The sequence below is a fragment of the Saccoglossus kowalevskii genome, chromosome 3, assembly GCF_978046115.1.
Source record: "Saccoglossus kowalevskii chromosome 3, keSacKowa6.1, whole genome shotgun sequence".
Taxonomy (NCBI): Eukaryota; Metazoa; Hemichordata; class Enteropneusta; family Harrimaniidae; genus Saccoglossus; species Saccoglossus kowalevskii.
The window spans coordinates 30558075-30679970 of NC_140643.1; the positions used below are offsets into that span (position 1 = coordinate 30558075).

At 37.0% G+C, this 121896-nt stretch overlaps 1 protein-coding gene across 2 annotated transcripts; it reads left to right on the plus strand.

Moving 5' to 3' along the window:
* Window positions 1–58656: 58656 nt before the first annotated feature.
* Window positions 58657–121304, plus strand: LOC144352897 (uncharacterized). 2 transcript variants are annotated; one of them, XM_085497034.1, is made up of 8 exons: window positions 58657–58915; window positions 89370–89562; window positions 92608–93486; window positions 106975–107106; window positions 111928–112782; window positions 116047–116200; window positions 117059–117251; window positions 117717–121304. In XM_085497034.1, the coding sequence occupies exons 2-8, from the start codon at window positions 89434–89436 to the stop codon at window positions 117814–117816; spliced, it is 2442 nt and encodes an 813-aa protein (XP_085353160.1). In that variant the 5' UTR covers window positions 58657–58915; window positions 89370–89433; the 3' UTR covers window positions 117817–121304. The 2 variants fall into 2 exon arrangements, with proteins under 2 accessions (XP_085353160.1, XP_085353161.1); XM_085497035.1 differs by having other exon boundaries at window positions 58657–58911.
* The last annotated feature ends 592 nt before the right edge of the window (window positions 121305–121896 follow it).

Here is a 121896-nt window from a genome sequence, read left to right on the forward strand (position 1 = left end):
TGTTTTCGAGATGCGAACATATTGTGCTCCAAGTAATTAATGCCAATTATTATTTGCTAATTGATGATAGTACGATGATTGTAAGAATAGTATTATGTAGTTGCGGCTACGAGCTTGGCAACTAACTCCGATTTACTTAGATGTCACTGGCCAGCTCTTTTTTTCCCAACGGTCAAAGCAGTCGGCGTATTACGCCGGTTAAAGAGATAATAGTGCCAGTGACAACGTAGACATCGTATATTATTCGTCAGATAGTTCTTCTATTCAGACTAATTAGACTGAATATACTACATTCAGAAAACTAAAAAATCCAAAATAGAAAAACATTTTCAAAATGTTGCGTTACACAACATTATACGACATTTGATTTATTTATGGTGCAATAGATTACAAGACCGTGATATGAAGAAACACATTTTCTTTATAATAATTGAACTCTAAATTATCGTCATTATTTCGGTGCACTTCCGGTCGGCAGTATCGTTTTGCTTAAAATTCGTCTTTATTGTTAGTCATAACAATTACTGTGTAGTGTTTTGTGATGCGGCACGTGACCACGTTTTTCTTTCTCTGTATGATGGCAATATACATATGCTAATACCACAATATCCACCAGACGACCTCGGCCACATCTTTCAATGTTACTACCCCTCTTTACCCACCCCTTGCAAACGTGCATGATCAACAAAAACCACAATACCCAATATGCGTCACAACTATGGGATGATGACTGTTGATGAATACTTATCAGTTGTTGCGGCATATCTCGGGCTCCAAGAGTTCAAACACAATATAAATTTTCCATTTAGTGTATTAATATTACATGAATCAAACTCATATATATTTTAGACTGCAGCAAGCCAAATTATTTCAAGGTACAAGTGTAATGAAGAAATATCTAAAAACAACAAAACGGGAGGTTCGATTGTGTATGTAAATATAAACCAGAACATACTGATGCTGATGCTGAATGTGAAGACTGAAAAGTTGTGCGTGGTGATTTTTACTGCTTGTACCAACAAGACTAGAGAAATCATTGTTTCATCGAGCGAATAGTTAGTTATGTGCTGCAAGAACAAAGTTTTTAGTTCTCGATAATCACAATATAGTATCATCGTCAACTTATGAGACAATAGTGTCAACAGTGATTCTATAGATTGGCCACTTGATGATTGTAGCGTTTATTAAGTTCCATGCATTTACTGAGTGAGTTGGTACGTTTCCTTTAACTTATGTATAAATTACGTAGTGGCAAGGTGGATGTACGTGACTGTGAATATCACTACAGTGATTCTACTAGTATATTGTATTTATGACAATAAATAGTGCAGTGAACGGAGATTTTATTGAGTAAAGGTCAGCTCCTAATGCTTTGCTTATTTTCACATGGCGGATTCATCCATACACAGTATAATAGGACTACTCAGTATAATGGTTAAATGAAGACAGTGAAAATCGTGTTCGCAAATTTTAAACGTCACTGCAGGAAAACAAGCCGGAAATACCCCTATTAGTTTGAAATGAAATTACTATACTGTGTTTAGAGCATTGATTGTAATGTCCCGAGTCCTTGTGCGTGGCACTATCCTGTAAAACTATTTATTTTAATTTAATTTCGCTATTTTTATGTTTTGGGTATATTTACTTTGTTTGTTAAATTGTTATTTTACAAGTTCACGGGGATTTTATTTTAATTAGTGGATTATACTTATCAGCGGTAATAGCGAAAAAACATTCACAGTATAATTTTTTAAACTTTTCAAAGTGCTATGGAATCTATCATTCGCAGTCACGCTGAAAATAGGTGAAAATACTACAAAAAATAGAATATCCGTCTTTCCCAATCTAACCCGTCTCCGTGTACATTCATAATTGGAAATCTAATCTAATTAAAATGATCCGTTGATGTCATCAATTTCGAAATACTACAATTTCTAGTTTGTTCTTGCTGCAGTGATTAAACACACAGTTTTTTTTATTCTTGCTTCCATACTTGCTGACAAAAATTGTACAATGTGATTAAACGTAAAGATATCATGATTTGTAAACACGAACACGTGACATTTCAATATTTGTAAAAGCTGTACATTTCATTTCATTAAGTTAATTGTGCTGCCTCTTTTCCTCATCCATTTGTATCCCTGAGTAGATGATGTCGCCATGGTGCACTTCGATTTGATCTCACAAATGGCTGTCACGTGATTGTTGAAGAGCGTTTGATGGGTTGTGAAAGCTACCCAAAAAGACGATACTCTCGGTACTCAGGGTTATTATGGACGACGTCAAAAGATCGATGTCGGATAAAAAACTTATTTCCTTTAGTTTGGGGGTGGGGGGTTTTGACCTCAAAAAGTTTCCATCCGACAAAAACGATTTTATTTTTTAATGAAGTCAAAAAAATCTTGGAGTATTTGTAGTTCGTTTTTTTTCTATCCAATCATGGACAGAAATAACCGAAAAAGGAAAAAAACAGAAAAATGGTTTGGATCGAGTGTAAATCTGTGCGTCAAATGAGGTGCATTTGTAAAATCTTTTTACACCCACCCGACAACCAACGTCTATGCAATACTACTGTCCGATTATCAATTTGTATTTAATGGTGAATGTAGTCTGACGCCATGACCAATATTTATCAATTAAGTATCAGTGGGGGGTAGGGGGTTTGGAAAAAACTAAAGGAATTAAGTTTTTTATCCGACATCGATCTTTTGACGTCGTCCCTTACTCAGAATTACATTCATAAAACAGAACAAGACACTATTATTATTGATTCCATCATCACCCAGTGCATTTAAGGCCATGGCTTGAAGCTTTGCCTAAGGTCAATTCGTATATATACATTGCTAGAATGGTGGATGTTATTATCACGGTAGTTGCTGCATTTATGAACAAAATAATATCGCACCAAATACCATGCATTATATTTACCAAAGTACATTGTAGAGTATATTTATGGGGAGACTGTTTCAAGAGTTCACAATCCACGTCAAGAACGTATACCCCTTCTCGACAAAACCGACCGTGTTCCTCGTCAACCCATCGAGTTTCTCGTCAACACACCGTTCTCTTCGGTATCCTACCATTCTCCCGGTCAAATTACCGAGTTCTCCGTCAATCGATCGTTTCCTCATCAACTCACCGAGTTCCCAGTCAACCTACCGTGTTTCCCGTCACCCCCGGCCCATCGTGTTCTCCGTCTCTTAACCTACTGTGTCAATACCGGCACCTTAGCGGTGTCAAGTCACACGTTAAACTATGAGAGGCGTGAAGATGCATTGAAAGCATTTTTCAAATGTTCCAATTGTCGTACCATTATTTTGTCATTCTATATTCCACTGAATATCTTCTTTGAAAGAGCACCTTTCAATCATTATACATAAAACTGCCTCCTATAAACCAGATTCAGTCGGTGGGCAGATAAATGTAAAAATGTCACGCACAATGATTTACAACGTCAAGATCAGGTCACGTACATTTCCTTAATGGGTACATTTGGACTACTTTATTAATCGTTCTTCTAATGAAATGTACAAGTGATGTAGCATATACGTGGAGTTCAGTTATAGGCGATCAGATACAAAAACACGAAGCGTAGAAAGCGCGAGATCACGTGATGGATGGATTTCTCTGGAAGCCGGACAAAGGTAAATCTACACAGAGCAGGTCTACTTTATATGACGATTTGCATTACAGTTGTACGGATCGATATGTCGTGTGCGATATTAAACGATAGTAATGAGGGGCATTTCGGGTAATCCCAATACCGATCTGCGGCGTTGACGTGTTACTCGAATACTAATGCGTACAATGCGCACAGCAGCGTGATTAAATATACCCACAACAAATGAATGGCAGCTGAACTTGCCGGTTGTTCGTCAGTAGGATTGATTGATTGCAGAGTTGTGTCTTCGTTGTTGGTGTCGTTGCGGTCATCGGCTGGTAGGTCTAACTCAGTCCCGTTGCCCGTTCCGTTGTAACACGATAGATTAATACCAATGTTTATAGATGGGCAGCCCTCACCTGACGGAGTCACGCTACAGACGGTATAAACAGCCTTTAAATTTTCTGTCGTTGGTTCGATCAACGCTTCTTGTATATTTGCCGGGTCAAGTTCCAGTTGATCGGGACCGAGCCCCAATTCTTCATATTCATTCGAGCGAATTAACAGGGCTATGTACGTCTCTCCTATATCGGCGTCTTCGTTGCTACATCTCCCAAGCGATCGAGTACCGGCGCCGGTGACATTTACAAATTGTGGGAGAATAGCGCCTTTAAAGTGACACATGACTTCAAATACGGAAATGTAGCCGAATTGGTCATAAGGATAATGCGGCCACGTGGCATTGGGATAATCTTCGCTGAAATCGTAGTGATATCTACCAGTCACCTTCACAAGTGCTACCGTCTCAGCCAAGAAGTACACACGTTCCCGTAAAGTCATTTCGTGACCACCTCCACCGCCTAGGAACGAGCACTCGCCATCCACCATAAGACAGGTAAACCCAATCAAGATGCAAGTGAGGAATTGCATTTGCAATATACTCAGGGCCATTTCGTTGTCCGCTGCTGACTGACGGGTTTGATGGCAACCTGACTGATTATGTCAGCGCTCTGTTACTGTCATGTTCCGGAAATCTGATACTATTAAAATAGTGATATTGTTAAAAGCCAGATTCGATCAAATACGCCGATATACTATTACCGTCCTGGGTAGGAGACCTTTGAAACATTAGTCCCGTTGCTATACAAATAATTGTATTTCGCGATCGCTACACCGGAAAAAATAATTGATCTAGGCAGTATGAACAGATTTGTATGACTCTACCCTGTGCGAACAGGGATGAATAACTGCGGTCACCTGATAAGACCAGCTAATTCGACGCCGAACCCGTCAACAACGACGACGCATGTGTGAGTAGTGCGACGTCACGACTGGTCTTATGGCGAATTGTAAAAAATGCGAATGACAATCGGTGGTTACGAACTGAGGCCTGCTATTGGATTGATATGGTCGTCTGCAGAATATATTCAAATTGGTGTCTTTTTAGTCTGAGTCACGTGACAAATGAGCAAGAATAGCGTTCGCGTATGAAAGCAACAGCACACAATTGAGACGGCTACTAGCAATTAACTGTAATTTCAGTAAAAATCTCGGGTCAATAATTGAAACGAATCATAAAAATGAAATGTATGTATTTTTATTAAATGGAATTAGCTTTGTAGAAAGTAATATTGACCTTACACAAATATCGATTCGGAACTGAGGTCAACGAACACGTTTTTTAACTACCAGCCATCTTCAATATGGGCTTTTTCGACAGGTATATAGGTTTCATTACGAGTTTTTTAATGTGGACTATTTTCATCGTAAAAGTAGAATCAATTTTTAAAGGAATTTTGTTATCTCGAAAAACGTCCCTCCATATCAGTTGTTTGGTTTACCCTCAGGTTCTCGTTTTACAGTAGCAACTTAGCACATTAAATCTGTGTATCCTCAAACGTACTCAATGCACACACACACACACACACACACATACATTCCAATCAGTACTGTACGGATAGACACTAATAAAACGAACGAATACACTTAGAGTAATAACACTAACGAGGAAATTACTCACGCGTTTAAATTACATTAAGTCAATTAATCCCATTCAGAGCCCCCATTTCCGCTGATTTCGTCTCATGAAGTGTGACATTTGGTGGTCAATATTGATTTCTTTTGACATTTCATTATTTCCGGAGTATGAGGAAATATCACAGACCTCGTCTCAGTATAAAGTATTATATCCTGAGCTGTTGTACCGCATGAGTTTAAAATTACAATATCACCAAACGTGCTGACATTATTCGTACTAGCAAAATTCACCACTGAAGCCTAAGAACAACGCAAAGCAAAGAAAAGGGAACTACAAGTAACCCACGTGTACATGACGTGGACAAGAACGAAATGGATATTTATTTATTTATTTGTTTATTTATTTATTTATTTATTTATTTATTTATTTATTTATTTATTTATTTATTTATTTATTTATTTATTTATTTGTTTATTTGTTTATTTATTTATTTATTTATTTATTTATTTATTTATTTATTTATTTATTTATTTATTTATTTATTTATTTATTTATTTATTTACTTGAGATACCAACAAGTTTCCCCGATGACAGGCACTTATACAATACAAATACAAAAATATTTACAAAAATAATATATAATAAAAAGAAAGACCCAAAGCTCAACTTATGGCATTTGAAACAGATGTCTTAAAAGAAGATAGACTCGTAAAAATGTCTACTGAACCAGTAATATAAATACAATTTAGAAATTTAAAAAGTCAAGACATCGAGGGATAAAATAATATTTTCTGAGATTACTATGACAAATGGGTAGTTTGAAGGTATATACGGAGCGGAGATTTCTGGAGGAAGCATGAAAAAGAAAGTTGGAAATAGTGTAGGGAGAATCAAAAATATTATTAAGACATTTATACAAAAAGACGGAGTCAATGAAATTTCTATGATTCTCAAGTGACAATAAATTAAAACGAAGGTATAATTCATGATACTGTGATGATCCAAATGGGCGAGAAGTAAGATAACATAAGTGTTTGACAAACTTTTGTTGGACCCACTCAACTTTACCAACCAGGTATTTTTGATGTGGTGACCAGATTTGAGTACAGTATTCAAGACGACTTCTAATTAGCGAAATATACAAACTGCGTAGACATGTAATACTGGTAAATTGTCAACATGTGCGCTTTATTAGACCTAGCATTTTGTATGCTTTTGTTTATCACAATAGTGCCAACATGAGCGGACCAACTAAGGTTATCCATCAATATGACACCAAGGTCTTTAACTTGAGTGACACGTTCAATAGGCAAACCATCTATCTTATAATTGTGATAGAGAGTCGAGCGTTTCTTAGTGAACGAGATAACGTTACACTTCTGAGGATTTAGCTTGAGAAACCAAGCCTTACACCAATCATGGAGCCTATTTAAATCAGTATGGAGGGTGAAACAGTCTGTAACATTTATGATAGATTTATGTGATCGGGGAGATCGTTCACATGCATAATAAACAGTACTGGTCCCAAAATGGATTCCTGTGGCACTCCAGATGTAATATCTGCTCATGCAGTTTGCGCGCCCCCAATAACAACACGCTGTGTACGGTTACATAAATATGAGCATATCCAATTGTGAATAGGTCCACTGATCCCATAATATTGCAATATGTACGTCAGCAATGAATGGTTGATACTGTGGAATGCCTTAGAGAAATCGACATAGACAGAATCAACCTGTCTACCACAATCAATTTCCTTGGTGGTATAGTCGACTTACTCAACCAAATTCGTTGCATTCGAACGGCTTTTCATAAATCCATGATGGTTAGTATTTATAGTGTTTTTTTATGTAACCATGCAGTGTGTTGTATACTATTTTCTCAAAAACTTTTCTGACAAGTGGCAACAAAGATATTGGTCGATAGTTACTTGCATCAGTTCGGCATCCCGACTGAAAAACGGGAACAATGTGTGCTTTCTTAAAAAATAGAAGGAAACTGTCCTGTACTGACCAAATTGACAATGGAGCACATAATTCAGTGGCGCATTTGTTGAGAATAGTCCGAGATATGTCATCTGGACCAGACGCCTTAAATGGGTGAATGCTATAAGTAGCTTTTAACACTTGATCACTCGTTATTGCTATACTGTTCAAAACATTGTCAGTAAATAATTGTTATTACCTATGTCTTTATTTAGATGAAATATCAACAAACAAACAAACTAACACATAATCAATGTCATTCAAATATTCTTCCATTGAGTTAGTTGGCTAACGAGTGGCATGAGTTGCGCCCTCCGCGGTGCTCCAAACCCAACACATGTGAGGTCTGATGCCGTTCGACTGGCGAGGGCGCTACTACGCCTACATGCCAGGCTAATGAATCAGTTGCTTCATAAACGGCGATACCACAACTCGTTAAAATACCAAACTAGCTCTAAATCTTGCTAAAGTTTCTATAAAAAACAATGGAATTAGCACATTTTATTAAAATAGCATGAACAGGCGGAGCCTTTTCTGGGAATAAGACGACTACCGGGACATAACAACGCATGCGCAATTTTAAACGTAGAGATGTGCAAGGAAAGTTAGGACAGTATAGATGAATAGTTATCACAATATAGGAAGTGTAAAGATTAGTGTGAAAATAATAAATTAATAACATGTATACGAGTTTCTAAAGGGACAACTTTAAGTGGTACATCCATTTTGAATACGCCCAATGTTGGTCATTAAAAAATGCTCAGTTTAAAATATTAAAGGTAGCTCTTTGCTATATCCAGTATTTTACAGGTCTCATGCCACTTATAAACCAATGACCGTTCGTATTTAAATGCCTTGCAAGAACCAATGAAATACTTTGATATTTTTTCTCATGTGCTCCCTGTTTGAGGGCGTCACCACCTGGGTCAAAGGTGAGACTAATATGTGGTCTTTTTGTTTACTCGTTAGCGGCTGTTTACCTGTTGGTTTATTCTGTGTGTATTTTGATGTCATAATCTTGGTGTTTTCCAGTGATTTCTCTGGGTGCAATCCAAATACAGTAGGTGTGTCTTGTTTACCTATTTTCATATAGCAATCTCCTCATGTGTTAACATTGTCGTCTATGGAGTTTCAATTAGTGGTATGAGTCCTACAGTATATTGCACTGGAATACGAGTGCGTACAATACCGTGTTTCCTATTTGTCTAGAAACCGTCACTCAGACTCTGAGGGCTCACTTCTGGGACGCTGGGACACACTCATATATGTATGAGCGCTCCCATTTCGAACTAAAATAACGATAAAAATGTATTGTTTCGAGTAAGGAGACGATAGATGTGCAAGAGAAAATTATGTTTAAAGGTTGCACGTGGCTATCATTTTTGACGAGTTGCTAGCGAGTTATTCTGACTGGCTGGTTGAACGGCTGACTAACAAACTTGGGCTAAACAAACTAGTTATTTGAATTACATACTTAATTGTATGTGTTTTGACCAATTATCTATCAGACTTGACGTCAGAATCAAAATATCCAGAACCATTGTTTTTTTTTTCTTTTTTAATTTTCGGCATTTTTCAGCATTTCAATCAACCATCGTTGTCGTGTTTTTTAATTTTTGTTTCACCCATAGTTGGAAACACAATCAGGTAAACTACTAGCTCAGTTGAACTAAGACTAAAAAACGCCAGGAGTGTTCTTTGAACCCACAAATTTTAAAAAGGCCCCCTATCAGTTATCAAATACGATAGTCATACTCCATAGATAATCACATCTCAGTGATCCGTTCAACTTAGTGGCATGATGTGACAATGGGATTAGCTCAGTGAACTGAAAGGATGGGTGTTCTGATAGTTACTACTTTCCTTCAGGTTTTCAAACCTGTAAGTAAAGTTATTCGTCCACATTTACAGAACACCATATTTCTTGACGAATTATTGTTTTGGATAGCATTGACTTATATTTATTGACTGTGTTCCAAAATAGACAAAAGGATAACAACAATTGCCATTTTCGAAGAAACAATGTTTTTCAGTCAGATGTAGTACGTCATCATCTCTTGGGTGTTTCAATTGGGCAGTGACAACGCATTTATTAAATCGATGGTGTTTCTGTTACCGTATCATACCTTCATGATTTTCGCTGCTTGGTTTGAACAGATTTTTTTTTCATTTTGACGATTTGTACATTTATGAATCATCCATTTTACTAGTCCCTCAATTTGTATTCTTAAAGAGATTATTCGACGGTACAATGGAATTGGCAGTGGCGTGTTTGTCTGTTTTCTGGACGAATTCAAACCAGTCACAACGTTCTTTTACCCATCGTTCGTCTGCTGGTCAATTTGTATTGCAAATTGAAGTTATTGTGTTAAAGGGAGACAGTCGTCGCGCCGCGTCCTGACGTATACAACGCACGTAAAATACATTGTTTATTTACATGAAATTCGACCACACGCTGCACAACGACCACCGCGCTTTAAATGGGACAATGTCATTCGCGATTTTTCCCAAGTAATAAATGGGGCTCATTAAGGTGTAGTTATGTCTCCATCTGGGCCTGAAACTCAATAAAATTTAGACTGGTTGTCACCTGATTAGAAACGTTAGGTATGTTTTCGTGTGTGCTCGCGCCCTCTATCAAAGGCTACGTAAACAAGAATACATTTTTAAGAATTATGCTAAACAAGAATTATATTCTGTACAACGCTAACAATTCTAAATTCATGCATTTCCTAGTCGCTACATATCTAGAAATTGCCCACTGGTATACTTGTTGGATGAGGAGAATGATGAACTTCATGCAATAGGTCACCTATCTAGACTACGAAGTGTCTATTGACTTGAGGGATAACGCAACTTGATCATGTCGATTACCATGGGTGAATGTTCTGCATTTGAGCAAAGGTTCTCATCCGCAAGTTTTCGAGCGTCTTTTGTTTAGAAAATTTTATTCAATTATATTATACATTTCTCACAATTATTTGGCTACAGGTTTGACTACAGTTTCTGCGCTATATTTGTTTCTTACAACATCGCCTCCACCTTTTCGTGTTTGTTCAGGTTACGTATATTAACACGTGTATGCGTCGCTATGTGTCCCATATCGAACAGAAAGCGACGAGCACCACCCTTTATTATTATTATTATTATTATTATTATTATTATTATTATTATTATTATTATTATTATTATTATTCAGACTCTGCTCAAAACGTGTCTGTTCAAAAAAGCGTATATTATTATTAGTATTATATTATGTAACAATCAATAATGATGTGACACCTTTGAAACAAATTATTTAGATAAATTTTTTGTCCCTATTTATTAGGTCGAGAACCAGCAATTTACCTCATAAATCTGTCTTACCTTGTGCTTGTACGTTGCGCCCTCTGCGGTAGCTGCAAAGTATAAACAGCCTGAGGATTTATGCCACCGACAGCGGGCTCGCATGAAAGTACAAACTGTGTGACAAAAGAGCAAATGCATTATTCGAAAAGGTCAAATGTGTAGGTATTCGATTTTACCTGTTCTGTGTGCACCCAACACTCACATACGTCGGCGCCCTCTTTTACCTGTTCTATGTATGTGTACGCATAGAATTTATACATATATATTTATAAAATCCAATTCTATCTGGTTTATAACTACGATAGAAGTATACAATATAGATGACGGTTTCGATGACATACGCCCTCTTTCATGTGTAATGACTAAATGATAAACTAGCACAACGATACATACATACATATTTATGTATTTTAAATGTTGGAATATAATTTGTACTAGTTTTGCTGACATTAACAATGAGGTGTTAACACCAGCCACTTGAGTAAATTATTGTTGCCCATGGACGTGTAGTTTCCGTATCAACTTACAAGTAATGGCGATCATGTTCGCGGAACCTTTTTTTACACGAGGTCACGGTTCACGGCACGTCACATACTGGCGACCACTGCTCACGGCACGTAAAATACTGGCGACCACTGTTCACGGAACATCACATACTGGCGATCACTGCTCATGGAACATCAAATACTGGTGATCACTTCTCATGGCGTGTAACATACTGGTGACCACTGCTCATGTCATATACTGGCGTCCATTGCTCACGGTGCGTAACATACTGGCCATCACTGCTCACGGCACATCACATACTGGCGACCACTGCTCACGGCATGTAAAATACTGGCGACCACTGCTCACGGAATGTCACACACTGGCGACCACTGCTCACGGCACGTAACATACTGGCGACCACTGCTGACGGAATGTCACATACTGGCGACCACTGCTCACGGCACGTAACATACTGGCGACCACTGCTGACGGAATGTCACATACTGGTGACCACTGCACACGGCACGTAAAATACTGGCGACCACTGATCAGGGAATGTCACATACTGGCGACCACTGCTCATGGCACGTGACATACTGGCGACCATTGCTCACGGTACGTCACATACTGGCGACCACTGCTCACGGCACGTGACATACTAGCGACCACTGCTCACGGAATGTCAAATACTGGCGACCACTGCTCAAGGCACGTACCATAAAGGTGACCACTGCTCATGGAACATCGCATACTAGCGATCACTGATCACGGCATGTCACATACCGGCGACCTCTGCTCACGGAACGTCAAATACTGGCGACCACTGCTCATAGCACGTAACATACTGTCGGCCACTGCTCACAGCACATTACATACTGGCGACCACTGCTCACGGAACGTCACATACTGGTGATCACTGCTCACGGTACGTAACATACTGGCCATCACTGCTCACAGCACGTCACATACTAATACTGGCGACCACTGCTCACGGCACGTAGCATACTGGCGACCACTGATCACGGCACGTCACATACTGGTGATCACTGCTCACGGCACATCACGTACTGGCGACCACTGCTCATGGTACATAACATACTGGCCATCACTGCTCACGGCACGTCACATACTGGCAACCACTGCTCACGGCACGTGGCATACTGGTGACCACTGCTCACGGAACATCACATACTGGCGACCACTGCACACGGCATGTTACATACTGGCCATCACTGCTCACAGCACGTAAAATACTGGCGACCACTGCTCACGGAATGTTACATACTGGCCATCACTGCTCACGGCACATAAAATACTGGCGATCACTGCTCACAGAATGTCACATACTGGCAATGACTGCTCATGGTACGTCATATACTGGTGACCACTGCCCACGGCATGTAACACACTGGCGACCACTGCTGACGGAATGTTACATACTGGTGACCACTGCTCACGGCACGTAAAATACTGGCGACCACTTCTCACGGAATGTTACATACTGGTCATCACTGCTCACAGCACGTAAAATACTGGCGACCACTGCTCATGGTACGTCACATACTGGCGACCACTGCTCATGGCACGTAACATACTGGCGGCCACTGCTCACGGTACGTCATATACTGGCGACCATTGCTCATGGTACGTCACAAACTGGCGACCACTGCTCACGGTACGTGACATACTGGCGACCACTGCTCATGGAACGTCAAATACTGGTGACCACTGCTCATGGCACATACCATGTAGGTGACCACTGCTCACGGAATGTCAAATACTGGCGACCACTGCTCACGGAACATCGCATACTGGTGATCACTGATCATGGCACGTCACATACCGGCGACCACTGGTCACAGAACGTCAAATACTGGCGACCACTGCTCATGGCATGTAACATACTGTTGGCCACTGCTCATGGCACGTTACATACTGGCGACCACTGCTGACGGAATGTCACATACTGGCGACCACTGCTCACAGCACGAAACATACTGGCGACCACTGCTGATGGAATGTAACATACTGGCGACTACTGCACACGGCACGTAAAATACTGGCGACCACTGCTCACGGTACGTCATATACTGGTGACCACTGCTCATGGCATGTGACATACTGGCGACCACTGCTCACGGAACGTCAAATACTGGCGACCACTGCTCAAGGCACATACCATATAGGCGACCACTGCTCACGGAATGTCAAATACTGGCAACCACTGCTCATGGCACGTACCATATAGGTGACCACTGCTCACTAAACATCGCATACTGGCGATCACTGCTCATGGAACATCAAATACTGGTGATCACTTCTCATGGCGTGTAACATACTGGCGTCCACTGCTCATGGTACGTCATATACTGGCGTCCATTGCTCACAGTATGTCACATACTGGCGACCACTGCTCACGGTACGTAACATACTGGCCATCTCTGCTCACGGCACATCACATACTGGCGACCACTGCTCACGGCACGTAAAATACTGGCGACCACTGCTCACGGAATGTCACACACTGGCGATCACTGCTCATGGCACGTAACATACTGGCGACCACTGCTGACGGAATGTCACATACTGGCGAGCGCTGCTCACGGCACGTAACATACTGGCGACCACTGCTGATGGAATGTCACATACTGGCGACCACTGCTCATGGTACGTAAAATACTGGCGACCACTGCTCACGGAATGTTACATACTGGCCATCACTGCTCACGGCACGTCAAATACTGGCGATCTCTGCTCACGGCACATAACATACTGGCGACCACTGCTCACAGAATGTCACATACTGGCGATGACTGCTCATGGCACGTAACATACTGGCGGCCACTGCTCATGGTACATCATATACTGGCGACCGTTGCTCATGGTACGTCATACAGGTGACCACTGCTCACGGCACGTCAAATACTGGTGACCACTGCTGATGGCACGTACCATATAGGCGACCACTGCTCACGGAATGTCAAATACTGGCGACCACTGCTCATGGCATGTAACATACTGTCGGCCACTGCTCATGGCATGTTACATACTGGCGACCACTGCTCACGGAACGTCACGTACTGGCGATCACTGCTCACGGTACGTAACATACTGGTCATCACCGCTCACGACACGTCACATACTGGCGACCACTGCTCACGGCATGACACATACTGGCGTCCACTGCTGACGGAATGTCACATACTAGCGACCACTGCTCACGGCACATAAAATACTGGCGACCACAGCTTACGGAATGTTACATACTGGTCATCACTGCTCATGGCACGTAAAAAACTGGCGACCACTGCTCACGGAATGTCACATACTGGCGACCACTGCTCATGGCACGTAACATACTGGCGACCACTGCTCACGGTACATCATATACTGGCGACCATTGCTCACGGTACATCACATACTGGTGACCACTGCTCACGGCACGTGACATACTGGCGACCACTGCTCACGAAACGTCAAATACTGGTGATCACTGATCATGGCACGTCACATACCGGCGACCACTGGTCACGGAACGTCAAATACTGGTGACCACTGCTCATGACACATACCATATAGACGACCACTGCTCATGGAACATCACATACTGGCGACCACTGGTCACGGAACGTCAAATACTGGTGACCACTGCTCATGGCATGTAACATACTGTCAGCCACTGCTCACGGCACGTTTTATACTGGCGACCACTGCTCATGGAACGTCACATACTGGCGATCATTGTTCACGGTACGTAACATACTGGCCATCACTGCTCACAGCACGTCACATACTGGCGACCACTGCTCACGGCACGTAGCATACTGGTGACCACAGCTCACAGAACATCACATACTGGCGACCACTGCTCACGGCAGGTCACATACTGCAGACTGATACTGGCGACCACTGCTCATGGCACATTACATACTGGTCATCACTGCTCACGGCACGTAAAATACTGGCGACCACTGCTCACGGCATGTCACATATTGGCGACCACTGCTCACGGCACATAACATACTGGCGACCACTGCTGATGGAATGTCACATACTGGCGACCACTGCTCATGGCACGTAACATACTGGCGACCACTGCTCACGGTACGTCATATACTGGCGACCATTGCTCATGGTACATCACATACTGGCGACCACTGCTCACGGCACGTGACATACTGGCAACCACTGCTCACGGAACGTCAAATATTGGTGACCACTGCTCATGGCACGTACCATATAGGCGACAACTGCTCACCGAATTTAAAATACTGGTGAACACTGCTCAAGGCACGTACCATATAGGCAACCACTGCTCATGGAACATCGCATACTGGCGATCACTGATCATGGCACGTCACATACCGGCGACCACTGGTCACGGAACGTCAAATACTGGCGACCACTGCTCATGGCATGTAACATACTGTCGGCCACTGCTCACGGCACGTTACATACTCGCGACCACTGCTCACGGAACGTCACATACTGGCGATCACTGCTCACGGTAAGTAACATACTGGCCATCACTACTCACGGCACGTCACATACTGGCGACCACTGCTCACGGCAGGTCACATACTGCAGACTGATACTGGCGACCACTGCTCGTGGCACATTACATACTGGCCATCACTGCTCACAGCACGTAAAATACTGGCGACCACTGCTCAAGGAATGTTACATACTGGTCATCACTGCTCATGGCACGTAAAATACTGGCGACCACTGCTCACGGCATGTCACATACTGGCGACCACTGCTCACGGTACATAAAATACTGGCGACCACTGCTCACGGAATGTCACATACTGGCGACCACTGCTCATGGCACGTAACATACTGGCGACCACTGCTCATTGTACGTCTCATACTGGCGACCATTGCTCACGGTACGTCACATACTGGCGACCACTGCTCACGGCACATAAAATACTGGCGACCACAGCTTACGGAATGTTACATACTGGTCATCACTGCTCATGGCACGTAAAAAACTGGCGACCACTGCTCACGGAATGTCACATACTGGCGACCACTGCTCATGGCACGTAACATACTGGCGACCACTGCTCACGGTACATCATATACTGGCGACCATTGCTCACGGTACATCACATACTGGTGACCACTGCTCACGGCACGTGACATACTGGTGACCACTGCTCACGGTACATCACATACTGGTGACCACTGCTCACGGCACGTGACATACTGGCGACCATTGCTCACGGTACATCACATACTGGTGACCACTGCTCACGGCACGTGACATACTGGCGACCACTGCTCACGAAACGTCAAATACAAATGACCACTGCTCATGGCACGTACCATATAGGCGACCACTGCTCACGGAACATCGCATACTGGCGATCACTGATCATGGCACGTCACATACCGGCGACCTCTGGTCACGGAACGTCAAATACTGGTGACCACTGCTCATGGCATGTAACATACTGTCAGCCACTGCTCACGGAACGTTACATACCGGCGACCACTGCTCATGGAACGTCACATACTGGCGATCATTGCTCACGGTACGTAACATTCTGGCCATCACTGCTCACAGCACGTCACATACTGGCGACCACTGCTCACGGCACGTAGCATACTGGTGACCACAGCTCACAGAACATCACATACTGGCGACCACTGCTCACGGCAGGTCACATACTGCAGAGTGATACTGGCGACCACTGCTCATGGCACATTACATACTGGCCATCACTGCTCACAGCATGTAAAATACAGGCGACCACTGTTCAAGGAATGTTACATACTGGTCATCACTGCTCACGGCACGTAAAATACTGGCGACCACTGCTCACGGCATGTCACATACTGGCGACCACTGCTCACGGCACATAACATACTGGTGACCACTGCTGATGGAATGTCACATACTGGCGACCACTGCTCACGGCACGTAAAATACTGGCGACCACTGCTCACGGAATGTCACATACTGGCGACCACTGCTCACGGAACGTCACATACTGGCGACCACTGCTCACGGCACGTCACATACTGGTGACCACTGCTCATGACACGTACCATATAGGCGACCACTGCTCATGGAACATCACATACTGGCGATCACTGATCACGGCACGTAACATTCTGGCGACCACTACTGACAGAATGTCACTTACTGGCGACCACTGCTCACAGAACGTCAAATACTGGCGACCACTGCTCACGGCACGTAACATACTGGCGACCACTACTGACAGAATGTCACATACTGGCGACCACTGCTCACGGCACGTAACATACTGGCGACCACTGCTCACGTTACGTCATATACTGGCGACCATTGCTCATGGTATATCACATACTGGCGACCACTGCTCACGGCACGTGACATACTGGCAACCACTGCTCACGGAACGTCAAATATTGGTGACCACTGCTCATGGCACGTACCATATAGGCGACAACTGCTCACCGAATTTAAAATACTGGCGAACACTGCTCAAGGCACATACCATATAGGCAATCACTGCTCATGGAACATCGCATACTGGCGATCACTGATCATGGCACGTCACATACCGGCTACCACTGGTCACGGAACGTCAAATACTGGCGACCACTGCTCATGGCATGTAACATACTGTCGGCCACTGCTCACGGCACGTTACATACTCACGACCACTGCTCACGGAACATCACATACTGGCGATCACTGCTCACGGTAAGTAACATACTGGCCATCACTGCTCACGGCACGTCACATACTGGCGACCACTGCTCACGGCACGTAGCATACTGGTGACCACTGCTCACAGAACATCACATTCTGGCGACCATTGCTCACGGCAGGTCACATACTGCAGACTGATACTGGTGACCACTGCTCGTGGCACATTACATACTGGCCATCACTGCTCACAGCACGTAAAATACAGGCGACCACTGCTCACGAAACGTCAAATACTGGTGACCACTGCTCATGGCACATACCATATAGGCGACCACTGCTCACGGAACATCGCATACTGGCGATCACTGATCATGGCACGTCACATACCGGCGACCACTGGTCACGGAACGTCAAATACTGGTGACCACTGCTCATGGCATGTAACATACTGTCAGCCACTGCTCACGGCACGTTACATACTGGCGACCACTGCTCATGGAACGTCACATACTGGCGATCATTGCTCACGGTACGTAACATACTGGCCATCACTGCTCACAGCACGTCACATACTGGCGACCACTGCTCACGGCACGTAGCATACTGGTGACCACAGCTCACAGAACATCACATACTGGCGACCACTGCTCACGGCAGGTCACATACTGCAGACTGATACTGGCGACCACTGCTCATGGCACATTACATACTGGCCATCACTGCTCACAGCACGTAAAATACAGGCGACCACTGTTCAAGGAATGTTACATACTGGTCATCACTGCTCACGGCACGTAAAATACTGGCGACCACTGCTCACGGCATGTCACAAACTGGCGACCACTGCTCACGGCACATAACATACTGGTGACCACTGCTGATGGAATGTCACATACTGGCGACCACTGCTCACGGCACGTAAAATACTGGCGACCACTGCTCACGGAATGTCACATACTGGCAACCACTGCTCACGGTACGTCATATACTGGCGACCATTGCTCACGGCACATCACATACTGGTGACCACTGCTCATGGCACATACCATATAGGCGACCACTGCTCACGGAACGTCACATACTGGCGACCACTGCTCACGGCACGTCACATACTGGTGACCACTGCTCATGACACGTACCATATAGGCGACCACTGCTCATGGAACATCACATACTGGCGATCACTGATCACGGCACGTAACATACTGGCGACCACTACTGACAGAATGTCACTTACTGGCGACCACTGCTCACGGAACGTCAAATACTGGCGACCACTGCTCACGGCACGTAACATACTGGCGACCACTACTGACAGAATGTCACATACTGGCGACCACTGCTCACGGCACGTCAAATACTGGCGACCACTGCTCATGGCACATAACATACTGGCGACCACTGCTCACAGAATGTCACATACTGGCGACCACTGCTCATGGCACGTAACATACTGGCGACCACTGCTCACGGTACGTCATATACTGGCGACCATTGCTCATGGTACATCACATACTGGCGACCACTGCTCACGGCACGTGACATACTGGCAACCACTGCTCATGGAACGTCAAATATTGGTGACCACTGCTCATGGCACGTACCATATAGGCGACAACTGCTCACCGAATTTAAAATACTGGTGAACACTGCTCAAGGCACATACCATATAGGCAACCACTGCTCATGGAACATCGCATACTGGCGATCACTGATCATGGCACGTCACATACCGGCGACCACTGGTCACGGAACGTCAAATACTGGCAACCACTGCTCATGGCATGTAACATACTGTCGGCCACTGCTCACGGCACGCTACATACTCGCGACCACTGCTCACGGAACATCACATACTGGCGATCACTGCTCACGGTAAGTAACATACTGGCCATCACTGCTCACGGCACGTCACATACTGGCGACCACTGCTCACATAGAATCTCATAAAACATCACATACTGTTGAGCACTGCTCCTGAAACCTCACATGCTGACGACCACTGCTCCTGAAACATCACGTGCTGGTGACCACTGCTCATAAAACCTCACAAGCTGACGACCACTGCTCCTGAAACATCACATGCTGACGACCACTGCTCCTGAAACATCACATGCTGGCGACCACTGCTCATGAAACCTCACATGCTGACGACCACTGCTCATGAAACATCACATACTGTTGACCACTGTTCACATAACATTTCATAAAACATCACATACTGTCGATTACTGCTCATGAAACATCACATACTGTCGATCACTGCTCATGAAAGATCACATACTGTCGATCACTGCTCATGAAACATCACATACTGTCGACCACTGTTCATGAAATATCACATACCATCGCTCATGAAATGTCATACGGGCGACCATTGTTCATGAAATATCACATACTGGCGGTCATTGCTCAATTTCAAATGGTTTTCTACGAGGATGCCGCAAAGTATGCACTCAGACGTGGACGCATTGACCTCGGCTACACGTCGGTTAATACTTTCAATGTACGACCTTCGTGCTTACTATAGTACTTTGTAGTGTCCTCGAAATAATCTCATATTATCAGCGACAATGATGTAATGTCTCTTTGTTAAACGGGCAATAACATATTGGTGATCCATTTTAATATAAATTAATAAAAGTAAATCGTTAAATCATAGCAAAAATGAGATCGCTTGATAGTAAATTATTCTCATATAGTACATTCAGTTTGAATAATGGACATAGTTAACAATAAGACACAAAGATCTGCCCTGACTAAGTTTACAATTTTGACCAATCAGCTTCCAGTAGACACTGAGTCACACATACATGTAAGTTGAAAAGGGAGGTCAGAATCCTCTCTTTAGTGTAATTCACAATATTAGCTATTTAAATATGAAAGGAAAAGAATATATCTCCTTGTCCCTATATAATTATGCTGTCAGTCTTATGCAGCAGCGGACCACGAATGAGATTTCTGTGCAGTTTTCATTGTAGTATTTGTACTAATTGGCGACGTGTACTAATTTGTCTGTCTATTTCGATGGCGTGACATAGCGAGGTTTGCGCCCCTCACAATGGCACAATAAAAGTCAGTTTACGGATGAATTATGACGGGGAGTGTGTGAGTGAAACAATCTGGATAGTCTGTTTCGCTGTACGACTCCGCGTTCCATGCAATTGCACGTAATATAGCCTTAAATCAACGACTGATAAAATACGGTCAGTGACCGCACGGGTGATTGTCCTCACTGTATGATCTCGGGTTTGTAGCTATGTTTATTCTAACAATGTCGTTGATAGGTGGAAACATAGATCTTAGAGAGGTCCATGGTAGAACAAAAATAGTTCAATCACTGTTAATTTTAACATTTCTCTATTTATTCAATCATAGTATTTTTTAATATGTACGATGTTAAAGCGAGAGGGTCGTCATCTGCGCACGCGATGATAACAACACACGCTAAGAACGCAAAGGCTCACGGGTAGACGCTTGTTTGTAATCAATGATACGCTATTGCCACCTGACGCATGCGTAGTTGACGACCCCCCCCGCTTTAAAATAAAGCGTATATTATTAATAATAATGTACTTGGGATGAGTCAGAAAGGGTGACATAAAATGCTATGATTAGTCCCAGTGCTAAAAGGAGAATTAATTTGTTATATGTTTTTGTTTTTTAACACGCTTTTAGAGCTAAGTAGATTCAACTTTTTCCATACCCAACTGTCATCCGTTGTTGAAAGTAGATTTTCGCCTTCTACCTTAGACCCCTCAGAGGCAGGATTATCTTAAGAGGTAATTTTCAAATCTCCCAATTGCCGGTCTTACTTCAATATAATTGGTCAAAGTTTCACATGTTTCAGCAGCAGATACAGTCAGTAGTATACAATGTAATTTGGAACAATTCCAAAATACTAATTTATAAAAGTGTATGGTATTTTGACTACAGTCATTTCCAAACGTGGGCGTCCTTCCAAGACACTTGGTTAACAAAAACGCGCTTTCTCCATTATCAGGAATTACTTACATCTTTTCCCATGGAAAGGAAGTCATGTAAACCGTATTGTGTTGGACCTGAGCTACTGAGTTGGCATGATCATTGAAAATATGTTTGTCCCTGGGTGGCTTTTATTATAAGAGACTATGCAGATTGCCGTCTACACCATTATGTACCTCCCAGAGGCAAAACATATTGTAGGTGACAAGAGTAGAAGACAATAAAATCGAAGCTCCAATAATGTTAGTTAAAGCTCAGCCGAGCAGAAAGAATCACGGAAGGCATTATATTTGTTTATTTTTCACTTACAATATACTGTGGAATACTTTATTTTCGCTGGAATTAATTTTCGCTGAAAAGGCTTTTTGGACGTTTTGTATGGAATTTATTTTCACTGATTTTTGATGAGTTTAATGTGAAATATAGGAAAAAAGGTATATTCGCTGGATTTTATTTTCACTGAATCATCCCTTCAGCGAAAATAAATTCCAAGCGAAAATAAAGTATTCTACAGTAATCAAAACTCCAATAGTTGCAGTAGAAACTAAGTCATAGTATCTTGTACTTTTCCGGTAGCATCAAGTGCATGCACGTTGTATAACAATGTAGAAGTAACCATTTTACACATTTTTCTGCATTGTAATTGGCTCGGATTAGCATACTAATTACGGTGGCCATCTTGCCCTTATTTATAGTATCGGTTCCCCTTTTAGTATTTATGGTGTGTTAGAAAATGGGGGGGGGTGCTTTGTATCAATACTGTTACTGGGAAATACTTCAGAAAAACAAGTTCTCTAAATTGATAAACCGTGTCATAATTATAAGTAAACAAACAAATTATCATGGCAAGACTCCTTTAATTTAAATTTGGTTACAAAATAATTGATACTGAAATTGAGTTCCGGTAAGATATGTTATGCTGGGAAGTTGCTATGCACACAATGAAGTGTTATTTCATGGCAAATTACGTCTTTGAATAATTTTGTTTTTTAAATGAGGTTTTCCCGAAACTTACCATGTAACAGGGAATATCGTGTAGGATTAATTCAAACACAAGTGCCGATTATATATGAATTGGATGTAATGACCTATTTTACTACTTATCAATATTTTTTTATTATTGTAAAATGTATATTCAATTTCGATGTTACATTAATCCAAAGTTGATGAAACACGATGTACATAATAAATTAAATGATAACAAATCATAAAGAGATTGAAAAAATCATTTTAAATTGAGAAATAAAATACATGTAAACGCGGGGAGTTGTCTGTTTTTTCCCAATATTATTTCGAACCAAATCGATATACTAGTAATACAATTTACTAGTAGTGTTATTTATCAGTGTAGCGTCAGTATTTGTATTTATTGTAGTTCACTTAAATTAATTTATCAATGAAAAAATACCGACTTTCATGACGAAGCAACATATATAATATACTACTAGATGGCATGACATGGAAGTCGTAAAACAGAACTTGAAACATGATACGACATTGTCGCGGAATTAGGGCATTATACTTTCCCCTTACAGCAAGCCCCAGATTCTGCACAATCTGGTAAACTATTTGAAATTGAACGAGGGTGTTTATTGATTCAACATGTTTAAATTGGTTCGCGCTGTTCCACAATAATAGATTTTATTGATCAAGTCTTTCAGCGCAACCAAACAACCCCGAGACATGATTGAAGCGAGAACTGCGTCTAATAGACGAGTTATTTAAAACATGTTTTTTTTTTTTGTACGTGGGAAAAGTCTCATCATTTAGATAGACGTCGCCGGGGACGAGGGAAAGTCATTATTACCTACTCAATGCAACAAGTACAGAGCCAATCAATTAGCGATGCTTAGGGCACTGCGGGCAAATTCCAGCTAGTAATATTTATGACTAGTGTATGGAGAGCAAGAGGTCGTTAACAATATAGGAGCACTATTAGCATATAATCTAGTCTTGTCATGACACGCAGTATTGTCGTTATCAAGATACAAGTCTAGTTACCAGGCTACAGCACATTTTCTTTCAAAATGGGGCTCCTTCGATTAAGACATCGTGATTATACTAGGTTTTAAGCCCGTGGTTTTAAATCTTCTCTACCTTGCTAGTAGATCGAATAGTTCGAGGGTCAAAACAACGCATTTCTATTCAATTGTGCGTAGAATACTAGTACTTTACCCGACGGGTTATAAATTATAATAGTTATAAAATTAAAATAAACAAAAATACATTGAATAATTGGTAATTATTGATAATTAAAAATAAAAAAATCCCCACAGTTATTTAACAAAAACTGAGAATAAATATATATATATATATGTATAAAGCATAAATTAAAACTCAAGTGACGTAAACAAAGCTATTGCAACCATGGTAACCATATGAAGTGCAACTGTGTATTCCATCATCTTTGAGAGAATTGCTACCTGCAATTTGTCGAACTGGGCAGCGATTTATTTAGACTGTCAAAGAACCCATTCTTCTCGTGGTTCCTGCTATTGACGCCTCGAGACTCAAGGGCACTAGAACACAATGAGCTCGCTGTTCCCGCTTAACATTACATATACTCAGCCACGAATTAAAAATATATATATATATATATATATAGCAATTTCCCCAGTGTTAAACATGTACGTTATTGGTAATATATATACCTTATAAAGCCTGTGGCACCGATACATATTTAAAAAAAATCTCTATACACAACTGTATACTTCATGGACGTGAAAGGTCCTCCTTGTCAGTCTGCCATGCGTGTTCCGTGACAAAATAATTACACAAATTGCGGGGACGATCAGCTGCACTTTCGATTTAAATTAAATTAAAAAAAAACAAGCGATATGCCATCGTAGAACGTCAATCCAACGCGAACAATAAGGTGTTGTATACACAGTGTCTGCTTTCACGTTCGTGGGTACCCGCTTCTCAGTTTACCAAATGCGACATAAAATAATTAAAATAAATGTTAGACATTCACATAGCTGCGTTGTATGACTTCTTCTTGGCGCACTACTACACGGACTCTGGGTGTCCACTATCATCGGACATTCACTCTGATTCAAACTGTAACCAATTGGCGGCGAGATGCTAACTCCACAAACGGAAAGCACAACACGCAAAGTGGCTTCCATAGGTGTCAACGCAGCCGAATGCATATTAGGCTCATGCGGTTCCAGTTCACCGTATTCGTTATATTGCAAAAGCAGTATGAAATCCGATTCTTCTGCTGTCCGTGTAAAGCTACAATCCTCTGTAGCGATGTTGGTAATGTTAATCCTTCGCTCTAAAAGTCCTCCCTTGAAAATACACTTTACCTCAACTTCTGCTATATAGCTATGAGGATAGAATTCGGTTAGTTCACTGTGCAGAGGGTGGTGTTTGAACACCGTTGCTTTTATCACAACGTCGGCACTGCTGACGCGTTTCTCAAGGCTAACACTTTGCCATGTGGATGGAATTTTACAGATGAACTCTCGAGAACAGCAGTACGACACGCTCCGTGCCAGTAAGAGAAACAACGCAGCTCTGCGAGGGAACGCCATGCTGGCAAGGCCTCGCTGAAATAGATGAATCTGAACACGATTTCCCTTTAAGTACCGGACCTGGAGGTATTTATCAGTCATATGCAAATTAAGTCGGCTGATTGAAACCTCACACCGCGAAAACATATCAATTTCCAAACAAGCAATGCTACCTGTTAGAGCCCGCACTGTCGGCGTATTCGTACGGACCACTGGCAGCTTTAACTGCGACAGGCGCATGTACCATTAACACAATTTATCACATCTCCCACTTTCATTCCAATCAATTGTACAGTCGAACCATTGACATGTTTGTCTCAAAACGCAGATAGCCAGATACAGCTGACGGAATTCAAAGAGACACGTCTTTTATTATTAAGTTGTACGTATTGAACAACGTACTTTCTTTTAACACAAAAACACTGTGAAGCATACATCGACCTATTTGTGCAACCATATTTAAGCTCCCATGATGCATTATGAATTTGCTGCGGGTTTACCCGATAATCAGGCACATGCGTGTACCTGCCAATGCAATGATCACAGCCCGAACTACTGATCGAAGTACGCATATGAAGGGTTAAAGGTCACCAAAGGGGTCCCATTCATTAGAAGCTTTGGAGTAGATTCGTATTGGATGTGTTTTACTACTCTATGACAGGCTAAACAAGACATAATACGTTTGAGTATATCTCCATACCCATCTCATCAATGAGACTACGACAGATTAAAAAAAACGCCGCACAATGAAAGCAGACTGTTTTTTTCACTTGTATTTATAAGACATGTGCGTGTTTTTTCCACTAAATTGTTAATATAAGTATCGCCCGCCATGCCTATCATCGCTATGCACCTCTGTGTATACTTTTATCTGCACCACTCGGTTCCATCAAAAGGACAGGCGTGACATTTGTTAATTATTGGTCTCTACCAGTTTTAAACAAATCTAGCGCCATGTGCCGTCATTAGATGGTGACATACTGTGAACTAGAAAAATAATCAAGGGACTGATGATTTAGAAAGACCGACTATCCATTATCAATTCATTCACTTCCATTGAATTGTGTCTATGATGATGTTGTTTATTGACAATTCACTAAATACTGGTTATTGTCACGCACATTGTCTATCGATCGATATCTCGTAATGCTGTTGCTTCTAGATGCATCAATGTCTTGACCCGTCGATGTCAGGCTAGGTTGTATTTTAGTTTCCTTAAATACGTTGCATTATTCCTGGGACATTCATGAGACGAGAATTAGTCATTCGTTTGTATCATTCAGTAACATTTATGAAATGCTTCGGTGTATCACATTTCAAACTCATGCATGATATCCCAAGATGCACTGGTAAACAGCATGACTTGTGTGTTGCTTATTTTCATTCATTCATTCATTCAATCATTAAACATAAAACAGGACATGAAATGGAGAAATACAGCGCTACTCTGACAATAGGCGTTGCACATTTCACCAGTTGTAACTCAGGTAGAACATAGACTTCTCATTAGTAAAAGCAATTCAAGAAATCATCCAATTTACATCAATACGTGGATACATCCATGTAATAAGAATACAGTCTTCGAGTATTGCACATTTTTTTTTATTGAGAACGGCATAACCAATGTCAATTTGACTTTTACTTGAGGACCGTGTTCTAATTACACGCTCCCAGCTGCCGTGTTCAGCTCGGGATTGCGTTCATTATCTTCAAAATCACCATAAAAACAATTACCTACACAAAAAAGCGTATTTACGCCGATGGGCATTTCAACTTTTGACATCTCCCCAGGCACACTGTCCACGGATGTCGAGAATAAATACATACGATGAACATCAATACAGTTTACACAATACAGTTTCATTACACATGACACTCTCGTTACTATGACTATACCTTTAATATGTATAACAGAGGAGGATCGTAAACAATTATGAAAATTGATATCTGATCGCAATTAACCATGGTAATATTAATTTAACGATGTCATGAAAGTGATTGCAAACCCTACAGCAAATAAACGCTTCATACGTTTTAATAATTAAATAATAATCTAATATCTTGGACGTGATTGACGATTATTCTTTATCGAACAAATGAATTTCGTGTACCTGGTTATTATGTATAACCAGTGAAAACAAACGCATGCGTGTTCTCGCTTCAATGTTTTTACTTGCAGAAATAATTAAGATATTTCTCAATCAATTCCCGGTGACGTATATAGATGCATTTTATGGACCAGGCGCCCTCCTCTGATGATTGATAAATATATATTCAAGCATGCCAACATCTCTCAATTTCCGCATTCGGGATAATTTACAACTATTTTTCCCAGACAGATTTAATCGCCTCTGACGTCACAACTCGTCATTTTGAGAGATCCATCTTTATAACAGTCTATATCGCCTCTGAACATCTTGAGATAGAAGATCGCAATTAATCTCGAATAAAACGGATTAATTTTAAAAATTTCTCATTTCCGCAGAAGAGATTGATAACTATAAATGGCAATCCCTTATGTCGGATGCGTCGCCAATCTGCAGACTGAGTCGCACCAGAGTATCATTTGCCGTATATTTCATTTATAGTTCTGAATTCCCGATATTATTTGCACAAATCACATACTATAACATATATCCAAAATATCCATTAACTCCGAAAATAATAATAATAATAATAATAATAATAATAATAATAATAATAATAATAATAATAATAATAATAATAATAATAATAATAATAATAATAATAATAATAATAATAAAGAGATGTTGTGAACATTAAAATTTACATTCTGAGATGCTGCAAAGGAATATACGAATGAGACAGTCAATACTGGCTTTCAGAAAAAAACATACTCACACGAATTATGTATACGTGGCTTTCTGAATTAAATTGATCAATTTAAAACGGCATGGGAAATGTCAATTTATTGCTGGCAGTCTAGTTTATATGATATGACGCGTGAATCATATTTTGAATACGTTTAAGATGTATTATTTTTTTATTTCTCACTTTCCAATTGTTGGATGCACGCCGTCGCATGTCAACGAATATCAGACGCACTAAAAAAAAGCTTGATATACTGAAGGGACGGGCTAATGCGATATTTGGGGCGCACCAACTAAGCAAACATGAAAGCAATAACCTTGTTTTCTGCTCATGTGAACTAAGGTGACTTACATGTATGCGAATGCATAACCACTATGGTTCTTTAAATCTCGTCTTCACAATTATTCTGTAAGTACAACCGCCTTCATACAAGGCTTGCCACAATCAATAGGCAAAACGTATACATCCCATGTTGCTATGGAAACCACTCTTGCAACACATTTGTTGTGAACCGTTATAGTCATACTAATATATGTGTTCTTGCTGTTATTCAAATATTTCAACGTTGTTACTATGGTTACAACGTATATATAAATAAACGTATCAAGCTAAAACTTTCTAAACGTTTTGCGTAATTCTCAATTTAGGCTGCGCTACTTCGCCTGCTTAGCGGTTTTAGCTAAATATATTATTTCTGTAGTTTCGACACATGTAACGGACTGTGCGATGTATGTTGGTATCTTTGTTGTTAGTATGTGGTGTGTTTCCACTTTAGTCCACAGCGACTCAATCGATGCTGTGCGGACCACTTTGTTGATACTGTTCGTCACTGTATCTCATCTATCTGCCACTTGCGTGGCAGCCACATTCTGCTTCATAAGCGACTGAACCACATGGCTATGATGCTTGGCACGTCATTTCAATATATCATGAAAAATGAGCCGGGTTTCGCGGGAATTAGTCATTCACTTGTATCACTCTAGTAACATACCTGAAATGCTTCTGGATATGACATTTCAAATTCATGCATGATGTCCCGAAATGCACCGGTAATTTAAAACCGCATGTGTTGCCTATTGCCTATTCTTCATGGTTTGTGCTTCTTCCTCCTACTGGTGGGTGTTCGATCATGAAGTCCAATGACCCGATTTCTTTTTTGATCGCAGGTTAACTAGCAGTCGAAGTATAATTACTAAACTAATAATGTAGTAAAGTAATCGTGACTCACTCTCACCCTCATCATTATATTGTGCATGACCAGACACTTCGCGATGGGCGACATTTTTGCGATCAGTGATATGTTCGCGAAAATTTTGTGTTCTCAATTTTATAGAGCTTTTTTAACTGACATCGCAGCTTTAACACCCCCGTCCATTTTTGGCAACTCGATATTTGATAGTTTTCAGTATTGAGGGTTGTTCACTGAGAGAGGAGGGGTAGCAGGAATTGTGTTTGTTGAAAATATTTTATTCACTGTCATTAATTTTGTATTTACAATTCTCACAAATATTTTTCAGACACCGATATTAGTGCGAACCACGAGTGCTGACACACTATAACGAAATGCACATCGAGAGGTGGACCATTAGAAACTCTAAGTGGGGCGATGACAGACAAATTGCGCAAAACATGTTTTCCTACACTTAATGTTGTGTATGTTTTCACGAGGAATTAGCTGTAATTAGTTCCTGCTTTGTGAAATATTTCCCCATCGAGATTTAGGCGTGCAGATGTTTTTTCTGTTATTGATCCCTGTAGGATTTTTCTCCATTTTTTTTTGTTTCCAATTCTGTAGCCGTTTCTAACTCTATCCCGAATTATCGATTGCAATTTGTCACGGTACTAGTATTTCCATAGTAATGCTTCTATTCTCGCTGGCCTTGAAAAGAATATTTTCTCTGTATTCACCAAAAAGCAACATTTTCTATGTTTCTAGACATACAACGAACTCGGAAAGAGACCGTGTGATCTAAACGACATGCGGCCTTAAAACTCGAGTGATTTCGCCCAAGCATAGCCGAGAAAAAACACGTAGAGGCGAAAAATGATTTTTGCCCAAATTTTTCAAAGACACCCGGAGAATCAACATCACTGCATTTCAAAAATGATATTTTATACTATTGGCACAACAAACGTATTCGCTTCATTTTTATAAATACATGTATTTATAAACTTTAATAGCAGTATACTAATCAAACCAGCCAATCAAAGAGCACAGTGTGCAATGACGTCACTTCGAAAAATGTTTTTAAAATGCAGTCCGACGCCAGGACTGATAAAGTTCAATCTTCACACATACATCATACACCATATTGGACCAACACACGTGCATTTTTAAAATATCACAAATGATAGGCTACTGATGCACGTCAGTTTGTTTTGTGGTTTGATTTAGAATGACCTACTGGTGGTCATGTCGTTTGTCCTTAACCATGCATCACACATGTCTTAATCGATTTCGGTCAAGTGAAGTGTCTTTACTGTAGGTTATGCTTCTCATGACATACAATGGTGTTTAACAAGTCATTATATATTCAGCACTTGTCATTTTTGGCAACTCAATAAACGTCTGTATCTACGTACGGGCTTAGCTGCCATTGAACAGAATAGACCGCCATTTGAAATAACACCATTTGTAGCTAACATACTGAATACTCCCTCAACATTTAATGATAATCTATTCCTATCTTCCTTCGTTTATAATTGTCATATTCACTAACATCTTGACGAGGACTATGCTATTTACATTGAATGTTATATTATACTATAGCATTATCCACTTCCATCCAGCTCTCCATTTTGGGCCGTGACTGACAGTGATTAATTTGAATGCATAACTCATTTTACTTTTCAACAAGTCATCTTTATCAGTGATAGTGCTACAGAACAAGTCTTCCTGATTGAATCTATTGCCTGCTTTATAGGAACAATCCTCCACGGAGCCCTTCATTGTATACGTATTGATGCATTTCTTGATTACGTTCTTCCGGTCTGATTTCAACAGAACATCTTTATCCAGGATATTTATGCGTTTCATCCATTACCTCCATCGAATCAATATGCTGTCTTGATATTTGCAATCGAATACTCATTTCTGTCTAATTAGCTGTGCATTCTGATATTTTTTTCTAGTCTTTGGTTCAATCTGAGTTTTGTAAATTATTATCAACAATACTTCTCTGTGTTTGATTTCATTTTTCTTTTATGCTCTTTCTTGTTTTATTCTGCAAGTAACTATGCCATCAAATATGCCATTCTCTGCTCCACTTTGCGAGTAACTATGCCCATGCCTCTAAAGACTCTACACAGCTTTTCATCAATTAGATATTGGAATGATTTTACAACAAATATCACTCATATTCGCATTGGTTATTTTTCACACAGTGGTGAATTTTCTACCATGTAGCCAATGTGAGGTCGATACCTTGTACCAGGTCTCATTAAAACATGTTTCCAGACACCACGCTTTTTTTCTATATATCATTACTATGTATCATATTCAAGAAGTAGTTCAAGTCAGTAAGAAATGAACCATATCTAAATATTGACACTGATGCCTACCAAATTATCATATTTGCCAATCTGCTTTGTAACAGAAACCTGACATAGCTTGTTATTCAATCGACATATTGAGCATTTGAAAGATATTACAACTGTTGGTGTAGAGGGCACTTGTTATTACCATGGCAATGCCAAAAAGATGTCCAAGAGGGAATATTACAATGAGAAGCTGCGTTAAACTTCAACGCTGGCATGACCTAGAAGTTGAGCTACGACTTCCAGCACCACGCAAAAAAATCCTTTGCACTATTAAATGAAAGAAAACATTGTGGAAAAATGTGGAAAAATAAACACAACTTTTGTTCGATACCCCAAATCAAATGTTGAAGTCTCCTTAGTTGGGAAGTTGAACTACATCTGTATTGTAAAAAATGCAAAAACATAACCTTATCGTAAGTGAAACAACACTGTGTTCCCTTTTCTGACACCAAGAAGACAAGATTTATTTTCAACTTTAATTCACTGCATTCCATTGTTACTTCGGGGTTGCAGGGTTGCGACCCAACCCGACCTGATCCGACTTTCTTAATGTACTCTGTACAACTTCCTGTTTTCTGTTTACCCCAATGCCACAAGAAATTCATGCTAGACTGAACAATTGTGTCAATGGACACTACATTAAAGAATTTATGTATTCCATTTAAAAATAACACTACTATTTTTATTTGCAATAGTGAAGAATCCATATGGCGACATGCAAACATATCCTCATCCATGTAAATATGTCCATATTCACTTGTTATTACATGTTCCATTCCCACACTCTGACAAGAAATACACCAAGATTAATATGTGTGATCCACTGAAATATATTACTTGATATGATATGATATGATATGTTATTATTTATTTATTTATTTATTTATTTATTTATTTATTTATTTATTTATTTATTTATTTATTTATTTATTTATTTATTTATTTATTTATTTATTTATTTATTTATTTATTTATTTATTTATTTATTTATCTATTTATTTATTTATTTATTTATTTATTTATTTATTTATTTATTTATTTATTTATTTATTTATTTATTTATTTATTTATTTATTTATTCAGCATCTGGACGTTTAATATTTGTGGTTGATTTCAACATACATGTTGATCTAAGTGTTGTTAGCGTAAATCGTTAATCTTGGATGAAGTTTTAGTCAGAAAATTATCTTTCCTTTTAAGCCCGACGTCTAACCAACTTGGCAACCATCCCCTTCCCATCTAACGGCGTTGCCATCTTTGTGACACTATGTTGCCGACCTAAGACTCGATGTCTGTTCTATTTGTGTTAGAAGCTGGGGAAATTCCATCAATGTGGTGATTTGTGGTGTCCACGAGTTTGGTCACAAACATTTTTTGGATCTTGATGAAGAATATACAACATTCATTAATCTGCAAGACTGTGACTTGAATTAGAGTACTGTACATGTCAAATGCCTCTAATTCTTTGTACAATAGGAGATAAAACCATCTACTTTCCCATTACATCATCACCCACTACGTTTTCATTTGTTTAGGCTTTCAGCATATATATTTATATATATATTTTATATGAAGTATCTGTGTGTGACCTTATGAAGGTGGCCTTGCTTCGACCATTTTTTCTTCACTTATAAGATTGATAAATGCTTCAGTATGTTTTTAGTCACGGAAGGGGGGGGGGTGAGGCTGACAATTTACCCTACTACGAGGTCAAGATGATTATATCTCCTTCTGTGTCACAGCTAGTACATCGCAGGATATGGGATTGGATCAATGCATGCTAACTCCGATGCAGCTCAAAGAGTTGCTCAAGAATCATCCATGAGAGTGGTTGCCTAGCGACCACTCCTACGTATATTTTTTAAGTATTATTTAGCTCCTCTAAATAACCTCCATTCATCGTGGCTAGTCATGTCACAGTGTGACTCCACCAAAAGCACAGAGTTCGACGCTGTCAACATTGGGATTTTGTTAGACAACTAAAATGCTGTTTTACATTTTCAGGGACTGTCCTGAATTGGTTGAGTTCATATCTGCTGTTATTCAGTGTATACACTTTCCCGCTTTCCCGAGGTATCATTCGGCGTCATGGGTTGTCGTATCACATTTATGCTGATGATATGCAACTGTACTTTCCCATATTGTTGAGGTTTGTAAATTAGCAAAGTCAATTCGAGCTTGGCTCAGGCACATTATATCAGTCAGTGATAGAGTTCGGCATCTAGGTGTGTTATTTGATAAAAATTGAGTATGAATAACAATGTGAGTAAATCTTTGTTGTATCGGCTGTGTATAATTGCCTGAGTTGGAAAACTTTTATCATTGCAAACTGCTCAGATTCTTGTTCATGGTTTGTTGATTATTGCAATGTTATGTGGCGTGATACAGGTATCATGTCACTAATCAATTTAAATGCCTTGCAAGAACCAATGAAATTTTTTAAATATTTTTTTTCTCAGGTGCTCCCTGTTTGAGAGCGTGATCACCTGGGTCAAAGGTGAGACCAACATTGGTCTTTTGTTTACTACTTAGCGACTGTGTACCTGTGAGTTTATTCTGTGTGTATTTGGATGTTCTAATCTTGGTGTTTTCCCAGTGATTTCTCTAGGTGCAATCCAAATGCAGTAGGTGTGTCTTGTTTACCTGAGATTTGCAAGAATTTGAGCGTGCCAACATGTTAGTTTTTTTCAAGTGGTTGATTACTGGCATGTTGATTTCCCATTTTTGAGTCATGTTTTCAACTTTGTTCATCATTTTCATATAACAATCTCGTCATATGTTAACATTGTTGTCTATGGAAATTCAATTAGTGGTATGAGCCCTACAAATACAAATGAATAAGACACAAACAGTGCTGAATGCAGCTGCGCAATGAGTTCTGGGTGAAGAGGAATGAACACATGCCACCCACTTTGATTAGGTTGCACTGGCTTTCAGTGAAATATCTCATGTAATTTGATATTTTGTTCTTTGTTTTAAGGCGATGGGGACACCATAATATTATTGTCTGCATTGGGCACTAATTGAGGTCGGTCCCCACCTTGCTTCTGGCAGTAACATAGTCAAGATTGGGTACCCGAGGCAACAAAGCCTTTGCCGTAGCTGCACCACGCTTATGGAATGTCTGCCATAAGATATTAAACATATGTCCATAAATTTAAAACGTGTATTAAGACATACCTTTTAAAGAAAACTTTCAAAATTTGAGTTGTTTACTTGTCTTCTTTATTGTGAATATGTATTCATCTACTACTTTTTATTATTTTTTTCATTTCGTTTTTTATTCTTAATTCGACTAAACATAATTATATGACATTATTACGTAAACTAATATTCCCATTTCAGGCCTCACATATGAATACATATAATATAGCGCCAAGATTGACAATTATTGTCTGGTTGTGTACAGTTACTATTTGTTATTGATGAATACATTCTAGGAATCGTTAGTTCAGATGATAGATCACAGGATGAAAAACGTTCTGCCCCTGGATATACGTCTGGAACATAATGCATTTCATATATAGATAAGTACCGGATTCTGAAAATCTCTCCTCAAGCTGGCTGTTCAGCTTTTGTGATTCAAAAACAAATCCTACAATATTTCATTCGTATAACAGTGACGCAAAATGAATGGCATAATGGCATATATTTCTATGATATGACGTTTCTTAATTGATCAGTCTCGATGAAATGTGATGATCGATTCTTCATGTCTCTGTAGAATTGTGAATTTCGCAAATAAGATCAATTTCACTCTTCAAACTGTATAATTGAACCGTGTCATCTCTCTGTGTGTTATACGTCACACGTATTGTCTATAGTTACATAACGTAAGAATAATTATTTTGAATTGTAATATTTTACTGTGGATTGAGAACAGTCCGCTACGTGCATAATATTGATGGTTTTAATGATAAACATGTCGCCGTCGTCTGGTTCAAAAACCGAAAACCTCTTTTGGTAATCCTGTACCACTACTGTGGCCATTATATTTGAAGTTGGTTTTAATCTGATTTATCGACATGATTCAAAGCAATACAATGGAAGATGGGATATTTTCCATATACTACAAATGCCCTTTTTTATGTATACTTATGATGTTTTTTCGGCGACTCACACGCTTAAGAAGACTATCGGATGGCAAGTCGCCAGGCTGGTTACTTCTGTTCAAATTCATAATTATAAAAAAAACGCGTAAATGCGTACAGTGGATCGTACATATTATTTACCGTTATTGTTACCATTTGCGTAACCATGGTTATAATACACAGTTTTACGTATGTTTGACATTCAATGGTATATGCGTTCGTTTACATTATTGTACCGGGACAACGATAACATAAATACTAGTTGCTTGAAATGTGCCCTAGATGAAATGTGCAAAAACATCATCAAAAATTGACGCTAAACACTTAATACGCGCTGGTAACCACTCGCAAGTTTTCACCAAGTAGTCACTATTTTAGAATCTAAATGCGAAATTGCATAACCAATTATCGGGATTGGTTTGTGTGTTTGTTTCATGAAACCTTGCCCCTGAGGGAACAAAACAACAAGATTATGTAAGAAATCTAGGCCCGGTTGCCATGGAAAAGGATTTGTCGGAACTACTTTTCTCCATTACCAGATAAGTTATAATTAAATTTTCATGAAATTTGTTAGAGGGGTTCCCTTGAAATAAGATCCAAAACATTAGATTTAGAAATGTTCTCCATCATGATTGCCATTAAATTATTATAAGGACAGGTACAATGCAGCTGTGATGAAGGTTGCGCTCTCGGTGTGCATTTTAGTTTCTAATGCGTTATTGATCATACATATTGTCACGGTGATAAATTAAGCGGTTACCTTTTAATTGACTTGAACGATTAAAATATTAGTTCATCTCATACTAGGTGTCACGTGCGATGAGTAAATTCACATAGCTTTGCTTGTTATGTCTTGAAGGTACATGCTGTTTAATATGCCGGTCTTATGATAACTCGCCCTAATGAGTCTTAAGAGAATACCTTTTTCTTGGCGCAAACATGTCATCTGCACTAATTATAGTAATTCGCTACTCGATCGTTTATAGTGATTTATGCCTCGCCTTTGCCGTTGACCGTTGGATTGGATTGACAATTACATCGCAGTATTATTATTATGCATTTGTGGGATTCGCAAAAATGTGGAGTTTACTTATACTTCTTAATATCTTTGTAGTCGACGTGTTATCCAATAATATTTATAAAAAAATAAAAATAAATGGTGCTCTAGGCAGTTAAATCATGGAAGGTACTAACGTTAGTACCTTCCACGGTAAAATCGAAATTGAAAAGGGAAGTACAATATAATATGTATCTTACATTAAGATAACAAACTAGGCTATGTCATTTGATGTAATCAAGAATACACTAACTTATAATTTATGGAATCAATTCACTATGATATTATATTTCTTTTTTTGATTTCATAGAAATGTCGCTGTCTCGAAGTCTCGAAGTGGAATCTACCTTACCATACACTAAAACGGTCTACTTGTGAAATATGTTATGTATATTGACATGACTAATATCTCAAGTCATAATTTGGTTATCCAACATTGTATCACATAAAATAAACGCGTGTTAAAAAACTACTCCAAGAACTAACGTTATTTGATTCGATCAAAATGGTTGCGTTTATTTTATGGTGAAATGTACGTTACTCTACAAATGTAATGTTTACAAATAGTATTTCAAGATTAATAAATGGAGAACGCGAGTACAAATCCTGATACACATCTACACTTATTAATAATAAAAAACATAGCACAAAATAGCTCATGTTATAATCATTATATGTTATTTATGAACATTCTTGTTACAAAATAATGAAACGAACAAGCTAACGGATATTATAACTATAACAGCCGTTCAATAAATGGCTCAGTTATATTTTCTGAGCGTTTTTGTTATTTTGTATTATTTAATCACTGTTTATCGACATACAGTATACAGTATAAATAAATATACATTTTCAGTGTGTTTTTTTAAACAACAGCATTGAATGTATTCCCAATCCCATATAAGGAGTTCTAAAACACTTGGAGCGGTTTTTGATTTTTCTGATTTGCATAAGCGATGTTTTAAAATGAGGTTTATTAACAATTAATTGTGTTTGGGTGGTATGTTTCTTTTAACTCTAGTATACAAACGGTTGACTATTTAACATATTTAAAAAAAAAATCTTCCCCTGTGGGAAATAATTTGTCTCAGATATGTACACTGTAATTGGATAGGAAATGACATTGCTGTTAGCAAAATCTAACTAACTGAATACCCGGTGGTAATATTGTTGCCATGGTAAAGGTGACTACAGTGGTACATAATGCACGTTTTGTATTGTGTTCATTTTCAGTGACACGAATATTTGTTTTGTACAATAAAATGATCTGTCTCCATTTCAGGTTTCCTTCACAGATGTGGTCGTTTCTCCATTTTGGTTGTAGCTATGTTACATATTCATTATTAGCAGAAAGAATATATGAACGATGTATTTGGATGTTTTATTGATGGTGTGAGTTTGTTTCAGTACACATGGAAAGTCCAATACGAGAAATGAGTCTGTACGATGGGCGTAATATCTTCTGTAACAATTCGTCAGCTTGCCATTGTAATGTCTTCGAAAATTTAGGCTTCCCCAGTTTAAATGCTAATCAGAGAAATACAACCCTTGCAAAATATTGTTGCTTAATATGTTACCTGGCATTTTGTGTTTTATGCTATGTGTGTATATAAACCTAAATATATGCCATGCATACATATATTTTAGCAACGTGTTTATGAATGGCTTTTATTATCAAAAGAAACAACTGTGAAATTCTCAGTACAGGCTACTGAATATGTAGTATCATGCCAGAAAACCATGTTTATTAATGTTGAAATGTTTTCGTTGAGATGTATGTCTAGGATTATACTACAATAAACGTTTTAGTTATAGCGCCACGCCCTTTCCCTCGATTCGCTATCATGATATTGCGGTGGCTGTCGGCGTAGAAATATACCATTGTCACGCAAAATAACAGTATAGAAATAAACAAGACAGGCGAAGAAAAATGTATGCACATAATTATATGTCATGTTGTTGATTGAAAGTAGATCATTTACACATGTGCATATGAAATTGTTATTTTTAATGTTTTTTTTTAGAAAGCAGGAGAAATTGTTCTTTACATAGAAATACATATATTATTGAGAAAGGGAACACCCTTAGTTGCTATTGGAATGGCGGTACTCTGTTGGAAGATCATGTTGGCTATCGCTAATAACAGACTGGTCAATATCAACATACAGCTACTGGGTGTATTTGTTGAATCAGCTTTATCGCCGACAACTAATTTGTGTTGAAAATAAAATCTAAATTTGAATGGAAATTCAATTTGAAATTTGAATTAAAAATAAATTGCAACTTGAATGTATGAATAAATGAAAATTTCAGCACTAGAGACATTGAAGATTCGTTTAAAAAATTGAGTCCCAAGCGATGATAATAACACACGCTAAGAACGCAAAGGCTCAAGGGTAGACGCTTGTTTGTAAACGATGACACGCTATGGCCACCTGACGCATGCGTAGGTGACGAGTATTCTGGGAACGACTACACACCCAAACACAGTTGTCGAGTTAATCAAACATAATTGCCTGCATATATGTATATCATGATGACGTCATCACCAAAGTCCCTAAAGACGTGCTTTACAGGAATAGTGTATTGTATCTGTTCTTACTCTATGGGTGTTGACTTTTTTCCTGAAAAAAATGTTCAACGTGTCTTTATACTTTACAATATCACAACATATACATTTGATGAAATTCCAAGCATGGAAGGTACTTAGTGTTCCAAGCAAGCTCGTGAATATTTCAATGTTCGGAGGAAGTGTTACTAGTATGTCATTGTACGATATCCAATCCGATTAAAATAATAGTTTAGGCTTTATATATTTATTTTATTATACATTGTCTTTTACTTTATTTACTTTATTTAAATTTATTATTTATTAGCTGGCGGTTTTTTAAGAGTTTTGGTAATCGCGAAAGCGATTCTATCCAACTGTTGAAAATCACGTGTGAACAGATGAACCCATTGTCGACCCGGGTTAATTAAAGTAATACACAATAAGATGTACGTACGTAATAATAAAAACAATTTTAATTAATAAGAAGTCACAAAAACAGAAAACTATAGATATGTTGTCACAAAATACGAAAAAGTTAAATGGCGGTAGTCGTCGCGCCACGTATGCGCGAGATATATGAATCTCATATAAACAAAGATGGTGACTTTGACTCTTGCGCAGATCAACGAGTAAAAACTGAGACGTTACCAAGCTTTAATTAGGTATTTTTAGGTGATTGGAAGGTATCGAATAAGTCACCGGTGTTAATCAGTGCAAGTCACGCCCAGGTCAAACCTCATACTTGTGATTTCCATTCGAAGAGCGCATTGGATTGTGGGAAAATCAATGCTCATCAACACAATTTCGCACATGCGCAGCGCGACGACTGCCGCCTTTAAGCAAAATATACGACAACATTTTATAAATATACATTTTGATCAGAAATGAGCACAAATACTAAATCAGGTATATCGTTTTTGAACGTGTCTATTCCAGCCAGCCAACCAACCAACCAATCAACCAACTAACCAAACACTTATATAATACTACTGAGTGAGGGCGACATTTAGCTCATTTTTTTCAGTTTGTTTGAGTCCGGCGCCAATAGTAACGACATCATGGACCACTCCATGGCATACTTCGTGTTGATTGGATTCTAGGTAAGAGTACGGCTTCCAATTGTACGGACAATATGTTCCTAGACGAAAATAATTCACTCTTCACAATTCCACCACATATTTACATGCATTGACTGTATGTCGTAATTTTACTTTTTTAAAATATGACATTTCGTTGACGCGTCAGTCTCATAGTTTCTCACTACAAGAGGCTATGAAACCCCTTGTTTTACCTTTTCTGAGTTGGTAAGACACATAAGTAGAACAAAATATGGAAAAGAAAACAACAAAATCAAAATCAGTGCTCCATTATAAAGTTGACAAAGGGCTTCATTTAGAGTCCATGCTAGGGTATGTCTTTAAAGGGGAAGTCGAGGCAAACAGCACAATGCTCCCAGATGAAAGAGCTCCACAAATGTAGAAAATATCAATCTTTAGATATTCAACTTTTCGGCAGTATTATGTAGTCCGCCATCTTGATTATCCAGCAAAGGATTGTGGGTGAAGTGTGACATCATATCCACTGTTGTGAAAAACTTAGAAATTACTTTTATCTATGCAGTGTGCTGTTTAGGTGTGAGCGCGTTGTTTGTGAACAACGTAGGTTTTGAAATGTTAAACAGTCGCCCGGAGCAAGTTTATATCTACAAAAATCTTAAATGTAACAGAAATTTTGGAAAGGATTATGGAATATACTACGGTCGGACCGAGCGATCGATGTAGTCGTATTGTTCGATGATTATCTCCCGGTTACATGTATTCACATAGAACATAACTCGTCCCAAGTAATGCAAGATACTTAGTTGAGCAGTTGTTCAACCTGTTCACAAATTAAAGGTAATTCTCCGAGAAACGATGAATCAGCATTGTTTAGAACGGTCATAACGTCTGCGCAGGCGCAGTAGCCTAATATTACGTCTCTGGCCTCTGAGAAGTCAACATCCGTCATGACAAGATATTTTAATAAACGCTTTACATTATATAAGTATCAGCATTGTACCAAAGTATGAAATATGCCGATATTTTACTATATTTGATGAAATATTGGTAATTATACACATTTTATTATACAACATTCACTATACGTACTACTCGTTATTATCGATTGTTTATTCACGGGTGGTATACAACAACTGGTGAACGTTTTGGTCACAACTCTCTTCCTACAGAGTGAATAATGTGTATGGAAGTGATATATCGACTCTAACATCCCATAGTGCAGCGGGGTTCTCTCACTACAGTGAATTACGTTGATATATACATAGACACGACATAACAAACTCTTTACTAAACATGTCAGACGCTTTTCTTTTACTCAAGTGAAGCAATATGTGTGAAATATCTAGGCGTTATAAACTGGTGAGTCACTCGATTCGCTTTACTAGAGAAGAGTACTACACTCTCGCTTTAAATGGTGGTTGGGCTCTGAATTGTTGGTTATATCATCCTCCAAAAACTGAGTAAAGAATGATAAAGAAGTGCATCCTTTTAAAGCGGGGGAATCGTCACCCGCGCATGCGTCATATGGCCATAGCGTGTCATTGCGTTGTGTCGTCACAAGAAGCGCTGTCCCAGCACAGACCTCATTCTCCTTCCCGGAGTTCTTTGCGGTTAGATCACCGAAAGTATATCCTCGGGGCGGACATCCGGGCATTTTCACCGTCTGGCAACCATCGCGGTGAAAACAAAGGCCAAAAACTCGCAGAAAACGGTACTTTGGGATGGTTGTTGAGACTCCTCTGAACAGTGTAACAAGATTAGCCCTGCGTGTGTAACATATATAAATTTGGTTGTTCAGGATTACTTCAAAGTTGAGTTTGTGTTGTTTTCTCGAATTTTTACCGGCTCGACTCGGACCGGCGCTCCACAACACGCGTACAGAGCCAATAGAAATGCATGGTACAGTGGTGCGCGTCTTAGAAACGTGGAACGTCTTGTGACCCGGGGGGGGGGGCGAACTCCGCACAGTTCGATACGCGTTACTTATCATCACTGCACAAAGCAGCTTTGCATAAAACTCATTTGCAGATTCGAATATGTTCGAACTACAAGACCTTGGCGGTTAACAAAGTTATGCGAAAGTCACTTGGTTACTTTAATCACTTTAATAAGACGTTTCAAACTGCAATAATTTCCTAGATGCCAAAGCATTAGATTGTACAATAAAATACTAACTTTATTAACTTACGAGAACCTTTGTGTTCTATGACTGTTTGACGCGGAAAATCGAACCCGTTCAAGCCAGAAATAGTATTGAGATATTTACCAGGATACAAGATGAACGGAAATGTTAGGAAACCCCTTTCAGTGAAATTAGTCTTTAATGTTTCTTTCCCAACTATATTCGTTAACATAATGTTGTTTCCTCCAAGTTTTAGTGTATCACGTGCGCCATTTCACTACTATAACATTACCTTGCAAAACATAGTCCGCGATAAAATAGTTCGTATGTTTTACTGAAGTCTGACATTAATGAATAGTTCGGATGTCATATACGTTTTTTTTCTACTTTTTGTAGTTTGGTTTCAAATGAAACAACCGCGGAAAAATGGCCGTGCGTAGTGGGGTGATTGACCACAAAATTGAAGACTGCCTGTGGCAGAGGTACAATTGCGTAAAGCGCAAAGACCTCTTTACATTAGTGTTTATACACGGAACTTGATACTTTTTCCAATTTAAGTTGCTTTCTAATCACATATTTTAGTGAAATATTGTTTAGTAAGTGAAATATTAATGTCAGAAATAATTCAATCTTTGAAACAACAGAAACTAACACATAATAACGATAATCAAATTTGTGTTTGAAATTCGAAAGTACTTGGGCGTAATTTCCGGTTTCAACTAATTCGAAAATAGAACGTTCTTGAACGCGATAAAATTACGCGTAGAACGCCTTCCGAAACAGACACAAGCAGCGTAAACTTATTTTTTTTTAATATATTTATTGAAATCAAGTAATATTTACATATCCGTGTTACCTATCTATTACAGTATATAATGACAGTGATAAGTACAAGTGGTATACATACATAGTATATCCAGGTTACAGCTCCCTGGTATATCTAATGAAATGATAAGTATAAGTAGTATACAGAGATGGGTTATGCCTCAGAAAATTGCTCATTTCTTGAAACAATCTTTTTTAGGTATTCACCCCACTTCCTATTATGCGAGTTTAATTTGCCATTTTTGTTTACAATAATATATTCAATGTATTGAATCTCCTGAATAAAATTTTTAAAATGTGTGAAATTAGGATTTTGCTTTCTCCTTCTACATGTATAAATAAATTTGTTCCCACAAATTATTAGGAAGTTCAGTAGTAATGAATAATCCTCATTTCTTTGTTTGACAATGATCTCAATCTGAGGCCAATACGAATACCCCATTTATAATTAAAGTTTTCCAAAAATGACCTAGTATAATCGCACTCACAGAAGAGATGGAGGATCGACTCAATTTCTGCATTACAAAAGCTGCACATTGCTGATATTGCTCTAGGGGGAGTTAATTTGTATAGTTTTTCATTGGTGTACAGGATATTATGTACCAGTTTCCATTGAAATTCTCTCAAATTTGTGTCTATGGTTAGTATGAATATTCTGCTATATATATTGTCCCAACAATTGATTACTTCATCCAACAGATTAGTAAAGTACAATTCAGATCTAGGGGGTATAACATACTTGGAAACAATTCACTTTGCTATATATTTGTTTTTGAAACTATTCAAATAATAAGATTTGTCTAAAAATGTAAGATACTGATGTTCTTGTAAACTTTAACTTCTGCGTAAACTTATTGCAAATATGTGCAATTTGGGACCAGTTTGTCCTTACAAGTTTTCTAAGTTTCATTAATCATTATTTAGTAAACAGGCCCATGACGATTTAATATTTCTGTAAAATACGTGCCAATCGACGATTGACTTCGAAACGTTCGTAGTTTCGAACAAACTCCCGGCACACCTTGCGCGATATGCGTCAGATCGATGTAAAAGACGCTGCCTTGCAGCGTCAATGTGTCATTGTGTTGTTATCATCGCTTGGGACGCAATTCCCACGTGTGCACAGATGACGACCCTCCCTCTTTAATCAGTCAAGGGCTTGTTTTTCGCCACAAAACAACATTTTTGATCAAAAATCATGAAATAAATTAACATTTTGTTATCAGATCTTATGTTACCAAGCAATGTAATAAACATCTATTCATTGCGACCAGAACGGGGTCGGGAAACTTGCATCGCTTACTTATCTATTCTAAACCCAGAATACACATACACAACTATTAGAACTACTAGTAACATGTGTGTATACACGCTTCGTCGAATGATATATATATAGAGAATTCTATGAAGATAGTTCTCATTCAGATATATTCTTATTCGTTATGTACGTGTAACTATTAATCAGAAACACCATGAGAAAGTGTGGGTTTTGTACAGATAAAAATCCCGCAGTTTTGGTCAGACACGAGTAAACTTATGAGGGCGCTAGTCCGAGTCCAATAAGACCGCGGATTTGCATTAGTAAACTCACACTTTCGAGTGAGTGGAATCTATAATACCGATATAAGAACATAAGTGTTTTCAACATGCAAAAAAGTTACTTTTAATCAAAAAATATCCAATATCATCACAAAAATAATTCTGTTAGTATATATATAAATATTAAACACGCACAACTTTATAACTGACTACGATTTAAACTACTATTACATTATTAAATGAAATGAAAATCAACGAATTGATCCATTAGCGCGCGCATGGATTTTCTCATTTCAAGTACCCACCCCCTGCTGGTCCCTTTTCCCCAGCTCAAAGGGACAATCAATCACGATGTCAAATCCCACGACCTACAGCATGTGAGGTCGGCTACGGAGAACTCATACACTGCATACGTCGAAGATGTATAGTATACAATATCGAAATATTGTTTGCGATATTGATGTGTAGTTTGAACATTTCAACTAAACCAGGTATAGATACTAGTAGTTTAAAAATATTGTTTGGTATATACGCTGGAAATGTAGATATCATAAATACGAATTCTCCAAAAAAAAATCTGATTTCGTCACTATGACAATTAATCATCGGCCACTAATAATATAAATTATGCATATCCTCTCAACAGGTCACGTGTCTGGGTACTTTATGGGTATCATTGTACTGTAACAGCAATAGTTTCCACTATTTACACCTCATTGTTTGTCACGATTAACTGTTTTCAAACTTTCGAGAAAAATGTATGCATGCTTTGGGAAAAAATATTGAAGAATTTCTCGTCGATTGTACCCAGAAAGTACCCGGATGTGTGACATTTAATGGTCGTGCGTAACGCAAACCAACAGCTCCCTGCGCAAACCAAGGTCTATGCGCAAACACAATGAAGCCACCAAGAAGGCAATTTATTTCGAGTGTTATTATATGAGGTTCGCCTACAAGATCTTTACTAATTTCACACCATATTATTGATGGAAAGGTTAAACGAAGTGAAGTCGTCATGATGCCCCCGAAATTCCGACAGGGCACTAAAAATCTTGAATTCTTGTACAGTTCGTTTATGGAACATTGTCTCTGGTGCACGATGTTAACAACAATTTCAATGGATTATAATTACTACACATAGTCTAGTTAGATTTGCCGCGATCACCATGTAATCTACTAGTACAACGGATGGGTCACATATCAGAGTTGCCGTCTAAAAGCAATCAACTGTAATGGCTTCTAATCGAACTATATAACAGTCATTGACCTTCAGAGTGAACGATATTTAATCGAATACATTCAATTTGTCTTTTGAATATAGTCATATATAATTTATGTAACTTGTTCACTTTATCAGCTTATAACAAAATGCCCGGGAGAGCTGACAGTGTACCGAATTGTCAGATTACGGTGTCGTTTACATTTCACGAAATGGCGTTCAATATGGACAAAATAAACGCAAGCCAAGCATAGGTTGCGACAGTGTGATTTGGGGGTGTTCCGCTTACACAAGATCCGTGTACCTCCACATTTGGGCAATTACCGTCGTATCCTACCGGCTTGGCGCTGACGCCGCACACGGACAGCACCGCACGGACAACACGAACGCCGTGTGTAGTGAGCTTATTTTCCACAGGATCGACGGGGAGACTTATAGCTGCTGAATGCAGATTGGGTTCGTGGGGTACCACTTCGCCGTCTTCGTTGTAACGCAGCAATAACAACACATCCTCTTCTTCCACGGTACGCGTGAAACTACAGTCTTCTGTTCCAATGTTCGTAACGTTGATAAACTGTTGTATATTACTCCCCTTGAACACACAGGACACCCTTACCTCGGCGCCATGATGTGGATAATGTTCGCTCGATTCGCCAGGTAATGGGTAGTGTCTCTCAACTTTTCCTTTCACCACTATATCGGCGCTAGCAACACGCTTTTCTAGACTTACACTTTGCCAAGATGACGGAATTTCACAAATAAATTCCCGGCAATGACAAGACGTAACTACCAGCGTCAGCGAAAATAAAAATACTACGTTTCGAGCTATCGCCATCTTAAAACGATCACTCATTGAGTGGATTAGCCAGGAGGCCGAATGTATACGTGTTACACGTATGCAAATTACGCTGAAATTATAACAATGTTTGTTGTAACTTGATATCGCTAACAGGTATCGTTCCACAGTACTCATCTACCTGTTATATTAGACACGTCTACGATTATAGTCAATGTATGTCCATTTCATTATAAGTGCGATAACATTATATGGGATAATACAAAATATTACCATTACATATTGATGACGACTTGAGGTAACATACATAATAAAAAGGGACATAGTGATGTCATCCGGGTCTCAAGAGACATTGAGATTAATTCAATAACGCTCCCTATTTGCATTTTAATGAAGCAATTTTGCAATCTTTACAAGTAACAACGATTTAAAACACATACTGCAAATCCCCGGCGACGCCGTTTTCATATTCTCGTCTGTTTCCTCGTCGATAAGCAGTATGTTGAATATTATATGAGGTTATTACAAGAATACCTCAAATTATGCACGAATATAGCCTGAGTACAGCGGGAGTATCGATCGATGTCAAGCGGAGGTCGATGCGACGGCGTACTGTCTGAATGCTTACTTTGGGGGTATTCTCGTATTAACCATATTATTATCCTTCTTTTCTTTCAAAGGATACATCATAGGAATGTCGAATCCAAAATGTATCGAACAGAATCAGCAAACTTCTGTGTGTTGAATCCGGTGTAACTGAAGTGGCAGCCATTTTTGTTTTTATTATTAGAGGACGCTTACGCGCGTAATCATTCCATATTTGGAATTCGCATTTCCTTATATGGTAGGATGAAAATACCCCGCAAAATTACGGCACGCTGTAACGTATTGCGTTACGGTCAGTGGCGGATACAGCAAAATGTATTGGGGGTCCAAGCTTCGCTTAAGATATACGGAACGTAAATCGCAGAGAAGCTATGCGTAATCCAGATGATATGAATCGTCATGCGATTGGGGGGTGTACCACTGAGAACCACTGAGTTAGGGGCACCGGTTTAGTCTTTGAAGGTGTAAGACAGGTGAACCTGGAATAGGGTAGGGTGTTTAGTGTTTGAAGGCGTATGATGGGTGGACCTGGCATATAGGAGAGTGTTTAGTGTTTGAAGGTGTATGACAGGTGAACCTGGAATAGGGTAGAGTGTTTAGTGTTTGAAGGCGTATGATGGATGGACCTGGCATATAGGAGAGTGTTTAGTGTTTGAAGGTGTAAGACAGGTGAACCTGGAATAGGGTAGGGTGTTTAATGTATGAAAGCGTATGATGGATGGACCTGGCATATAGGAGAGTGTTTAGTGTTTGAAGGTGTAAGACAGGTGAACCTGGAATAGGGTAGGGTGTTTAGTGTTTGAAGGTGTATGATGGGTGGACCTGGAATAGGATAGGGTGTTTAGTGTTTAAAGGTGTAAGATGGGTGGACCTGGAATAGTGGGGGTGTTTAGTGTTTAAAGGGGTATCATGAGGGAACCTGAAATAGAGGAGGATATTTAGTGTTTAAAGAAATATGGTTTGTGTACCAGGGATATGGTAGGATTTCTAGTGTTTGGATGGGGTATGATAGATGGACCTGGAATAGAGGAGGGTGTCTAGTGTTAAAAGGTGTAAGGTGGGTGGACATGGAATAGAGCTTCAAACGCAAAATATATATTTTTTTTTAATTATTGCCAAACGTTCAGACCAACAACAAACTATGTACCTGACAGTCTTCATGTAGGCCCCTGACAACTTGTACTCGGGGAGACCTAAATTACATTGTTTAGTACTTTTATGTTCGACGATCATCCAATAAATTCTGAGCCGGCCAGTATGTGTCATATTTTCAATGGAAATATGTACGCTAGTGGTCGGAAGCCAAAATTTGATAAATACCCCTCCCCATGGTAGAACAAAGCAACATGTTTTTTCTCTGTTCAGCGCGATCAGTCTAGTTACAGAATACTGACTGTACAATTAAAATCAAGACAAGGCTGTCAAATTTACATGCCATAAAATAGACAGAAACATGGGAATTAATTTGGTCAATTTTGGCTGTAGAATCTGAGCCGTTTTGCCCCCGAAAATCAGGGTAGATATGTTAGCTTTGAAAAATTATACACAGTGTCAAATAAAAAGGGAATTTTATGGGATCAACCTTATACAAAGATATAATTACGTAATAGCTTGTCGCATATTAAATAGGAATACCTCAGACAAACAACATGATCATGTTATATATCAAATTAAAGCTATATTGGTGTAGCGTACAAGTATTACGTTGGATATTACATCGTATATTCCATTACTTATTGACATTATGAATTCATTAACTTTATTATACGTTATTCAAAATCATCAAATGGCATTTTCTGGGCAAATCCTGTCTATGATAAAATGAATTAATCATGACATATTCATGTATTTGAAAATAAGTCTTTTTATGCTTTCTCAATATTTTATTTACTTTTATTTTAAAGAAGTTTGGGTAATTTACACAAACGTAAAATACAAAATCGACGACTGCACAATGGAGCGAATGGGCAGTTTGAAATACATCTGCAGAACACGAAGGATATTGACAACGAAATAATGTAAAGTATAAATACGGGATATACATGTTTTGGCAGATATAAGGATAAGTATTTAAATTGTGTATTATACCAACTGTAATTTATGAGTGTAACATATGGGAATATTTTAAAAAATAATTGTCGAAGTATTGGAATGATACAATGGGCAACATTGTTTGATAATTCTCTGTTAATTATCCGATAACATTATGCAAGATCCCGCCTTCACGGACTTTCGAGCATCATAGCCGGACTACACTTGGATTTCCAGTATTAACCAACAGGACATCCTGGTTATATCAAGGTAGTAAAAGGTCACGCACGGCTAGTCAGATTAAGTTTGACACAGATATACTGTGTGTCGGAACATAGGGGTGTCGGAACATAGTGGTGTCGGAACATAGAGATGTCGGAACATAGGGCAGTCTCAACCAAAATGAAGTCATTTGGTGCATACTTGGGGATTTCCATTCTTGATCATTAAGAATACAGTACATGTACACAGAACCAAAGGCCTTACACAAACGCAGGCTTTGATATAAGAAAATTATTGATATTTGGAAAGTGGAGGGGACAGTTGATATTGTGTCCCCCACCCTTCAGAAAGTGAGGGGGACGTGTCCCCCTGTCCCCCCCCCCCCATGATCGACGCCCCTGCCTGGAATAGAGAAGGGTGTTTAATGTTTAACGGTGTGTGATGGATGGAGCTGGAATAGGAGACAATATTCAGTGTTTAAAGAAATGTGGTTTGTGTAACGGGAATAGAGGAGAGTGTCTAGTGTTTAAAGGGGTATGATGGGTGGACATGGAATAGGGGAGGGTGTTTAGTGTTTGAAGAGGTAAGGTGGGTAGGCATGGAATAGGAGGGAGTGTTTAGCGTTTCAAGAAGTATGATGGGTGGGCAAACGGAACAAACAAGAAGAACGCAAGAACGCAAGAAGCATACGTAATTGTATTGGGACTAGACTAAACAGAGAACCTATTGAGTCCATTAATATTGAGAAAAGGATACAGGGATTCGTCTTGCCTTCAGGACTTTGTAATATATGCAGTGAAAACACTCTAGGAAACGCTAGAGACATGAATGAAACAAATGTAAAAGACAACCCAACATCGTATAAATATTCGATACTCTGTAATACCTAGCTGACAGCAAAGTCTGAAAAGAATCTACTTTGTACTTATATACAGTCAGAAGTAGCATAAGCAGGGCACTAAACAGAAAGATAACATGTATGGTGATAACGGAGAAGGTAAAGCCGACATGCAAACTGCGAATAAAAAGCAACGAAGGAATTGAACACATTGAAATATCTGAAGGCAATTAGAACATGGGATGGAAAATGCAAGGAGGGGTTACTAAGACGCACAATAATTGTCAAAGATGTATGCCATGGAGATTGCCATAAAAAACAGGCGAATGATGTAGTTCTCGTATGGATGTGAACCGAACAGTGCTTGTCGTAGTGAATTAGGTCGGTATCCTATCATGATTGACATTTGTAGTTTGTTGATGAAATTTTCATCAAAGATTTTATTGTCAACAAAATACAGGGCAACAAAAAAATAAACTTATACAAACAAATTAGGAATTATATCATATCATACAAGTTAACACACTCGAGAGTGCCAAGGAAAGAAAATACGACATGAGAAAAAAGGAAAAAAGTGGAATACTAGCTAAGAATAAAATTCATTGATCACAAATAGAGTTAGACCGTTAAAAGCTGTACCCCAGCTCCCAAGTTAGGGTTCGTTTTGAAAAAAAAACATTCAAACGCGTTATCAGTGTCGCGAACATACATTCAAGAAGTATGTTCCAGTTTAATAACAACACAATACATCCATTTACTTAAAGGGGAACAAAATAGAGTCTAATTTGGTGTTTGTATTTATCAAGTTATGTATATTGATTATAAATTTGAAAAAGATAATGAAAAAAATGATTATCTTCAGAGTTATGATGATTTAAATATGAGAAACCATAAACCTGCGAAGGACTTCCGTTTGCGCCATCTTGCCATAAACAAACGCCCTCATGAGGTATAAACAGGAAAGGTAACAAAGCATAATGACGAAATAGTATCTGATTAAATATAAATAACTTAGGCAGCCATAGTTGGCTGGACTGGTGAATTGACTTCTAGTCTAGGTTGTTTCGACTTTTACGTTAATGTTATTTACAAGCGTATCAACATACAAACATTATGAATGTGCGATTGATCGAGACATGCATTTTTTTTCTGGATGCTGGAGTATGCAATCTTGAGTTCGCAGGGTGGTGGTGGAAACATTTTTCGTCCATGTATTCACGGGGCTGCACTGGCAAATCATGGGACAATTGTCACAGGAACACCAAGCAGATTGTTCACAGACTTCCGTGTAATTTGAAATAAAACTATCATCCGAACAAGGGGCATCGTCGACGATATACTCTCATCACTCACACTGGGCCGATCTGAATCTTCACAGTATATCGTACTTCCCTGATCATGATAAGCCCGGAGGCATGAACATGTAAGGGAAAAGTAAGGGATGAGCTTATACTCGAAGACCAACTCAGAAATTATGATTTTTTGGGGGGTTAAACACTGTAACCATCTTGCCAACAACGTAAAATTATCCAAAAAATTATTCGTTCACCACGCCGGGTTCGGGAAAATAATACTTATTTTTGAAAAAAAAATGCGTCATTGATTTCGAATCCACGACACTTACAATAAAGAAACAAACATGTTCATAAAAAACACGCACATTTTATTACAATTTGATTTACATACCGTCTGAATTTACGGTGAAATAATGAGTAGGGTCTGTGGGGGAAACAGTCGAAGGCATTTATCATGATCTTCGTTTTCGTATATTTTCGATCGTACGCAAACTCTCGACGCAAAGCAATTTTTCACCATGAGGTTTTCAGCACGATTTGACCTGAAACAACTTCCTTTAATCTAACAGGTCATGTCTTTCATTAACCAATCAAAATGATGTGTCGTAATGATGAAATTTTCCGATTATTGACGATGATTTTTTAACGCAATGCGGAAGTGAATTACCGCAATGTTAAAATGCGATCTGTAGTCATGGTGTACTGATTGCAACGAAAAAACGACGATTTTTTCCCTAAAAACTGGCGATCACATTTTTGGCTTTTCGAAAGCTACTACTCAAAGAAATATGGATTACTCCAGTATTGCAACATCGGGGTTCATCCTGAGTAAATGGCAGAATAGAAAGGATGCGAACCACGTTGTGTACGTTCGCCATGCACTCTGAAATTAATGCGAGTTTTCTCATAAAAGCACGAATCAAACTACCATGCCAATCACGATTATTATGAAATGAAACACACTTTCTACACGCATATTTTAAAGAATCTCGTCGACGCCCAGTAAAAACACTCTGGGCTTATAATCGTAAATGCTCTCAACTCGATAAATACCTAGTAAAAATAGAGGGATGTGCTTCATACTCGGGAGGGGCTTACGATCGGGGAAGTACGGTAGTGGGTACTTTAACGCAATTGGGCTTCCACTCTCAGAATACTGTTGTTCAAACGCACAATGCTCTAACCCAAGTTCTAACAAGCACATTGTGCATATAAAAGTTGAGTTTATACTAGTAGTACACAATGCTTGGCAGCATGAACGGCTATAAGGCTATGTACAATGGCATATACGAATGCGATCAGATACTAAAACGTCACAGCTTTGAAAAGTACCCGGATGTTAAATTTGTTCGTTCGTTATTTATTCCCCTCCAAGACTGGATTTGCGCCCTCTTTATGAAAACGGTTTATTGCAAGCACTTCAAATGCCTATCCAAGCTAAAGTTATAATTAAAACAAAATTAAACCACTGCAATATTATTTCGAATACAGTTTAAAATTAATTAAATATAAATTAAGGCCGCATTTAGGTTCGCTTTAAAGTGGGAGGGTCGTCACCTGCGCACGCGTGGGAATTGAGTCCCAAGCGACGATAACACACGCTAAAACGCAAAGGCTCATGGGTAGACGATTGTTTGTAAACAATGACGCGCTGTGGCCATCTGACGCATGCGCATGTGACTACTCCCCCGCTTGAATCTTTTGTTTTCCACACGGCAATCTCCCAGGCCACAGTCCCTCTGAGGGACTGTGCCCAGGCACGGTGGCCCAGGCAGAGTTCTATTCCACGAATATATCTCTGTCACCACGCCAGGGGGGGGGGGGATTGGCACGTGTTACAAATGCAATGGTTACTAATTTTAGCAATATACTATTGGAATGATTTTTTTTTCAAAACACGCATTTTTTCTTTACGCACCCGGGTCCGCTTTGCCAGTACACTACTTCCTTTGTTTCGTCTCATTTGCATAAATTAATATTCATGAGCAATGAAAGACTCGTTGCTTCCGTAAAATTGTGTCAAAATGCTTCCCGATACATACATGATAGCTCTAAATTGACTGATTCTATCGATACGAACTGAAAAAAATAATCGGAAAAATGATGTAAAGGTGTTTTTTGAGACGCGTTTTCGATCAAACTCCAGCAAACTGTTGAAAGTAAGCACAGATTTTCTCTTTACCGTGATCATAGCAAGTTACGAAATTCATGGAGAATGCAGAGGCACGTTTATATTTCACTCTAGTACTATTGCTCAAAATTGCTCAAAATGTGTTCGGTGACTTTTATCAGTGACCAGTTACCCAATTAGTATGCATTTCAAGAAACCACAGTGTGTGTGCATGCGCAGTTTGAAATGGAACAGTTTTGAACGCAATAAAATCACGCGTAGAACTCGGGCTCCAGCTAGAAATTGTGGCGTCAAACTGGTTGTCGGTTGAATTGTTTTACAATAGACATACTTTTGGAGCCTGTATTTGTCTATAAAATGTTTCTAAGTTTTGTTGAGGATTATTCTGTAAAGAGTTGCTGAACTTATTTCAACTGTTCGTAAACGGGACGTTGTTGCTTTGACGATGGGCTACGGACGACGGATGACTGACTTCGAAACGTTCCATTCAGATCGGATGGCGCCCTCTCGTGCCAATCCCCCCTGCTTTGTTTACGAGAAAGGTTCAACTCCCAATTGCATAACATGCGTATACGTATTAAACAGTTTGAAAATAGCACATTCTACGAAAAAAATAAAAATAAAAACATATTATATCGCTCCCAATCTGATTAAAATAAGATCCTAGTTTTGTCTTTTTTTTGGCTCCAGTATTTATTTTTGGAAGTTTTGGTAATTGCGAAGTATTTAGGACGGAATTTAAAAAATCACAAAATCAAAATCAAAGTAAAATAATAAAATAAAAAGGCATTAATAACAAAAGTAATAAAAGATAAAATAAAAATAAGTTTATAGCCAAAATAATTAAAGCCCGTACACTATGATCAGATTTTAATCAGATTGTAACGCTCTTGCTTTATATTATCTGCTTAGAATAGGCTCGAGAGTAGACAAAAACGTCCTTATAATAAAATAGTTACTTTGCCTCTAGATGGCGTGACCAATAGCAATGTTTCCGCGCCACCTGTTTTGATGGGTATTACAATAAAGTACTGTAGTACTTGTAAATGTTTTTTCTGGTGTATTTATTTCAAATATTTTTTTGCCAAGCGACAGTTCCAGACTACGCTACTAGTCACCTGCGTATGGGTGTATTTTACCATGCTGTTTCCCCATTTCTGTATTGCCTAGACTTTCCTCATATGGGCGCTCTAATTAATATACAGAATACAATTATGTAATTACTATCAAGTTCAATGTTCGTTATTGGCATCATTATCTTTGTGTGAAATATAGACGTTTGTCGAACACATTATCATTTTGTCAATCATTGTCTAATAAACGAAGAGATGTATAACATTATTTATTTTAAATTTCAACCATCGTATTGTATGAAGAGTCGCCACGTTACGTGCGTTACCCTCCATCAGTGTGTCGGATATATTCGTTACCAATTCTCCCTTTCAACTAATCTTCGTTATAAATCACTCCTCGATGAGGGATACACTTCCATCTGTAGATGAATGTCACCGTGGGGGATATTGCAGAAACCCTCAAAAATTGATGGAAACATATTTGTGCAATGGTAAAAATAGAAAGTGGAAAGACTGGTCTAATAATCATACGCGAATGTTGTAATATTATCTGCACCTAAAAGATAAACAATCGGATTTACCAAGAAGTTATAAGTAAGAAAATACAAATCAAAAAGTAAAGAGTGAGCAAAATCTTCTCTTGAAACGGATTAAGTTTTGATTTTGTTTAATACACAGGAACATGTGGTTCTTCATTCGTGTTTTAAAGAATTATTCACATTTATCAAAAAATCGATTAATTTATCATCAATCAATCAATCAATCGTTTGGTATCAGTGGTCGTTAAAATGGCCGAAGTATCACGTAGCACATGTGATAGCGCCCTCCAGTGTCTATTAGGGACAACATTGCCAAAATGTAATAATACACTGTACTCATCATAATTAAAAAGTAAACATATCCACACATGTCAAGCTGAAAAGAAAGCCCTGATTATTCTCGTATGCAAGTCCTTTTGAAATAAGTTTTACCACAGCTATTTTTACAGCTTATCTTACAGAAATCTTGGCGGATCGATGAGGCCCACGGACGCTCAGTTACGCTCTAGTTCATTAACACTGTAACACATTTTGGATCATTTATATTCACAAGCAATAAGTTAGGTCAGTGTCATATATTAAATTTCAACCGAATTTTTCTATATTAAGTTTGTATTATTCACGTTTTATACCGGGAATCACATTGTAACTCAGCGGAAATGTTCAAGCAACCAACCAACCCCCAGGGGATGGGGGCTATATTTTACCTGTAATGGGAGTCAGGCGCGCACAGAATTTGATAGGAAATCACCGTTGACAGCAAGAAGAGCGCCCACTGTGAACGTGAAATATTTTATAAAGGCAATGGGGAGACCGTTTGTACATCTGATGTGAGGTTTGCTGGTATTCGATCTAATAAATAGGGGTAGTAAATTCAAAATACTTTTGTTACAGGTTTCATCTCAGTATGAAATCGTTTGTTTAAAGCGGGAGGGTCGTGACCTGCGCACGCTATGACCAACTGACGCATGCGCAGGTGTCGACTCCCTCGCTTTAAATGGTAGCCATGGAATTAGTGTTTGTTATTTGTTAATCCTGATATATATAGTTCGTATGATAAACTAGTGAATGTTAGACGCATTAAGTAGCTCAAATAATGAACATATGTATACCGGTAATAAAAAACATCAGTGGTAGCGCCCTCGCAGTCAATGGATTCACGTATACGCAGAGGGAGAGTGGGGCGCCATCGAAACATGGCATATCCTCGGGGGCGGACATCCGGGCATTTTCACCGCTTGGCAACCCTGGCGGTTAAAACAAAGGCCAAAAACTCGCAGAAAACGATACTTTGGGATGGTGGTTGAGACTCTCCTGAACAGTATAACACGATTAGCCCTACGTTCCACAGCAGCGCGAAAAGAGCCCATAGAAATGCATGTACAGTGGTGCGCGTCTTAGCAACGTGGAACGTCTTGTGACGTAGCTCCGCCCCCGAGGATACCTGCACGGCGGGCGAGTGTCTACTTCAAACGGCGTATCAGTATCATCGTCTACATCCGTTATATTAGTTACGGTACATTTTGTTTTCGATGTCCGGCCTTCAAGTCGACGCCTGGCTTTGATGATGACGCCATTGCTTTGAGTGTTCCTTCAAGCATACCGATGCGAGTGAGTTTAATTGCAAGAAATACGCCATTAAGAAGTTTGAATCGCCTCTCCTGGCGCCGTCAGCAAAGCAGAAATACACAGTTAGATGTGAACCATTATAAACTCGGGGTGATGGAAGAATTAAAAAAAAAGTTACAGAGAAAATAATCATGGAAAAAGGAGCGAAAGAACTGTGCATACAGATATGAGTCATAATAATATTGTAATTACAATTAGGTTAATGATTAGACTGGGTAACTAGTGACTTTTAGTAATGGATACCAATAAAAGGTACAAAAATCTGCGTATTTGGTGAAATTGAATGAGGTCATATTGCTCAATAAAGATTAATCGAGGATTAACTAATGTATTGATTGAAATCACGTGTTATTATACACGTACGTGTGAGTATATGATGTCATTATTGGACTCACATAGTGTCTCTAATCCCATTTACTTATAAAACCGTGACTATTTGCAACTGCAAAGAAAGGAAATAAGTTTGTCAGTCACGGTTAGATTGGCGGGAAATTGTCTCATTTCCGGAACAGTATTACATCTGTGACGTTTGACGGTTAAACTAGGCATAAACAGGTCAGAGTGTACCATGATAGCAAATGCAATGGTGTATCACATTTCGACACACACGTTGAATAAGTCTCCCCTCAATACTGTGATCTAAATGAACACGTGGAATAAGTACGTTGCTAAATAGCACAATATGAATAAGTAAAACAATAAATAAATAAAACAATATTGAAACAATAAATAAATATACAAACAAATAAATAAATAAATGAATTAAAAAAATTAAAAAATAAACAAATAAATAAAAATAATGTCAGCCCCTTCTAACGATCGCGAAATCTTACAGGTGTTTTTAGGAGTCGACCAACGCATCGGCAGTGGAAATAGACAGGCCGTTTCTGTTGTGATTTCCGCCCTCGTCTACATGAGTATCTTATTCTTTCGATTATTTCAAATAGCTCCGAAGGTAGCTATATCGAAAACCCCACAGTATTTTATCTCTCGTGGGGGGGGGGGGGGTATAACAAATCAACTCCAACCCCCTGCAATTGCAATGGTACGTCCTTGACACTAGATACACAACTTGTTATGACGTCACTAAATTTGTTGTGCCACTCGCGAACGGGATGGCGGAAGTCTCGGTGTGTCCTCCCAGTCGTCGAGAAAGTGAAACGATTGTTTATTACGCAGTTACCCCCGCGATGTAGTGATTCTGATTTGTTAAACCGAGTGGATAGCTCCATAACACCGAACACTTCAATCAAGTTCTTGGCGCATACAGTAGGTTTAATCTCGTGTTAGCGTGCACGAAAAGTTTATCTGTGTTGTACATTGAAATCACTGCCATTCGTCATGAACAACAGCACTTCGTAGGTAGGTAAGTGTTGAAACCTTCAGCGAAATTCATTCATATTGTATAAGGTATTGTTTGCCTGGCCACTGCGCAGTACATACTCTGTTGTTAACACAGAGGCTGATAATACCAGCCCCCACGAATAGACATCATACAAATTGTACTCGATATATACCTGTACACGTATTCTCGTGTGTGATTGAAATCGCGGCGGATCGATGAGGCCCAAGGGCGCTCAGTTACGCTCTAGTTCATTAACACTGTAACACATTTTGAACCATTTACATTCACAAGCAATAAGTTAGGTCAGTGTCGTATGTTAAATTTCAAACGAATTTTTCTATATTAAGTTTGTATTATTGACGTTTTATTCCGAGATTTGATTTTGTTTTCATTGGAACGTCCCACCGGGAATCACATTGTAACTCAGTGGAAATGTTCAAGCAACCAACCAACTACACAAACTCGCAAGACTGGCTTGTCTATTGTTGTTTTGTAAACGGTTGTATACCTCTATAATCTCGTTTCAATACCTTGGCGACCTCGTCGTGAGTACACGAACGTGGGAAATGACAACAGAGTAAAGACGCCGTGTCTTTTTTAAGACTGTTTTGAGAATTGTTTGTGTCTATATAGGGCAAAGTGCATGTTCAGCTTCTGTCAACCTATCAATTGCTGTATGCATACACTTGTGTGCATTCATTTTAATTTAAGAATATACAAATATTCATGTTTCATTGAATTTTTTATGTGATATTTAAAATTGCACAATATATAGTGTATGGATATGTTATGATTGATGTTTCAGACAACAACAGACAGAACAAAATAACATTTGACAACAACAAAACAAGAAATTCTCGAAACTAGGCTTGTTTAGCAGAATTAATTGAGTCCTGGTTGGTTAAAGCGTCACTGTCGTATTATGCTTCGATATGTGACATATACACAGTGTATAAAAACTTTTTTTACATAAAAATTCAAACTTTTACTGTATAGCAACTATGACACTAGACTTTATCGGGTAATAAACATTGTGAGCATGCAATGCAATCCAACTTTAAGTGACCTATGAGTTGCTGGTGCAATCAACCAGAATATTACATCAAAAATCAGAAATCAAAAAATGTTCAATTCAAAAAAATTTTAATTTCCTATCGAATTTACAAATCAGACATACTATGAACAAATAAAATCCATGGATTATACAAGTCCAAGATGGCTCAGTTGGACATTTTTTCCCAATTGATTTTAGGAAAAAAAACGTGTATATAGTAAATGGCTTGATTAAAAGACATATTGTTATTATAGGTCTGTCGCCGTGCCATGCATGCACAAAATATGGGTCTCATAATAACAAGGATGGAAACTTTTATTGTTGTATACGTGTAGATCGTGTGTAAAAAAAAAACACACCAAAGTTTAACTAAGTTATTCGAGTGGGTGACTGGAAGGCATTGAAGACTTCATAACCAGATTGAAATTTGCAATCATGCTAGCCACTGGAAGCGCTTTTCGTTGCGGTGTTTGAAAAATCACTAATTATCAACACAAATTTTTCCTGAATAATATAAGATTATCTCAAGATATGACCAATAAATAAATAAATTCTGAAGATGATCGTATAATATAACAGTTTGATGAATTCATATATAATTAATTTGTAATTAGAACATGATTGTTAACTTGCTTGCAAGCAATTTTAATGTACATGTAGTTTTACAGAAAAAAAGCAATGTATTTCTAAGCATACAATCTAAACATTATTATTTTTTAATACAATTTCTGTTATTCCAATTTAAAAAAAACAACATATCTACCACTACTGTTTCATTGAGTGTTTAAAATTCTGAGGACAGTGTTATAGAAGTGACATTGCTCTTTGATTATACATGTTTGTAACATGATGAGAAAACAAACAGGCATTCTTGAGTTGTGTTAGCTGTTGTCACACATACCACATTTCTTTTATTAGCAGATCTCTAATAGCAGAACTCATATAATCTTTTCTCTGTAACGCATCTCTATTAAATAAAAGTGCACATGACACGTTTGCTCTTTTAGAAACTCATCTCAAATAGAAGTCACATACCATTTTTTCTCTCTTTGAATTGCATCTCAAAATAGAAGTGCACATACCATCTTTGCTCTATTAGAAGCGCATCTCAAATAGAAGTGCGCATATCATCTTTGCTGTCTTAGAACTGCATCTCAAATAGAAGTGTGCATATCATCTTTCATCTATTAGAAGCGCATCTCAAATAGAAGTGCGCATACCATCTTTGCTGTCTTAGAACTGCATCTCAAATACAAGTGCGCATATCATCTTTGCTGTCTTAGAACTGCATCTCAAATAGAAGTGCACATACCATCTTTGCTGTCTTAGAACTGCATCTCAAATAGAAGTGCACATACCATCTTTGCTCTATTAGAAGCGCATCTCAAATAGAAGTGCGCATACCATCTTTGCTGTCTTAGAACTGCATCTCAAATAGAAGTGCACATACCATCTTTGCTCTATTAGAAGCACATCTCAAATAGAAGGGCACATACCATCTTTGCTGTCTTAGAACTGCATCTCAAATAGAAGTGCACATACCATCTTTGCTGTCTTAGAACTGCATCTCAAATAGAAGTGCACATACCATCTTTGCTGTCTTAGAACTGCATCTCAAATAGAAGTGCACATACCATCTTTGCTGTCTTAGAACTGCATCTCAAATAGAAGTGCACATACCATGTTTGCTCTATTAGAAGCGCATCTCAAATAAAAGTGCACTTACCATTTTTCCTCTATTAGAAGCACATCTCAAATAGAAGCATGAATAAAACAACAGTTGCATTTATTGTGCACTGGGTCTTGCAGTATTATGACCATAGACTTACATTTTGTATCTCTGTTATTTATGTATGCATATGCACTGTTTTTAGAGCCAATACGGTATGTACATTTGTATAACTTACTTGTACAGTGTTCAATATTGATAAATGTTGTAAGTGGTTGGAAGCATGAATTCTCAAGATAGTAAATATCACTCTCAATCTCTAGTACCACCGGTATCCTACAAATGACTCAAAAACTCTACAGCAGTGTTATTATTTCCTAGTCCATTTATTCATGAACTGTACATGTACAAAGGTGACTGAAGGTCAACGTTGATTCTAGCGACTTGTAACATGGAGTCCCCTGTGAAATCAATATTGATGGGCTTATAGACTAGCTTGTCTGTTGCCTTACTGTCTCGTTTTTTTTTTATTAATATTAAAAAAGTGTGCAATTTCTAGAAAAAATGTTTACACAAATTTGTTTTCCAGGAATTTTGATCAAAAAGTAATGAAAATTTAACAAAATTACTGAAATATCAAGATAAATTGAGTATTTTTATTTTAACCAATTGAATGCCTTATTCACTTTGTGTCACCTTGGCTTTATAAAATAAATCTTTCTTAATTTTTTCCAAACTTTTGATCGTAGTCTGTAGCCAACAGGAACTTGTCTCTATCTGGCCAAAAATTATTTATTTTTTAGAAAAATATCTACTGGTATACCAAAGAGTTATAATGCGTGTACACAAATTCAGTGTGAATTTTAAAATAAAATGTACATTAACTTATTTCTAAAATGTATAGTCATGAGGGGTCATAGGTGGTTGAGTTGTTAGCGGTGAAAATATTTAAAAAATTTAAAATCATAGATAAATGAGTGTTGTTTACTGGAAATCACTAAGGCATATTTACATCAATAAATATTTACCTATATAGACAAAATTGTTCATTTGATATCATTATTCAAATTCAAACAAGATGATTTGATTAATTGACTGGGATGGAAACGACGAGTATTCATATCATGAGCTACTGTATTAATGATCCAAATCAATGATGTGACAGACAACTGTCATAACAGTACTGAATTGGTGAATATTTTGCCGTATGTTTTTTTCTGTAATACTATGTGTAATGAGGAAAGAATGGGTCATTGACATCTGTAACATAGAGTGACTGATGTGAGTAGGCCATAAAGGAAATGGTGTGAAAGATAGATATCAGTGTATTGTCATACTGGTAATGTTAAGTGCTTGATGTCAGTCAGGTTGTTGGTGTCCATATACAGCATGGAGACTGCCATGTCTACCATTCCTTTAATGTCCTTAGGTGCTTTGTCAGTCAGGTTGTTGGTGTCCATATACAGCGTGGAGACTGCCATGTCTACCATTCCTATATTGTCCTTAGGTGCTTTGTCAGTCAGGTTGTTGGTGTCCATATACAGCATGGAGACTGCCATGTTTACCATTCCTATAAAAATTGTCCTTAGGTGCTTTGTCAGTCAGGTTGTTGGTGTCCATATACAGCATGGAGACTGCCATGTTTACCATTCCTATAAAAATTGTCCTTAGGTGCTTTGTCAGTCAGGTTGTTGATGTCCATATACAGCGTGGAGACTGCCATGTCTACCATTCCTATATTGTCCTTAGGTGCTTTGTCAGTCAGGTTGTTGATGTCCATATACAACATGGAGACTACCATGTTTACCATTCCTATAAAAATTGTCCTTAGGTGCTTTGTCAGTCAGGTTGTTGGTGTCCATATACAACATGGAGACTGCCATGTCTACCATTCCTATATTGTCCTTAGGTGCTTTGTCAGTCAGGTTGTTGATGTCCATATACAGCATGGAGACTGCCATGTTTACCATTCCTATATTGTCCTTAGGTGCTTTGTCAGTCAGGTTGTTGGTGTCCATATACAACATGGAGACTGCCATGTCTACCATTCCTATATTGTCCTTAGGTGCTTTGTCAGTCGGGTTGTTGGTGTCCATATACAACATGGAGACTGCCATGTCTACCATTCCTATATTGTCCTTAGGTGCTTTGTCAGTCAGGTTGTTGGTGTCCATATACAACATGGAGACTGCCATGTTTACCATTCCTATATTGTCCTTAGGTGCTTTGTTAGTCAGGTTGTTGGTGTCCATATACAACATGGAGACTGCCATGTTTACCATTCCTATATTGTCCTTAGGTGCTTTGTTAGTCAGGTTGTTGGTGTCCATATACAACATGGAGACTACCATGTCTACCATTCCTATATTGTCCTTAGATGCTTTGTTAGTCAGGTTGTTGGTGTCCGTATACAACATGGAGACTACCATGTTATACATGTTGTATTGCAGATGTTTTGTAGTCCAAGTTATATCACTACCATTGTCAACTTTAAAAGAAGGACTTCCCAAAAGAAATTAAACTTGATGTGAATGTAAAATGTATTCAAGAAATCAAATCCTTTAAAAAGTAGAGATATATGAATTATTGGAACTCATACGAATCAGTTTGGAATTTTAGTGGTAAAATAATCTGGCTGTTAACATACATGTCCATGTGTTGAAATATTATACTTTCTTTGTAGAACCCTGCTCTAATAAATAAATCTTCTTTCATTTGCCAATACACATGCATGTTGTCTGTTTTCTGGTATTGAGTACCGGGTTATATAATATAAGGTTATTACGAAGATACCTCAAAGTATGCACGAAGACATTACAGCTGCAGTATCGACCGACGCGCAGCGGAGGTCGATGCGACAGCGTACTGTCTGAGTGCATACTTTGAGGTATCTTCGTAATAACCTTATTATTATACATCTTTTCCTTCCAAGGATACATTATGGAAATGCCAAAATCAGCGAACTTCTTTGTATGGAGTCCGGTCAAACCCTTGTGGCAGCCATGTCTGTTTTTATTATTAGAAGACGCTTACGCGCGTAATCATTCCATATTAGCATTTCCCAATATGGTAGGATGAAAATACCTCGTAAAATACCGCAAAATTACGGCATGCTGTAACGTATGTCGTTACGATGACAGATGTATAATAATGTACTTTATTTTAACTTGAATTGATAAATCAGTGAAATTAAAATCCAGTGAACAAATATTTTTCTATACTATACATCAAAAATCAGTGAAAATAAACTAAATAATTTCTTGTCTTTTAATTTAATTATTAAAATTAAGTATTTTACATTATTATCTGTGAAAGAGACTTTGAGTGCTGTTGGTTTTTTTGTATTTTTCTGTAGATCTTTTGATAATTATAATTATGGTTTTGTATTGGAAAAAAGTTTGTAGGTTTTATTTTTATGAATGGTAACAAAAATTCACTTTGATGCTGAATAGCAATGTAGTTGTAAAAATGCTGACTGTCTTTGAGTAATTAACCATACCATGTGTGTATATTGCCACACTGTGCATCTTGCTAAATTATTGAAAGTCAATTTTTCTTGACAACATTATTTCCTTTACAGTTAAATCAATAACATGTGAATTAATTGCTCTGCATTTTCAATAATAACATCATTTTGAATGAAAACAAATTAGCAGTCTTGAGTATAGCTTTTGTTGCAGATACATGTATTTGTAAAGCATCCATGAAAATAAAATATCAGAAGGAGTTCATTCACAGCTCAGGGGGCCAACAATCATGGTTCATTTATGTTTTCATAAAACAAACTGCATGATCCTTAGCTGCATCCGGTTACTATGGTAACCAAACTGTTGATGACTTTGCTAGGACTGTGATGTTATTATGCGCTGACTGTCTTTTAATATGTGCCCATTCGTGTCACTAACTCAAGATGTCCATTAAATGTCGTAGTGTGAGGTTCAAAAGAGGGTTAAAAACATATCAGTCAGAGCAGAAGTCACTTTTTTCAATCGGCAATAAGTATGTGACTGAGGAGAAAAGGTAACGGATAATGTCATAAAATGATGTGACGTGATGTAGGAAAGAAAAGGAATAAACTTCCAGCACTTGGAAAATCTTTGTTTTCATTGTTTTAAAAATTTCTCAGGTAGGATATAACTTTTCATTTGCTAACAGCACATAGTCATTGGTATTTATCATATTCAACATGTGTTGCATACAGTGTGTACAAACTACATTGTTTGTTTGACCACATGCTGCATACAGACTGGGAAACATAAGTAAAATTCATTTATTATTTTTAATTTACATGTTTGTTTCATTTTAATAATAATTTCGCACTGTTATGTAATCAATATTTCCAGACTTCACTGACGCTAAAATACAGTATGCTTTTAGCTTGCAAATTGGTTTAACTCTATCACTGCCATAGCTTGATCACACTGTTATGTAATCAATATTTCCAGACATAACTGATGTCAAAATACGGTACATACATGTGTGTACATCTCGCTATGTAACACTATCACTGCCATGGGTTGATCACGCTTATGTATTCATGCAATATTTCCAGACTTCACTGATGCTAACGAAAATTACTTTCAACATGAACATTATGAACCAAGTATCGCTGTATCAATAATCAATAATTACAGTGCACCCTAGATGTCTGTGTATGATATTGCTGCTGCTGATGATCATCATTTGTAACATTCATTCTGTCAACCCCCAGGCTGTAAATAATTATTTTTTTCTTCTGAACCTTTGTGATATGCAGCCTTACAGGTCTGAAAATTGCTTTCAGATTTTCTAAAACTATTATGGTCGTCACAACATGTCGTGTTTGCAGTTGAGTCAAAGCATACAAAATGTATGGCTGACTGCCTTACAATATTGTAAGTGGCTTTGCATTGACTCACTTGCGACATATACAACTTGTGTTACCGGTAATTACCTTGTTTACATACACATTACATTCTCACAGAACAATGACCAATGCTCTTGCATACATTCTTTTTGTGTGTGCACTGTACATCACATTTTCTTACATGTGCATCGCCTGTTCTTACATGTGCATCCTCTGTCACTACATGTGCATCACCTGTCACTACATGTGCATCCTCTGTCACTACATGTGCATCGCCTGTCACTACATGTGCATCGCCTGTCACTACATGTGCATCGCCTGTCACTACATGTGCATCACCTGTCACTACATGTGCATCACCTGTCACTGCATGTGCATCACCTGTCACTGCATGTGCATCACCTGTTACTACACGTGTCACTACATGTACATCACCTGTGAGTACATGTGCATCACCTGTCACTACATGTACATCACCTGTCACTACATGTGCATCACCCGTCACTACATGTGCATCACCTGTAACTACATGTACATGTACATCACCTGTAACTACATGTACATGTACATCACCTGTCACTACATGTGCATCACCCATCACTACATGTGCATCACCCGTCACTACATGTGCATCACCCGTCACTATATGTGCATCACCCATCACTATATGTGCATCACCCATCACTACATGTGCATCACCCGTCACTACATGTGCATCACCCGTCACTACATGTGCATCACCCATCACTACATGTGCATCACCCGTCACAGCATGTGCATCACCCGTCACAGCATGTGCATCACCTGTCACTACATGTGCATCCTCTGTCACTACATGTGCATCGCCTGTCACTACATGTGCATCGCCTGTCACTGCATGTGCATCACCTGTCACTGCATGTGCATCACCTGTCACTGCATGTGCATCACCTGTTACTACATGTGCATCGCCCGTCACTACATGTACATCGCCTGTCACAGCATGTGCATCACCTGCAACTACATGTGCATCACCCGTCACTACATGTGCATCACCCGTCACTACATGTGCATCACCCGTCACTACATGTGCATCACCCGTCACTACATGTGCATCACCCGCAACTGCATGTGCATCACCCGTCACTACATGTGCATCACCCGTCACTACATGTGCATCACCCGCAACTGCATGTGCATCACCCGTCACTGCATAAACAAACTATAACTATAAAACTTGAACACAATTTTTATAGTCATTTGGTCAGATGTCATGTAATTAGAAAGATGATAAGTTTATCTGCATATTTTAAGGAGGTTTGGGTCAAATTGAAGAATACATGTCATCTTCATATTTTCATTAATCTTCGACCTTTCTAATCTTTAACACAATAAACCTACCAATGTATAAGTTTTGATCAAAACCTGAATCCAATAGGAATAATTAATAATTTAATTTGTAAAATCTTAAATTAAAATTTGGTGGGAAAGGATGGCATTCAAATATTAGTAGTTTAATTAATACGGTAAAGAATACCTTTCTTTTTATAACATATTTTCCCTGCATCGTCACTATATGTATTTTGGTAAATGCTAATATTTGCATCCACATAAATACTATTTATATATTTATATAAAATACCCTGGATAGTTGTAATTTAAATACTTTTTATATTAATACCAAACAGATCCTGTTTGTTTCATAGCATCTCATAAATTCTGTACAGAATTTTTACTGTTAGTGTTATTACTAATACTTTGGTGTCACTGGAAATAGCGTCTTTATTATTTGTTGCATGCAGGACAATGCAAGTTACTGGACACAGTAATTACCATATTACCCATAATTCCTTATATTTTCTCGTTGGCAAATATACATGTCGGAAATCCTTTAGATTCTAAAAAAAAGGGTGGTGAAGCTTTAGCTTGACTGATTTTGTTACTTCGTGTCAAAAAGGGAGAAAAGTGATTGATATTGCAAAAATAATATTCTAAGCATATACGAATTTGCGTTTTTTGATTTATGTGTAATGACTAACTCCGAGAATTGTGGTAAATTATTAATTGCAGTTATTGGATCTGTCGCTTCTAGTCTGCAGTTACCAGTGATGACATCGTGATATCTGAAATTTGTTTCAAGACAAAAGCTACATTGCCTGCCTTCTGATTTGGTATAATTGTTCCCGCCAAAAGTTTTGTGCAGCATTTTGCACATGCTTTTCTATGATTTATTTATTAATTTTTGAATAAACAGATCTCAATTTTTATTAGCTATAAATCTTAATCAAAATTTTTAAAAAAATTTTAAAAAAATTTTAAAAAAATTATGTAAATTTATTGAAGTTATGAGCAATAAATATGTGTGCAAAAACATACTATATATTTTGTCTAAAATATTAATCACATCTGTGGATTTATTTTTTATCTAGTTGTAAGGATATTTTCTCATTTTGTTGGCATAATGTTTGTACAATGTACATATTTATGCTCTTCAAGGGCTTTGTGATTCAATCAAATACGCTGAATTCCTGAATGTGTCCAGACTGATTTCACTCAACATTTGAATGATGCCAATAAGTGTCTAACCCAGTGAACTGTTCTAGCTAATTTGCATATGAACGAGATCTTCATTGATTGATTTATTAGCTTATTGATTTATTGTCCGTCGTCGTCCGTGTCAATGTTTTACTTTTTCGACTTCTTCTTGAAAACTACAAGCCTGAATGCTTTGATACTTCGTGTATATGTACCTTGGGTAGACCTCTCTCAGCTTTGTTCATTTCGTGATGATATCTTTAATTCTCTAATTTTGGTGAATATTTTTGTCATTTTTGGTAAAAAGTGATATTTTCAACTTCTTGTTAAAAACCGCAAGTTCAATTGCTTTGATATTAAATATATAGGTACTATATGTGGACTTCTCTCACATTTGTTCATTTTGTAATGATATCTTCAATTCTCTAATTTTGGTGAATATTTTTGTCATTTTTGGTAAAAAATGATATTTTTGACTTCTTGTTAAAAACCGCAAGTCCAATTGCTTTGATATTACATATATAGGTACTACATGTGTACCTCTCTCAGATTTGTTCATTTTGTGATGATGTCTTCAATTCTCTAATTTTGGTGAATATTTTTGTAGTTTTTGGTAAAAAGTAATATTTTCGACTTCTTGTTAAAAACCAATAGTTCAATTGCTTTGATATTACGTATATAGATACTACATGTAGACTTTTCTCAGATTTGTTAGTCCCCGTTCGGACGCAGTCCGAAAACGGGGACTTATGTTTTGCCCTGTGTGCGTCCGTCCGTCCGTCCGTCCGTCCGTGCGTCCGTCCGTGCGTCCGTGATCAACTGTATCTCGAACATGCATGGACCGATTAAGTTCAAACTTCACTCATACATCACACATTATATGGGACATATGCACATGCATTTTTTTCATGATCCGATTAACGATAGCCGAATAGCGGCCATTTTAAGGCCGAAAATGCATCAAAATCGCACATTTTCACCATTCCGGACCCGGATCTCAGTTATGCATGGACGGATTTTGTTTAAATTTGGTACATACATTAAACATAATAGGACCTTGATGCACGTCATTTTTTTTTTGGATCGGGTTCGAAATGGCCGACTGGCGGCCATTTTGTTTTAAAGAATTCAGTTCTGGATCCGTATCTGAGACATGCTTGGATTGATCGAGTTCAAACTTCACACACACAAGGTACATCATCTCACAAATATGTATGTGCATTTGTTTCATGATCTCATTAACGATAGCCAAATGGCGACCGCTTTAAGGCCGAAAATGCATTGAAATCGCACATTTTCACCATTCCGGACCCGGATCTCAGTTATGCATGGACGGATTTCATTCAAATTTGGTACATACATTAAACATAATAGGCCCTTGATGCACGTCATTTTTTTTTTCGGATCAAGTTTGAAATAGCCGACTGGCGGCCATTTTGTTTTAAAGAATTCAGTTCTGGATCCGTATCCGAGACATGTCTGGATTGATCAAGTTCAAACTTCACACACACAATGTACATCATGTCACAAATATGTATGTGCATTTGTTTCATGATCTCATTAACGATAGCCAAATGGCGGCCGCTTTAAGGCCAAAAATGCATTGAAATCGCACATTTTCACCATTCCGGACCCGTATCTCAGTTATGCATGGATGGATTTTGTTCAAATTTGGTACATACATTAAACATAATAGGACCTTGATGCACGTCTTTTTTTTTTTCGGATCAAGTTCGAAATGGCTGACTGGCGGCCATTTTGTTAAAGAATTCAGTTCTGGATCCGTATCCAAGACATGTCTGGATAGATCAAGTTCAAACTTCACACACACATGGTACATCATGTCACAAATAGATATGTGCCTTTGTTTCATGATCTGCTTAACAATAGCGAAATGATGGCCATTTTAAGGCCGAAAATGCATCAAAATCACGTATTTTCACAATTCCAGAACCGGATCTCAGTCATGCATGGATGGATTTTGTTCAGATTTAGCACAATGTGTTGTACATATGCAGGTGCATTTCGGTCATGATCTGCTTTGAATGTATATGTCACTCAAATATGAACGGAACGGGGACGTGTCATTGACAATGACTTGTTCATTTCGTGATGATATCTTCGATTCTTTAATTTTGGTGAATATTTTTGTCATTTTTGGTAAAAAGTGATATTTTCGACTTCTTGTTAAAAACTGTAAGTCCGATTGCTTTGATATTACATATATAGGTACCGGTACTACATGTGGACCTCTCAGATTTGTTCATTTTGTAATGACATCTTCAATTCTCTAATTTTGGTGAATATTTTTGTCATTTTTGGTAAAAAGTGATATTTTCGACTTCTTGTTAATAACCAAAAATTCAATTGCTTTGATATTACATATATAGATACTACATGTAGACCTTTCTCAGATTTGTTCATTTCGTGATGATATCTTAAATTCTCTAATTTTGGTGAATATTTTTGTCATTGTCGACTTCTTGTTAAAAACTCTAAGTCCGATTGCTTTGATACTATACCTATTGTTCATTTTCTAATGATGTCTTCAGTTCTTTATTTGAAATGTGCATTGCTAACAGCGGAGCTATCTCAGCCGAGAGGCTGCTTGTATTTAACTACCTGCTGGAGGGAAGAGTAGTCCCTATCGATATTCACACACCTGCTGGAGGGGAGCCAATAGGCTGCTTGTTTTTTTTGTTTTATTAATTTAATTTTTCAAAGTCAGGCATGAGCCTAGGAAGAACACTGTTTATAAATATTGAGTTACAGGTGCTCCAACTTTGTTTTCATGATATCTTCTAACATGGTCTACTGGTGGTCACTTTCCCTTTTATATAGTATTAATGATTATGATTTCTTTGGAATGCAATGACAGATTATTTTCAAAATCATACAGCATAGAATGATGGAAAAAATGTTTTTATGATCTTGTGCAATATGGCCTCTGAATTGCCATTTTTGACATACTGATTATATGCAACAATTTAGGCTGTTGATACAACACAGAGAATGTGCGACTTTCCCAAAATTTAATCTTCACGAATGCTTTGAAATCCTCAAAACATAAAATTAATCTGTTTACAAAATTACATGTTGCATGTTCATATTGGTAGAGGAAATTAAGATCAAAGGCTGGCAAATGTTTCCATGACAATGTAAGCATAACATGTACAGGATTTAGTTGCATCTGTGCTCTCACCTTCATTCACTTGCTCTGTGATGCACGTGTGCAGATTGAAAATATGATATAAGCTTCTGAATAATGTCAGATTGTAAGATCAATAAATCGCAAGTTTTTGTTGAGTATAACTCAATGAGTATGAAATTTGATACAAAACTAAAGCATTGTGACTGTATTTCTATTAAGAAAAGTAGACTGTGATCAAAGATGTTGGTTTAATGTAGAGATCGATGCGCTACTTTGTTATCGTAGATATACTGTGTCTTCTGAGCTATTGTTCGTGGATTACTGTCATCGCCATATTGTCTGAACATCAAAACGGCATCTAAGCTGTTGATGGATTTTCTATGCGTGTCTCTAGATCGTTACATACATGTAATTGTAACAAGTTGGGTCAAACCAATATCAGCACAAGACATGTTGAACATCAATAGAAGATGGTAATGATGACCATAATTGGCTCAAATGTGAGCTAACTTACTCAAAATAAATTGGTTTAGATGTGAGCTAACTTACTCAAAATAAATTGGCTTAGATGTGAGCTTACTTACTCAAAATAAATTGGCTTAGATGTGAGCTAACTTACTCAAAATAAATTGGCTTAGATGTGAGCTAACTTACTCAAAATAAATTGGCTTAGATGTGAGCTTACTTACTCAAAATAAATTGGTTTAGATGTGAGCTAACTTACTCAAAATAAATTGGCTTAGATGTGAGCTTACTTACTCAAAATAAATTGGCTTAGATGTGAGCTAACTTACTCAAAATAAATTGGCTTAGATGTGAGCTAACTTACTCAAAATAAATTGGCTTAGATGTGAGCTAACTTACTCAAAATAAATTGGCTTAGATGTGAGCTAATGATAATTCCTGACCAAAGCATTCTGTTGTTATCCCTCATTTTAAATTACGACTATAAAATGTATGCGTATGATAGGTGAGAGACCTGTTAAAATTAAGATGACAAGGCAATGAAAGGTTGATTGAATGAAATCAATAACTCGTGACAATTTTGTTTTAACAAATGGAGCCATACCTCTAACATGTCTTGACTAAATCATGTTGAAACTTTATAGGTGCATCGTGTTGCGCATATGCACATCAGATCCAATATGGCCGAATGGTGGCCATTTCAATGTTAAAATGCATCAAAAACAAAGCATTTCTGCTATTCCGGATCCAGATCTTCATTATACAAAATGCCTGACTCATTTCAGTTTTGTTTACTCTGCCATGCCATGGCATGACTTGTATAATGAATCATTAACATATCTTAACCATCTAGACACCTCTGATGGTTATTTAAGAGCATGAGCAACTAAGAGCAAATATGGTACTGCATTTAATATTTTTTACGTAACAATAGCTTATATAAAACGGTTATCAATAGTACTTTTTGGGTCTGTCACCATAAGCAAGTATCTAAACAATAATGGTAATGGAATGTTTTTGGTTTGTGAGTGTATAATATTTGAATACAAAATATGCTCTTCTATAGGAGAGTGGAACTATTTGGACGTCATATCACTTGTTTTCTCAAGTAAATGTACATGTATGTGGGCTATTTCTGGAGCTTTTAGAGAGCTTTTTGTAATATAATACTAGAATATCTTTTTCAGAAAATTTGCCTTGCCTGGAATGAATGGAATGGGCGTTTCAAATGTACATATGTATAATAGAATTCTGTCAATGTCATCGTTGTTATCATTGTTATTGTAGTTGTTAACAATTCTCTTGTGATGTTCAATAGCTTGAAATAAATGTTAACCGGTCATTTTCAGGCAGTATAAAATCATGCCCGTGTTAAATTTATTATGTATGTTTATTTTCTGAGATACGATATGTATTTGTGTCTTCAGTATCTAAACAAGCTATTACATAGTATTATTATACATCTGTCACCGTAACGCCATAAGTGCCGTAATTTTGCGTTTTTTACGGGGTATTTTCAACCTACCATATTAGGCAATGCGAATTCCAAATATGGAATGATTACGCGTGTAAATGTCCCCTGAATATAAAAACAAACATGGCTGCCACCAGGGTTTAACTGGACTCCACTTTTTTGGATTTCGGCATTCCCATGTTGTATCCTTGGAAGGCAGAGATGTATAATAATTATTAAGGTTATTACGAGGATATATCAAAGTATGCACTCAGACAGTACGTTGTCGCATTGACCCCCGCTGCGCGTTGGCCAATACTCCTGCTGTACTGTCTTCATGCATACTTTGAGGTATCCTTGTAATAACCTAATATTAATAATAACTTGATTGCATCCTTAGAAATACAAAGTTGCTTATCAGTTAATAGCAATAAAGATTAGTTGTGATAACTACTACCCGGTACTACAAAAGGAAAGAAAGTAGGTAATGAGATAAAGCAAGTGTTACATATCAGATGACATTTTCATTTCTTGATTGAAATGAGTTATGAATATTGTTATCTATCTTCTTTATTATATCATCTTTCGAAGTCATTAAAAAAATAAATTTCTGGAGATCATCCTGTGTTTCTTGGAAACGGAATGTCTTGTAAGATTAGTTGGCATATTACTTTTATATTGAGGGCATATCATAACAATGTGCAGCTCATCTTCCATTTCATTCTGTGTACATTGTCTGCAAATTATATTTTCAGTTGGTATTTTTGGTTGCATATGTGTTTTTTTTATTGCTAAATTACGATTATTAGTTCTAAATTTTGTCATTGAAATTCTTCATTTCAAATTCAACAGATCTAAGTATTTTTCAAAATTAAATGAATCTAAAAAGTTCTGTTGTTTTTTTTCAGTTGTATTTTTTCTCTAGAAATGTATTTGTTTTTGTTAGTCAACTTTGCCAATTTGCTTTATATTTTTTGTGAAGAAAGTCTTTCTATCATTATTGTATTAAATAAACCATTGTAAATTCATTTATTTTCAAGATACATGGGTGTACGCGTATGCCTGTTTTGTGATATTATTTAATAATTTAGTAATTTACTGATACAAGTTCAGTATTTTATTAATTATTTTGTTCATTATAATAGAATTTTTGTTTTCAGTGTTCCTCTGAAAAAAAACAACTTTTGTTTTTGTCCGGTATACCTGGAGTTTTCATTTATGACAATAAACTTTTTCGTTTCAGAAATTAATACCAGATCATCTGCATAAAGTAGTGAACTTATTTTACAGTTATTCAATGTAACTGGATCTAAAGATTCATCTTCAAGTGAATTATTCAAGTCATTAACAAACAAATCAAAAAGCATTGGGATAATTACACAACCCTGTCTAACTCCATTGGTCATTTCAAATATGAGTATACCAGTTATATTTCTGAAACTAATACATGATTTTTTATTTAGATACATATTTTTAATATTATAGATTTTACCATTACATGTGTACCATTATTAAGTAATTTATAGAAAAGTCCCTCTCTCCAGATTTTATTGAATGCTTTTTGAAAGTCTATAAAACATGAATACAATTTTTGCTTTGATTTCATGTCTTTGTTGACACTAGTTATCAGTTATTATTATGCTGTACGAGTGATATATGAGCTTCGTACTAGTGTCACATTGCTTGTTAGCAATCATCTTTGATCAGCTTTTCATCACCAGACTTTCTCACCTACATTTTCTGCACTTTATTCTTACATTCTTCAATATTTCCGGAAATGAAGCCTAATTTTGGATCCAACAGACAAAATATGAGTCAGTTTTCAGTTTTTACACAAAATATTTAGCTATTTTTGTCCCAATCGTTTGAAAGAAAGTGAAAACTATAATTGGGACTGTTTTGTGAATTTGTGATGGAAAGAGGTGGTCGTGAAAAGATTAAAGAATTGAGTTAAAAAGGCAATTGTATGCAATATGGGCTTGCATTAGTTAAAAGAATGTTGTCCATGTTGTTGCTGTAGTTAATATTGCTGCATGTGGTTGCAATAACTTAAAATGCTGTTAACCAATTAGTTGTAAATTTATGCATGAGAATAAAATCAGGCCCTAATATAGTGAATAACACACGTTGACTGGTAATTCTTAGTGACTGTATGTTCTACAGATTCTTGTTCATTGTTCTATGGTTGCGGTTCATGAGCGCTTTCAACTAACATATGTGTTGAATTGAAAGACAGTTCTGCTTTGGCACTGGCTTACGTTATACTTTTATTATTTGTCAGTTTATTAATAATAATTATATTAGTATATCTCATCAATTAATGGTTCCCCTGGACCTCGTATTTTATTAATTTATTCCCTGGTGTCATGATGATTAACGTACGACATGACATGCTGACTGAGCTAGCTATTAATTCATGATTTTTTTTTACATTCATGTGAATTTGTTGATGTGGAATAAGGTATCTGCAAGGTTTTGAGAATTAGATTTGAACATCAAGTTAGCTAAACCCTGGGTTGAGGGTTCCAAGTTTGAAGTGCTACAAGGAGTGAGACTGTCTAGGCTAAACCCTGGGTTGTGGGTTTCAGGTTTGAAGTGCTACAAGGAGTGAGAAGGTCTAGGCTAAACCCTGGGTTGTGGGTTCCAAGTTTGAAGTGCTACAAGGAGTGAGACTGTCTAGGCTAAACCCTGGGTTGTGGGTTCCAGGTTTGATGTGCTACAAGGAGTGAGACTGTCTTGGCTAAACCCTGGGTTGTGGGTTCCAGGTTTAAAGTGCTACAATGAGTGAGACTGTCTAGGCTAAACCCTGGGTTGTGGGTTCCAGGTTTGAAGTGCTACAAGGAGTGAGACTATCTTGGCTAAACCCTGGGTTGTGGTTTCTAGGTTTGAAGTGCTACAATGAGTGAGACTGTCTAGGCTAAACCCTGGGTTGTGGGTTCCAGGTTTGAAGTGCTACAATGAGTGAGACTGTCTAGGCTAAACCCTGGGTTGTGGGTTCCAGGTTTGAAGTGCTACAATGAGTGAGACTGTCTAGGCTAAACCCTGGGTTGTGGGTTCCAGGTTTGAAGTGCTACAATGAGTGAGACTGTCTAGGCTAAACCCTGGGTTGTGGGTTCCAGGTTTGAAGTGCTACAATGAGTGAGACTGTCTAGGCTAAACCCTGGGTTGTGGGTTCCAGGTTTGAAGTGCTACAATGAGTGAGACTGTCTAGGCTAAACCCTGGGTTGTGGGTTCCAGGTTTGAAGTGCTACAATGAGTGAGACTGTCTAGGCTAAACCCTGGGTTGTGGGTTCCAGGTTTGAAGTGCTACAATGAGTGAGACTGTCTAGGCTAAACCCTGGGTTGTGGGTTCCAGGTTTGAAGTGCTACAATGAGTGAGACTGTCTAGGCTAAACCCTGGGTTGTGGGTTCCAGGTTTGAAGTGCTACAATGAGTGAGACTGTCTAGGCTAAACCCTGGGTTGTGGGTTCCAGGTTTGAAGTGCTACAATGAGTGAGACTGTCTAGGCTAAACCCTGGGTTGTGGGTTCCAGGTTTGAAGTGCTACAATGAGTGAGACTGTCTTGGCTAAACCCTGGGTTGTGGTTTCTAGGTTTGAAGTGCTACAATGAGTGAGACTGTCTAGGCTAAACCCTGGGTTGTGGGTTCCAGGTTTGAAGTGCTACAAGGAGTGAGACTATCTTGGCTAAACCCTGGGTTGTGGTTTCTAGGTTTGAAGTGCTACAATGAGTGAGACTGTCTAGGCTAAACCCTGGGTTGTGGGTTCCAGGTTTGAAGTGCTACAATGAGTGAGACTGTCTAGGCTAAACCCTGGGTTGTGGGTTCCAGGTTTGAAGTGCTACAATGAGTGAGACTGTCTAGGCTAAACCCTGGGTTGTGGGTTCCAGGTTTGAAGTGCTACAATGAGTGAGACTGTCTAGGCTAAACCCTGGGTTGTGGGTTCCAGGTTTGAAGTGCTACAATGAGTGAGACTGTCTAGGCTAAACCCTGGGTTGTGGGTTCCAGGTTTGAAGTGCTACAATGAGTGAGACTGTCTAGGCTAAACCCTGGGTTGTGGGTTCCAGGTTTGAAGTGCTACAATGAGTGAGACTGTCTAGGCTAAACCCTGGGTTGTGGGTTCCAGGTTTGAAGTGCTACAATGAGTGAGACTGTCTAGGCTAAACCCTGGGTTGTGGGTTCCAGGTTTGAAGTGCTACAATGAGTGAGACTGTCTAGGCTAAACCCTGGGTTGTGGGTTCCAGGTTTGAAGTGCTACAATGAGTGAGACTGTCTAGGCTAAACCCTGGGTTGTGGGTTCCAGGTTTGAAGTGCTACAATGAGTGAGACTGTCTAGGCTAAACCCTGGGTTGTGGGTTCCAGGTTTGAAGTGCTACAATGAGTGAGACTGTCTAGGCTAAACCCTGGGTTGTGGGTTCCAGGTTTGAAGTGCTACAATGAGTGAGACTGTCTTGGCTAAACCCTGGGTTGTGGTTTCTAGGTTTGAAGTGCTACAATGAGTGAGACTGTCTAGGCTAAACCCTGGGTTGTGGGTTCCAGGTTTGAAGTGCTACAATGAGTGAGACTGTCTAGGCTAAACCCTGGGTTGTGGGTTCCAGGTTTGAAGTGCTACAATGAGTGAGACTGTCTAGGCTAAACCCTGGGTTGTGGGTTCCAGGTTTGAAGTGCTACAATGAGTGAGACTGTCTAGGCTAAACCCTGGGTTGTGGGTTCCAGGTTTGAAGTGCTACAATGAGTGAGACTGTCTAGGCTAAACCCTGGGTTGTGGGTTCCAGGTTTGAAGTGCTACAATGAGTGAGACTGTCTAGGCTAAACCCTGCGTTGTGGGTTCCAGGTTTGAAGTGCTACAATGAGTGAGACTGTCTAGGCTAAACCCTGTGTTGTGGGTTCCAGGTTTGAAGTGCTACAATGAGTGAGACTGTCTAGGCTAAACCCTGGGTTGTGGGTTCCAGGTTTGATGTGCTACAAGGAATGAGACTGTCTAGGCTAAACCCTGGGTTGTGGGTTCCAGGTTTGATGTGCTACAAGGAATGAGACTGTCTAGGCTAAACCCTGTGTTGTGGGTTCCAGGTTTGAAGTGCTACAATGAGTGAGACTGTCTAGGCTAAACCCTGGGTTGTGGGTTCCAGGTTTGAAGTGCTACAAGGAATGAGACTGTCTAGGCTAAACCCTGGGTTGTGGGTTCCAGGTTTGATGTGCTACAATGAGTGAGACTGTCTAGGCTAAACCCTGGGTTGTGGGTTCCAGGTTTGAAGTGCTACAATGAGTGAGACTGTCTAGGCTAATAAACCCTGGGTTGTGGGTTCCAGGTTTGAAGTGCTACAATGAGTGAGACTGTCTTGGCTAAACCCTGGGTTGTGGGTTCCAGGTTTGAAGTGCTACAATGAGTGAGACTGTCTAGGCTAAACCCTAGGTTGTGGTTTCTAGGTTTGATGTGCTACAATGAGTGAGACTGTCTTGGCTAAACCCTGGGTTGTGGGTTCCAGGTTTGATGTGCTACAAGGAGTGAGACTGTCTAGGCTAAACCCTGGATTGTGGGTTCCAGGTTTGATGTGCTACAAGGAGTGAGACTGTCTTGGCTAAACCCTGTGTTGTGGGTTCCAGGTTTGAAGTGCTACAATGAGTGAGACTGTCTAGGCTAAACCCTGGGTTGTGGGTTCCAGGTTTGATGTGCTACAATGAGTGAGACTGTCTAGGCTAAACCCTGGGTTGTGAGTTCCAGGTTTGAAGTGCTACAATGAGTGAGACTGTCTAGGCTAATAAACCCTGGGTTGTGGGTTCCAGGTTTGAAGTGCTACAATGAGTGAGACTGTCTTGGCTAAACCCTGGGTTGTGGGTTCCAGGTTTGAAGTGCTACAATGAGTGAGACTGTCTAGGCTAAACCCTAAGTTGTGGTTTCTAGGTTTGATGTGCTACAATGAGTGAGACTGTCTTGGCTAAACCCTGGGTTGTGGGTTCCAGGTTTGATGTGCTACAAGGAGTGAGACTGTCTAGGCTAAACCCTGGATTGTGGGTTCCAGGTTTGATGTGCTACAAGGAGTGAGACTGTCTTGGCTAAACCCTGGGTTGTGGGTTCCAGGTTTGAAGTGCTACAATGAGTGAGACTGTCTAGGCTAAACCCTGGGTTGTGGGTTCCAGGTTTGATGTGCTACAATGAGTGAGACTGTCTAGGCTAAACCCTGGGTTGTGAGTTCCAGGTTTGAAGTGCTACAATGAGTGAGACTGTCTAGGCTAATAAACCCTGGGTTGTGGGTTCCAGGTTTGAAGTGCTACAATGAGTGAGACTGTCTTGGCTAAACCCTGGGTTGTGGGTTCCAGGTTTGAAGTGCTACAATGAGTGAGACTGTCTAGGCTAAACCCTAGGTTGTGGTTTCTAGGTTTGATGTGCTACAATGAGTGAGACTGTCTTGGCTAAACCCTGGGTTGTGGGTTCCAGGTTTGAAGTGCTACAATGAGTGAGACTGTCTAGGCTAATAAACCCTGGATTGTGGGTTCCAGGTTTGAAGTGCTACAATGAGTGAGACTGTCTAGGCTAAACCCTGGGTTGTGGGTTCCAGGTTTGAAGTGCTACAAGGAGTGAGAAGGTCTAGGCTAAACCCTGGGTTGTGGGTTCCAGGTTTGATGTGCTACAAGGAGCGAGACTGTCTTGGCTAAACCCTAGGTTGTGGTGTCTACGTTTGATGTGCTACAATGAGTGAGACTGTCTTGGCTAAACCCTAGGTTGTGGGTTCCAGGTTTGATGTGCTTACAAGGGGTGAGACTGTCTTGGCTATACTCTGGGTTGTGGGTTCCAGATTCAATGTGCTACAAGGAATGAGACTGTCTTGGCTATACTCTGGGTTGTGGTTTCTAGGTTTGATGTGCTACAAGGAGTGAGACTGTCTTGGCTAAACTCTTGTTTGTGGTTCCCAGGTTTGATGTGCTATAAGGAATGAGTCTGTCTTGGCTAAACCCTGTGCATGCTTTATTCTCCATGTACTTTTAGATTTGAATGATAATCTTATCTCATATCGTCAACAGGCTTGAAAATGGAGCAGGCAGTGGCTGTCAGTGCTGCTCTTATTTGTACGAAGGAAATTAAACTTGTGTTTACATGCACTTCCACCAATGCTTCTCAATTTCAGACAATTGATACATCAATTAAGTCCATAACCTTTTGTGATTGATCTTCGGAGAATATGGTGCGGATAGGCCTGAAGGTGGTGTGGCAATTTGAAGAGAATGCGAGCATGTGTCCTCCAGCTATTCTAATTACCAGTCAATTCTTCTATAAATGTTTTCCTGCTGAGTAAATTCCCTGTACACATGTACATGTAGTATGACTTTAGTTTGTGTTTACAAATAAAAATATGATTGGCTTAGAAAGTCAATCTACAATGTACATGTGGTTCCATTTTCAATATATTAGGTATATTTCTTTTTTTTTTCCAACATATTTTTTCAAAATGTCCTGTACATGTATATAGGACAGGTCTTTAAAGAATTGTTCTAGATAATGTTAAATATAGACAGTACCTGATTTGTCATGAATGAAAAAAGTCAGTCTATCTATCTATAGATATCTGAGTCTATGTGTCAAGCTGTCTATAATCATGCCATAATTCTGCTTATCTGAACTGTTTCTTATCCTCTGTTAGTTATTCTCCCACATTGTATTTGTTCTGTAACCAATTATCCAAACAAATCCAGTTTAGCTCTGCTTTGGTACATGTAAGATTTGGCTGTTTATATGCCTCTCTACTGTGCCACCTTCAGAGCGCTATTGGACTGGGATGGAGGCCAGTCAGCCATCAGTAAAACAGATTCAGTTTAATGATGGCAACCATCATTCCAGGTGTTTGTTTAACCCTTTGAGCAGCATCCACAAAATATTTGTGTACAGTGTGGTCCTGTCTTGAAATCTTGATAAAATAAACAAACCCTTTTTATCAAAATCTAAAAGCTAATGTCAGATACTGTCTGATTCAAAATTATGTTGAAATTTGAGGGAAATTTTGTGTAATGGATAATGAAAAAAAAAATGTATCCGGTGTACAAACGGTTGAATTACAATCAATGAAACTTAAAAGCACCATTTCAATTTTCAAATTCATAATCCTGCTGCTGTAACTGTAGAGTCACTTAATATGTAAATCGAATTTTCTATACAGATATACAAAAAACTGAGATTAAAAATCTCAGAAAATAATTTGTTGTGATTATAAACATATTATCATTCCAACAATGTTTTAGAAATGACTAACAGAAACATGTTTTTTTTCTTGAACATATGTCTCACATTTTATGGACTCACCACTATTAAAGCGAAAGTATACTCAAGGCAGCCAATATGGTGTCTTGTAATATGCTGCAATGAATTACCATTAAGATAGCTTAAATTGCTGTAATCTACCTGACACAAAATTAATTCATACGATGTACTTGCTGTTTGGTAGGATATAAATTCCACTTTCTATTTTACAAGAAATCTGCCTGTCTTGCAGCAAATTAAGGTAGAGTACTCAGTAATGAACTTGGCATGGCTTTGTCAGTCATGCGTAGAATACATAAACATTTACATTTCAAGTAATTCAAGTCTGGCCAAGTAATAGTTCTTCAGGGGATTGAAAGACTTATGATTGTCTACAAACTGCTAATTACTGTATAAGGGTTAATTATTCAATGGGTTTTAATTTCACTGACTGGAAAATGCGCTAAATTAAAACCCAGTGAATATGTAAAATTTAGCATAGAACTCATTATCTAAATGATAAAACCGTGAATTAAAAAGCCACTAAATATGCCTGAAATGGTAAATCAGCGAAATTTAAACCCAGTGAAAATTAGTCATTTTACAGTACTGTGTGGGGCTTAATTGTTAGCTGCAGTGGGTTTTATTTTTGCTTACTGTAAAATACTTTATTTTAGCTGGAATTAATTTTCACTGAAGAGGCTGTTGTATTTGAAATGTAAAATAGAGGAAAAAAAGTGAAAATGAAGTAATTTACAGTATTTTGCTAATATCTAAAAATCTGATGATTGAGTGAACAAATCTAGTCAATATTGCTGCGTATATATGTCTGCTAATTTTGAACGCAGTGAACATGCATGTTTGTATGTATTTCTCTACTTTTACAGTAAAGACTATAATTTGCATATTCTTCAGCATGAATCCTACTTGTAGATTGGTGGGTGGTACTTATAACCCTTGTGGATTAGGCAGTAAATATGGCCATGACCATCAATCCATCTAATCCTACTTGAGGTCAATTTCACCTAACACTAATTTTTATGTGACCTGACCGATATTGAGTCAAATAAAGCTTGAATCTAAATAACATCGACTCTTAGTCTATTCACAAAGTCGAATGCAATTGTGGCACTGTTTATTTAAATTCAAAGCGTGTATCATTGTATATTGCTAGCTGTGTTATCTTCGAAGATGGAAATTACTCGATGGCTTACAGGAAGCCAACTCTGTCTGCAATGAAATTAAAAAGGAAATAACCTTCAATGTGTTACAGTCAAGTCAAGTCAAGTCAAGGCAGGTCTGAGGATGTTACTTTCCTTTCGTTCTCAATATGACATTCATGTAAAACAATCAAGACTATTATAGACCCTAAAATAGAAACTTGACAGCTACATATAAGAAATGTATAGCTTATTTATCATAACAGCTGCTGAGATTAGTTATTTTTCTGCAGGTGTAAAGTATACAGTTGTATCTGGTAACATATTTTTCTGCTCAAATAGAAACTAGAAACGGATGAGTAAGTTGCATTATAATTATAATTTGGTAGCCAATTAATGTAGAATATTGTATCCCATTGTGTATAAGATACATGTAGGTTATCTGAACTACAGTAGTGTAACATAGTGGTGCATGTTTAGCAGGTTTGTCGTTCCTGACTTCATCTACTTAATTGTACAGGGGAGTAAAAACCAAATGACGGTTGCCCACACCTCATGTGAGACTCATTAGAAATGCCAAAGCCACTGGCATTTGTTGATGAAACATTTCATGAAATTTGGCGTGAATGTATAACTTTCGGACCCCTGTGATTTTTGTGTGATCCACCTCTCATAAAATTCAAGTGGTGTTCGTATCATATCATTTTTGTAGTAGTAGTTATCACAACTAATCTTTATTGCTATTACTGTAAAATCTGTATTAGAAACCGCGGCTTCTATTAAAATGGTACAATGCAATAGAGGGGATGCGGCTTCTATTAGAGCATCTACACATATGAGAAATGATGATTTTTTGGTTCTCAATTTTTCAAAAAGAATGGGTGCGACTTCTATTAGGGATGCGGCTTCTAATACAGATTTTACGGTAACTGATAGAAACATTGTGTTTCTAAGGATGCAATAAAGTTATTATTATTATTATTAATATTATCTGTGTCTTCGTCCTTGTGGAGGTGGACTGGAAGACAACAAATTGTAGTAAATTTATATGTTATTTTGAATAAACTCTGTAATAGATTGTTCAGGAAGAGAATACTAGATATTAAAGTTTATCATTATTCCACAGAGTATGTTTGATTATATATTGCCCTTTTTGACCCTAGTTTATTTGATTAAGTGGCTTATGCATAGCCCTTGAGTAAGACCCTGATGTAAGACCAATTTCCGTTTTTAAATGAGATTTGTTCATACATTAAGTACATCAGATCTTTTTCTTATTTCCATCGTTATTACTTTTCTATTCTCTTTTTAACAATGTTCAGGTTCACTTCTCGTACAAGAGTGACTACTGTATTTTTTCTATTAGTAGCTCTAACTGTATTTTTAGCTCTGCTGTTGACTTTGTCGAGCGGAGCTTACATTTGTATCATATGAGTGATTGTCCGTCGTCGTCGTCGTCCATCGGCTGTGTCAATGTTTTACTTTTGATACTTGGTGTATATGTACCTTGGGTAGGCCTCTTCTAGATTTGTTCATTTCATGATGATATCTTCAATTCTCTAATTTTGGTGAATATTTTTGTCATTTTTGGTAAAAAGTGATATTTTCGACTTCTTGTTAAAAACTGCATATAATATATATTACATGTATACTACATGTGGACCTCTCTCACATTTGTTCATTTTCTAATGATATCTTCAGTTCTTTGATTGAAATGTGCATTGCTAACAGCAGAGCTATCTCATACTGTATTTGTTCTATTAGTAGCACAAACCATATTTAGAGGTACATGTATCTAGTCAAGTGAACAATAAACGTGCGTTTCGAGAGCCTGCAGTGATGACTTAAATGTTTTGAGCCCCTGTTTCCTCCAAAGAGCCGTCCGTATTCAGCTCTCTGCATAAGGTTTCTTCAAGCAACTAATTTGATTGTGCATTGTAATATTAGTCTTTGCGTTGAATGACAATATGGACGTATATGTATTTGGATCTGATGCCATTTGCTTTGCTTTGCTTTCATACAAACAGACTTTGCTTTCATACAAACAGACTTTGCTGTATTTGATAACATTTGACACAATGCATTAGAATGCAGTAACTAATAAATTTATTCTGGCAAAACAGGGCACTCACCGTAAGAAAACCATTTTTACATCCTGCCTATAACAAGGTATGTTGAACTAGGCTAACAGGAAATAGCTTCACAGTTGATCCTCTAAATGTACAAATGTTAATGGCTTCCACACATGGTGGTATTGGCAGCGTTGATCTGTAATTACGCGAGAGACAGCATGAGCTTTTATTGACTTTTACCTACCTGATGAAAGAAAAGTTCCCTTTTTATTAGCTCCGCTGTCGACTTTGTCGAGCGGAGCTTATTATATGAGTGTTTGTCCGTCGTTCGTGTCAATGTTTTACATTTTTGACTTCTTCTTGAAAACTACAAGCCTGAATGCTTTGATACTTGGTGTACATGTACCTTGGGTAGACCTCTCTTAGATTTGTTCATTTCATGATGATATCTTCAATTCTCTAATTTTGGTGAATATTTTTGTCATTTTTGGTAAAAAGTGATATTTTCGACTTCTTGTTAAAAACCGCAAGTCTAATTGCTTTGATATTACATATATAGGTACTATATGTGGATCTCTCTCAGATTTGTTCATTTTGTAATGATATCTTCAATTCTCTAATTTTTGTGAATATTTTTGTCATTTTTGGTAAAAAGTGATATTTTCAACTTCTTGTTAAAAACTGCAAGTCCAATTGCTTTGATATTACATATATGGGTACTACATGTGGACCTCTCTCAGATTTGTTCATTTTGTAATGATATCTTTAATTCTCTAATTTTGGTGAATATATTTGTCATTTTTGGTAAAAAGTGATATTTTCAACTTCTTGTTAGAAACCGCAAGTCCAATTGCTTTGATATTACATATATAGGTACTACATGTGGACCTCTCTCAGATTTGTTCACTTTGTAATGATATCTTTAATTCTCTAATTTTGGTGAATATTTTTGTCATTTTTGGTAAAAAGTGATATTTTCGACTTCTTGTTAAAAACGACAAGTCCAATTGCTTTGATATTACATATATAGATACTACATATGGACCACTCTCAAATTTGTTCATTTCATGATGATATCTTCAATTCTCTAATTTTGATGAATATTTTTGTCATTTTTTGGTAAAAAGTGATATTTTCTTCTTGTTAAAAACCACAATCATTTATGGTCAAAAACAATATTTTTGAATTTTTGTTGAAAACAGCAAGTCCCATTGCATTGATACTATGCATATTGTTCATTTTCTAATGATATCTTCTGTTCTTTAATTGAAATGTGCATTGCTGACAGCGGAGCTATCTCAGCCGAGATGCTGCTTGTATTTAACTACCTGCTGGAGGGAAGAGGGGTCCCTATCGATATTCACACACCTGCTGGGGGGAGCTGTCCTTATTGACCTTTTACCTACCAGCTGGAGGGGGGGGGGGGGGTTCCCCGTTGATATTCACACACCTGCTTGAGGGGAGAGGTCCTTATTGTTATTTACCCACCTGCTGGAGGGAGAGGTTCTTATTGACCTTCCACTTACCTGCTGGAGGGGTCCTTATTGATATCAACATTAAGTACATGTAAAGACTGTCATTGCATGATCAGAATCTAGATCTTTTCCACAACAGCAAAGAGAAAACGTTACTGTAACAATAAAACTAGGTTTGTTTTCAGGATTTAATACGTGTGATTAACACCACATTGCTGCACTCTACAAGAACTATTTCTTCTTGTCACAAATTACCACTCGCATTTACTTCTCGTCTTTGACTTGAGAGCAATTCACAAGCAATTTGAGATGTTAGACTTGGAAATTATATGCCACTCCTTGTATATGCAGTCTGCGTTAAAACGTTCGACACTGTGTGCCTAAGTAGCACATTTATTAATGTTGCGTATGCAACCCACACACCGCCTCTAGCCATTGAATTTTATATTCTTCCTCGCCGAATGAACTTTAAAGAAATAAAATATTTATCTCCTTCCTCGATACAGGATGTTTTTCTTGCATGATGCACAGATGATATCTTCTACTTATATACTGCTCATTTATAGTCAGCTGTTTAAATATGTTTTACCGCCTGAATTTTCACATCTGTGTGCCTGCTCTGTTTGCCACATTAATTCATTGTAATCAAAATACATGTATATGAGAAAAAAATTGTTTTTCTTCTTCTTGTGAAACAGATTGACCTTGAAGTAAATTTGTTTTTTGATGGATAATGTTTTTCCTTGCACTCTAGTGAGCATTAAGCCAGTGCACATGATTGATAAGAAATCACATACAGGTGCTTTAGCAGCCAATCAAGGAATTAGGATTTTCCTGTTTCTGTCATATTCTGACTACTCGCTGAGACAAATGTGTTGCCATGGTTATAACCTAATAATAATAATAATACATGTATTAATAGATATTAGTGAAAGTGTATCTCCGTCTTGTACATTTATAAAACCGATTGATGTAATATCCATCTGAGTGTGCGTTCAGAGATATACCGTACTATTCAACACTATAATAATTGCCATGACTGTCGTGTAGTACATGTAATTATTCAGTATGTATGTTTCCTATCATGTCATGTATATTGCGTTACATTTCTTATTTCTACCAAGTATGTTTATACCATAATTTTCAGTGCTAGAAATGTTTGCACGTTTTTATTGCATTGATGAAGACAAAAATCTGGGAAATGCTATCGCTACAAAATTGTGGGATTTCCATCAACTGACTAAATTTGAGAAAATTTATCTTTCCTGAAACCAAAGTGGTTTACAGTATGTAAGAATTTGTTGAGAAATAAACACAAGTGCTGCATTTGTACATTTTTTTTATTATCTTGGGTTAAAATCATATTTGATCAGGCTGTTCTATTTGCTTTCTGTCTCCCTCCACTCAAGCTCTTACATTGAGTACACTCGCATACAGCATTGGAACGTTGTATGACTTGTATGGATTGGCTGTATAAGTTATACCATTCCGCATGGTCTGATGGGACCATTAATTTTCCGAAAAAAAAAAAAAAAATTCTTGGGGAAAAATTCAGATTCATGCCATGTACTAAGCATTCACTGTCATGTCACAGAAGTCTTCATGTTCAGTCAAATGCTGAAATACTGACCCCACTGTGGCCACGTGCAATGATTCTATCCGTTTTTCTAAATTATACACAGATATTAATCCATTTTAGTAAACAGATTAGAATTGTCAACATATTGTCATATTTTTTTTGTCTAAGATAACTATACTGTTCTGAAATATTTAAGGCAGAGTTTTTTAAGCTCTGCTGTTGACAAAGTCGACGAAGCGGAGTTAATCATATTACATGTACTGATTGTTCATCGGCGTCATCAACTACGTTTTCAACTTCTTAAAAATCAGGTGTATGTGTTTCATACAGACTATCAATCCACCTTGAGGCATTCTGTCTCAGATTTTTTTTTATGATGATAAGTTCAGTTCTGTAATTTTAGAAATTATTTTTGTCATTCTAAGCGTCTTTGTGAAAACCATCAGCTAGATTAATTGTTATGATATTTTATATGTAGCTTAGATATACCTTATATGGACCTCTGTCAGATTGATTTGATTCCTTCCTCTATCAGATTAATTCATTTAGTGCTGATAACTTAATTTCCTAACTTCAGTGAATATTCTTGTTATCTTCAAAACAGCTACACTAATTGATTTGATGTTTCTTTCCTATTATGCATCTCTAACAGTGGAGCTATTGTATATCAGTCGACAGTTATATTTCAAAATGCATTCATTATTTTGTCTGTTTGTGTGTGTGTATATGTGTGTGTATGCGCATGCGTCTTGCAAAAATTTCAAACTTGGTTAGGATTGTAATAGTCTTTTCTTTTCTACTTATTTTCCAGATTTTACCACAACTTATATGGTGATTTATTTTAATCTTACAAAAATGATGAAATAATTTTTAACATGTCGGCAGAAGAGTGGTTTGAGAGTGTCCGCCGAAATCCGGAGAACTTTGTCTGGAGTGATCCACACATAGTCACTCTCAAGAAAAGTGATGAGGATAACTTGGGTGTAAAGGTGAAAACAATACAGGTAAGTTTAGACGATGAGAATTTGGGTTTAAAGGTGAAAACAATACAGGTAAGTTTAGATGATGAGAATTTGGGTTTAAAGGTGAAAACAATACAGGTAGATTTAGATAATGAGAATTTGGGTGTAAAGGTGAAAACAATACAGGTAAGTTTAGATAATGAGAATTTGGGTATAAAGGTTAAAACAATACAGGTAAGTTTAGACGATGAGAATTTGGGTTTAAAGGTGAAAACAATACAGGTAAGTTTAGATGATGAGAATTTGGGTTTAAAGGTGAAAACAATACAGGTAGATTTAGATAATGAGAATTTGGGTGTAAAGGTGAAAACAATACAGGTAAGTTTAGATAATGAGAATTTGGGTATAAAGGTGAAAACAATACAGGTAAGTTTAGATAATGAGAATTTGGGTGTAAAGGTGAAAACAGTACAGGTAAGTTTAGATGATGAGAATTTAAAGTAAATGAAGTGGATTGTTTCGCATTGTGTACAGTAAACTTTTGGAGGGATGAATCTCAAGTGATGGTACTTTTGTAAATAATGAAATGGAAAGAGAGAGAGAGATTGGTGCACCACCAAAAGAAATATTGGTTACACGTACAGCTGATACATGGCTACATCAACACTTGAAGGTTCATTTAGTCAATTGGTCAGTAATTGACATTTTCAGAAGGTTATTTAAGGTGCCTCATTCCAGCGTCTCTGCAAATAAATTAAGTACATGTTTGACTTACTGAAATACTGAATGATATACTTCTGACTACATGTTTATCGTCTAATACTCACAATGAAGCTGTGCCATATTCAATATATGGGTCCCATGCCACATACAACGTACCCGGTATATAACAAATAAATTTCAAACATACTCTGCATAACAACTGTGGTGCTTTAACTTGTAAGGGGTGGACCATTTAAAATTAGGGGGATAGATGAAAAAATTACAAACTTGACAAATGAAGAAAGAAAAAAAATACATGCCAAGTTTTTCAGGAAAAAATATTTGCACATTCAAGAAAAATATTAATGTACAGACAAAAAATATTGGATTGGGCACTCTCTTCTAGTCCCCCCCCATAATTTCAAATGTTTGACCCTTAATTGTAAACATAACTGATTATTTGAGTGCTCTTCATATGCCAATAGTTGATAACAGCAAACTTTGTTCATAGGGCTTTGTTCATTTGTTCAATGATTTGGAAGATACTTATTTCTAAAACTGCTACCGTATTTGCTCTATTAGAAGAGCATCTCTCAAATAGAAGTGCTCATAAACCTAAAATTATATTAATTGTATGCTGGATCATTATAATATGAGTTATTTTATTGATAGACACACCTCAGTTATTTACATTGAAATTGAGTTTGATTTTTATATGCACTATTAAAGTTTGAACACATACAAGCATAAGCAGTATTTATATGACAGATGACAATTTCCCCGAAATCATTGACTGCCTAGTCATGTTGAATTACAATTCGCGTGTATAAAACAAGATTAGTATCTGAATAATTGAACATGAAAGCACAGGTGATCAGCTGATCTTAGAGGCTTGTATCATCCCACAGGTATTATTAAAGGTGATGATAATACTAGAGCGTAGTCAATGTTTTTGATTTTTTTTATGAAAAAAAAGAATTGCAAAAGTAATGGTTGTTATTTATCTTAGATTTAACCTTTTCACCACCAGACTTGCTTGCTTAAATTTGTCTGCACATTTTTCTTATATTCTTCAATATTTCTGGAATTGAACCCTAATTTTTGAGCAAACAGACAAAATTTGAGTAATTTTTCAGTTTTCACTCAACAAATTCGGCTAGTTTTGTCCTAATCTTATGAAGCAAAGTACAGACTTGAAACAAGACTATTTTGTGAATTTGAGATGAAAAGGTTAAATACAAAATAATTTATAACAGAAATGTATTGCCTCTTTGTAAAAAGAATTACATTGGGTGAATTTTTAAATAAAATGTCAAAATAATGAAAAATGGTTGAGATTTTAACATTTCACAAGACAATAATTATGTTCTGATACTGCATACATATAATAGTGATATAACAGGTTACACATTTCGAGGATTACTAACTAGAGGTAGTTGACCATTAGGTCATTCCACGATTATGATTGGTTCCTGTATGCATTTCAATCTTTAACTGTAAGTAATTTGTCAGAAAAATAACAGTATTGAAAACACAAGAGAGTGTGTACATGTATGCATTTTTAATTACATGTAGATTAGGTAAATACAGAATGCAATAAATTACCGTTTATAATTATTTTATTGAACAAATACCGCAGTGTTTGCAGCCAATATGATGCTTTTTTTATTAAACTGTTATTCATATAAATAAAATATCAAGCAGAGTTATTTAAATATATTCTCAAAGTTATCCATAATGCAGCTTTCATGAATGTTATATAATAATATACATTTTATATTATATATATTGTCTATAAACTTATTAGATAGATGTGTTGATAGTTCATCGAAGATTCATAATTCCATCACTCCATCACATAGTAGCTTGACATGTGTACTGTGTGTGTGTGTGTTAAACTAGATTAATAGATGTGTTGGGAAATATAGCTGTGTTGTCTCAAATCCAGTTCTCTGTTGGTTGAATACGAATGAATAACATGACGGGAAATATAAGCTTGCCTATATGGTCATTGGTAAAATCCCTCTCATACTGCTTGGCTAGTAATGTAAGAAAACTTCACGGCAGTGCGGTTATTTTGTTCACTCTGTATTATTCATCTTGGAATAAGTGCATTGTGGGTAATTTAAATGGATGCTACGGTGCTTGTACCAATCTGAATATTACAATCATCAATGTGCATTCTTATTTGCTGTTTCTTATTTGATGAAGGTGAGATGGTTACCATGGTAACATGACATCTAGATTTTCAGTTGTTAAGAAGAAACACTGGAGGCCAGAAGCTTTACATTCACATGAATGTATGGGGGATCTTTCTAATATCTCACTTGTTGTTGGTGTTTCTTGCAGACAATTATTTGTTGAACTTGTTTTGTTCTTTCACAGGGCCGACTTAATCAGGAGGAAACCTTTACGTTGGTAACGCAGATCAAAGTGAAATGCTCTGAACAGCGACGAGATAAACTGAATTCTGGTTATCGTGTTATCGGAGGTAACAATGTGAATATTACTAAGATGAACCAAGATGAAGTATTGAATGCCCTGACAAACTATAGGGATGGTCAAATGCAGTTATTGGTTAGTTATCCACTGCGCTTAAAAGATGTAGTTGATGAAAGCATTGATAAAATTAGTCCTAGAGAGGATGGAAGCATCTCTCATCAGTTAGACAATCAAGTTACTTCTCTTGTTAAAGCTAATTTATCAAGGTGTCAAAGTGGTGGAAGCGATCAGTCTGTTTCGCTGAAGAGTCTGTCAGATGGTGCAGCATCCCAACAGGAACAACAGAAAAGGGAGAATACATCGGAGGTGGCGACTGGAATGAATTCCATCAAGATATCTCAAAACTCAGAAACACAAAGATTAATGAATTTGCATGAAACTAGAGCAGGGAAAGCTGCAGAACAGAATCGGAGAAGAGAAACTAGTAAAATAAACCACATCTATCAACAGTTGATGAATAGTGAAGAGGGAGGGGAGAGGTCTCCGAGAGAAAACCCTATTAGCCAGATCGCAACTGGAAGTCCTAGTCATAGGTCTACGCACAGTTTACCAACAGGGAGAACATCGCAGAGCTCGCCATCTAGGAAAGCCTCATCACCAAGATCACCCATGCAGAAATCACATTCATTGTCTAATCCAAACGAACTTTATGATGTCACATTAGAGGAACCCCATCTCATTGTTTGGAGCACTCCATCTAAAGCAATTGAAATTGGCAAAGACTCTGATGGTAAACTAGGATTCAGATACAAGGAAGTCCAGGTAGGAAAATAAAATGTCTATATTTTAGGATCTGTGTCAGTGCTACCTTTCTACATATCATATCATATATGGTTATAATGCATTGAATACCTTGTCATATTGAGTACTCTATAGGATAACAATATTCAGCATGGTTGAAATGTAATATACCACAGCAAGTGTGACAAATCTGTATATGTTTGAATTGTTCTATGTTATTCTCAGTACATAGTGCTGGCAGAGAATACAATGGTTACTAGTGTCTATTTGTTCTTCAGCTAGTACAGAGAGAAACACTATAATTGCACATTTATTAACCGAAAAAAAATTGTCACATTATCTTGTGGTGTTAAATATAGAATTCTATTCTATTCTATTCTATTCTATTCTATTCTATTCTATTCTATTCTATTCTATTCTATTCTATTGACATTTATTTACACCAGACCTGATCTACATATTTAATAATCATACATGTTTGTGTCATGTGACCTCGTTAAAATGCATGAATTTCATATTTGGACCACTTTTGCAGAAAAATATTCAATCAGTTCTTTATTGGAGACATTGCACAATAGATCTGACCAACATATTTAATGATCATATGTGGTCATGTGACCTCATTAAAATGTATAACTATCATAGGTGGAACACTATGGTGCATTATTTTAAACATTTTTATGTATTTTTTTTTTTTAAATTTTGAACCAAAAAACATTGGCCACTGATTTTGATGAATAATTGAAAAAAAATAGAAAATCATTTTTATGACTATTTATTTTGTAAAAAATGATAATACTTGGTCATTACACCATTTTACATCTTAAATAAGGGATACTTTCAAAAACTGAGATATATCGGAATAATTGGGGTCAATAAAGGCAAACTTGATTCATAACATAATATTGAGCATCGTAATTTCAATTATTTTGGTCCAAAATTAGATTAAATCTAGTAATTACTAGACTAAAGGCTTTACACCAAGATTTGATCAGTGTTGCAACTGATGACATTTTGTCGCAGACATTAACCAATATTCCCTGCATTAATCAATAGTGGTGATGGAGAAAACATCTATATTGATTGGTATCACAGTTGTCAAAATTCTATATTCACTTTATCTATACACTGCTCAGTCCCACACCAAAATGAATGGATAATACAGTCTTTAGGTTGTATGTCACAGGTTTAGGCTTACACATGTACGTCAGTGATCAATAGCGTGGTTTTCTTGAAGTATGGATTCATGCAACAGACGTCAATATGCAAGTAAATAACAGACAGGGTAAATACTATGGTAAATCAAAGTAATATGTACTGCGTGGGTGACTTGAACTGACGCTCACATACGACACCTAATCGTTCAGCTTAACGTCACGACACATCTTGCTCTCAGCCTTCAGGTATCCCCAAATAAGGATGTCTACATGTTAGCTGCTGATGACATATCACGAGACAAAACGTAAAGTAAAGTTTTTGACATTCTAACTTTTTAAAACTACCTATATATATACTATATAGAAATATCATCTATAGTATAATGAAGACTACACACTTCACATGGCACATTTGAAGTATATAGGGTTTGAAAGTCATATTGATGGTTGCGTACCAGGTCGAATGCCTCCATAGCCCACCAAAATGACTTGATGTCTCGCCCGATTGTCTTGACACCCCAGTGTAATATTTTGACACCCCAGAATGCCTTGACACATACCCCACTGGAATGCCTCGATACTCCACCAAAATGACTTGATGACTCGCCCGAGTGTCTTGACACCCCAGTGTAATACTTTGACACTCAAGAATGCCTGGACACGTACCCCACTGGAATGCTTCGATACTCCACCAAAATGACTTGATGACTCACCCGAGTATCTTGACACCCCGGCGTAATACTTTGACACCCCACTAGAATGCTTCAATACCACACCAGAATGACTTGATGACTCACCCGAGTGTCTTGACACCCCAGTGTAATACTTTTGACACCCCACTAGAATTCCTCAATACTTGATATTCCACTTGTTGCCCATCAAAATATCTTGATTATTATATTTTTTGCAAAATTAGCATTGAAATTGGTCCTGTCAGAATACCAAAGCCATGTTCATTCCCTGCTGAAAATCAACATAATCCATGACAATTTTCAATGACAATTTCACATGAACAATTTGACAATAATTCTTTCGTCTTGTAGATAAGTTTAGTGAGGCAAAATTGTATTTTCTTGAAAATTATTCTTAAAATCATCCTAAAAGTTAAATTGTCAAGACAGTTTGATTTATCAATCATGCATTTTTACTTTACAAAGTAATATGCATACATGTGCTGAGAGCACTGTTTAACACTCTCCATTATTTATTTACGTGGAGGATTAAGGATGAGCGTTGGCACTATAGGTTAGTGTGCCTATCTGCACTTGCTTCATCCTGCTACCAGAATAATAATATTGTGGATATTATGTACATGTATGACTAGTGGTTGGCATAGCAACCAACTGTGACATCATTGAATCTGGATTGTCAACTGGGAAAACTGTGCATGTTTGCTGGCTACTACATCATTGTAGTTTGTTCAGCAAATGTACAGCTCTCATCTACTTTAGCGTGGCAGGTTTTACAACCGTAAAGGGACATTGTTGTAATGTAAAGTGTGAAAAGTTTGTGTCTGGACTGTCATTAGGGAGCCATGTTACACTACTGTCAACCATTATTACTGAAAGCAGAAGTATATGCCAATAGCATTAGTTGAAGTGCTAACAAAATAACACAATATTCTTGGCGTTCTAATGTTGATGAATTGTATGTCTCTTGTGCATTTCTTTGTGTCGTGATCACAGCATAAATCATTTGATGTTCTAAATTCATAGCCTCCTTTCTTTAACTTCAAAGGGCTTGCGTAAATGCTGGAAAAATAGTAACTACATTATCACAATGCATGAATGAATTTAACCTAAATATGCATGACTTTTTTGTCCCTGTTTGGAAGCAGTCATTAAAAAAAAATTTCCCATTGCTGATCGAAATATAGAAAAGTTGTGCAGAATATTTAGTAAAAAGTAACAATAAGTGACTTGGTGTATTTAAAGGATGAACAATTCTCATATTCCTAATATTTTAAAATTCAAATGCTTAAAATAGCTATGCAACCCGTTTTCTGTGTATTGAACATTGTACATGTGATTAAACAGTCTTGTCATGCTGCTTGTCGTTATTGATATATTTGCATCCATGGCACAGCTACCTTAATGCGCTAATAATGGATATGTACCAACTGAACAGCTGACACCCTCAGCAGATATCTTCTATCCTAGAATGACCTCTTTTCTTCTTGTCAACTCTGTTTACTTAAATTCATAAAAATAAAAGACATGTCACCAATTATTATTATTGAAAAAAATCTTGCATCTCATAGATTGATGAATTAAATGACTTCACTTAACCTTCAAATTCGGGAGGGCAGTCATTGCATCTTAAAATATCAGAAGAACATTTAATTTGACCTTTTTAAACTTTCTAAGTTGTACTAAATCATCCTTTCATGATGAAATTAAATTGCTAAGTTTTGCAGACGTATAATTTTTCAGCTGATGCACTGAAATTGACACGCATACGTTGAAGCAATATATGCTCTCAAAGACAAATTACGGATTGTTAGCATTCAAAGAAAGATTTTATATACCTGTGTAGCTTTGTTGTGTAATTGTTTTTAATTTCTAAATGATACTACATTGTATTATATTATCAGAAACTGTACGATTTAATGGCTTCTTACGAGAATTGAAAAATAAGATTCTAGTCAAAGAAAGGCAAACACAAACTGCTGGAAAATACCAAGAATTTACTTCATTGTGGGCTGTAGTTCTTAATCTATTATTATAAGCCTGTATATTCATTGCATATTTAAAAATACCACTACTTTACGACCTACCGCTATTGTTTGTGATGTACTTTTAATATTATTTGTTAATAAAAAAAAAAAACTGTATGATTGTCTTTTATTTGTTGTCATTTGAAAAAAAATAACCTTTTCATCACCAGACTTCCTTGCCCAAATAATTTTTCTCTACTTTTTTCTTATTTTGGAGCCAACAGACAAAATTTGGATCAATTTTCAGTTTTTACTCAAAAAATTTTGCTATTTTAGTCCCAATCGTCTGAAAGAAAGTGCAGACTATAAACGGAACTATTTGTGTAATTGTGATAAAAAGAATGAACTGGTGGTGAAAATGTTAAGAACCCAAATGCATGTTTGTATATCTGTGAATTGTAGTCATTTTACAAGGATAACAAATAACGAATAACTTATAATACATGTATTGGATTAAACTAACTGTTGTGTCTACATGTATCTGCTGTTTTTGATGGATCGCCAAATTCATTCGTTCATTTATTCAAACCATTATTCAGTGAGAAAAATTTGACATTATTAATAATCATACAGTTGCTAAAATTATCAATCAAAATTAGGTTTGTTTATAAATGCTATGCTAATTTTAATTAATTGATAGACTGATGATTTTTACTTTTATGGATTTCCTATTTGTTTGCCATGCATGACAAAACATTAAACTGTAAGTCATCCTCATCTTGTACCTTGTGGACACTACATACAGTCTTGTTCAGCTAATGAGGTGAACCCTAGAAGGAATGCGCCATTAGATCATGTAATTCATTAGTTCTTTGCCAGCAGTCATTTTAACTGTGGAATAACCTACAACAAGTTGAGAAGTAAATTCTATGCAAAGTACAGGTAGGTGGTGTGGAGCCATACACAGACAAGTGCATTTTAACTTGAATAAATACATCTTCGAATCTAATATTGCAGGCACTATGGAAAATTCATTAAAATGTTCAAATCCTGATCATTCCTAAAATCAAAAACTATTTTCAGTAAATTTTCCTATTTTTAAATGTTTGTATTTGCACTCCAGTGGTGCATTTCACTTGTAGTATTACTAGCCTGCAGTGTATGCCTTATTCCCGGTATTCTTCATTTGCTGTTCACAACAGGTGTTTGTGTTGTATAAGCAGTGAAATGCCCCATGGGAATGTCTGTCGTACTTAACCTTGTCAGTGACAATGTCACTGTCATCATTCATAAATCAAACCCACTTTTTTTTTCAAAAAAATATTTTTTTTTCTTCAAAAAATATTTTTTTGTTTGTTTAATGATCAGAAATTAATTACAAGGCATTGTAGAAAAGTAAAAGAAAGGTTTTTGTGGGATAAAAAATGGTGCTGTTGTCTATTAAGTTTATTTTCACTGATTTTATGATTAGTTGAATGTAAAATATAATGCCGGGAGGTACTTTCACTAGATTTTATTTCTACTGATTCATTCTGTCAGCAAAAATAGCAAAAAGTAAATCTAAAATGAAAATAATGTACTTTACAGCAGAAATATTTTTCTCCATAGTGCAATCGTACACTTGCATCTAAAATCATCATGTTGTAGTTCCCCTTCAAACACCATGTATGGTAATTAAACAATACTGTCAGTTTTATAGAGTTAAATAGTTTGCCAGTGAATATAAATTAGTTCAGACATTAAATATGATGTCTCCTTCATGATAAACCCTTGACGCTCAAACAATACAGGTATACCTGTCAATAATGATTTTAAGAACCCTTAGAAAGACGAGATAACATGTATTGTATGTGGAATGAAGTAGTCATGAAAATTTGTCATAATTCTCAATGATAAGCATGATCTTTATTGTTCTCGATTATATTATCTTCTACAAGTCTATCTACAATTTCTTTTCATTAAACGCCAAAAATACACTCTCCCACTTATTATATATTATTAACAGGACAGTTCTGTAAGGTTTTCAAAGCTTATCCATGATGTATTGCAATTGGAGAACTGTTGATTCTGTTACTATGACAACCTTGTACATTCTAGTATCGTTCCCGGGGCTAACCCATTGCCAGTGGCGAATTTAATTACAATTTTGCTACAACAAATTATGTTGCATTTGCTACCAATGGTTTCAAGTTGTGCATTATTGCAAGGAAATGGTCATCGCTTGAAAACATGCAGTCACCTATTGGGAGGTAAATTAAATCAGCAATACATATTGCCAAATATGGAGCAGTATGTTGCAGTAGCATTTTTTAATCTAAATTATTTCGTGATTTGTTATTTCTCTCCATTTTAATAATTCATGAAAGGCAAAGGTAATTTACAAATCAAATGTTCATGCTAGCTTGATTGGTAAGGTGTTGCCGTGTATATCTTCATCGTTCATGTTTCTGTATACTACGCCGATCAACATCCTCTCTTGTTTTTGGTCAAATAAGCATGAAATAATAATTCTAATGAAAAATTAAACTGGTTAAATAGAAATATGAATGTAGAGAATAAAGTCCTAACACTATCAGTGTGTGGCGAGTGAGCTGATCATGGTCACTGTGTGGCCATTGAGATAACTTGGTCTCTCTGTGGTCAGTTAGTTAAACTGTGTGGTCAGTGACCTAAATTTGATCACTTTGTGGTCAGTGAGTTGAACTTGGTACTGTGTGGCCAGTGAGCTAAACTTGGTCACTGTGTGGCCAGTGAGCTTAACATGATGTGAAAATTGATGAAGTGACTGTAATGAAACAAGGTCATCTCATTACTTCTGCTTGGGATTACTTCCCTTCATTCTATTACTTGTCTACAAGTTAATCAATACTTGAAATGTTTCTGTGTGTGCTACATGCATACCAATCATTTGTACTGGTATTAAATCATGGCAGTAATATATACATTTAGTAATGTTATCTCCATTGAGATTAGATTCATTAATTCGCATGTGAGCAAGTGACTTTCAAATATCACAATTGAGTACTTTTTCCAGTGAAAATTAAAATGCATTCTAAACTTAGATGCTTAAACTATGCTACTTGTGTCTGGTCTTAAGCTTGACATAGTACTAAATGGCCTCAATGATGTCTGGTCAGATGCTTGATGTAGAAGTTGACCTCAGTGATGTCTGGTCAGATGCTTGATGTAGAAGTTGACCTCAGTGGTGTCTGGTCAGATGCTTGATGTAGGAGTTGACCTTGGTGATGTCTGGTCAGATGGTGGATGTGGGAATTGGCCTTGGTGATGTCTGGTCAGATGCTTGATGTGGGAGTTGGCCTCAGTGATGTCTGGTCAGATGCTTGATGTAGGAGTTGGCCCTTAGTTGTGTCTGGTCAGATGGTGGATGTGGGAATTGGCCTTGGTGATGTCTGGTCAGATGCTTGATGTGGGAGTTGGCCTCAGTGATGTCTGGTCAGATGCTTGATGTAGGAGTTGGCCTCAGTGATGTCTGGTCAGATGCTTGATGTAGGAGTTGGCCTCAGTGATGTCTGGTCAGATGCTTGATGTAGAAGTTGGCCTCAGTGATGTCTGGTCAGATGGTGGATGTGGGAATTGGCCTTGGTGATGTCTGGTCAGATGCTTGATGTGGGAGTTGGCCTCAGTGATGTCTGGTCAGATGCTTGATGTAGGAGTTGGCCCTTAGTTGTGTCTGGTCAGATGGTGGATGTGGGAATTGGCCTTGGTGATGTCTGGTCAGATGCTTGATGTGGGAGTTGGCCTCAGTGATGTCTGGTCAGATGCTTGATGTAGGAGTTGACCTCAGTGATGTTTAGTCAAATGTTTGATGTAGGAGTTGGCCCTTAGTTGTGTCTGGTCAGATGCTTGATGTAGGAGTTGGCCTCAGTGATGTCTGGTCAGATGCTTGATGTAGAAATTGACCTCAGTGATGTTTAGTCAAATGTTTGATGTAGGAGTTGGCCCTTAGTTGTGTCTGGTCAGATGCTTGATGTAGGAGTTGGCCTCAGTGATGTCTGGTCAGATGCTTGATGTAGGAGTTGACCTCAGTGATGTTTAGTCAAATGTTTGATGTGGGAGTTGGCCTCAGTGATGTCTGGTCAGATGCTTGATGTAGGAGTTGGCCTCAGTGATGTCTGGTCAGATGCTTGATGTAGAAATTGACCTCAGTGATGTTTAGTCAAATGTTTGATGTAGGAGTTGGCCCTTAGTTGTGTCTGGTCAGATGCTTGATGTAGGAGTTGGCCTCAGTGATGTCTGGTCAGATGCTTGATGTAGAAATTGACCTCAGTGATGTTTAGTCAAATGTTTGATGTAGGAGTTGGCCCTTAGTTGTGTCTGGTCAGATGCTTGATGTAGGAGTTGGCCTCAGTGATGTCTGGTCAGATGCTTGATGTAGGAGTTGACCTCAGTGATGTTTAGTCAAATGTTTGATGTAGGAGTTGACCTCAGTGATGTTTAGTCAAATGTTTGATGTAGGAGTTGGCCCTTAGTTGTGTCTGGTCAGATAGTGGATGTGGGAATTGGCCTTGGTGATGTCTGGTCAGTTGCTTGATGTGGGAGTTGGCCTCAGTGATGTCTGGTCAGATGCTTGATGTAGGAGTTGACCTCAGTGATGTTTAGTCAAATGTTTGATGTAGGAGTTGGCCCTTAGTTGTGTCTGGTCAGATGCTTGATGTAGAAATTGACCTCAGTGATGTCTGGTCAGATTCTTGATGTAGGAGTTAGCCTCAAGGATGTCTGGTCAGATGCTTGATGTAGGAGTTGACCTCAGTGATGTCTGGTCAGATGCTTGATGTAGGAGTTGGCCTCAGTGATGTCTGGTCAGATGCTTGATGTAGGAGTTGGCCCTTAGTTGTGTCTGGTCAGATGGTGGATGTGGGAATTGGCCTTGGTGATGTCTGGTCAGATGCTTGATGTGGGAGTTGGCCTCAGTGATGTCTGGTCAGATGCTTGATGTAGGAGTTGGCCTCAGTGATGTCTGGTCAGATGCTTGATGTAGGAGTTGGCCTCAGTGAAGTCTGGTCAGATGCTTGATGTAGGAGTTGACCTCAGTGATGTTTAGTCAAATGTTTGATGTGGGAGTTGGCCTCAGTGATGTCTGGTCAGATGCGTTATGTAGAAATTGACCTCAGTGATGTCTGGTCAGATTCTTGATGTAGGAGTTGACCTCACTTCATGTCTGGTCTGATGCTTTATATATACGACTTGGCCTCAGTGATGTCTGCTCAGATGCTTGATGTGGGAGTATTGTGTTTCAATTTAGTTTTTTCGTGGTAAAATGGCTTGAAAAAATAGCAGGAATGCTAAACGATGCAGTAAGGCTGCTTAATAGTCATGGGCAAAATCATACCAAGAGTAAAGTCAAGGTTATTTGGATGCTGCATTAAAATAACGGTCCAAAGACAATATGAAAGGATGAATAATTGTTCATGGTATGCTGGTTATACATTTAATAGTGAAAGCACTTTAATCGTCATAAACTTAACTATTAAAGATCAGTTTTGAATCAAGTGAGCATTAAAGCTCCTGTTCTTCAGATGATGAGAATATATACCCTACTTTGTTGCCTTGGAATGTATACAGTGAAAACAATCCCGCCACTACCGAGCTGTGAAAGCAAAATACATTAAGTGAATCCATTGGCAGTATTTAGTTGTAATTAAATGGAGTCTTGAGTCTGTAAACTTTGTATACCTTTATTCATGGACAACAATTAGTGCTGAATTGCAGACAACTTAAATAATCTCAACAGGAGTTCTAAAAGTGAAAAAATTAATTTAGTGAGCGTTTTGTAACAGACCATAGTTATATAACAGATCAGTGACTAGTAATTGTCAAAAAGCTGTAGTTAACTGTTATGTATGATTTAATAGCTATGAAGTATAAAAGCCTGTGTGTCCACTTTAAGTAATAGTCCTGTACAATACACAGTGGTGAGAATGAATGCTATTTTAAAAACGAAAATCTGTGAAAGTTGCATGACATAATTGACGTGCTCGTTAAAGCGATTGTAAGGAGATTGTGTCAACTACATTTAGTGAATTAAATGCTATTTTTAGAATATTTTCTTCAGTACACAATTATAAATTAATGTTTCAGTTTGAGATTAGGCTTTTTGTTTCAAAATTGTGACATAATGATTTATTTGAACATTAACAGCGTTGAAGTGAAGCCATTGGACATGTTAAAGCAACCTGAAGGTTTGTAGTGATTCTCACCAACTACATGTACATGTACCTACATCACCTGCTGCACAGATCGTTAAAATAAATGGAACATAAAACATAGATTTTGAGTAAAGTTTACTGCCAATAAACCTTCCTTTTCTTCCAAGTCAAGACAATTCTTTTCTTGTCCATACCGGTACTTGTATGATTCAATAGTTCAAACATATGAGGCACAGACAAATCAGGTTTTTGGTCTTCACTTGTGTCAGTTAAAAATGTGTCACACCTTAATTACTCCTGTGTGTGAAGCACGTGTGTTTCTGGGCTAAATGATTAGATTAGGTTAAATTCCATTCATGTTAATTACCTAATTTGCATAAATCACTTTATTTTCACATATACAACTGTACCACAGGTTGCATACCATATGTGTAGCTGTGCAACAAGATTTATTACTTTCTGTTTGTGCTGTACACTTCAGTGTTGTGGATGAGACAAAACCTATATTAGCCTAGAGTCTTCTTCTTTAATGCTCATCTTGCATTTTTAGCTCCGCTGTTGACGAAGTCGAGCAGAGCTTCTAGTATTACTGATTGTCCATCGTCGTCGGCGTCAACTTTACATTTTCAACTTCTTTTTGAAAACCAAGAACTGTATAGCTGTGAGACTTTCTAGGAAGGTACCTTGAGTGGTTCTCTCTCAGATTCGTTCATTTTGTGGGGATATGTTCAATTGTCAATTGTTCAATTTATAGCGAATATTTTTGTAATTTTTGGTCAAAAATGCTATTTTCGACTTCTTCTTGAATACCGCTAGCCCAAATGATTTGATACTTGGTATGTAGGTACCTCTGGTGGAGCTCTCTCTGAGATTTGTTCGTTTCATGATGATATCTAAATTTCTCTAAATTCTCTTATATTTTCGACTTCTCCTTGAAAACTGCTAGTCTGATTGTCTTGATATTGTATATGTAGGTACATCAGGTGGAACTCTGTCATATTTGTTGATTTTGTTACAACATCTTCAATTCTCTAATTTTGATGAATATTTTCAGCTCTGCTGTCGACATATTACTGATTGTCTGTCGTCGACGTCCGTCGTCGTCAACTTTACAATTTCAACTTCTTCTTCGAAACCGCATGTCAGAATTTTTTTTATATACATTTTGTAGGTACTACATGTGGACCTCTCTCAGATTTGTTCATTTCATGATGATATCTTTAATTCTCTAATTTTGGTGAATATTTTTGCCATTTTTGGTATAAAGTGATATTTTCGACTTCTCGTTAAAAACCGCAAGTCCGATTGCTTTGATATTACATATATAGGTACTACATGTGGGCCTCTCTCAAATTTGTTCATTTCATGGTGATATCTTCAATTCTCTAATTTTGATGAATATTTTTGTCATTTTTGGTGAAAAGTGATAGTTTTGAATTCTTGTTGAAAACAGCAAGTCCGGTTGCTTTGATATACTATACATATTGTTCATTTTCTAATGATATCTTCTGTTCTTCAATTGCAATGTGCATTGCTAACAGCGAAGCTACATGTATCTCAGCCGACAGGCTGCTTGTTTTTATTTCTACTTCCTAAGTCTCCAATACCATCAGCATATACATGTACAGGAGTTCTTTCTATAAAACTTGCTTTGATTGCCATAGATTTTGGGCAAAATTTTTGCGAAGAATTAAAATCAAGCACATGTTAATCAGTACATCGCTAAAACTGATCAAATGGTTCTCATAACTAATTTTAAAAAAAGAATTGAGTCATTGACTCAACATACTATATGTCGTAGTTCTACAGGATCTATTTCTACATGTAAATCATTGTTGTCATCAAGACATGTATGAGTATATCTGAACAGAGATCAACCCTCAAAAACTAGTGATCACAAAAATCATACACAAAAAGGGATATAAAAGCAAAACAGATCCTTTTTTTTTGCGGACACATAAGTAGATGTTTGAATATGAAATATTTACCCTAAACGCATCCTGACGGATAATAGTTAAGTTAAGTCTACAATCATATTCATTCATTCCTTCCTTCCTTCACTCACTCATTTTATTTTAAGCACTAAAATATATTCACAAATATGTGTAACAGGAATAATTATCTTTGTCAGCATAAACAAATTCTCATCTCATAAATGTACACTATAGAATTTAACAAATATATATAAAAAAATTTATAAATCTGTATTAAAGTCTGCTTCCTCATAGACGCAAAAAATAACTAGCATTTGATTTATTAAAAAATTTTTTTTTTAAATTAATCATCTATGAAATGTACTTTCTATTATGAATGCCTTCTAACATTACCTCATTATTCATACTATGCACTGAGGATCAGAAGTCAAATTACCAAATAAACTATTAATTAATTAATCACACACACACACACTGTTTTTTCAAATTGTAGCCATTATGATGACTTGCTTGCTGTATGTAAAATATATAAAATAATTTCAGATTTCACAAAATCGATGAATCTATTTCGATGAATCCGTCAGTTGCTACATTGTGAAGCAGTGATATAAACATTAAGTCATGTGCTGTGATATTGATTCATCTCGTTTGAAAAAAAACATTAACCTTGATCAAAATGTCAATGTTGTGGAATTATGACCTCAACACAAATAATAAAACAGTATACTGCAATATAAGGCCTTTATCATCGCTTTATTTGTCAGTCAATCTGTTTTATGCAAGTAAATGTAAACCTCAATGGAACCACATCAAGCGACGTCCCAGTTGATTTAATTCTTTATTCATTCTGATGTGATTGCTTTTGATGGACTGTATGCTTTCTGCATGACTAGTGGTTATTCCACTCTGTTCTGAATTTCCAATGCCACTGCGTCTGATGGTTTTTATGTGTGTTATGTTTAGAAATAATCTGATGTGATATTCTGATGTACATTGAGTATATTAATAACAGTCTAAGCTGTAATTGCTTAGATGTTAACAGATGAAAAACATTAATTTGGCATGTATTTGGCTGACACAACAGTTGTGGACAAAAACATGACCTTTTTTTTCATTCAGAAGACACAATGTCAATCAGTGTACTCGTCACTTGTATTATTTCAACTTTCACTTGAGAGTATGTTGGTTTCACTTAGTGTCTACCACCAATGTTTCTATTAAAGTATTTGTTGGTTGACACATATCGGCCGATTGCGTAAACTGCTCGCTTCAGATGTTTTATATACATGTATATTATCATTATAGTGATATGTCTGTTTCTAGTGCAGGTATAATATAATTTGATATTCGTTGATATATCGATTGTAACAACAATTGTATTACACACATGTCATTATCATCCTTTCTCACAGGACAGACATCTACTATCTTGTCTCCTAATCTTTTCATGCTGAGTATTACTCTCCGCAATTAATTGTTATGAAAATAAAGGTATTTATATGTAAATAGCATATCTCTGCTTGTTGACAAATATTTTGTATATTTTACCCCATTCCGTAGCTGATCTGTCAATATCTATTTTATTATCTTCATAGAACAAAGAAGACCGGAGAGAAATATTCACCCTGATAAAAGAAGTGTTTTCAAATAGTCCAGCTTTAGGAAAACTTCAACGAGGTGACCGGATTCTCTCTGTTAATGGTCAGCATTTGCAAGACACTAAAAAGGTATGTAGGTTGACCTCGCTGAATAATTTGCATTAAGTCTCTTCCAGCGACAACTTAGATTACTGTAGTTTGCCTAATGGGATATGGTGAAATAGAACCAATGCGCACTTACTGAACCTTTAGTTGATTTTAAAGACGTGAGTGGAATCGATAAATACATACCTGACAACATTTGAGACTTCCTGATTCAGTTAATATTTATTATATCTTAAGAAGCGACGAAAATTGGCCTGCACTATCTGAACTTTGACTATAATATATAGCCACTTCTACGATTGACTCCCCTGGGTATGATTTCCACTTTCTCCAGTTATGATTAATTATATAATTCTGATGAAAACTTCTCGGATTCATAAATACTATAAGTCACTTTTATTTCGCATGGGTCAAAGTTTCATGATCAGGGAAAATAATGAAATTTTGTTTCGAGTATTGCCTTTAGATGAGGGAGTCACAGGAAATTCATTTGATTCATTTAGATAGGAGAGTCGCATCGATTTCAGTTTAATCCTATAGACAGGGAGTCACAGAGATTTCTTTTAGGTTTTTGGCTCGCCCTTAAATGAATGTTCAAGGCAAAGTACAGTCATCTGTCTGTTGCTGGTTTCTATTACTTCAAGTATTCAAAAAATTGTTCTTGTTATTTATTCCAAACTGATACATCTCATGTAAAGTAATCGGGGTCTGCTGATAAATTGGACTGTCATACATGCATGATTTTTGAAAGATCGTATGTTTTACCTTGTGTGCTTAATTACTTCTATCGCATTGAATTTCAAAAACACAGTTGCCACATGTACATGCTCACTGGTGTACTATTATTGAAGGTCATAATGTTATTATATCAGACAAATGCACATGCATTTTTTTCATTATCCAATTCAAGATGACTGAATTGCAGTAATTTTAATGCCAAAAATGCATCAAAATCACACATTTTTCACCATCCCATAACTGGATCTCAGGCCCGTTTGGACAGATTTTGTTTAAATTTGGAACCTTGATGCATGTCATTTTATTTTTTTAATTGAATTCAAAATGACTGGCTGGAGGCCATAATACTATTTTAGCCCATAATACAAACAGGAACTTGTGCATTTTGTGATGCTATCTTCAATTCTGTTTTTGGTATTTTTGCTGAAAGTGATGTTTACAGCTTCTTTGATTGTTGTATAATACAGGTATCTCAGATGGACCTCTCTCAGACTTTTTCATTTTGTGTAGATACCTTCAATTTTTCTAATTTTGATGAATATTTTTGTCTTTTTTGGAAAAAATAAATATTAAAAAAATTCTTCATCTAAGATTTGTTAATTACATTACTATATCTTATATATCTTCTACTATATCAAATATTCGCAAGTATTGTAAAAAAAATGGTAATCATGAATCAAAGTATTACTATTTACAGTACAACATTATGCATACATGTAGTATTGTGATGGAATCTGTATGATTGCGTATTCCAATCTCTGTTCTTTCATTTGAAAACTTCATACCATGTTTTCTATTTTACGCATATTAAGATGGATAGTGATATCCGGTAATATATTTCCTTGCTTGTTTGCTACACTTGGATAGATTGCCTATCTATTACGTTTTAAGTGAATTTGTATTATATCACTTTAGCATAGACGGATATATTACAATGAATGGCCAGACACGTTTACTACATTGATTGGCGAGGTGTTCTCATTTAACGTTTCAACATTATTGATAATATATCATTATCACATTTTTTTCTGAGAATTAGAAAAATATTTGATATTGTCGCATTCTTAATGTATATCACGCACATATAACAACGTACCATGGAATTTCGATGATTGACATGTATCCTCTTTCATCGCAAACATGCTGAAAAGACGTCCATTAATAGTGTAATTACTGGTAACACTACAGTTATTGCGTGCTGGTGTAGACTGCTGTGTCAGCATGATTTGCATATGAATACAATACATTGACCCAATTGTACTTCTTGTTAAACCCGTGATGTTCATGTCTCAATAGATACTAGTAGTCAATATGATTTTTTTTTCTGGTGGAAATAGTCAAACCGTTAAATTTTAACTATTGGTAATGAGACCATTCATGTATGCAAAGGTTAAATTCACTTTGACCTTCTTTTAAACCCTTTAAGTGCCCTTTTTTTTAGTCCCCCGTTCGGACGAAGTCCGAAAACGTGGACTTATAACTCAACCTCCGTGCGTGTGTCTGTCCGTCCGTCCGTCCATCCGTGTTTGTGTGTGTGCGTCCATCCGTTCGTCCGGAGTCATAATTCAGAATCCTTTGGACCGATTCCGTTCATTCTTTGCATGTGCCTAGTACTTTATGTGGGACATATGCACATATAGTGCTGACTGGCAGCCATCTTGTTTTTTGAAAATGTTGTATTTTGGACATGATTTGGTACATAGATTATACATGTTAGGATACATGTCCATGACAATTTCTTTCGCAATTGGATCAAAGATGGCCGACTGGCAGGCATCTTGTTTGTTTTTTTAAATGTGGTATCTTGGACATGCATTGTCAGTTTTCATTCAAATTTGGCACATACTTTATACATGTTAGGATACATGTCCATGACAATTTGTTTCAAAATCGGATCAAGGATGGCCGATTGACAGCCATCTGACTTTTTGGCCTTACTACTATATTTCCAAGATTTATGTACCATTTTCATTCATATTTGGCACATACATCATACATGTCACTTTGTTTCATAATCAGATCAAAGATGGCCGAATAACGGCTGTTTTTATTTTTGGACATATTACTATATCTCTGTCACCCATGTATCATTTTCATTGATATTTAGCATGTCATAAATGGTACATGTCAATTCAATTTGCAATTTGATCAAATTTGGCCGACTGGTGGCCATCTTGTTTGTTTAAAATGTGATAACTTGGACATGCTTTCACTTGTGATCTATGTTTTTCTTTGGTATGTCTTAAACCGGAGGGGTCATCACGCAACACATGTTTGAATTTGACGTAAATAAACAATTTGTTGTATCCGCCACTTGGGACTCAAGTTTCAGGGACACGCTCGCGACAACCCCTCTACTTTAATATGAGAACTTTCAAAAATTTAACGGGGACTGTGTCATTTTCAATGACTTGTTTTCTGCTAAAATGTTAAATTTATTCATATTTTCTGTCATTTTTATTAAATTTATTCTTAATCTTGGACCAAACAGACAAAATAAGGCATTGCTTCTAGTTTTTGATAAAAAAAAACTGATGAGAAAAACAGTCATGTGAAAAAGAGCAGACTGTAAATGAATGTCTAAACTTGACTTCGGCAATCAAAGGGTTGATTAGACCCAATGAAAGTTAACTGCTACAATATTTATGATTTCCCCTGACTCGCATAATATACAAAAATCTTGTGTAATTAATTACAATTTGCACTAAGCTGATTGATCATGTATTCTACATACAATTGTATTTCAAAGCAAAATAGCTGCATAAAATGCCTCCCAAAGATCTGGATTTGATATTCTGCAAATACTTTTTACTTCCCCAGAATTGCCCCTTATCTTTATTATTACATGCATTTAAAATTGACTCTGAAAACGTAATCCAATTTATGAATTTGAATGAATGAATGTATGAAGTATGTAGCCGTTTCTCCAACTGTATGATCACACAGATATTCGCCAGCGCTCATATATATAGCTTTAAACTATCATATTGGCGTCCATAGTACTTCATATCAATCTACTTATTTAAGAACTGTTAGATCTACCCAGATCCATACAGCCTGTTTGTCTTTTATTGTAATTACTATACTTTGCATATACTTTATACAAAATACAATTTATTTTTGACTAGATTAGATTGATAATTATTGAAAATAAAAATCACATATTTTTTTTATTTTGCATGTAATTAATGACAGGTTTGTGAAAATAAATTACACAAATCAACCCCATTTATATTCCAACTAAAATGAGGTAAATCACAGAACTGCTATTGATATTTCTATTTTTCAATCAACCATCAAACTTTCTTAATTTTGATTTAAAAAGCTGCTAATCTTATAATTCCATGCTTGAATGTTGAATCAACAACGAATAGCGAAACAGAAAAAAGTAGTATTTTTGCTAGTTCCTCTTCAGACACAGAATGGTAGCCACTTCAATGCTAAATATTAAGCATTTCCGCAATTCTGAATCAATATTGGGATCTCAATCGTGGATTGAACATTGGTGTGGAATATTGAAGCATGTCATTTTGCTTGTCAGATCTGACTCAGAATGGCCAACTGGTCGCCATTCTGTTTTAATAATTGCAGGTCTGTATTCATATGTCTGAAATGCTCTGACTGAAAGTCATGCTCATGTTCAAAGTTTATATATTTCTTAAACCATAATGCAATTTATATAATCATGTACTTATAATTTGAAATATATATTAAAGAAGAGAAAAGTGGGACTCCTAATTTATCAATCTAGTGATTCAGCATACAAATCATGAAGTTTCTTGTTTGTATGTTCGAGATGCCCTTCTAATAGAGCAAATACAGTATTTTTAAATACAAGTGTATGACCAGGTTTCACTGTGTAATCTTTTTATCTATGTACATATGTTCACAATTAATATTGGATGGAAATTTGATTTTATGTATTATGATTGTATTTTCTAACCCAATGAATCAACAGAAAATGTCTTGTCAATATCTGCGGTATTGATTAATGTACGTCATCTGTATTGATTTTTAAATTGCGAATTTTTTGTTGGTGTGTTTCAGACTGTGTTGCTGAAATCTTAACATTGTCTTTGTTACAAGAATTGATTTTTTGATTTACAGGGTATTAATACAGCATCTATTGTCAATAGAAGTCTGGGGGACACTGTGCGGCTCATCATACAGCGACCAATAGGAATACGAGAACGTAAACCGTTAAATACAACGGATATCAAGTTGGATATGACTGATCGAACTCCTGCTCTGACCAGTCCATCAAATAGCGATAGTGCTAGCAAAGGGGCAACTGGCTTTCCTAGAAGTCCAGGTAAAACCCAGAATTTGGGGAGAACAGAGGGTAAAAAGCGCCCTCATAGCGGTAGTAGTGGTGCATCACAACCCTATACATCGAAACCAATTCATGAAGCTAGTGGTATACAAAGTGAACAGACAGAGAATCAGAATAGAATGCCTCTACATAGACCCAACTTCCTAGCGTGTAATCAGACATATAATAGTTTGCCGACTGTTCCACAAAATGGCCTGCACTCCACGTATCACATGTCAGAAGACATGGACAAGATGCGTTCCAGTTCAGCAGTTGATCCTGTACTCGTATCTGTAAATACGGATCAATTAAACATCACAATACGGTCAAAAAACAATACAAATGTTGTCAGACCTCCATGCTCTGTGAAAGTAAACATTGACAAATCACCAACACATGCACCTCAAAAAGACAACGGTATTTTCGTCATGGAATCTCTACCAATGCTCCTTACACCTACTCCCAGCGGAAACGGTTGCACGTGTTTAGCAAGCTGGAATGTAAAGGATGCTTTCAGAAAAGTCATCCCAAAACACAAGAACTTTAATCATCATCGTAGCCATGGTGATGAAAATTGCAATAATGTCAACAGTGCAGAAGATGCTGCTACTGATAATTATAATGATGATGCAAGGAAACCAGTGCCCGAGGTGAGCATACATTTTAGCAATCCAAATTGATTATGTAATTCATGAAATATTAAAGTTTTTACCTTTGGCAATATTCCACTCATTACATCTCCTTTCACTGGCCTCAGGCCATTCTTGGTCACTAGTTCTTATGCACACTTTAGAAATGATATCCAGAATTTTTTAATTGTTTTTCTGCATCAAATATATTTCAGGGTAAAAATTTGAATATGAATACTGTGGAATACTTTATTTTCGCTGGAATTAATTTTCGCTGAAAAGGCTTTCTGGGCGTTTCGTATGGAATTTATTTTCACTGTTTTTTGATGAGTTTATTGTGAAATATAAGAAAAAAGTATATTCGCTGGATTTTATTTTCACGAAATCATCCCTTCAACGAAAATAGCAAAAATAAATTCCAAGCGAAAATAATGTATTCTACAGTATTTCATGTTAATATTGTCTAAATTAAATGATTTCAAATGATCCACCTACACATAATTTGTATCCAATATCTGTCAGACTTTCGTTTGCTTTACTTGCTTGTTCATTTAATAAGGCCTTACTAGTATTTTTTTTTTTCAAACTATTTATGTCTACAATTCTTTCTTTCTTTCATTTTTGCAATATATTAAAAAAAAGTATGTTTCAAACTTACCAGAAACACTAAAGAAAATACTTTACATTCTTCCAATGCTTGTTTCATCATCTGGAAAACTAACATTTTAAGAAGAAGTCATTTGTGCGTTAGATGTAAATGTTTGTTTTGACATTTAAATTGATGTGCAGAAGGTGCACCTGCAGATAAACTTCCCTTTATTAGCCTTGTGCTTCTCAGAAAAGATTTGATGAGATTTACTGATTACAAGTGAGATTACTAAGTCAGTAGTGCACAATAAATCATTATTTGTTTCTATCGTAGCTTATTACACACAAGAATGCATGCCTAATATCCCTTCTCTGTCATACAAGACATCACACTTACTTACACAATTCTCAATATATTTTTGTTAAATTCTGAAAGTGAGGTCACTGCACTATTCCTGTTTTTACTACAAGTTTGTTTTATAGTTAATTAGACTAAGGAAATGGGATTTAAAAAAATAATGTTCAGAGATAAAAACTCCATGGTTGCAGTCATAGAAATAAATCTGCGACGAGGTTATAAACATCACAACCTTAAATTTAATACTCAGACATTAAATCGGGCAGTGAACGGTGTATTACTCACATCTGTCAATTGTTAAAAGAAGGCTTGATGCATATTTAGCGTTCATTAAATGATTGAAATGGGGGTTTTCTTCAGTCGTTATACAGGACGTTGTCATTTTAATGGACGTTTTGTTGCATACTGGATAACAACGTGCATTGATCACATTTGAACCGCAGAATGTTCTACCAATTATTGTTTGACAGACAGTTAAAAGAAAATTGTCATGTGTATCGTCATAACATGAGCTATTCAGAAAACCACTGTATAGTTGCTCTCAGTACACATATTGGAAAACATCTGATATCTCCATGGTGATTGTTGCTATGGTGTTTATTTCTATCACTTGATCTGTATTATCAATATTGCTGGCATTATAAAACATGTATACACTGCTGGTTCTTCGACAATGCAGTGCATTTTTAAAAATAATTCAGTTTCTATCATTTGTGATTCTCCTACCTTAAGAGTATAATGGATGTCCATGATTTCAAATTATGTCTTAGAATTCATATTTTTTTTTATTACCATTATAAGTATATGCTTTCATAAGATTTCTTGGGCAATATTTTATTGAGATACCCGCATGTTTCATGAGAAATTTAATACAGTTTGTCAATCATGCTAATATTTCTTTTATTTTAATATTGTATTATTAGAATAGAATAGAATAGAATCTATAGAATCTATAGAATAGAATAGAATAGAATAGAATCTATAGAATAGAATAGAATCTATAGAATAGAATAGAATAGAATAGAATAGAATAGAATAGAATAGAATAGAATAGAATAGAATAGAATAGAATCTATAGAATAGAATAGAATCTATAGAATAGAATAGAATGGACTAGACGGGACTAGAATAATATGAGATATTATAGAATTAAATAATACATTATAGAATTGAACAGAATATTCACAGTTAACATGCTTAAAGTTTTAAAACAAGTCCATTCACTGAAACAAAAAATTCTCCATACCAAAAAAAAAAAAAAAAAAATCCAATGTATGGTTTGTAATATCAGGTTGTGTGTATTTATAGACGGCAAGTGAGGACATTTGGTAGTGGATACAAGACCTTTCTGGTGAAATTAACATATTTGGCAGGAGATAATTACCTAGCATACGCGAGGTGATTTATTTGTCTCAAATATGCTAATTTTTCATTGAGAAATAGCTGTTTATCCCTTTTGAGTGTAATATATACAAAATTATTTTGTATACTCTGTTCGTCCCCCACATGAAATGTTGATAAATACTAAAAGCAATATGTGAAACTGTCTGTATGGTCCAAGAGGTGAAATTCAGTGACAATTGTACAAAATGTGAAATTATTTGCACTGAACTATGGGTGGGAAAAATGCCTTGCACTCAAACGGTTAACCTGGATTGTACTGCTGATGAACACTGGGGTATGAAAATCACCTGTTAGTGTTACAATTCTGTAAATGTTATAGTCTGATTTGGAATATATTATGATATATACAAATTTCACATGCATTTGAGGTTGTCAAATCTCACCTGTTATATAGTGCATTCTAGACTATGTATTCCAATTCATGGACAAACAAGTCACAAACAATTATACAAAAAACAATACCGGTAGTATATTTCAACCAAAGTGAAAACTAAAAAAGTGAAAATATATTTTGATTCTTTGATACACAACAGACGACTGCTCCTACGGGAGCTACATGAATTCGTAATTTCATATCGGCGTAAACAGTATGTTTCGCAAAACTCGCTGAGACACCCTCAGATAAATTCCTCAACTACAAAATTTCACGTTCCTCAACTTGAATATTTGTCACTTGTAAAAGTAAAAGCATTCTTCCAATTTATTATGGTTCTAGCACATTGATTTACTAACCCTAGCAATGGATGTTGCTATGGTGTTTAAGAACTGTCAATGTAAATACTGAGTTAGTTATGTCAACATGTCTGTGCTAACCAGCAGTAGGATTACAGTGGGCGTGTCCACTAACATATACACAATCATATAATATTGTAAACAGTGTTATAATAATGAATTCTTTTTTAATAATATTATATAATTTTTGAATTTATTGACAGAATTGCACTTCTTCCGATAAATGTACTTGTCACGAAGACACAAGAATTAATCAAGACACCCACATAAGTCGAGTACCGTGTGGTTTGCTACTCGTGATATGTCAACATCTAAACATCAAAGTACTCACCGGTAGAGATTGGAGAGGCCTGGCAGGTAATTGCTGTGATAATCATGTCTCTTCTCTTTATTTCTCTCATCATATCTTTTTCGAATTGATCCTTTCCCATAGTTTGACTTTTTTTAGAAAAGATATAAGTAGATTGTCGTAATTGTTTGTTTTGTGTATATGTGCACTCTAATACATAGTGACTGATTGGTAAGAACCGGTTATTTACACCCATAGATAAAGTAATGGCATTATTATTTAATATATGTGTATGCATTCGTGTTAATAAAACAACTTATAGGCAGTCTTGTCACAAGATAAATAGAATTTTTTTTTTTATTTGGAACGAACCAATGAAATTTTGAGTAAAGTCCAAAAATAACAATAACAAAACAAAACAAAACATTCAGTCACAATATATTGTCAGCTATAGTATTGATCAGTGGGATTTGTTATCAGACCTTCACATGCAGGTTGACGAAAATGTAAACAAATGATGTCACAGTGTAACAACCTATACTATAACATTTGATTTTAATAGTCCCTAAGAGGGTGTACAATTTTTTTTTTTTTTTTTCAGGACTAGAAATGGGTTGCTTAAGTAAGAGAACTGTACAAGTGTAATTTTTGAACAAAATTGCCAATAAATCATGCCAAAACTGTATTCGAAATCCAAATTTAAGGACAAAAATAGCAAATGTATTGTACTTAGTTTCACACTAGTTGACCATAAGCATACCACTTTTACACCTCAAAAGGTTGGCAGAGACCTCTTTAACTAAAACTTAATACAATGTATAATGGTATCACACTGTCATCACTATGGAAACATGATCACAACAATATAAAATTGTAACAGCCTGCAACATCTTATCCTCAAATAATATCTTTTTTCTCTCTTTCAGATGAGATGGGGAAAACGGTGCATGACATTCAGATCTTGGAGCAATTGGACGACCCATGTCGAGAATTGTTACAGGAATGGGGCATGGGTGTCAATGCCACCCTGGGTAGACTAATAGCTATATTACTAAACCCCAGACTAGATAGGCAAGATGTAGTAAGGAACATCAAAGAATATCTCAGTACATACGATAGGTAGGAAACACTCTGCATAGAAACGTAATTGTCTGCTCATTGGAGCTTATAAAGATATTTCCCACATGCTGTTTATCCATTCAGACTATGTATTCACGTAATTGGCTGAAATCAATCCAGACATGCTGGCACAATGTATTTTCTATTTACTAAATGATCACTGTATTTTCTTTGCATATATGAATAGATATCCATTGAACTAGCATTTATTCTGTTTTACCTGCAATGTACGAAGTACTGAGAAAAATTAATTTGAACTATCTTGTACAGTAATTGTGTTGTTTGTATAATGTAGATGTCGGCCACTGTGGTTCAGTGTGAACTTTGCCCCCCAGCTCTGCTATATACATTGTAACATCCAATTTCATCGTACTGCCTGACCCAAAATCTAATTACTCAACTTGTACAATAATGCCAAAACGATAATAGGATATGGTTGGCACATTCCGTTGAATTTTTCTTCAGCACAATGTTGATTAATCAAGAATGGACAGAATCAGGACAGGAGAGAATCAAATTGAGTTCCCCAGACAAGGTGCATTACCTATATATCATGAATATTTGATTTTAAAGTCAACATCATTCAGTTCTTACATGTAGAAAAATGATCTGTGCTATATCATGATAATAATAACTGCATATACATTTATGGTTTTTTTATTTTATTTTATTTTTAGAAATACTGTATTTGCTCTATTAAAATGCATGCTCTGGAGCTATTTATTTTCGGTTTAATTTCCTGTCTAAAAACTAGTGATTCTTTGTTTATCTGATATCTTATAAAGAAAACACATGCTTGGCCAGCTTGCAAGTGCGAGTCCAAAATATGTAGTTTGACCATTTATGTGAAACAACATGCTAATTGAAATATCCATTGAATTGTGTGAGAATCCTTCATTGTGTAGGTAAAATACACACTGTGCATAAATGTATTCCAAGTTGTGACATGCATGTAGGTGGTTCATTTATTGGAGACAGAACTTTATCCGATAACTTATTAGAAAAAAAGGGACTTATTAATTTACCTCTGTGCATTCATGCATCCCACATCTGTATCTTGAACATGTCTGGGTTGATCACACATCTTGATCATGTTTCCAGTTTACATGTACTTTTTATTGGAGCAAATACAGTTGCTAAATTTGTAAACATTATGCATTATATATTACTGTTGAATCATATATATTGTCATTGTAGGCATGGGGCATGCTGGGTAATATCTTATTCGATATGAGGTGACTTTTGATATGACGTTACTGATATTTAGAGAGCAATATTTGTGTACTGTTATTGTACACTGTAATTTCCAGTGCAAGATAAAAAATATCAATATTATAGTTATTTAGCCTGTATTTTTAGATGTAGAATTTTGTAATTATGAAAAACAAGGGAATTTACTTCTTGGTGTTAGAGGGCAAACTACCTATATTTTAAATTGTTTTTTTTGTTTTGTTTTGTTGCTGTTATTTTCAGACTTGTCTTGTCAGTCTGACTAAAAATACCATTATTTGTTAAATGAAAATTGCTATTCTAATGAAATAGATGTATATGTACTTGGTTTAAGAGCTAAGAATGTACTTATTTTCCTACTCAAATCATAGAAAGGCCCTTGCATAATAAAATGTTGCAAGGTCAAGTAAAAATATTTTAGTCATAAAATATTCTTTGCCTAATTGCAGCACAAGACATTCTTTTTTTTCTACATTCCCAGTATTACATATACTGGTATTAAAATGTAATTTGAATTTGTTTACTCGTAATTTTCTCATTTTTTCAATTTTCCTGCTTAGTACTACCGGTAACGTTAAACAAAATGATTTGTTCTGTCAATCTGTGAATTTAAGAACCATTGAATATACTCAAAATGCTGAAATTCTGTACCAGGTTGTTATTCAGATACCAAGGTTGTTATTCAGATGCCAAGGTTGTTATTCAGATGCCAAGGTTGTTATTCAGATGCCAACGTTGTTATTCAGATATAGAGGTTGTTATTCAGATATCAAGGTTGTTATTCAGATATCAAGGTTGTTATTCAGATAACAAGGTTGTTATTCAGATACCAAGGTTGTTATTCAGATACCAAGGTTGTTATTCAGATACCAAGGTTGTTGTTCAGATACCAAGATTGTTATTCAGATACAAAGGTTGTTATAAAGATACCAAGGTTGTTATTCAGATATCAAGGTTGTTATTCAGATATCAAGGTTGTTATTCAGATACCAAGGTTGTTATTCAGATACCAAGGTTGTTATTCAGATACCAAGGTTGTTATTCAGATACTATGTTTTATTATAATACTTTAGTTATGATACCAGCTTAATATGGTACAAGTTTGTGATCCTGGTACAAACTTATTATTCCAGATACAAAGTTGTTATTGAGATACCAGGTTGTTATTACAATACGTGGCTGTGATACTTATGATACTACCCGTATTTCTCCATATTATATATTTACTAATCTTGACTGTGTTAAATGCTAGTCATAAATGGTAGATTGTCTTCTCAGGGTAAATCTGATTGGTTGTCATATATGTGTCTGTGTGTCTTCCATGTACCTATCCTATTACAAGAAGATTTAATCAAAACCAGGCAATCTGATTGGTTGCTGGAAGGAGAACATTCCTTAGGGTTTTTTAACTATTTTTTTGTTATAATTTGCAGAATAATAATTTTTTTCGTTCTTTTTTACTGTATATTCACAGTATCTGGGTTGGAGTTTTGTAAACCATTGGCAGGCCAATGGTATTTTTATTTTGCATATAATTAAATGATAACAGTATTAATAATTTGTAAATCATTGTATTCAGAAAGAATATATATTCATAATGTTGTAATTTGTTGAGAGTTCGCATGGTTTATAAACTTGATTGCTTTATTGAGCTTTTTTGTAAAAGGCTGGTTGCAAGTCTGTCTGAGTGAACACTTAATTATCATTGACATGGATAATGATTTCATTTTTTTTCTCTCAAATTTCGTGGTGATTTTAGTTTTTATAGAAATTTGTTTACAGGCTTGGCTATCAATGAACTATATTGTACTTTTAAAGATGAAATGAGAATGAAATTTTTTTTATTTTCTATTTTGATTCACTCGCTGAGATGATACGCTCTAAATCACTGTAGTTTAATTTGACCCCCAAACAATATTTGGCACTATGGGAAATTGTAAATTTCCATCAATTATCACTCGTGTAGATGTGACCCTAAATTCGCTGTAACCAACCACTAGATTCAAATCTTAAAATTACGTATACAAATATTCTTGGTTCTTAAAAAGTACATTCTGTCTCGACATTGAAGCGTTTCATTGAAACTGTAGTTATGTTTAACCCTGGATGCTTACAGAATCATGCAAAAAAAGAAAAGAAAGAAAAACATTGTGTTTCTGTTAATTCATATTGTTTCTATAACATTTTTGAGACCCTGGCATCAAGGGAGAAGAAGAGAGAGATAGTTTGCAATGATGAAATTGTACACACGTGAATTGTAGACATATTTTCAATTGTATATAACAAACATGACAAATAGTGGGAGCACTGCTCGGCAAGTTAAAAATTGTGTATTTACTATGAAATTATTATGGTGCTTTCAAATTGTGGTCATACTTGTTGTAATAGTTTATAGATAAATAATACTTTACAGAGCTTTATATTTTCCTCCATAAAGATCATCATTTTTGCTGAAAAGTAGAAATATATATTTTGTGTTCCATTGTCACAAGTGTTAAATTACTGCTGACACTGCCCTCTAGAGATGTAAAACGTAGATGACATTGTTTTTGTATAAAGTGCTCCCTCTAGAGGCATGAAGTGCAATGTATTGTAAATTGCTGTGTGGAATTAAAGTAAGGTAACCTAATCCCAATGTACGTTGTCTTCCAAAATAGTGGTACTGTACATATCTCCTACTGTGTGCCAACTTATGTAACTAATGTTTGTTTAGTAGAATAGCAAGATTTCATCATCTTATGCTGGTCTACATTGTAAATAATGTGTTAACAAACAGCACATTCTTGTTAATAAATTTAATGGCTGATTGAAAACAAATTAAAACTGACTCCTGTATGTTTTTGTTTTTTTATTTAAACAATATTTTCTGTATTGAGTGTATACGACTAGCTGAAAATGAGTGTACTCTGTGTGGTCTTTGAGACCTTGATAAATGTGGCAGGTCACATAGATATAGGTTATTCAAATATAAACAACAGGAAGGTCATCCTGGGTAACGTGCCATTCTAAAAGCAAATATTCTGTACAATTTGGCTGATAAGAGTATGGTTATTTGACATCAAGAACTAGCCAGGGCTTCTGCACTTTATATGATGCAACAATTGTTTTTTTATGAAGAATCTTTTGTGTCGCAATTGACCCAGTCTCTTTAGTGACAACCGCACCAGTTTTAAAGCGAACTGTCACTTTATGAACAAATCACCTTTTGAGGGCTGAAAACGAAAGGTTGCATGAACCAGCAATAGGCATCCTCATTTATATTCCTTTGTGTGAAGTCAATTATAGATTTCTCTGAGCCTGAGGAGCTGGCTTTCTGCCCATTTATTATCAAAAACAGACAAATGTTCATCCATGCAAAAAAAAAACATCACACTCCAGTTGAATGTTTGTCTAGACAGGTTCTTGAAGCCAACAG

Coding starts and splice junctions, on each gene's coding strand:
- LOC144352897 (XM_085497034.1), top strand. CDS start 89,434: ATGTCGGCAGAAGAGTGGTTTGAGAGTGTCCGCCGAAATCCGGAGAAC. Junction 107,107..111,927: donor ATTTGCAAGACACTAAAAAG/GTATGTAGGTTG, acceptor TTTGATTTACAG/GGTATTAATACAGCATCTAT. Junction 112,783..116,046: donor CAAGGAAACCAGTGCCCGAG/GTGAGCATACAT, acceptor ATTTATTGACAG/AATTGCACTTCTTCCGATAA.